Source organism: Muntiacus reevesi, chromosome 1, assembly GCF_963930625.1.
Source record: "Muntiacus reevesi chromosome 1, mMunRee1.1, whole genome shotgun sequence".
Classification (NCBI taxonomy): domain Eukaryota; kingdom Metazoa; phylum Chordata; class Mammalia; order Artiodactyla; family Cervidae; genus Muntiacus; species Muntiacus reevesi.
In genome coordinates this window covers 259,913,017-260,057,195 of record NC_089249.1, presented here as the reverse complement: position 1 = coordinate 260,057,195, position 144,179 = coordinate 259,913,017, and the positions used below count along the sequence as shown (strand labels likewise).

At 39.0% G+C, this 144,179-nt stretch overlaps 1 protein-coding gene across 3 annotated transcripts; it reads right to left on the bottom strand.

Moving 5' to 3' along the window:
• Positions 1-29,932: 29,932 nt before the first annotated feature.
• VCAN (versican) lies at positions 29,933-143,836 on the bottom strand. 3 transcript variants are annotated; one of them, XM_065919094.1, is made up of 15 exons: positions 143,438-143,836; positions 131,455-131,530; positions 124,863-125,240; positions 121,340-121,514; positions 121,128-121,255; positions 104,817-105,110; positions 95,107-98,058; positions 70,661-75,871; positions 67,270-67,383; positions 64,116-64,229; positions 59,103-59,261; positions 57,807-57,889; positions 36,934-37,078; positions 31,226-31,408; positions 29,933-31,079 (listed from the first exon to the last, which is right to left on the bottom strand). In XM_065919094.1, exons 2-15 carry the CDS (start codon positions 131,522-131,524, stop codon positions 30,952-30,954), a joined length of 10,134 nt encoding a protein of 3,377 aa, XP_065775166.1. In that variant the 5' UTR covers positions 131,525-131,530; positions 143,438-143,836; the 3' UTR covers positions 29,933-30,951. The 3 variants fall into 3 exon arrangements, with proteins under 3 accessions (XP_065775166.1, XP_065775165.1, XP_065775167.1); XM_065919093.1 differs by lacking the exon at positions 143,438-143,836 and adding an exon at positions 141,142-141,215; XM_065919095.1 differs by lacking the exons at positions 95,107-98,058; positions 143,438-143,836 and adding an exon at positions 141,142-141,212.
• Positions 143,837-144,179: the final 343 nt, after the last annotated feature.

The following is a 144,179-nucleotide window of genomic DNA, read 5'->3' as shown; positions in this document are numbered from 1 at the left end:
TGGGTTCTTCCAACTCCTGAAAAAACACCAGAGCACTCCTTTTTCCCCACAAGAGTTCAGCAGTGTTCCAGTTTAAGAGCCACGTAGATTAAAATATAAGGCATCTGTCTGTCTGCAGAGTATTCATCTGGATTCAGGAAAGCACAAAAAATAAAGTGCTCCAAAGGCTGAAAATGATGATAGGGGAGAACTGAAAAGCTGATTCCCATCCTCAGGCTATTTCTTAGCATCAGAATGACAATTAAGGAGTCGGCCAGCTTCTAGAGCAGCATCTCGTTTCATAGTGGGAGGTCACTCTTAGAATGAATTTTCAGGCTCAATAGCTGGTGTCTTCATGGATGTTGGTTGCTCAGGAAAGAACTTGGACATTGATCCACTCTTATGTAATTTCTGTGACAACAGTGGCTTGGTTAGTTGGAATCTTCTTTGTGTTTTTACTAAGTGAAGGTATTACAACTTTGCATATATTATCTTACTAAATTTAATCCTCACAACAACTCCAGAAGGTAGGTCTTTTAATTCCCTATTTTGGTAAGTGAGAGTACAAGGGCTCGGAGAGGCTAAATAAAACTTGCCCTATTTACAACTAGAAAGTAGCATTGTTGGCATCTGATTTCTTGTCTTTTTGGCTTCAGAAGTACATTTTTCTTCCATATCACATTCATCCAGATAACAGCTTTGATAAACCAACGTTCTTTGTTTTTCCACTGCTATTTTCTGCCTTCCTTGCCCTCCTCCTCCTAGTCCCCTGTAACAAATATTCTGGGTTCATTGCCTCAGGACAAGGATGTGGCCAGACAGAAAGCTGAAACAGCCAGCAAATATTTGGGCTTTTGGATCCCAAAAGTCTAAGTAAGGAAGTTAGAGGATCAAGGCAGAGATAAAGAGTATAGCAAGAGTTCCAAGAAAAGAGGTGGAGGGAAGTGGGTGTAATTGTTTTTCCATGACTGCAGAGCTGGGATAAAGATGGAAGAAGAGACACAGGTGGGTCTTGGAAAGTGAAACCTAAAAGCCTTTCTTCCTGCAAAGCCATCATGACAAAGAAGCAGCCACTGCAAAGGTGTCCAGAGAGCCCCAACTGGGTGTACACAAGAGTGAAGTGCCTGTCTGAGACTGCAGGGCCTTGTGGCAGTCTGGAAGCTGCTGGAGTCATGGGAGCTGTGGAGGCCATGCCCATGAAGCAAAGCATGTTCCCAGGCAACTGGGTTGGGCGAGCTGTAGTTTAGGCACAGCCCTGGGAGGTGGCAGAAACCTAAATTGACTGTGTTTAAATGTTTACCCCCTGGAAGAACTGAAGGACAAAATAAACGTCATGTTGAATTACAGAAAAATAAAATTATATTTAATAGCCACCTTGTATTAGTTTCCTAGGACTGCCATAATGAGTTACCACAAAGTGGGTGGCTTGAAATAACAGAAATTGAATCTCTGCATTCTGGATGCTAGAAGCACAAGATGAAGGTGGCTACAGATCCGTCCTCCCCACAAAGATTCTAGAGGAGACTCCTCCCTTGCCTTGTCCCAAGTTCCAGTGCTTGCCAGCAGGTCCTGGCAATCCTTTATCACACCAGTCTCCACCTCCGTCTTCATGTGACCTATTCTCGGTGTGTGTCCCGGTGTGTCCTCTCTTCTTTTTAAAAGGATATCAGCCATTGGATTCAGGATCCATACTAATCAATAGGACCTTATCTTAAATTGACTTCCCTGGTGGCTCAGAACGGTAAAGAGTCTGCCTACAATGCGGGAGATCTGGGTTCGATCCCTGCGTTGGGAAGATCCTCTGGAGAAGGAAGTGGCAACCCACTCCAGTACTCTTGCCTGGAAAATCCCAGTTGATTACCTCTGAAAAGACCCTATTGCCAAACATGTTTATATTCACAGATACCAAGGTCCCCTCTCTTTGAGGAGATGCAATTCAACCCCCTGTAGACCTGAATCTGTGGTCTGGGATTGATACCTCTACACAGATCAGTTTGGTGTGGAGGGGCTGAGAGCATCCATGTCAGGAAGGCTGGCCCCAGTCAAATGTTAAGGTGGCATGAGACCTTGAGCAAGGCCACTAATTAGCCACTAATGGTCGATTTCTCCATCTTTATGGTGGCTGGGATAGAGTCTCTGATCCTTTCCAGTGCTGACAATTCATGATTCTGCTGAGCCTGAATGGAGGAATAGATGAAGCCTTTCCCCACCCCCCACTCACACAAGACTCTGCTGCTTTGAAAACACTCCACCCTTGTGATGCTTCCCTCCTTGCCGGCCTGTTCCTCTTACCATCAGGATCACAAAAGTATTAGACGACAAATAGACATATTGTCTGCTGAAGGCTACTGTAAGGACAATCTGGATTTCCAACAACAAACAATTGTATTGACAAGGGATTCAGTTTTGAAATGCTAACACTACAGTGAGAACTGCTTTGTGTTGGGTCAAGCTACATGGTTGCCAAGGAAAACCAAGACTCAGTTCAGAGAAAAACTGCCAGAGAGGCAAAACAAGGCTTTGAGTCTGCATGATTTTTGTTAAAACTGCAAAGGCATCCTAGAAAGAAAGCAGTGACAGAGAAGAGCCAAAGCCAGGGAACAAAGGCCCACCCGGGCTCCTACCATTCATCTCTGGAGAGAACTAGTGAGCTGCTGAAGTGGGTGGACCCCAGCCTGCACCAGGAGGCAAGGGACATGTCTCACCCGGACATGGAGACCATCTCAAGGACTCCTCCCATGAAGAAGACAGTTGGCAGAGACAGAGGCCTGGCTGCAACTGGGCTTGCTTCTCAATGCCTGAATGCTCTGTAAGTAAGAAACAAGCAGCCACTGGGAAAGAATGAAGAGCGAGGCTCAGGATCTCAGAGAGGTGACTGGAGCTCTGTGCTCTGGAAATGGACAGGTTGCCTGTTACCACAGTTACCCTATGTGAGACTTCAGGTAAGTTATTATCTTTTCTAAGCCTTAGATGAAATGAAGGTTATTATTTTACCACGTATCTCAAGGTAGTTGTGAGAATTAAATGAGATAATTAGGTCAAGGGTTTCATGGAGTATTTGGCACAAGAAAAGGATCTAGTAACTTATCATGTTACAGTAAATGCCACTAAAAATTAAGTCTCACTGAGGCCACACAGCTAAGCAATGACACCTCTGAGGTAAAAATCCAAGGTTCCTGACTCCTTAGTTCTTTCACAAAACAATAGAGAAACCAACAAGGAGAAGCTAGGAACACTTTATTTACTTAACAAATGGTTATGATGTTTGTCCTGGGCTAAGCACTATTTTAGGCACTTTATAAATACTAAGTCACTTAAGCTTCATAGCAACCTATGAGGCAGGCACTAATATCATCGCTATTTCGTATGTGAAGAAAACAAAGATAGAGCAGATCAATGATATTCCCAAGTTCACTCAGGATCAATGGGTACTGTGCTGTGATTAGAGCTTCAGAAGAAAATATATAAAATATGAGTAGAATTTTACTTAGACCATTTCTCATTAGTTAAAATATATTATTCTTCCTAATAAGTATTTTAACTTTTAAGACATTGACTAGACTAGATGGCATGCATACATCTAAAACCCCCAATTATCCATGACTAAAAGAAGCCTAAGATTTCAGCCTGTGCAATATAAATTGATAGCTTATCTAGCTAGCAGCTGTTTCACAAATTGTAAATACAATTCTATGTGATGGTAACTATTTTCTGTAAGACAAGCCTTATAGAATCTACAGAAAATTAGCCTCCAAATTCTAAAGTTGCCAATAAATTATCTAAAAACTAACCATTAAATGTGCTAAATGTCTTATAAAAGCATAGAGAACACAAATTAAACTTTATTTGACAACTTTGGTCTTGCCTATCAATATCTGTATCTGTCCTATGTCGCTTGCTGTACAGTGAGATTTCAGGGTTTGAAGCCCCTATACCCTTGCATTGTTGTTGTGGCTGTTTAGTGGTTAAGCCATATCCAACTCTTTTTGCCATCCCATGGGCTATAGCCCATCAGACTTTTCTGTTCATGGGATTTCCCAGGCAAGGATGCTGGAGTGAGCTGCCATTTTCTTCTGCAGGGGATCTTCTTGACCCAGGGATGGAATCCACACCTCTTGCTTGGCAGGTGGATTCTTTACCACTGAACCACCTGGGAAACCCTTATATGCTCTATAATAAAAAAAGACTCCAAAGGCTCCAGAACAATTCACTTGGCCCAGGACAAAGCAAACAGAGGTCATTAGCCTTAAAAGAGATGGATCTTATCATGCTGAAAGTGTGATCAAAAGGTGAACTACTGAAACCTGGTGAATTCAAATGAAAAGGAGGAATCAAGGATCATTCCCAAGTGGCTGGCAAGAGTTACAGGGGAGAGGTTCGAAGTCTGCCCTGTGCTGAGAGGAAGAACTTGGAAAGAAGAGGGAGATCAGCGTACAGCACAAAACTAGTTCCATTTTAGACATGCTAAATCTGGAAAACCCTGTGTGGCATCCAAGTGGAGCTATCGAGTAGGCCATTAGTCCTAAGTTGTGAAACTTAGAAGTGGGGCCTGCAGTAGAAATATGAATTTTAAGTTTCCAGCATACCATGGCAATCATCAGATTTGAATGAATTCACCTACACAAGGTCTTCCCTTGTGGCTCAGCTGGTAAAGAATTTGCCTGCAATGCAGGAGGCCTGGGTTTGATCCCTGGGTTGGGAAGATCCCCTGGAGAAGGGAAAGGCTACCCACTCCAGTATTCTGGTCTGGAGAATGCCATGGACTCTATAGTCCATGGGATCGCAAAGAGTCGGACAGGACTGAGCGACTTGCACTTTCACTTTCTTTCACTTCACACAAGGGATGTAGAGTGAGGAAAAGAAAGCTCCTAAGACTCACGCTATCAGAAGGCCTGGGGAACTCCAACAACTAAAGGCTGAGTAATGGAGAATTAAGTCAATGAAGGAGACTGAGAAAAAAATGACCAAAAAGATAGAAGGAACACAAAGAATGCATGGTATGAAAGCCAAAGACAGAAAGTGGTCAACTGTTTCAAATGCTATTAAGAGATAGTATAGGATAAGGCCTGAAAAGAATCCACTGGAGTAGTGCTGTGGATGTCATTGGTGACTCTAGCAGAACAGTTTCCATGAAACAATGGGATGGAAATTATCCTATATGAAGTTGAAGCATAAAGGTGACCCCATTCTGGCCATGGCACATTATTTTGTAATGGATTAATGCTATGGCTGAGACTATTATAAGAACTTGATAAAATATACCTTGACCCTGAAAAACCATAATACAGGCCCTGTAATTCTTGAGAGAAGGAAGCATAGAAGGTGAGTTCATAGACCCCCCTGGATTTTCATCTGAGATAGTTTTCCACACATTCAAGCATGGGAAAATAGGGCCTGAGTAAAGAGTGACCGTCTTGCAAGAGCAGGGCACACCAGAAGCAGATTTATGAGAGTGGGAGAAATTCAGAAAAGGAGCCCTGAGAAAACGATGTATATATTCCTGTACATTGTTGGACAATGCCTAAGCTGCACATGGGTAGGGAAGAACTCTACAAACCCAGATGAAAACAGCAGCTTGAATGCCAAAAAGTTGATCACATATTTCAGCAGCATGAAGTACTGAGAAAACAGAGGTTAGAGTTTACGTCTTACCAAAGAGAAGATCCATCAGTAAACTTTTAGTGAAGACCTCAGACGGGGAAATCAGTGAGAAATAAGGTCTGCCAAATAAGGTCAAGTAAGGTAAAAATTTAATAATCTAATCATACTTTGGGCTTCCTTGATAGCTCAGTTGGTAAAGAATCTGTCTGCAATACAGGAAATCCCAGTTCAATTTCTGGATTGGGAAGACCCGTTAAAGAAGGGATAGGCTGCCCTCTCCAGTATTCTTGGACTACCCTCGTGGCTCAGCTGATAAAGAATCCACCTGTAATGCAGGAGACCAGGGTTTGATCCCTGGGTTGGAAAGATCCCCTGGAGAAGGGAAAGGCTCAGCTGATAAAGAATCCACCTGTAATGCAGGAGACCAGGGTTCGATCCCTGGGTTGGAAAGATCCCCTGGAGAAGGGAAAGGCTACGCACTCCAGTATTCTGGCCTGCAGAATTCCATGAAGAATTCCATGGGTTGCAAAGAGTTGGAAACTGAGCAACTTTCACTTTCAATCATACTTCAGCAGGACTTATCTACTTGCTCCCCCCAAAATAGATAAATATTTGTCTTTGAAAGTGTCAATTACATATTGGCACTTGCCAAGGCTATTTGCCATCTGCCTCTGTGGATTGAATCCTGTGCTGCTGTAGCTGGTGACCTTGGACACAACCTGAAGAGAATCCAGGGTGGAAAATGAGGCATTCTGTGCTCCAGGAAAACTGGTGGAACAGGTCTTTAGATAGATATTTTCAGAAATTGACTTCATGATCCCAATCTTTGCATCCCTTCATGTCTAGAAAAACGCTAAATCCCTTCATGGTGACACCAGCTCCTTGTGATTACAGAAAACCTTTCGTAGGATAAGTGCTTGATTGCATGAACTCCCCTTTCACCAAAATCACAGATATTGACCCTTTTACTACCTCTTTGGAACAGTTTCTCAGAGCTATCTGAGGTGTTGTCTCCTGGGCCACAGGCTTCATTTTGCCCCAAATAAAACTTCTCTCTCATGTTGTGCATTTCTTTTAGTCAACAAAAGAAATCAACAGATCGTCTATAGATCATTTTGTGTTTATCTTCAGTATCTAAACTTATGAGGCATGTTAACAGATAAGACACAGTAGGTTTGCTAAAGTTAAGAAGAAAGGAAAAAAAGATGCACATGTGGTTCAGATACTAGAGGGAAAGGATGAAGAACCAACTAGTAGAAAAGGATGAAGTTTGAAAAAAAGTGTAATTTATTTAAAAATCAAATGGACATTTTAGAATGTAAAAATATAATATTTGAAATTAAGAAAACATTTGATGAGTTTTCCAGCTGACTGAACAAAGTATAAGACAGATTGGAAAACCATAAGATGGGTGAATAAGAATAAGCAAGAGAAGAATCATAGTAAAAAAATTACATAAAGGAAACAAAACAGAAAATAAGAGACAGGTAACTCCTCTGTCAACGGGATTCTCTAGGCAAGATACTGGAGTGGGTTGCCATTCCCTCCTGCAGGGGATCTTTCTGACCCAGGGATCAAACCCACTCACATCTCCTATGGCTCTTGCATTGCAGGCCCCCCTGAGCCACCAACGAAGCCCCACAAGGCATGATCAAGGGCTTCCCTGGTGGCTCAGTGGTAAAGAATCCACCTTCAGTGCAAGAGATGCTGGGTCGGGAAGATCCCTTGGAGGAAGGCATGGCAACTGTATTCTTGCCTGGAGAATCCCATGGACAGAGGGCTGGCGGGCTACAGTCCATAAGGTCACAAACAGTTGAGACTTCTCAGACATCAGTGACAATGCATCCAGCTGGATTGCCCCCATTCTGCTCACTACTATTTTTCCCAAAGTTGTTTTCACTTTCTCTACTTTGTAATGTATTCAGTTATGTTTATTTTTATGGTGTGTGTATCCCCTAATAGGATCTAAACTCTAAGAGAGCAGGAATTATGGGGATTTTTGCTTTTAACTGATGTTTTGAAAATATTAATATCTAGAAGAATGACTGAAACACAGTTCCTGCATATCATATATTTATACATTTCTTGAATAAAAGTGTATAATTCACATCTTGTTCTGGTGTCAAGGAAATATTTTTAGGGAAACTTGAATTTATCATTTGGAGATTGGTCCATGTATAAGTTTGACTGAGAAAACCATTTTTCCCTTCCTTCCCTGTGGTAACTGTCCCTCTCTTTCCTACCCAACCAATAACAAGTGTCCCCCAGAGACTTCTGATAAATGAGATTTTCACAAGTCTTCTAAACTCATTAACCAAAATACTTCAGTAAGGCTTTTAATCCAAGTCAAAAGCTAGAACCTAAAAGCTAGACACTGATTTCAAGCCATTAGGGTTAACCTAGTAACATGGAACACTAACTTTCAATACTATATTTACACCTAAACTCAAGTTACATTATTAAAAAATTCACTAGTTGATATCCCTCATTCATGTTAGAATTGGTTTTTCCGTCTACATTGCTTTTTTCCCCCACTCCTTCCAGGGTATCATTATGTTCTTCATGCCTTATTTCTCTAAGTATAATAAAAATACATTAGGAGTATTCATATACAATTTCCTGGCTCCAGACCAGATCTGAATGCAGAAATTGGCATCATATAGCAGAACAATTACCAACAGCAAAGTGTTTTTCAAAGTTCTTTATATGTTTCCCTTTCACTGCACAAAGGATTAAATAACACAGAATTTTCTATGCTGTAATAAAATCACCCATTTCCAGCCTTTTAACTGATAGAGAAAATTTGTTTTGTTCAAAATGAAAATAGAAATGGTAAGTGCTAGTAGATTAATTCATATCTAATTATCACTTTTCAGTCTGTAGAAACACAATTCCAGGATATTTAAGTTGAAACAGTTTGCCTAGAAATTGATAGAAGCTTGATTTTCTATAGAAAATATTTCTTATTGTTTTGAACCATTCCAAACTTCCAAGTATAGAGCTGAGCAGCGTTGGTGGTATAGTGGTGAGCATAGCTGCCTTCCAAGTATAGATCCATTGAATAAATATCCACTTCTATTCAATTTTATCATTTAAATATATCTCCAAGATGGGAAGAGGGTAACTCTTCTTGCAATAAAGATCTTGTGTTGACTCAGGACAACTAAATTCATGCAGATATTAACTTAGCTTGTTCTCTTTTCTAGCATTCAGATTCAAAACAATCTATCTGGTTTAGTAATAAATAAGCAAGAATTGTTCAAAGCACCGTGTAGGGTTCAGTCACATCTTGGATTATAGGTCTCCCAAAAATCTCTCTTCTGGGATCTGCCCTGATTCTTCAACCAATCTGATATGACATAAAAGAGATGGGCCCTGGAGAAAAACTCAGGAAATGCTATTAGACCCTTCTAAATGTGTATTCATAGAATTTCTATTATCATGCATGTTGTCCCAAGATGGCAGCACAGTGACTTAGATATTCAGAACCTGGAGACAAATGGACAAAGGACACAGTGATCTGCATGAATTGCCTTTAGGTAAGATGCTCTCCACTTGTAAAAGTCCATACAAAGTACAAACATGTGAAGTCATAAAAATCAGACATGCGCAATTAGTTCCCATCAAGATAGAGAAATGGGGACCAGATTTACTTTTTTCTGTCTTCAACAACAGCAGCTATATATATACATATGTATATATATAGTATGTATAGTATATATACATACATATATACACATATTGTGTGTATATATATACACACAATGGTTTTCAGATATTGAACAATAGCACAAGACTGCAATCCCTGATAGAAGATAAACAGTTGAGGCCATTAAAATGATGCTGTTCCATCTGAATCCCTGACAGGTGAAAATAATTCACATCCTCAATTATTCTTCTTTCATTTATCAGAATATGGAAAAGTATCCACTCATTCAACATATAGGTACTTCAGTTATAAACACTGAGAGCTAGGAATGGAGACAAGCAAGAAACAAGTAAACAATGAAATAAGTAATGAGATTTCAGTGATGAAAAGTGCAAAGTAAAAAATTTGAAAGTAAATGTTTCACAGGGACTAAGGACAATGTATATGTGCATGCAATGAGTGCTATCAGTCGTGTCCGACTCTGTGATCTCATGGACTGCAGCTCTCCTGGCTCCTCTGTCCATGGGATTTTCCAGGCAAGAATACTGGAGTGGGTTGCCATTTTCTACTCCAGGGTATTTTCCGACTCAGTGATGGAACCTGAGTCGCCTGCATCTTCTGCACTGGCAGACAGAGTCTTTACCACTGTACAACCTGGGAAGCCCAAGTATGTGCTTGTGTAAATGCAATAATTAGGAAAGTCATTTTTAAGAAGACAACCTGAAAAATGAGGTGTGGAGAGTTAGAAAATGAACATTCTAGATACCATGGAAAACATGACACATGAAGGCCATAAGATAAGAATGAGAAAAAGACAGAAAACAGAGTGTGTGAAGGGAACCTGGATGAAAATGAGCCTAGGATGACAGGAAAGGGCCAGAGCAGGGAGGGCTTGAGAGTAATGGAAAAAACTTTGCATTTTATTCTCAATGAGTTCACTTTAAACCTAGGAAAGTTGAGCAGATGAGCAACATGATTCAGTTCAGTTCCATTCAGTCACTCAGTCACGTCCAATTCTTTGTGACCTCATGGACTGCAGCACGCCAGACTTCCCTGTACATCACAAATTCCCAGAGCTTGCTCAGACTCATGTCCCTCGAGTTGGTGACGTCATCCAACCATCTCATCCTCTGTCATCGCCTTCTCCTTCTGCCTTCACTCTTTCCCAGAATCAGGGTGTTTTCCAAAGAATCAGTTCTTCTCATCAGGTGGCCAAAGTATTGGAGTTTCAGCTTCAACATCAGTCCTTCCAATGAATACTCAGGACTGATTGCCTTTAGGATAGACTGATTTAATCTCCCTGCAGTCAAAGGGACTCTCAAGAGTCTCCCCCAACACCACAGTTCAAAAGCATCAATTCTCTGGCACTCAGCATTTTTTATAGTCCAACTCTCACATCCATACATGACTACTGGAAAAACCATAGCTTTGACAAAGTAATGTCTCTGTTTTTTAATATGCTATCTAGGTTGGTCATAGCTTTTCTTCCAAGGAGGAAGCATCTTTTCATTTCATTTCCTTCCAAGGAGGAAGCATCACTGCAGTCTCCATCTGCAGTGATTTTGGAGCCCCCCCCCCCCCCAAAATAAAGTCTCTCACTGTTTCCATTGTTTCCCAATCAATTTGCCATGAAGTGAAGGAACTAGATGCCATGATCTTAGTTTTCCGAATGTTGAGTTTAAAGCCAACTTTTTCACTCTCCTCTTTTACTTTCATCAAGAGGCTCTTTAGTTCTTCACTTTCTGCCATAAGGGTGGTGTCACCTGCATATCTGAAGTTATTGATACTTCTCCCGTCAATATTAATTCCAGCTTGTACTTCATCCAGTCCAGCATTTCTCTTGATGTACTCTGCATAGAAGTTAAATAAGCAGGGTAACAATATACAGCCTTGACATACTCCTTTCCTGATTTGGAACCAGTCTTGTTTCATGTCCAGTTCTAACTGTTGCTTCTTTACCTGCATACAGATTTCTCAGGAGGCAGGTCAGGTGGTCTGGTATTGCCATCTCTTTAAAAATTTTCCACACTCCACACAGTCAAAGGCTTTGGTGTAGCATATAAAGCAATAAAGCAGAAGTATATGTTTTTCTGGAACTGTCTTGCTTTTTCGATGATCCAACAAATGTTGGCAATTTGATCCCTGGTTCCTCTGCCTTTTCTAAATCCAGCTTGAACATCTGGAAGTTCACAGTTCATATACTGTTGAAGCCTGACTTGGAGAATTTTGAGCATTACTTTGCTAGCGTGTGAGATGAGTGTAAATGTGCGGTAGTTTGAACATTCTTTGGCATTGCCTTTCTTTGGGATTGAAATGAAAACTGATCTTTTCTAGACCTGTGGCCACTGCTGAGTTTTCCACATTTTCTGGCATATTGAGTGCAGCACTTACACAGCATCATCTGAAAGGATTTGAAATAGCTCAACTGGAATTCCATCACCTCCACTAGCTTTGTTTGTAGTGATGCTTCCTAAGGCCCACTTGACTTCATATTCCAGGATGTCTGGCTCTAGGTGAGTGAGCACACCATCGTGATTATCTGGGTCATGAAGATCTTTTTGGTATAGTTCTTTTGTGTATTCTTGCCACCTCTTCTTAATATCTTCTGCTCCTGTTAGGTCCATACCATTTCTGTCCTTTATTGAGACCATCTTTGCATGAAATGTTCCCTTGGTATCTCTAATTTTCTTGAAGAGATCTCTAGTCTTTTCCATTCTGGTGTTTTCCTCTATTTCTTTGCATCACTGAGGAAGGTTTTCTTGTCTTTCCTTGCTATTTTTTGAAACTCTGCATTCAAATGTGTATATCTTTCCTTTTCTCCTTTGCCTTTCATGTCTCTTCTTTTTTCAGCTATTTGTAAGGCTTCCTCAGACAACCATTTGCCTTTTTGCATTTCTTTTCCCTGGGGATGGTCTCAATCACTGCCTCATGTACAATGTCATGAACCTCCATCAATTTTTCTTCAGGCACTCTGTCTATCAGATGTAATCCCTGGAATCTATTTGCCACTTCTACTGTATAATCATAAGGGATTTGATTTAGGTCATACCTAAATGGTCTAGTGGTTTTCCCTACTTTCTTCAATTTAAGTCTGAATTTGGCAATAAAGAGCTCATGATCTGAGCCACAGTCAGCTCCCAGTCTTGTTTTTGCTGACTATATGGAGTTTCTCCAACTTTGGCTGCAAAGAATAAAATCAATCTGATTTCAGTATTGACCATCTGGTGATGTCCATGTGTAGAGTCTTGTGTTGTTGGAAGAGGGTGTTTACTATGATCAGTGCGTTCTCTTGGCAAAACTCTGCTAGACTTTGCTGTGCTTCATTTTGTACTTTAAGCCAAATTTGCCTGTTACTCCAGGTATCTCTTGACTTCCTACTTTTGTGTTCCAGTCCCCTATGATAAAAAGGACATCTTTTTTGGGTGTTAGTTTTAGAAGGTCTTGTAGGTCTTCATAAAACCATTCAACTTAAGCTTCTTCATCATAACTGGTTGGGGCATAGTCTTGGATTACTGTGATATTGAATGGCTTGCCTTGAAAACAGAGATCATTCTGTCATTTTTGAGGTTGCACCCAAGTACTGCCTGAAATGATTGGCCATTCCCTAGGCGAGTTCTCAATCACCTACAAGCCCACAAAGCACAGCTGCCTGGCATCAGAGCTACCCACTCCTGTTTTATCCCCCTCAAGCAGCCTGCTGGTCAATAAGGACACAGACTTCTCTTAAATAAAAAAATCACCCTGGCCTCTGTGTGGAGAATGGATTGTATTTGGTTAAGAGTGAATACCTAGAGACCAAATGAAAGACAGTTTTAGAAGTGGGGCCAGAAATGATAGTGGACTAGAGTGGCAGTTCTCCATGTGGTGAGAAGTAATTGAATTCAAAACAGATGTTCCCATTTTTACTAAAAGACATGCTACATTGCAGTTGCTGTTCTAAGAATAATGCAATGGCTCTTTTAATGGTACAACTACTATATAGGGTGTGTGTTAGTCACTCTGTCATGTCCGACTCTATAGGTTAGTGCTAAAAATATTCCCATTTTAGGAGATAAGGAAATGAAGGCTCAGAGCAGTTAAAGTGACTTGTCAAATATTACAAGCTGTTAAGAGGCAAAACCTGGATTTGACCTCAGCAATCTAACTCTAGAATTCCTACACTACAGATGCTGTGGAACCTATAGGAACTGCCAATCTCTCACTTCAGTCACATGGGCTTTCTTTTGGTTTCTCAAATATACCATGTTCTTTCATCCTTCAGGGTCTTCACATAAGATTGTTTTCTTTCCCTAAAATACCCGCCCCCACCCCAGATTTATATTTTGTTTTCTTGGTTCCTTTTTGTCCTTCAGACCTCCCTTCAGCTTAAATGTCACCTCCTTATAGTTGTATTTCCATTTCATCAAAAGTAGATATCCTGCCCCCTCCCCATCCGTTATTCTGCCTCACAGGACTCAGTTTCTTCCTTGGATGAAGTAGGAGGGAAAAGCAGGGGTTTGTATTTGGACGTGTTAAATTTGAGCTATGTGTTAGCATTCAAGTGGAGATGTAGGGTAGACAAATGGCTGTATAAATCTGGAGTTCAAGGGAAATATTCAGGCTGAGTCATCAACATATATGGTATTAACAGTCATAAGACTAGACGAGATCAACAGGAAAAAGAGTATAAATAGAAAAGAATGTGGAGGAACCTGCAAGGGAGATGCCGAAGAAGTAGAAGAAAACCAAGTCAATGTGATTCCTGGAAGTCAAGTGAATGTAGTATTTACAGGAGGGGTTTAAATGAGTGACCAGTTGGATCAAATGTACTTGCATACAACACAGCTATTGTGTGTTCTATGGAGAGAGGACCTTAGGAAAATCTTGCCTTTTTTTTTTTTTTTTTAAATATTGAACTAGGAAGAGAATTTATTTATTTATGGATAGCCAACAAGAAGTGTTACTGACAAACAAGTTCCTGTGCTCAACAAACAGTGAGGCCAAATAATACCAAAATGTCAGTTTGGAGTACAGAAAGGTTAGTTGCAGGGCCATGCAAAGAGATGGGTGACTCATGCCTTAAAAAACCTAAATGCCCTGAAAGCTCTCAGCATAGCCCTTTTCTAGGAAAGGTGAGGGAAGGGCGTGTGTAGTTGTTGCAAACCTTTTTGTGTTAGACCCTTTGTTCTTGAGGTCAGGTAATGCTGTTCCTGTAAATCTCCACCAAACAAATGTTATTCCCTGTTTTGACAAAAAAGGGCGAGGTCCGAGGCACAACTTTCACCTTCTAAGGTCCCAGTGTTACCAAGCCCAAGCTCACCACACGACAAGGCCAACAAATCGGGAGAAGAGTTGTCGGAGCGAGGAACAATGATTTGAATCAGAAGGCCAACAGACCGAGGAAATCGCAGACTAGTGTCTCTAAAAACCATCTCATCCCAGTCAGAATTCAGGGACCTTTTATATACATTAGGGAAAAGGAAGGGCTTTCAGTGGCACTGACCAATGGCAGAATAGGGCTGTTAACTGTTTGCTGGTTGACAGTTGCTCACTTGGTGGGGAGGAAGGGCCTACTGGGGTGCCCAACCAATGGCTAAGGAAGACTGTTACAGTTTCTGTCTCAGTGGAGCATGCAGGCTGGAGCCAGGGAGCGAAAGGCCCTTTATGCCTTGGGTCCCATCTGGGATCACCAACACAAGTCCTGCCTAAAAGGAGGCAGATCTCAGTTGGTAGCTCTCTCAGGGCCAGGTCCCCAGACCCTGACCAGCTGTCTTCACTGAGGGAGTCAGGCACCCAGAATCCAACTGACCCTCAGGCTCCTAGGCCACTGGAAGGCAGGGGCAGGTCCAGGCCGACTGACTCTACCATTAGGTCACAGAAATGGGGATGAGGGAGAGGCTCACTGCTTCCTCAAGGCATGGCCGCGGCCAGTGGGGGGCCCTGGTGAGGACTCTGGAGTCCTGCAGGACGCAGCCCCAAGCTTGTTTCATGGGCCACCCAGCTTACCCACTGGCCCCAGCTTCAGTGAGCTGGAGGGCCCTGGGAGAAGGCCGGAAACTGACTCTTACCTCACTCTCCGCCTGATGACCACCACTCCACCAATCGCTGGCTGAATTCCTCACTAATGGCCGCTCCTTGGCAGTTGGTTGCTTGTGGGCAGGACCCACTGCAGCACCAACCAATGGCGGAACGGGACCGCTAACAGTCGCTCACTGACAGTTGGCTGTTTGTGGGCGGGGCCCAATTGCCGCACCCACCAATGGCTGAGCAGGACCACTAACGGTCCTTCCTAACCGTTGCGTCATAACAGGGTTGCAGGCAGCAATAACGGCACACAACACCTGCCGAGAACTAAGGGCGGCACTCAACTGTGCTCTATTACAGAAGTACCTCAGTTCAGAAAGGTCTGCAGTTTATAAGTGTCAACTACAAAATATAGTCACAGCCTGAAAGCAAAGAGTTATTTTATTTGGTGAGAATATTTAGGAGCTCAGGAGACAGCATCTCAGTAGCTCTGAGAAAATTGTTCCAAGGAGGCGGGAGGGGAAGTCAGGCTACATACAAGTTTGCAACAAAAGGAGAAGGCAGTCTGGACATCAGAGATCAGATGTCAAGGTAAGGAATTTAGCATTCTTTGTATGGAAAGATGCAAGCCTCTGGGTTCACTGTATTCATTCCTTTCATATGCACCTCAGTTATCTGGGGCCAAATACTGTTTCCTTGTTCACTTTAAGAAGTAGCAGATGGCTGCCTCTTGCATCCCCCCACCTCAGCAACTCAGCAATCACCATGGGGGTGGGGGCTGGGGTGGGGGTGAGGCGGTAGCAGCATTTTCTGGATCACAGTTTGGGGAGCCCTCATTCACATTTGGAGGCCAGAAATCGCTGATGGCTGTGACATGTCTTGTTTATTGGTATAGCAGGAGATATTTTCATTTCACATTAGTATAAATTTTTATACCTATGGTAAGTTTGTTTTCATAACAAACGTAATTAGCCTCTTAGATTGTTGCTCTTGTAGAAAACTATATACTGGCAGTTAGAGTTTTAAAGCTCTCTTTTCCTTGGGGGCTCAATGGTAAAGAATTCACCTGCTAATGCAGGAGAGGTGGATTCCATCCCTGGGTCCGGAAGATCCTCTGGAGAAGAAAATGGCAACTCACTCCAGTATTCTTGCCTGGGAAATCCTATGGACAGAGGAGCCTGGCAAGCTACAGTCCATGGGGTCACAAGAGAGTCAGACATGACCTAGCAACTAAACAACAGCAACAACAACAAAGAAGGATGTTAAAGGCTAGAAGTGGATTTCACTGTCAATGCCCAAAGTTGCAAATGGATGGCAGAGGAAGTTAGAGTTGTCATTTTCAGGACTTCCCAGGTGGTTTAGCGGTAAAGAACCTGCCTCAATGCAAGAGCTGTTAATTTCATAGCAGTACAATAAGTCCCCTGCATACAAACCTTCAAGTTGTGAACTTTCAAAGATGTGAATGTGCATTCACAAGCGCCAATCATGTTAGTTCATGTGTCTTGTGTACATCCTCACAGCATGCATCCTCTACAAGTGGTTGTGTACTTTATTGTACAATACTGTGCAGAGTACAGTGGTACAGTATCTTTATTTCAAGCACAGGATGTCTGGAAGCAAGCATAAAAATAACAGTGATGTAGCTGGTACTGCTAAGAAACACCAAGCAATATTGATGGAAACAAAAGTGAAAATAATTGAGAGAGTGGAGTGAGACAAAAAGATGGTAGACGTCACTCTTTCTTTTAATCTGAATAGTTCAACCATTGGCACGGTTCTACAGAACAAAGACAAGATCTTGGAACCTGTGAAGTTTGCTCTGTGATGATGTTGACAATAATACCAAAGAAGCTTGGAAAAGTAATGAAGGTGATGGAGGAATTTCTCAGTGTGTGGATGCAGGATCAGCATCAGTGTCAAATCTGATTCAACTTAATGCTGTTTCAGGAGAAAGCTAAAAGCCTTTATGAAGACTTGAAAAACGGTGAAGAATCAGAGGTTACATCTTTTAATCCCAGCCATGTCTAGTTTCATTGGTTCAAGGCTAGAGCTAACATTCACAAAGTAAAGGTAAGTGGCAAGGCAGCAATTGTAGATATGGTAGCTGCCTCAGAAATTCCTGAAACAGAAATTGGTTAATTTTGGTGCCTCATTTGAAAGACTATGAAATTAGATTTTTGTTTCAAATGGAATGTTATTATCACCAGGTGATACACATCTCATTGTTCTAATGAGAATTTTCCATTTAGAAAAAAATCAAGTGATCAAATTTTATAAGACAATAACATCCCATTTGAAATGAAAATCCGATTTCATATTGTTTCAAAAGAGTCACTATTTCCACAGAGGTTTGTGTTGGCAACCTTGCAATATTAGTCCAGTAAAAAAGATTAAATATTAATAGAAGTGTGGGATAGTTTATTTTCTTTCTTTCTTGGATTTAGAGCTTTATTCCGCTTTTCATTCTGAGTACATGATGTGAATATAGATGGGTCAAATAAATTACACATATTAGCATGTCATAATTAATATCAAATGACAAAGAAAAATTTTTGCAGGCCAACTTGGAATGAGCGTTTTGCACCCATGTTAATTATCTGTAGTTTCAGTTTCATTATGAACCACCAACTGCAGAAGCTGACTTCAACTGACTTCACTTGTATTTTAAATAATTTGTGTTTAATAATGTATTATGCATTACATAGATATTCCTACAGAACCCAAGTTTCAATTACCAGTCACTTCAAATTACAGGCTTCCAGTAATTAGCTTTTGCCACATAACCCATAATGGAACACATTGAAGTTAATAGAAAGCAGGAGCAAATCAAATTGGGCCAGTTTTGTTGTGAGCAGATTTCAAAATTAACCAATTTGTGTTCCTTTAAATACATTTCTTCACAGGAATTAAAGAGTTGTCTGGTTAACCTTTCTGAGTCTCCCTTATTTGTAATAAAGGAGATAATGAAGACAGTGCCTGCCTCAGAGGGCTTATTCATTCACCTTTTGAGATAAAGGTACATAGTTCAGTTGTCAGGATTTCATCAGTGGTCTGCCTTAAAATACTTTTATATCCATTCACAAATTATTTCTGAAAGCACAGAAAACAAATATATGGTCTCATATTTAGGGTAAAATCTGGAACCTTTATGTGACCCTTGAAGGTTTCTATTGATGGTTCTCAAGTCTGGGCACACGTTAGGATCACCCAGGGGACTTTAGATCAGATTCTGTGAGAGGGGGGTCTAGGCAGGTGGGGAGACTGCAGAGAAGTGGAGGGCCTAGCCTGAGTATGCTATATAATTTTGCTAGGTGTGGCCAAGTTTGAGAACTACTGCCCTACACGATCATTCCAGAGCTACATTGCCTGTGAACTGATTAGAAATATGAATTATCAGGCGTTACTCTGAATCTGGGGCTTCCCAGCTGGCTCAAGTGGTAAAGAATCTTCCTGCCAATGCAGGAGCCTCAGGAGACGCAGAGTCAATTTCTTGAGTCGGTACAATCCCCTGGAAAAGGAAATGGCAACCTATTCCAGTATTCTTGCCTGGGAAATCCCATGGACAGAGGCGCCTGGCAGGTTATAGTCCAGGGGATTGCCAAAGAGTTGGACATGACTTGGCAACTAAACAACAACAACAAATTCAAGAAGAAGGTCCTTTATCACAGAATTATTATAAACTACTTGTTGCTTGGATACAAATTTTCCTTCCTAACCCCAAACATTTATTTCCATACTGAACTCACAGGCTATTTCTAGTTGCCAACACAGCTTGTTTTACTCTTAAACTGTCTTTAATCCTGAGGCCGATCATGTGTATTTTAAGTGTGTCTGTATAGGTGTAGGATATTCTGGACAGCTGAAAACTTTCATTTGTCAAGAGCAACTACTAAAAACCATGAGCCTTATGCTAGTGTCAGAACAATATAATAAAGTCTGAAATGAATCTAAGAAATTAAATAGAATAGTTCCTGGAGTATAGCTCTTACTCAAAAAAATATCTATTGAATGAATTTAAAGTGAGTGCACAAATGAATAAATGTATGCATTCACATTTGTACCCTAAATCTAAATACATCTCAGGGGTTATGAAAATTTGGAGCACATTTATTTTTCTGCTACATTTTCTTTGAAGAAATACATTAGGTATTTTATTTAAATCTTGACATGCTCTTCAAAAATTCATATACATAAACATTCTCAGGACACATGATAAAAGCATAGCTGTAACCCAGCTCTATCTGTAAATTTCATGCAATAATTTCTTGATCTTTAGGAGGCTGCTTGGAGATTTGTTCACACATTGCTGGAAAGCAATTTCTGGTTCTGTTCTAATGGAGAATATTTACTTTGGTTAAACAGGCAACAGGGAAAGTCACAAAGGGCTGACATCCACCATGAAATAACACTGACATTCATTCACTCTGACTCTCAGGCTCAGATAGACATAAACTGCAGCTGTATTTTTCTAAATATTCACGTAATTTTCTAGAAATACCAACAACTTCTCATCTGCTAAATCACTCAGTCCACTAACTTAGGTGACAGACAACAGTGGTTGGCATATTTCTGGAGCAAAGAGTGGTGAAAGACACAGAGAGAAAGGGCTTCACATTTTTATTCTGTCCTCAGCATCTGATGCTGCTGGTTAATAAAACTGCTCAAAGAATATAACATAAGAGGCTCTTGATGGTACCTGGGGCAAGGAGACAAGATATCTCTGTCTTAGTTTCATTATTCTGTTATTAACTTCATCCTACCTTAGCTTCAACAAGCTCCCCCTCTATCTGAGGAGCAACATCCAAATATATTCCTGAGCTCGAGTTAGGCTTTCTGGGTGCACATCTGAGGTTTTGTACTAAAGAGACCTGGGGCTGTCAGCATAATCTCCCCAAGCCTTTATATCTCTATCAGTAAACAGGAATGACAGTAAAATTGTCATGTATATTAAGAGAGGTGATTTAGTCATTCATTTAGCAAATATTTATTGAGTGTCTGCTGCATGCCAGGTACTGTTGCAGGTGTTAGGAACATGGTGATGATCAAGACAGAGGAGTCCCTGTACTTACAGAACTTACATTTTCATGAAAGAAAACAGATGGCAATTCGCTTATGAGAGTGACCAGCACCCAATAAATAGTACCTTCAACACATAGTAATTGAGCACTCTTTGGGGTAGTATGGGTAAAAAATAGTGACCTCAAGCAAATATTCTCTTGAACATTTACTTTTCTATTTGTGCCTTTTTGAATTTTCCAACATATTTACAATGAGCAGGGATTGGTAAGGTAATAAATTAAGAACAATAAAAGAGCAATGACATAATTTAACAAATATCTAAAAGAGTTTTCATGGTGTCTAAAAGAGAATTATGATTCAGGTAATGATTCAACAAACAGTAATTGCCCACACGGTTTTCAGCTTGGATGTGTATTTTCCAACTTCAGCACAGTGGTCCATTCACGCTTGGTAACCTCAGCATCTCTCATCGTCTGGTATAGTCTCCATCCAAAGCCTCTTTCTTCATGGATGTACAGGATCATTATTTTTGTGTTTTTAAGCCCTCGGTTTATTAAAAATCATTTTACATGTTTTCCATTCTTACATAATTGGAAGCTCCCAAGCAATTGATATTTGCCCATTGTTAGTGAGCTTCAAATATTGCTTGGTTTTCCAGGTGAACTGTCTTCTCTTTTTAGCATGAATGTGTTATAGCATTTCTATTTTCCCTAATACTTTACAGGAAATGTTATAATTAATATTTTTCTTTTATTCCCCATCATAATCACAGCATTACCAAATCTCAATGCCTGCCTTTTAATGACATGTTTTCTCTCTACATTAGTAGCAGTCCATGGGGTCGCAGAGTTGGACCCAACTGAGCAACTGAATTGAAGATTAGTACAGCCTCTAAAGTCTCAGCAAGTCTTCTTCCTTTCCTAAATCCTTATCAAAAAAGCATGGTATTGTAGTATTACTCTCATTCTTCCTGAATTACTTAGCTAATTTTCTTCTATTCATTTTACTGGGTTACTTTTGTTCTTGCCTGTGTATTCATTTTTAAATTCCCAAATTACTCACTCTGCCCTACATATCCTGTACAAAATAAAAGAATCTGTTAATTCACCCCACATCTTACAGTAGAAGACAGTACATTGCAAAGTATTGGTAAAGTCTATACCAATACTATAAAGTCTATACATGGTTAAGTCTAAGTATTGCCATGTATTACACAATGATATTACTTATAAGAAAGCCTAGGTAAACAGATGTTCCCACATTTAGTTTTAAGAAATTGCACTTCCCTTTAGTGCTCAAGCAATATTCCCAAGACCACTTGTTACTTGACAAAAAATTTAATTTGACTCCTGAGCATTTCTGGCCCGCTGCCCTGTCCCATAGATCTACCTGGCCTGTCGCTCAGACCCCCGCCAGTCTTCTGGTACCAGGCGCATGACTCCCCACCCCATTGTCATCTCTACCTGGCTCTCAAAGGCTGCTGCTGATCTCTTTGCCTCTCCACTCTTCCAATAGGAGGGCACGGCCCATCCCTTAATTCTGAAAAGCTCGGTTAAGCCCTAAGTTAACAAAACTATGCTGAGGATGTGAAGAAAAGTAAAGAATTCTAACACAGCTAACAAGTCTTAAACTGTGTAGTTTAGCAACTGTTTCCAGAGTTGACAGGCCCCTCCACCTGTTTCTCTGAATTTCAACACCTCCACTAGCAGGTTACTGAAGCCAGCTTCCCTTCTCAATATAGGAAGGCCCTTCTGCCAATAATTTTCCACTCCTCAGAATTAATACCCTGGAGAGAACAAACAGAATATTTCTTAAAGTAAAACTTTACTCTAAAATTACAACATTTTGTATGAGAAAATAACATCTACTTTTTAACGCTGAGCAACTCAGCTCCTCCTTTTATCAATTCATTCCAAAGTAGGAGCACAGCCTTAAACTTGTATAACTTACAGCCTGGAATGGCTCCTCCAAAAACAAAAGGATGGAAAAAAAAAAAAAACCTCTTCTCTGAAAAACAGAAGCAGACCTCTATCCAGAGAAACAAAATGGGTTGGCAGCCTCAAAATAGCAGTCTCTGCTCCTTTCTCTTCCCAGTTCCCCATGTGTGGTCATAAAGCTTCAACAATATTGATGTTTAGTCTCAGAGAAAGTTATGTACATGTATAACTTGACATCTACTCTTTTCTTTGCTCTTTATTTTAAGACAAGCATTGAATACTGAACTTGATTGTGACTTCAAGCTGAGGAGTATGACTTAATTTTGGAAATTCAAGCCAGAGAACACAGCCTCAGGACCAAGTAGTGTGCAGTGTGGGTATGTTTATTCATAACTGAAGCAGAAAAATGGCTGGCAGTTGCAACAATCATGTTTAGTGTCTAGTGGCTATAAGGAAGAAGTAAAGATACAGCCTCACAAAAGCTCACAATAAGATGCTGTGGAAGAAATCAAGAGATCCAATGTGGTTGCTTGCAGACTATATGTGGCATGCCCACCCAGTGATTGATAGGGACTGCTGCCTGTGTGCATGCTAAGTTGCTTCAGTCATGTCTTACTCTTTGTGACCCTATGGATTGTAGCCCACCAGGCTCTTCTGTCCATGGGATTCTCCAGGCAAGAATATTGGAGTGGTTTGCCATGCCTTGCTCCTGGGGGGTCTTCCCGACCCAGAGATCAAACCTATGTCTTCTTTGACTCCTGCGCTGCAGGCAGCTCTTTACTGCAGCTCTTCCCCAGGACACTGGGGAAGTCCCAAAATTTCCCTGAACTGCATCTAAAAACACATAGGAATCCAGCAGCAAACAGAGGACCCAATCAAACAGAGTAAGTTGAAGAGAATTTAACCAAAGGACTATTGAATATACAGGTGGGCAGCTTAAGGAAGTCACCGTTAATACTGCAGTACCTGGGCCAGAACAGTCAGCTCTTCCTACCTCAGTCCTGAAGGGTCCAGTTGAGCGAGCAGGAGGGACTCAGAGGCAGAGAGGGCTATGTGGAGATGGGACTGCATCCCTCAGGGCGCAAAGGAGGAGGAGAAGGGTGGAGAGTGTACCCGGAGGGGCAAGTCTATGTCTTATATCAGAGAACACTTTTGGCCTTCCATTTTTACCCTGTACCCAGTTGCTACAAGGGGAACATGATGATTCATCAGAGACTGAACAGGAAACCAAACGGATTTAATTAGAAGAAAAAACCTAAAACTTTAATTGGCTAAAACAAATTAATTAAAATTCATTATGTTGATTTGCTTAAGACTTCTAAATCAATTCCTCCATTCTTAAGCACATAATACCTAGAACAGCTGCTCTTGCCCAGAACATTTTTCTATGCATGTAAAATTAATTTTATTTTGTAAACAATAACTTCTGGAGAATTTTGAGTTGTAGAATGCCAAGCTCTGATTTGCACACTTGAAAAAATGCTCCATAGTAGTTTGAAAGATCATTTTGAAAATGATGTATCTAGAGACAGTAATACTATATGAGACATTGTGGACAGCTGGGATAGAGAGATGATGATAATACAGGAAACTTTTGGAGGTAGAATTAATAGAATTTGGTGCTTGATTGAATATGGACAGAAATTAGGAGTCCACAGTTAGGACTCTTAGACTTCTAGTTTTAAAAAATAAGAAGTGTACCCAATTAGTGGGCGGGGTCGATAATAGTTCAATTTTGGACATACAGAACTTAATATACTGCTGAAATCCAACCAGCTAAATATATACCTTTCCCACACAAGAAAGAGACATGGAAGTTACAATGCAGGAATGAGTTAAGATACATGATTATATCTGGAATCAGGTGAAATGGAGAACAGAGCACATAGTTGTCCAAGAATGGAGGCTTTAGCAACATTTTAAGAATTCAGATCTCTTCCTGCTTTAGTTCTATTGATAGTCTTTCCCACCAGACAGTAAATTTCAGTGAGAACAGGGACTTTGCCTAGCTTGTTTTTAACAGTATCCTCAATATCTAGCATAGTGCTTGGCACATGGTAAGTCTCAATATACATTACTGAATGAATGATGATTTGATCTGGCTAATGGGCATTGGAGAGGGTCATGTGATTTAAGAACTGGACTTATTTATAGATTAATTCCTGAAGGATTCTCCCATCTATATCTCTTTTAGGGCTCCCCATTTTTTGCTTGGAAGTTATTTCTTGTTTGCTTCTATTTCTCAGTTTTTACATTTGTCTTGGTTCTTTCATTTAAGGCTTTGTTTCAGGTCTGTCTTTAAGAAACAATTATTTTTAACCATACCTCTTTATTCAATTTTCTCTGCAGAGAATTAATAAATTTTCTCACTTTTTTTCTTTTTTGTGTAACCAGAGACCCATTCAAAATTTGGAAAGTAAGCAACAAACATCTTCGTAAGTACAGATAGATAATATAATGAAAATCTAAAAATACTTTAAGTACTGTGTATCTTAAAGCAGTGGTCTCCAAATCAGGGTTGTTTATCCTGAGAGTACCCCAAGACTCTCTGGGGTGGAGGGGTGGGAGATACATGGGCACACAAAAGGAAACAAATTCCAGAACTTCAACTTTTAAAAAAATATTGATTTTGCGCTGCATCGGGTCTTAGTTGCAGCACACAGAGTCTTTTGTTGCAGCACATTGGGCTTTCCAGGTAAAGAATCTCCCTGCCAATGCAGGAGACATAAGAGATGTGGATTTGATCCCTGGGTGGGGAAGATCCCCTGGAGAAGGAAACAGCAACAACCCACTCCAGGATTCTTGCCTGGAGAATCCCACGGACAGAGGAGCCTGATGGCTATAGTCCATAGGAGTTGCAAAGAGTCAAGAAACGACCTAACATGAATGCATGTGTGCATGAGCGTTCTAGTTGTGGCACTCAGGCTTAGATGCAGGCTTGGCATGTGGGATCCTAACTCCCCCACCAGGGATCGAAACCACATCTCCTGCATTGGAAGGCAAATTCTTAACTACACTACTGGACTACCAGCAAAGTTCCCAAAACTTCAACTTCTACCTGGCCTCTTTCCTATAAAATTCATCTGCCTAAGAAGGTGTCTGTGGTGGAGGCCATTGGTTTTACTTTTGCATCTTCTTAAAACCAGTTCTCCTAAACTTTAGAATTCATCAGAATCACCCTGAGTGCTTGTGAAAACCCAGGTTGCTCTTCTCAGTCCTAAAATTTCTGTCTCATTAGGGCAGGGTCTGAGGATTTGCATTTCTTACAAATTTCTAGGTGATGTTAATGTTGTTGTTTCAGAGAACAAGCTTTGAAAACCAAAAGCTTTAGAAGAAACCAAAACCATTTATTAAAAACAAACAAAAATCCTACCACATCAAACACACTCTTCACCTGTCCTGAATTTTAGGATGTACTGACTTGGGATGTAGAAATTACAAACAAACAAAAGGACAAATCCAAATGAATGACTCTAGTGACACCAATAAATTTTAAGAAGGATTTCATTGAGATGTCAACTGACAAGTAATTGAAAATAATTTTTGATAGACCACTATGTGATTTTTGGCATATAATTAAAAAACAAGTTTAAAAAAAATTACTCAATTTTTGCATTATACTACTATACTATACTATTATACTACATTATACTACTCAGCTTTGCATTATAAAACTATCATTTCCATTTACTTAAGTAAGTTTTTTTCAATTTTTAAATCTATAAGAATAAAATAGGAATAGAATTGATGCTAAACCATGACGCATTCTAGTTTCATGGAAATGTGAATTGGGATAAACAGTCCTAATCATCTCATTGAGCTGTATTTTTAATAAAATGTTACAATTTGTGTAATGACTTTTCAAATTTTGTAAGAACATTATGTTGTTTTGACCAATTTTATATCTGTAAATTACAATGATAACTCAATCCAGATTTTTAACTTTACACCTTTATGTTTATGTTCATAAAATTAAGTTTTCACTTCAAAGTACAAATTTTGATGTATATGTGTTGATAGCTTAAGCAATAGAAGACTTTCAAGCACATAAATGTATAATATTTAGATACAATTCTATGGGGGAAGTGAATTAAAAAACCAAGCCCCAAAATAAGAAAAACATAAAATATCTGACTGTTAAAAGATTATTTTTCTTTAGTTGTTTTTTGGATGGGTGAGAGTGGGAATCAAACTAGTATGGTATTTAGAGTCCTGCTGAATATATTTAAGAGTGATGTTACATGTTTATTTTACAATGGCAATATGTATAATACGCCCAAAATAAAATCCTTTACAATTGTTTCACTCTATGATGAAAAACATTTTGGTTGACAATGTCAGATGTGATGGGAACACAGTTTAAAGTTTTATTTTAAAGTAAATACTATCAAAATCATTTACAACTTACTGCCTTAAGGCAATCAACTTTAAATCTTCAACAGGGATCATTTGATGGATTCAGACAGGACTGTGAATTAAATTCCAATTAAAACCCAAGGTTTGCTTATTCTGTAAACATCTCAACAAAAACCATTCTTGTTCTTGTTTGGCATTTGCTCTTTCTAGTCCAGCTGGGATCCAAACACACAGAAATGAGTAATAATGGGAAAAGATTACACACTCTTGAATGACTCATTCAAAGACCTTTATCAACTTTCTGTATATACTTGTTTTAGAAAAGAATCATTTGGATGAAGTTTGGTGTGTTTAGCAAATGGGAACTGCACACAATTTAAAAAAAAAAAAGATGTACAAATTGTACAAAACCATCACTGCAGGGCCTTTTTCTTCAGAAATCATTTCACTGCATTTGTAATACTTGGAAACATTAAAAGAAACACAATAAAACACATTGAAGCCATCACCGAGTCTTTAACGGCTTGATAGTAACATCTTTTGCTTTTATCTAAGATATATTTCCTCTGGGAGATTTCTTTGCTTGGGAGACCTCATGTATAGCCCATTCATGAGGGCAACTCTGCACTTTTTGGCAACCTATTATATTCTCTTCTGTCCATTTCCAAACTCGATAACTTTAGTTTGCATGATATATGCCTTCTGGACAATTAGCTCAAGGCTAATCCAGTTCTTATTTCCTGTTCTGTAATTGAAAACTCACTTAAGATCAGCAAAGTTGCTATCACATCCAAATGATGTATTCCTCCCCGTGGGGCTTCCCTGGTGGCGCAGCGGTAAAGCGTCCACCTGCCAACGCAGGAGACGGAGGTTTGATCCCTGAGTCAGGAAGGTCCTCTGGGGAAAGAAATGGCAACCCGCTCCAGTACTCAGGCCTGGAAAACGCCAGGGCCAGAGGAGTCTGACTGGCTACAGTCCAGGGGGTTGCAGAGCTGGAGAGGACTTAGCAACATTGAATGAACAACATTCCTCCCTATACAATCTCTCATGTCTCTTTTCTGTTTCAGCTACCCCAGAAGACCGCCTCTTCTTACATAGCTCCTTATGGGAAGGGCATATTCTTCCCCTGATACTCCACCCAGCTTTTGGAAATGAACAGAAAACCACCTCTGGCCGATAGAGTAGTGCTGAGGCTCCTTAAACTTCTCGCTCTGTCCTAGTATTATAGGTAATGGAACATCTCATAGCCTCTGGGATTTGTCCCTAGATCAGTAAAAATTTATTTGATTGATTTATAAGCGTCTAATAAGGGTGTCTGCGTGCTTGTGCTCAGTCACCCAGCCGTGTCCGACTCTGTGACCCCGTGGACTATACCCCCCCAGGCTCCTCGTCCATGAAATTCTCTAGGCAAGTACAGTGGAGTGGGTTGCCATTTCCTACTCCAAGGGATCTTCCCAACCCAGGGATCAAATCCACAATTGAGTCCCCTGCATTGGCACATACAGGTGGACCACTGTGCCACATACTTACATACTCCCTTGAGTAATTTCTATTTAAAGGTCTGTACAGATATGACAGCACATTAAAAGGACAAGCTCAACAAGGAAAAGTATCTCTTCTGTGTCTAATCATGCCTTCCCATATATTTTTGATATTCCAAGAAAGAAACTTCAAAATAATTTTCCACTCACCTTTGTCCTTTATGATATCTTCTATACAACTGCAGAATGTACAATGGATTTGTTCTTTTAAAGTATCAATAAATATATTGAATAGAATTGGCTGTAAAATAACTCACATGGGATGCATTCAGTATAAAAAACCTTACATTGGCAGAAACCTGTGTAACTCTCTCACTGTAGAATCTCCAGGGCCTAGTCCAGTGCCTAATACATAGCAAATACTTAGTAATAGACTTAGTAATAGTTAATGAATGAAAATAAAGGAATGAATGAATATCTGGATGGATAGGAACTTGGTGTTTGTGACATCTTCTGATCACTTTGTTAGATATGATCTTCTAGCCAGTAAATTAACCTCCTGAATGTTTAACAACTGTGAATATACTATTTTATATTTTTACTGAGAGTATCATGCAGGTTGTAGAGATGACCTGCATCCTCTACAAACAAACTATGCAACTGGGGACAAATGACTTAAATTCTCTATGCTGTTCCCTCATCAATCAGACAGTAACAGCCTCTCTCAGGCTTGTTGGGCGATGATGCACATGAAACGCTTGGCCTGGTTAATAGGAAGAGTTGTGTAAGTGTGACCTATCACTTTGCCTATTGCATGTTCTTTCATTTTTGAAATCGGTTGCTAAGAATTCGGTTGTAAACATTATCAGAATTACTATCTCCAATTTTTGCAGGGACATTTATAATCATCTCTCTGCTAGCCATAAAATCATTTCATCCAAGCCAGCAGCTTGGACTCCATGATAGATCTAGAATGTAAAAATGTTGGTGCACATTAGGGTTTAAAGTTATAAATATATAAATAAATATATGTAAATATAAAAAATGTAAATAACCAGACCAGTCACAGTATAGTAAAAGAAGGATTTTAGGTTTCTTTGGTGAAACAAAAGCAGGTATAAAAAGTTACAAAGATTTTAGATTTTCATTCACAAAAAAAAACAATCATTCACATTTTACACTATACATGTTATAATATAAATACAGGAACGTATTATGTGCATTTTAATGAAAGAGAAAAATAAAAACCTCATAGGTAGACACAGAGTTTTTCTGTGCTCTAGAACACCCAAAGGTGGATCACATTTAACACAGCAACCAAGGAAACTTGCCTAAAGACAGCATGTATGATTGTGGCTACTGTCGCTCCTTCTAGTTAAAAGAGGTTTTGAGAAAAAGAATCATGTTGGGTCTGCTCTTTTTCTATTCGAATTTTATTTATTGTCTTGTGCTCTCAAGATCATTCTAAACTAAAATTAGGAAAAGACACCTAAATGCTTTCTTTCCATCACAGGGTTTCTTTAAACATTAAATTAAGCAGATAATAATTCAAAGTCATCTTTAGCAGTCATTTTATTCAAATTAAGGGGAGAAAATGGAGTGGGAAGAGATAGGGAGAAATTTCAAGACATACACTCCACCTAATAAGAAGCAACACCCATACTATTTCTATATATGTGCTCCTTGCTTAGAATGGGCAAACACCATTTGCTGAAAGCTATACACTTTTCCACTCTTCTTTATAATAAAACACTTAATGCATTCTATCCATCACATTATTTAATCAGGGACAGAGAGTACCTAGATTATACGATTCCAAACTGTGAGGGAAGTATAAAGGCTAAAACCGAAAAATAACTACCAACTACGTCAATATTCAGGTTTGAGGGAAAATAACATCCAATAAATTAAATCAGTATGGCTTACTTCATTTATTTATGTATGCTTCACAGCTGCAGCATTCATACATGAACATTCAAAACTTTATAAAAGATTAAAATGGTTATATATACAAAATTTCTTTCTTTGAATGTGTGTTGTTTTAACAAACCCCCTCCCTCCAGAACCCTAGGTCTATATCCATTTGAAATGTGTTGATCTGTAATCTTGCAAGTTAGTGTTATGAAAGCCATTAAAAAGGAGACCCAGTTGAGTTAATAATTAGCACTTTGACCCCTAGAAAATGCTCCTGGTCATAGAAAAGTCCTCCATTCAGGCCTTTCTTGTAAGTGAAGAAAAAGGAACGCAGCAAAAAAACACCAAAAATAAAGAGTTCCATGTTGCAGTCTCTAGTTTCGTTGGGATCCCATTAGCTAGGCTTCAGCATCACATGGAAGCCAACTCTACCTGTGGTGGAGATGGGACAGTGACCTACAAAACTTTGTGTTTGTTAATTGTCCAGCAAAAGCTGTCTTCAGTCCTGCTGACAAAGAGCAGGGGAAACCATTTCCAGCCTAAACAAACTACAAAAAGCAGCCGAACCAATGATTAAAGACCTCTAAGGCTCCGTAATCATCATTAAATATGCTTGAACTCAGTGTGACTTTTTATTTTATATACAGGATTAAAATCAACATTAAATCATCTTATTTACATTGCCATTGGTGCTGAAATGGAGCTTTTTAAATAGTACAGTAGGCTGGTATACATTATAAAATGGTCTGCACTGGAGGCAAATAGGAAACTAAAGAAATTAGGCTGGAAATGGCTCCACTCTGCTCTCATTTTCCTTTTTTGTTTGCTTTCTTTTTGAATGCCAATACTTTCATTTAAAATGTTTTGGGAGCACAGCAACCCAAAATGACTGGACTGGACAGTGTTCCAAAAATCCAAACCAACTGATAATACTTCTCGAGGTGATAGGAAAGGCACAGGAAGTTAGGACTTTGGCTGAAATGGTGAAAACATGTGTTTGCCATTTTAGGGATCAGCGCCTTGATTCTTGCCACCTTCGGCTCCAACGGTGATCATGTTTTGATGTATTTATTGAATTGTCCTTTGCTGATGAGGAATTTTTAAAGTATTTCTTAGAATAAGTCCTTTGGTATGCAGATGCTACATGGAAGGAAAGAAAGAAAGAAAAGAAAACACAACAATATTACTTGCTCCATACCCTAAACTACCAATACCGTAGCCGTAAAATGAGGATGTCTAGTACTTGTTATAGCATGGTTGTCCATTCTTTCTAAAGGACCACTTACGGTTCAGGCAGGTAATTTTAGGCATAGCCCATCTTCCATTTCCTAGGCAACGGATAGTTGGAAGGTGGCGTTGAATGAAACCATCTTTGCAGTGATATCTAATCAAGGAGTTGATTTCATAACGAGGTTTCATCTTTCCAAAGGTCTTGGCATTTTCTACAACAGGGGGCTGGCCGCAAGCAACTAAAGAAAAGTAAATTGGGTTATTTTCAAAAAATCTAAATATTTCTATTAATATGAGACACTCTTTTTATTCTTTCCTTCATTATTTTACTCAATCAAGTGCCTTCAGTAATCATTTAGATTAAGAAATTAAAAAATTTCAAGACAAAGTGAAACTTTGAGGCTTTCGGCCTAGTTTGAATCTCAGATTCTGTCATCTTGAATTGTGCTTATTGTTTTTTTTTTAAAAAAAAAGAACCATAGGGCATATGGTTATACATTCATCTGTCCATTTGGAAGAACTACTTTTCTGAAAAAATTCCAAATTACAAGGCACCTGTCTCATGTCACTATGCAGTCTGTAGGTTTTGTCTCTATCCCAATGGCTTTATTTGCCACCCACCTTCACTTCAAACAGGCTTCCCTTGTGGCTCAGCTGGTAAAGAATATGCCCGCAATGCGGGAGGCCTGGATTCAATCCCTGGGTTGGGAAGACCCCCTGCAGAAGGGAAAGGCTATCTACTCCAGTATTCTGACCTGGAGAATTCCATGGACTCTCTAGTCCATAGGGTCGCAAAGAGTCGGACGCGACTTTCACTTTCTACTTCAAATGATAATAGATTTGTAACAATTAATTATTATTTCCACTTCCCTGAAAAAAATTTACAATGTATAATAACAATATAGCTCTAAAATATAGACTTTTCAGTGTAAATAAAATATATCCAGGTTCAATTATGTTTATTTGCTCTTTCTGTCTTCTCTATGGAGACAGAGAGCAAGTCAGGACATAGTATTCATGCCTCAATTTTGTAATTACCTTTTATATATAAATTGCAACTCTTAAAAAAAGTAAGTAAAGGTAAATCTTAGAATATATAACCATCATTTTTAACCTACAATAAAAAATGCTGAATAGCAACAAACTTAGTAATGGCAGAAATAGTAAAAAGGAAATAGCAGGTAAAAAAAAAAACACACTTTGTAATTTTGAAATTCAAGAAGGTGGGAAAATTGATTCAACTGCATTTGTATTAATTTGTAATTTTACTTATATTAGTGTACTTACTTTAAAAATATACTAATTTAACTTCAAGTGATTGTGTTTTGCTATGTAGCTCTAATAAAAATATAACTTAACTTCAACATAATTTCCCTAAATGACATTTCCTATTCATAGTTTACTTTAAGAATGCCATCATAAGGCCTACTAGGGTATGTCATAGTCTCTCATGAAATAGTGCAAATCTTCAATGGGAGAATGATTACCAGAAACCTTGGTACCAAGATGTTTAGATGTCAACATCCGAATATAACCAGGCAAGAATACTAGCGTGGATTGTCATGCCCTCCTTCAAGGAATCTTCCTGACTCAGGGATTGAACCCGTGTGTCTCTTATGTCTCCTGCGTTGGCAGGCGGTTTCTTTACCACTAGCACTACCTGGGAAGCCCACTAAAAGGTTGTGAATGTTAAATTTATTTACATATCCAGAAGGCTGTTTACAACCATATTCTTTTGCAGTGACAAATGTAGGTTTAAGTTAAATATTTAGCTCTTTAATTTACTTCTGCCTAACAAAACAAGTTAGAAACTATTGACCCGATAGCAAACAACATCGTCTTTAATAAAACACAAACCAGGCATATCTTTTCATTCACATAAGAAATTGTGTCTCAGATAGACATAACCTAAAAATAGATTATAAAACCCTACTATCTAAAACTAAGAAATTAGAAGTATTTGTGAGTATATTTCATATTCACAAATTCCTAGAAGGTAAACTGAGAATTCTATAATAATATGCTATTTTCAATTAATAGTCTACACTATATATAGTTCAATGATAATCCCCATCTGGATATCCATACTTCTTTTATTGTAACATGGAAATTCTATGCTAGGGCCCAGATACCAGTAAGTATCAGATAGAATGAGATGGTAATGATATGGAAGGTTAAAAATTATCAATTAGAAAACTCATACTTGATTCTGGCAAATTAAAAGTTGTCTTTAAATTTGAGAGGAAGGCAATGTATAGATTTCTTCCAAAACTATAAATGAAGACTTATTTTGAAGTTAAAATAATTCAAGGAGTATGGTATTGGCAAAGAGAGGCAAACAGACCGGAAATAGACCCACATATATATGCTTGATATTTGACAGAGCAATATGGCAGAGCAATAGCAAAAAGGTAGTTTTTTTCATCTGGACAATTGGGTATTCATATGGAAAAAAAAATGTATTTGGTTCCCTACCTCAGAGAGTCCATGGGAGATCAATTCTAGATGGTGTACATATATAAATGTAAAAGATAAAACTATAAAGCATTTAGCAAACAACATATGATATCTTTCTAATGTTAGGGTAGGTAAGAATTTCTTAAGGCACAAAAAGGTTTAAACCATAAAAGAAAATTCAACAAAATGAACAACTCTATTCATCAAAAAATGCCATAGGGTAAAGACAAGATACAAACTAGGAGTAGATATTTGCAACATACAATTATCAAGGGATTAGAAACTAGGACATTAAACACAAAAACAAAACACAAAAAACTCCTGCAAATCAATATATACAAGAAAAGCGATCAAACTTTCAAAATAAGCAATAGAAACGAGCAGATACATTACAAAAGAAGAGTTATACATACATGAAAAGATTTCCAAGAAGAATCATCCAAGACAATGCAAGTTAAATCAGAAGAGATAACATTTTATACCCACCAGACTGGCAAAAATTTCAAAGTCCGATAAGATCAAATGTTGGAGAAGATGTGGAGTAACAGGACCCCTCACACATTGCTGGTGGGAGTGAAAATTGGTACAACCACTTTGGAAAATAATTTGACATTTTCTAGTAAATTTGATGGTATATATATCCTATGACTCAGCAGTTCACTCCTGGAGAAACACCCTATGGAAACTTGCAGAGATCTACCATAAACAAGTTTAAGAATATGCATAGAGACATTGTTTATAATTGCAAAAACACTGAATATAACCCAAATGTCCACTTGCAGAACTGATAAATAAAATGTTATACAATCATATAATGTAATACTAAACAGCAGCAACAATGAAGAAATATAGCTACATGCATTGACGTGGATTAATCTGACAAACATAATGCTGAACAAAAAGAGCAAGGCACAAAATACAAACTTAAAGTTCAAAAATGTGCAGAACTAAACAATTTGCTTATAGATGCAAGCATGTGTGATGATTTTAAAGAGAAAAGTAAAGGAACTACATCATTATCTTTGGCTGGATTTGGAGATAAATGGATGGGATTGGAAAGAACCTGCAGAACAATCCAAAGATACATGAATGGCATGCACTGAGGTTTGTTTTTTTAATATGTCTTTTGTAAATAATATAATTCTTCTTTGTAATTAATTGAAACTACCTAGGTCTATAAAGATGTATAAATTATCTGTAAAGAGAAATGAGTCTATATAGACATTTATAAAATTCATAAAATTCCCCAGGGTAATGATTAACAAAGAATTTAGTTTACATAAATAAAAATCAGACAGTAGGGAGATAAAATATATAAATTGTTTTGTTTTGGTTTCTTCCTCCTTTAGGGAGGTAGACCTGTTTTGTAAATCTTTCCCCATTGGGAAATGTGTACCATGAAGCTGCTTTTGTGAATCCCTTTTAGATAAAGGCCAGTGGTTCTCAACGGGGGGCAGTTTTCTTCCTCTTCCCCCTCCCCCAAGGATAGTTGGCAGTGGCTGGAGACATGGATGGTTGTCACAAAGCAGAGGAGGAGGATGTGGAGTGGAGCAGAATGCCTCTGACATTTAGTGCATAGAGGGAAGTGTTGTGTGTTCAGTCGCTTAGTTGTAGCAGACTCTTTGCAATCCTGTGAGCTATAGCCCACCAGGCTCCTCTGTCCATGGGATTTTCCAGGCAAGAATAACTGGAGTGGGTTGCCATTTCCTTCTCCAGGGGATCTTCCTGACCCAGGGATCGAACCCGTGTCTCTTTCATCTCCTGCACTGGCAGGTGAATTCTTTACCATTGAACCACCTGCGAGGCCATTGAGGGCAGAGAGGATGCTAAACATTCTGCGAGGCACAGAACAGCCCCCCACAACTAAGGGCTGTCTGTCCAAAGTGTCAGTAGTGCCGCTGTCATATACCCTGGTATAGGAAAAAATAACACTGGAAATAAAAGAATGTTTGAGTCATAAACTGAAGAGTATGACTCCAGGGGGTATTTGGAGATCTAAGAAGGCAAACATGACATTTGGCTAAAGACAGACAGCTCATTAAGGACTTCTTACACTAGAAACAGGGAAAAGAGCAAATAACTTGATTTGCTGTTTTCACAAGCTTAATGGCATAAGTGCTAAAGTAACACACATAGTCAGGAAATCTGCTCACATAGAAAGGATATTCAGAATAAATTCTACTTTAGAGAAGAGAATAGCAGAGTGAAGTAATCACAGATAATAGCTGAGTTTTGACTTAGCTTTGTGTAACTTACTGTTCTCTTTTAACAGAATTTCTCATTGGTGTTTAAGTCTTTTCTAAAATATCTATAGAGTTATATATTTTTAGTTTTATTATTTTTATATTAAAAAATAAGTCAAATGGATTTTATATTTTGCATTTGTACTTTGTACTCTTAATTGAGGTGGGTAAAATCTGGGTCTAGAAGTTAAATAAGCATGTTCTAACACCAATATCAATTGTAACCAGGTTTAAAAATTGTTATGCAATTCCTGTTTTTTTTAAGGAAGAAGTCTACATAGTGTGGCTTAGAATTAGAACATATTGGTCAATGATAAATAGTGAAAAATCAGCTTTCTTAATTTTATCTGTTAATGTCAACTAAGCAGGTCTCCTCATTCTAGAACTTACATTATAAATGTTTTTGCTTTATCATTTCTTGAAAATAGTCATAATAGATATAGGGATGATATTTTTGTTCTATGGTTTATGAGCATAGATTGAGCTTCTAAGGGACTGATTGAAAAACTCAAATGCCTATAATGACCAGGAGCTTAACCAAAAAACGCGGGAAAGTCTGAATGAGGACCGCAATGAGGACTGTGGTCCCCACCAAGGCAGGGCAGTGTTATTTAGTTGCAGTACTTTAGGCCACTGATAAATTTGAACATGGGCCAAATGGCACTAGGTGGTCTTTTTTATTTTTAAGTAAAAATAATTCACATTATCTTATGATATATCCCAGTTTTTTATTTTTGACAAGTCATTTTTTTAATGCTTTCCTCATCAAAATTAACAGATCTATGGGCCCTTGGGTCTGGTAATTGTTTTTCTTACAAATACTGACAGGTAGTTTCTTTTTTTTTTACATAAATGCTACATTATCTTAAGCACTTGAAATCTAAAATGAAGACATTACTGAAAACAAACTTTTCAATTATGTTGAGAAAGTAAACTGTTCCAGAGCAATAAGGATGCTGTATATGACATCCAGCTTATGTCTCAAAGAATGATGCCTATTCTTCCTGAATTTACTTGATAACTGAAATGCAGATTAGTACACATTATGATGGGTTAACCATTACCTGTTCCTTTCTTGCAGGTGTAGGTGAGATGGTAATTGCAGGGGACATCATTCCACTGGCCATTCTCATGCCATATAATCACAACGCAGTCTTCTCCAGTTGAAAAGAAGCTGTCTGGTTGGTTCGGTCTCCAGTTCTCATATTGCTGTAAAAAGCAGGGAAAAATAACTGTTGAAGCCTACTATAAAAGTGGTGGCTCCATTATAGCACAATTGAATTAGAATGGGCTCAGCAATTCCTGTTGAACAATTTAGCTCGAATAATTTTGGTGGTAAAGATTTTTACACTTTGAGTGGAAAATATATGTTATCTCAAAGTCTCTCTTCAAGAAATATGCATATTTTTTCCTTTGACAATGAGATATACCTAAGGAATTTGGTGCTATTAATAGTGCTTCCCAGGGGTGCTAGTGGTAAAGAACTCTCCTGGCAATACAGGAGACTAGATGCAGGTTCGATCCCTGGGTCAAGAAGATCCCCTGGAGGAGGGCATAGCAACCCACTCCAGTGTTCTTGCCTGGAGGATCCCACGGACAGAGGAGCCTGGCGGTCTACTGTCCACAGTGTTGCAAAGAGTTGGACACAACTGAAATGATTTAGTGTGCATGAGTGTATCCTAGATTCCTAAATATGAAATCAAAGCTCATTTTAAGAATATTAACCATGGCATTATTGTTAATTGTAACAGTATTAATGGCAGTGCAACAACTAGAGAAAAAATTCATAAACTCAGCACTCTAATCTACACGCTTTCTTCCAATCCCTATGTGTACATATACTTTTATGTAGTTGTGATTGTAGTTTGATAAAAGGTTCAGTCCTTCGTTTATATTTTTATCACTATAAAGTAACTTTCTTTGTCTTACTGAATTAAATTGTTTTATTCAAATTCTTTGATATATTGATAGATTTCTAAATTGCTATATTTGCTATATTTGTTTTTTATTTATCCAATATGCCTCTGCCCATCATTTTACATAAACTTCTCTGAGTAATTCTGCTTTAGATATGATTCTCGTGTGTACCATACAGTTGTGTTTTGCTTTATGATATAATCTGCAAGTTTCTTTAATAGGAACATTTATCATATTTTTGTATATTGATATATAAGATAATGCTTTTAAAATACATCTTACTAAAAATGTTTTTTTCATGAATGCTCGGATAATTAAAAGGAATTTTATTGATCTGATGTTTTTCTACTGGTTGCCTTTATATTTATATTTTAGATAATTCCTATTGATTCTCTAGTTTGAGCAATGACATGTAACCAGAAATATCTTTTAGCTTCCGCCAGTGACACTTGGAACAGGGAACAACAGACTGGTTCCAAATTGGGAAAGGAATACTTCAAGGCTATATATTGTCACCCTGCTTATTTAGCTTATATGCAGAGTACTTCATGAGAAATGCCAGACTGGATGAAACACAAGGTGGAATCAAGATTGATGGGAAAAAATCAATAACTTCAGATATGCAGATGACACCACCCTTTTGGCAGAAAGCAAAGAAGAACTAAAGAGCCTCTTGATAAAAGTGAAAGAGGAGAGTGAAAAAGTTGGCTTAAAGCTGAACATTCAAAAAACTAAGATCATGGTATCCAGTCCCATCATTTCATGACAAATAGATGGGGAAACAATGGAAACAGTGACAGACTTCATATTTTTGGGCTCCAAAATTACTGCAAATGGTAACTGCAGCCATGAAATTAAAAGATGCTTGCTCCTTCGAAGAGAAGCTATGACCAACCTAGACAGCATAGACATTACTTTGCCAACAAAGGTCCGTCTAGTCAAAGCTATGGTTTTTCCAGTAGTCATGAATGGATGTGAGAGTTGGACTAAAAGAAAGCTGAGCACCAAAGAACTGATGCTTTTGAACTGTGGTATTGGAGAAGATTCTTGAGAGTCCCTTGGAAAACAAGGAGATCAAACCAGTCACTCCTAAAGGAAATCAGTCCTGAATATTCATTAGAAGGACTAGTGCTGAAGCTGAAACTCCAATACTTTGGCCACCTAATGCTAAGAACTGACTCATTGGAAAAGAACCTGACGCTGGGAAAGATTGAAGGTAGGAGGAGAAGGGGATGACAGAGAATGAGATTGTTGAATGCCAATCTGTCCAGTTGGTGATGGACAGGGAAGCCTAGCATGCTGAAGACCATGGGGTCACAAAGAATCAAACACGACTGAGCAACTAAACTGAACTGAACTGAACTGAACAGTGATAATTGCCTTTTATTTTAGCACCAATAATAGATGAAGCCCTCTTTTAGGTACTTGGTATGCATTATCTTTCACAATGATCCAGCAAGACTGGGAATAACTTGGACCTTAGAAATGTTAAACACCCAGAACTTTTGGGTTTACATTCAATTTTTGTCACCTTAAAATGTAGCATCCATATCAAGCAACAATTACATGAAAAACACAGTCCTTATGCCTATTCAAAATTAACAAATTTTAGTGAGATGAAAATATTGGGCTATAAATAAGAGAGCAATTTCCCAGCTTCTAGACTCTTAACTAGAATGTGAAATGGGACAAGTTTGTTCAGGGTCTGTCTGACTCAACTTGGGTACTGTTTTCCCAATATGCTTTGCTTACTCTCAGCTTTTACATCACATCTAATGTTGACCAGACTGGTGGAGACACATTTCCTTCATCTGAAAGGAATATAGATTCAGATTTATGGGACAACAGCAAATATGACATCTCTCTGGGCATACGAATTTATTCATCTTTTCTTGAATTAAATTTAAAATTAGTTTTTAGTGGTAAAGAATCCGCCTATCAATGCAGGAGACATAAAAGACGCAGGTTCGATCCCTGAGTTGGGAAGATCCCCTGGAGAAGGGCATGGCAACTCACTCCAGTATTCTTGCCTAGAGAATCCCATGGACAGAGGAACCTGGTGGACTATAGTCCATTGGATCACAAACAGTCAGACACGACTTAAGTGACTTAGCGTGCATGCACCTTGAATTAAATTGAAAATAAGTTTGTGTGTAGAAAATAAACTTATGGCACCAAGGGGAGAAGAAAGGAGGGAGAGATAAATTGAGAGGTTGGGATTGATACATATACCCTACTATACATAAAATAGATAACTAATAAGGACCGACTATACTGCACAGGGAACTCGACTCAATACTCTGTGACGACCTCTACGGGTAAACAATCTTAAAAAGAGCATGTGTGTATATATATAACACTGATTCACTTTGCTGTACACCAGAAACTAACAACATTGTAAATCAACTATGCTCCAATAAAAATTTTAAAAAAACCAGGGAAAAAATAAGCCTGTGGTTGCAACAATGAATTAGATTCTGTTTGAAAAAAGAGAAGAAAGAAGTGAATACTACTGAAGGCAACTGCTCCTAATTCAGAGCATGCCAAGAGGTGGTCCTGCTAGTTATTCCCAAAAGTACCATGGCTATTTTTATGTTTTAAAAAATTGTATAGTAAATTTACTAGAAAATGGTTCTAATTTTCCTTTCTGCTCAGAAAAAAAAATGTGGTTTTTAAAACTTTAAAATATGGTGTAACAACCTAGATTTTTTAAAAAATAACTTGTGAGATGAAGACCTTAAATTTGAAAGGTAGAAGATTAAGAGATCTTCTTCTTTTCCTTCAATCTCTTTGCTTAACTTTGCTTTGAAATACACCTCAATCATGTGAAAATTAAGATAGGAGACAAGAGACCTCTGCTATGTAAAGAAGAGTCTCTGAAAAGTGATACAACTGCAAAGAATTAAGGGAAGGTTAATAAAGATTTTTTTTCTTCAAAACACAGACTTAAGGATGTTTTTATTTCTCGTGTGTAAATCCAGAAATTACATGGATTTAAATCCATTCTCTTAGCCTGGAGGGTAACTCGTGTTACCCACTAGGTGACCCTTGGAAAGATGCTTACAGGACCATAGGCACCAAGCCACTCTGCCTGGCAGGTTTTCCTGCAACAAGGAACTGAAGCTTGATCTGATTTGGGTTTCTAATTATTTCTTTATTTTCCTTTCTTTATTATCTCTTACCCTCTGCCCACCAAGCCTGTTTTTGTTTTGTTTTGGTTTTTTTTTTTTTTGCTATCCTCCTTTAATAGACAATGGAAAAGGAAATGGAGCAACATTGCAGATAGAAATGTCACATTCGGCCTGCTGCTATATAACTAAACTGTCTTTAATAGATGAATTAAAGCAGGATAAAATTAAAAATTAATAAGCAAAAAATAAGAATTCCTTAAAACTAATAAATATCTACATTTAATACTTTTATGGTAAAAGATTCCAGAGTTCCTCATATACTTAACTTGGAGCTCAATATTTTCTAGCTTACTTTATAATGAACCTCTTCCAAGAAACCAGTGAACGTCCTCAAAGGTGGAAAATTTTCCAGCATCCCAACACCACGTGTATACTGTGCAATACTCCACTCTCCTTGTCCCTCTCACACTGTTCATCTCCCTTCTTTGCTTTATTTTTCCTCATAACACTGATTACCTTCTAACATCCTATGCATCTTATTTACTTATTGCATTTTTTTCTCCTTAGCAATGTGTAAGCTCATTAAGGACAGGAATTTGGGTTTCTTTTGTTTACTCCTGTATCCTCAATGCCTGTATCCTCAGGAGCTATGCCTGGCCCCTGATTGAAGATGTTGTTTGCCCCCGGTAAACTGTAAGCAAGACAATCACAAAGTCAGCAGTGTTTAATAACCATTCTGGGAAACAATTGGCAATACACATCAAGAGTCTTAAAAAGTTCTCAGCACTGGACCTCGTAATTCTACTTCTAAAGTGCTATCCTAAAAAATAATCAGAGGTGTGAATATTTTATCTAAAATATTACTTACACAAGTAGTAAGTGGGGAAAATATATAGAGCAAACATATATTCAATAAATCTTGGGTACAGCCAGACAAATGGGATATTATATAACCATTAAATATCTTGTTATTGAGGACTATACAAGAAGATGGAAGATACTAAAAGAAAAGTTAAGTTAAAAAGCAAAGTACTAAAAATGTACAATGATCCAAATTTTACACATACTCTCAGATGTGGCTGTGTGTATGTGTGCACATAAAAGATCAAAAAAATGTGATCAAATGTCATATATAAAGTTTACACCCAGTGATATGAGATTAAGGTAATATTTTATTCTACATATTCTTACAGGTTTGACAACTTCCCTTGAGTGAGCATGAATTACTTCTGTAATTAGTAAAAATGAACAGTATAAAATGATCTATGCAGTGATCAGAAAGAATTTACCGACTTCTCAGCTAACCCTTTTTAAATCTAACCTCAACAAATATCATTTCAAGTCATCCAAGTCCCTTGACTGCCATGTATTTTGCAGCTGACATTTCCTCCTGATCTGAACAATAACCATCTCATTTTCACACTGAAATTAGATTCTGATTCCATGCCACCAAAGTAATTCTCAGGCCTTAAGCTGCCCAGACTCAGACCTCTGGTAAAAGATTTAATTGTTTTGGGTGGGAATTGCATTTGGCTCACAACAGTGATTTAAAACCCGTGTTCTGTGTTGTTGCTTGGCAGAACTGTGGCTTAATGGTGCAGGACCAAATTTTAAGTCTGTGGTTTTTACAAGAATGTCTGATAGCCACAGGCATGTCACACTATTACCTCATATCTGATTGCTCCATTGTGCACATTTATTTTGGCTTGGATGCTTTGATTTTGCTCCATGTTACTGCCAAAATGACTTAGCAAAGGAAACTCCAGTTTTCTGAACAACTTTCTTTGTATCCTTCTGAATTCTTTATAGCCTTATTTAATATCACTTGTAGGAAGAAAGAGTAGAAAAAATAAATCATTGATTTTAGGTTTAATAATTTTTTTTTCACTAAAGCTAAATGTGAGGAAATCAGTTCTGAGTTATAAGAATGTAACCAAGCCTTGCTCTTATAGGCCATGTCTCATACATACAGAAGTGCAGACTCTTGGATCGAGCAGAGAAAAATTCTCCACTTCCATGTGGATTATCTTTTCATTAGGATTATAAGCCAACATCCTGGGTGATCCAGCCCAGATTGGCCCTCTTCTAGGACTGGATGGACAAGCTAAGAATTATCCCAAAACACCAGCATGGTTTGGGGAGAATTCATTTTAACATTGCTAACAGAAATAAATGCTGACCAGACCTCAGCCTGGTCCTATCTCGAGACTCATGTTCACCATTCTAAACCTTGAACTCTTGTTCTTTCCTCTAGAGACCAGAATTAGATCAATACCATGTTTGAAAAGAATCCCCTACATTTCTTTGCATTTTTGTTCTCTTCTGATGGGAGAAGAAATTATGACATAAAAGTCACACAGTTGATATAAAGGAAAGCCAGAGCAGTGTAAACTTTTATACATGTTCTGTAATAGACTTGCATTTTATTAACAGGTAATTATTTAAACCTTGTATAAACTGCTTAATGCTCTATACTGTATGAAAAAGTTACTTTAGAGTCCCAATTAGATGATTACCTCTACATATCTGTACAAAAAGAAAATGTGCCCCCAAAGACAACCATTTCAATTAAATTGAATTTATTATCTTTTCAGTTACTGTTTTCTCTTTCTTTTCCCCTCAATCAGATTCAAACAAGTTAGCTGCCAAAAACATAAAATGATTCTAAAAACCCTGGCCAAAAGCCAATAGTTAAGTACTATTCTCTCAAGTGAAAATTGTCTCCACAACCAGAGAATTCGTTCTGAATCAATCCTGATATTGATTGAAGCTATTCACCACAATCTATCAAATTTTACAAATGCTTAGACTACTTTTTTCCAAATAATCTGCATCTTCCTGTCAAAATTTTATTCCTATCTTAAATGAACATAAAGGCAGAGAATTACCCTGCAGGGCTCCCCTGCCTGCAGACATTCTCCACCCTGGAGACTGAATTCAGTTCCACGGGTCTAAGACGAACTTGACTTAGTTCTCTCAAGCAGAGTGGCTGAAGAGTTATTCTCTTCTCCCCACCTCTTTGAAAGTTTCCGTCTTGGTTCAGTCAACATACGGAAAGGAAAATGTATGTGTTGTGTTTTGGGATGGGGGTAGAGTCTCTGCTTTTGAAAGTCATCAGCAACCTATTAAACTCAGACAAGGTTTACATCCTTTCAAGGTGACTCTGATTGTAGCGTCTTGGAGCCTGAACTGTCATTCAAAGATACCAGCCGACTTTTATCTTTAAAATACACACCACCATGATCAATGGCCCTGAAATCTCAGCAGATAACTAGCATCATGAGCATGAACAAAATAAACTGAGGATAAAACTGTAATGCAAGTAATTGACTTTTTCCTTAAGTAGAGATAGATCACTGTCTTTTTCCTAAGGTTAAAAAGCATGATTTCATAGACTCACAGACACAGAAGGGAAACGTATGGCTACTCAAGGGAAAAGGTAGAGAGGAATAAATTAGGACTTTAGGATTAAAAGATAAACACTACTATAACTACACTAGATAAACAGCAAGAAAGACCTACTGTATATAGCACAGGGAACGACACTGAATATCTTATAAGAACCTATAATGGAAAAGAAAACACACACACATACATATAACTGAATTACTTTGCTACACACCAGAAACTAACACAATGCCGCTTATCCACTATGCTGCAATCTTTCAAAAAGCAGTATTTCATGAATAGACAAGGTTTAGAAATAAACCAGGTATTTTGCTTTGCTTTACAAAAGGAGTTAGCTTGATTCAGCTTTGAGCACTGCTTTCAGTTCAAGAAAGGAAACATACCATCCAATATTAGTCAGTTACTTCTGTGACAGTCATGTCCCAGCTGGTCCTTTATGTGAAACATATATAAGTAGATCAATTTATGAGGACATAGGCAAGCAGCTGGATGGTGAAAAGAAAAGGCTGGATCAAGGAAGGTTCTTGAACTGGGGAATGACTTACTCTCATCCTCACAGGCAACATTCCAAAACAGTCTTTGTTTTTAGCCCACCAGGCTCCTCTGTCCATGGGATTCTCCAGGCAAGAATACTGGAGTGCGTTGCCATTTCCTTCTCTAGCGGATCTTCCCAAACCAAGGATTGAACCCAGATCTCCTGCATTGCAGGCAGATTCTTTACAATCTGAGCCACTAGAGAAGGCTTCGTCTAGGAAATTTTTTGTCTTTAAAGGATAATGTCAATTCAAAAAGCAAAATCCTGAAGATAACAAGGTCATGCTTCAACCTCTAGTAGAGAAAGAATTCCTGGAATATGAAAGAGCTTTGTTTTTAAATCCCTTTTATCCGCATCTTAAAGCTAAGATATTTTCAAAGCAATGCACCTTATCAAAACTTGGTTGATAACTAGCCCTTCTCCATAATATTTGACTCATTTCAAATTCTTTTCACTGAGATTTTACAATTTCTTAATTTAGTCAAATAATTACAAAGAATAATCGATGGATACAAATTAGTTCTGCAAAAGAGTCAGGCACTCTGTTTAGAATCTCTTGGTTTCCTTTCTTCTCTAATGAAATTAAAAAAAAACAGAATTTTCACACACTAAATGAAATTAAAGTTCATCTTTCTGTGACACAAATTTGACATTTACTACCATCACATACACACACACACACTCACACATTCACCCCTACAAATACAGTATTTCTTGGCCTCAGGGAAGGCAATATCTAGGCTAGACCTTTGGGAGTGCCCCAGTTCACGCAGACCTGTGCAGTGGATAGGTTCCCACCATAAAGATGATAGAGAAATTCCAAAATGGTTAGATGACTAGCAGAATCAGCAGCAGCAGACTCCTTGAGATGGGAAAACAGAGCTGTCCTTTGGGTAAACTTGTCAGCTAATTAAACAATTTTTTACACAGTAGTCCCTGGGCAGAGTTTGAATTTGTGCCTGAGCAAAAAAGTACAAACTGTTTCACGTCATGGATCTTGAGGCTCTCTCATGTATCATCAGTTCAATTCAGTTCAGTCACTCAGTCGTGTCCTACTCTTTGCAACCCCATGGACTGCAGCATGCCAGGCCTCCCCTGTTCATCACCAACTTCCAGAGTTTACTCAAACTCATGCCCATTGAGTCGGTGATGCCATCCAACCCTCTCATCCTCTGTTGTCCCCTCCCCCCGTCTTCAATCTTTCCCAGCATCATGGTATTTTCAAATAAGCCAGTTCTTCACATCAGGTGGTCAAATTATTGGAGTTTCAGCTTCAACATCAGTCCTTCCAACGAACAGTCAGGACTGATCTCCTTTAGGATGGGCTGGTTGGATCTCCTTGCTGTCCAAGGGACTCTCAAGAGTCTTCTCCAACACCACAGTTCAAAAGCATCAATTCTTTGGCACTCAGCTTTCTTTATAATCCAACTTTCACATCCATACATGACTACTGGTAAAACCAAAACTTTGACTAGACAGGCCTTTGTTGGCAAAGTAATGTCTCTGCTTTTTAACATGCTGCCTAGGTTGTTCATTACTTTTCTTCCAAGGAATAAGTGTCTTTTAATTTCATGGCTGCAGTTACCATCTGCAGTGATTTTGGAGCCCAAAATCTCTCATGTATATCTGAACTGCAAATCTTGAATCTGTTTCTGCCAAGGGCCTCCTCTGACACTGACCTAGGACCTACGCACATACTTATCTACAGTTTTTCAGCTTCGATTGAGTTAGAGTGAATCTTTTGTTCTTTAAAATTCACTGGAATTTAGATTATCTTAATGGCTTTGTGTTTTAGAACTACTTTGGGTTTTGCCAAGAATGTTTAAACAATTAATCACATACATTCCATTGATAAAAACCACTCTTGACATTTGTCCAGTAAAGTCATTCTATGATATAATATATTATTGTAATTGTTGGGACAATTTATTAAGGCTTCAAGTTATAATTTGGAGGGTTTTTTTTTGTTTTTTTTTTTTCCCATGAACAATCCAGTCTCTACTTTCTACCTACTCTCCCTTCCCCCAAACGCTGCTGATTTAATTCACTGTAAAAAAATTTTCATAAGAAAACCAAAAATATCCTCTAGGTTCACACGCCAAGAGAACCAGCCAAGGAAAACTTTCTGCTGTTATTACTGTGTATAAAGTGAAGATACGGGAAAGACTGGTCCTAACATTTGCCTCTGTTGCTAGGATTTTACTAAGCATGTGACTTCATCTGTTAGCTTCAATTGTATTTGAAAAATCATCTTATATCACATGCAATTTTCAAGTTCACAATATAATGCAATTCATACTAGAATTTTAAAATCTAAAGCTATAGGGACTTAACTTACAGAGAATATTACTCCTGCAGGAACCTAAGTGCTGTTCTGGGAATGTGAAGTTTTGAAATGCGAAATACTATCTGGCCACTAGGTGGTGATATCCATCCATCATTATATTTTGAATTACCAACTAAGCCACTGTTAAAACAATGTAGAATCCCCCCAAAACTATAATTATTTACTCTATGTGGGAAAAAAAAATTTAAAATTATCTGTGTTATGTTCTCTCAGTTTTGTGAGGAAAACTAGGAAGAGAAAACTTTTCTAAAAAATAGACCTCAGCTAAACAGTAAGTACCAATCCCATTACATTCTATTTGGCTACAGGCCAATGTAGCTACAATCTAAACTTTCTACTTGACAAAAGCATTCAACTACAAAAGTTTATTTTTACTATTTGGCCTTTTAAAATTATCAGATGACTTACGTCAATGGTGAAACTGCACCAGAAATAAGCCAAATTTATGATAGCAACCTAAAATCCTTAAAAGAGGGCAGATCAAAAATAAACACCTATAGAGGAGAGTGAAAAGGCTGGCTTAAAACTCAGCATTCAGAAAACTAAGATCATGGCATCTGGTTCCATCACTTCATGGCAAATAGATGAAGAAAAAGCAGAGATGGTGACAGATTTTATTTTCTTGGGCTCCAAAATCACTGCAGACCATGACTGCAGCCACAAAATTAAAAGACAATTGCTCCTTGGAAGAAAGATAGGATAAACCTACACAGCGTATTAAAAAGCAGAGATGACTTTGCCAACAAAGGTCTGGATAGTCAAAGCCATGGTTTTTCCAGCAGTCACATATGGATGTGAGAGTTGGACCATAAAGAAGGCTGAGCACTGAAGAACTGATGCTTTCCATATAGTGCAGGAGGAGACTCTTGAGAGTCCCTTGGACTGCAAGATCAAACCAGTAAATCCTAAAGGAAATCAGTCCTGAATATTCATTGGAGGGACTGATGCTAAAGCTGAAGCTCTAATACTGTGGCCATCTGATGTGAAAAGCCAACTCACTGGAAAAGACCATGTGCTGGGAAAGAATGAGGGCAAGAGGAGAAAAGGGAGACAGAGGATGAGATGGTTGGATGGCATCACCAGCTCAATGGACGTGGGTTTGAGCAAGCTCCAAGAGACAGTGAAGAACAGGGAAGCTTGGCCTGCTGCAGTCCATGGAGCAGGGACATGACTTGGCTATTGAAAAACAATATGCAAACAAGTTAATGTCTGCATGTGACTTAGTTTCTTTTTAACTAAAAACTTACGTAGATTAGTTATAAAAACATGACACTTGTACTAAAAGATGACTTCTCTGTGTTCAAATTCCTTTTATCACCTGGAACTGGTAGGCCCACTGCTGCTCTTCCCATGGCCAAATGCAGATGATGCCAGGATGCCAGCGGTAAGCAGATAATCACCCAAGGATACAAGGATAAAAGCAAACTCCAAAGAGAAAACACCGACCCTAGAGGACTGCTTACCCTTTTGAAACATATGCTGATAAGAAACCACCTTTGCACTAAATGAAGGACTCATATAAACCACTCTGGGTTAACCTCCACCCCCAACTCTCCACCTTTCAGAACACAGGTCAAATGGTTATCTGCCAGGAGCTTAGGAGGACTACTTATTAGAGAAATCAAAACGTTTGGTAACTTTAAAATGCCTTTCTCCCCTAGATGGCTCTGGTCACAATAGGCATTTGTTTGCAGTTTGCAGCATGGGGGGAAGGGGGGCAGTTGTATTTAATTTTGTTTTATTCAAATTGTCGGGGGCACATGACCTCACTTCGAGGTAGAGATATACCCTCTTCTGATCCTGGTACTTGCTTCAGGTTACTCTTGTCTTGGTCCTTGTTTATTTATGTTTTAAAGGAGGTTATGGTTTTGTCGTTGTCTTTTAGTCCAACGAGCAAAAGGAAAAGAGCAGCTTTGTTTTAAAGGAGAAAGAGACGTTTGTTTTGGTGTTCCTGCCCTAGGCTGGCAGCCTGGAGTCGGATCCTGCAAACATGAATACGTCGAAGGGAAGAAAAACTAACTTGGGGTCTCCTGATAGTTGTTAAAGTGGCAATACGCCCATTATTTTCCTAGCTGGCAAGTCTCCGTGCGGGAGAGATGATCTGCCAGCTTTGGAGCACAGCACTAATCTTGTGTAATAGCGTGAGCTCACTGCCCTACAAAGTAGTAATTATCAACAGCAGTTTCCAAAGGATGTGCGCTCCTCCCACTGTGAGAGCACTTGGGAGACGGGGCCCCAGGCGCAGCCCCGCAAGCCACTTGCGTTTAATCCCCACCATGAATGATGCCAGTGGGTTCCTTCACCCAAGTTTGTTTGTACAGGTCTTCAGTCAGGAAGTGCTAAGGATCCAAATGCAACGTGAAACTGCCAAATCCATTCAACATTTTCTTGGCCTTTTCCTTGGTTATGCATTGCCTTAAACTAATTAGCAATTAAATTTAAATAACCATGTGTGATTTTCAAGTTTCACAGGGCACTGTTGGAAAAGCCTCTGGGAGAAGGAACTACTGCATCCATCAATTCTTCTTTTAAGGGGAATTGTGTCAACTATGAAGTGATCTTCTGGTGGAGGGTAAATATGGTTCTTCCAGCTGTTTGCCTGTCACAAGCCATCTGTACTCAAGGACGGGAAAGGCGGAGATGAGGGTTTTGTGCTCTACAACTACGCTATGGCTCCATCTATCTCACGTGTCGAATCAGAAGAATCAATTCTTGGTTTCAAATCAAACTGAACTGCAACACAAGTAAAAATTTTCACTAAGAGTTCAATGGTCTTTTGGACAAGAAACTGAAAATTCTTCTACCCATGAGCAATGTGTGAAAGGAAGAGGAAACAGCCTACGTTTTCCTTGGCTTTTAGGGTAATGTAATGAAGCCTGTGAGATTTAACATAATTAAATTAATGTTGATATGCAGTGTGACTTGCTCACAGGGAAGCGGCATTTGACTTTGAGCTGAAACCACAGCACAGCCAACACACATCCATCTGCAAACACTTGACAGGAAGTCTTCTAAGATTTTCAGGTAGAAAAAGTAAAACTGAAAGTTTTGGCTTGGGGGGTTTGTTTTGCATCATTGTTTTCTGCCAAATCATTCTCAATCCCGTCAAACCTACAAATCTACAAACAAACTTGGAAGACACAGTTAGTTAACGCTCTTGATTCTCTTTTCAATGGCCAAGACATATGGGAGGGGGAGGAGGATAGGAACCTTTGTGTTTATAAAAGGGTAATAACGGTACATTCCTGCAGAAAAAAAATAATGGTTTACAGCCTGCAATTTGTTACTCTTTTTCTCTGTCCCTTTTAAGTGTCTCTTCCTGGATTAAAGGCCATTTCTTTATTGTTTCTACCTTTTTAAACGCTGTTTTGTTTTTTTTTTTTCTCACCATACTTTGCATGACAGACTGAGGTGTTTATTCATGAAAGAAGCAAAGGGGCCTCTGGATTTAAAGTCAGATCCACAACTGATTTGGCTTTTTCTGCATCAGCTCAGCATCATGACCAGGAGGGTAAGTGGGCATCCCAAATTCTAGGAGGGCCAGTTTACCAATGCTCGACCATGTTTTAAAAAAAAAAAATTGCAAAATTCAGATATCTTCCAGAATATTATTCCCGTAGTATTTTTTTAAGCACAAAAAGGATATCGATAAGCATTTCATAATCTATCTCATAACATAAAGGCACAAGATAAGTTAGCCAGAGCTAGAAAATAAGACATCTATAGATCTGTGAATTACTAACTTCTTGGAGAACTTTCTGACTAGATCCAGACAGATGCAGAGAAAAGGAAGTCTGTTGTCTCCAGACACGACACTGGAGAGTGAGAAGGAGGCCGTGACTATTTCCTAGGAAGCTGACAAGCTAGCAGTCTTTCACAGAGTGACAATGAGTGCTGACAAAATAGAGATGACAGGAGAAAAGTATAAACGAGATGTAGAAAATGTTCTTTTTAATATATAAGGATAAAGCCAAGGGTTTTTCCCCATACAAATCAAACTTTCCTCAAGCTCCTCAACAGTTTTTAAAGGGAACTGGACTGTCAGTTCTATTCAATCCTCAACCTCTGGACAACGCCATCGAAGGTGACATTTTCCTTTGAAGTAATCGCATCTGATCCATTGAAGCATCTGAGCCCCACTGGTGAGGGGGAAGTTTTGAATTGCTGCAGGAACTGACTAAAAAGCAGACTGGAAGGAGCAATACAGACCTCAGGAGAATTATATGAGAATTTTCTGAGAGTTTGATTCCTGGGGGTTAGAGAGAGGAGGGAGCAAGACAGTAAAAGCTTTAAGTCTCTGAAGGCCATGGTTGATTTTAAACCACTGGCTGGGGAGTTGTGTTATAAAAAAATGGTGTGACGAAGTCACCTAACAGTTTCCAACATCTTCGTAACTTTGCTGTCCATGGACACACTATAATCTGTAGTTGAAAAGCAAGCCATGAAATGATTTTGCCAGGATGTATGTCAGTATAGAAACATAAGTGACTCCATAATGCTCCTGAGGTCTGGCTCCCTCTGTGCTTGAAAGAACGGACTCAGATAGCGGATGGATAAAGGAAGCCCTGTCCAACTTAGCAATCACGTCATCCTTGGGGAAGCAACCCATAAGAAATGAAACAAGCCGAAAACATTCAAGAGTGAGATTCCTTTTGCTTTTTTCACTACATTTTGGATTTGGATAATAAGGTTTTTAAAAGTCTGAGTAATTGTCAGTTTCCCAAAACTTCATGGAAAATCGGCCCTGATATAACTCAAACTTTTGAGAAGTTTGCTTTCCATTTCTTCTTCCCAAGGCTTATATGTATTCTTGGGACAACCATGGACAAAATTGTCATCATTTCCAAGAGAAACATCTGTTTTCCTTTGAGTTAATAACTTTTGTAAGATGTATTATGCTCAGCGACATACTTCTGATTCACAGAAACAATTTTTTTCTTTTTGTCATGTTTGAAATACCACCTGTTTTATGGTTTAATGTTTTTCATACTGATACAACTCTAAATAAAACAATTTAGATAAACAAGAACTGTCACATGGAGATTCAGTCTAAAGATGTAAAGAGTCTTTTCAGGATTCAAAAGATAACACAGTGAGTTGGTTGAGCAATGTATGGATGCTGATTATCATTCCAATATCTGTTTTTGTCAACCACTCTGCTAGGTGCCAAGAAAATAGGATGAAAGTTAATCTCCACCCCAGAAAGCTCAGTGTCAGGAAATTAACACCACAGGGTTCAGTAGTAGGATGGGAAGAGGGCACAAATGTTTCTGCAACATAGAGAGGTCCTTAGTCACATCCGCTAGCAAGGTTTCCTGGAAGAAGGCGACTCTTGGCTAAGCAACATATTCAAACATTTATCAAGTGAATTTAGGGCAAGAGGTGAGAACATTTTGAGAATGAGGGCACGTGAATGCAAAGACCTGCAAGAGTGAGATGTCATGGCTTATTCCTGGAACTGAGGGTATTTTGAGATAAGACAGCTTAGGAAGTAGCAGATGGGGTAAGTGGGTGTGACATGCCTCACAAATAATTACAGAATTTTATCCTGAAGGCAAGAGGAAGACATTTGCAGAATTTTAAAGGGAGTAACAATAGTTCAGAGCAAGGGAAGAGGAAGGTCATAGCCAGTGGAAAACAAGATCTGGGGGAAAAACACTTCAGACTAGTCATTCATTTAACAATAGGTTAAAGAAAAAACTTAAAAGTCAGCTAATAGTATAGAAGCTAGATAAGGAGTGTTTGTTTAAGTTCACCAGCTTTAAAGTGTATTTAGCTTGGATGGTTTAACTTAGTGTCTTTGAAGACATTACTTGGGTGACAAGGAAAGTAATTCATTATGGAAGTTATTTGTCAGGCTTTCTAACAAGCACTTGAGGCATTTTGCTGTTAGAAATCAATAGTCAAGTTAAAGAATGACTGGTGAGTAGAAAACCAAAGGACAAACTGAAATGTGACGGCTTAGTAGGAAACCAAACGACAAATAAAAACTGAAATGTGTTAAGAAAAAATAGCCTTCATAGAAATCAGAAAGGTAAGGCTAGAATAAATATTGTTCATGAGTACAATTTTGTGAAATTTATTGGATAAATACTTCAAATAAAAAACAAAAAATATTTTAAAGATTCAGCAAAGGCAAGAATTTGGCATTGTAGCAACATCCTATTATATAAACCAATAATGTGGAATGAATCCATCAGAATCTGAAGAATAAAGGCAAAGTAAATAACTTGGCCAAATAAGATTATTAATTTAGTATAAGCATATAAATTGAATTAATCCAGCTATAAAGCATAATCACATTAAATATGATACACTGCAAGTTTTTTGGAAGCAAAGTTTAATTATTTTGAGAAAAGAAATGATTGAAATTGAGACCTAGTATCAACTTGTTTGTTTTTACTGTAAGACTGAATGACAAAAGATAATATACGGTAAATATCAAAGGTTCTTTTTGTTTTAATACTGATCTACCTCCCAAGAAGGATAAGCTCCAATAAACCTTTCAAACAAAAAATGGGGGGTGGGGGGAGAGGGGAGAAATCACTCTAAAACATAAACAAAGTCCTTGAAATTGCACACAGTCAAGTTAACACCATTCCCAAGTGTAAGCAGATACTGCTTTTCCCAATGAAGAGTTTACTATTAGGGATATTTTCAAAAGCAGGACACTTGGCGTAAACAGCGAAACAAAGGAGAACTTTTATTCCAAGGCCTGAGCACATATGGAACCTGTTAAGGGGACGGTGGCTGCAGAAAGAACTACAAACGAACTGAAGAAACACCTAGGCTGCCTCGGAAAGGAAGGATGGAGGCAAGGGTGGTTAGAAAAGCAGAAAGTGGGCCAGAGATCAGTCAAATAGGAGGAAGAGAGACTGCTGGGCAGATGGCCTCTTCTGTTCGAAAATGTTCAAAGTCAAGGACACTCCTTAGCACGCTTTTATTTTACACAATGAGTGAATTAAGAAAAAACCAGGGGTCTGTCAGAGTCATTCCTGGGTTTACTTGCGGCATTTCTTTGATAAACTTCACCTTATTTATGTCATTCATTTGCTGCCTTCTTCAAATTGAGCCCCTTACTTGGTGCTCTCTCCAAAACTCTTGGGTTTCCATTAGAAAATGTGAATTAATTAAGGGAAAGTTTCTTGTTTATGTGCTACAGTTATCTATCTTAGATCACGTTACCTTCATCTGAAAGTATCAGAGTGAGTGAAAGTTGGTCAGTCTTGTCCGACTCTTTGCGACCCCATGTACTATACAGTCCATGGAATTCTCCGGGCCAGAATGCTGGAGTGGGTACCATTCCCTTCTCCAAGGATCTTTCCAACTCAGGGATCAAACCCAGGTTTCCTGCATTGCAGGCAGATTATTTACCAGGTGAGCCACCAGGGAAACCCAGAAAATATCAGAGGAAGATCATTATTTCTCCTCTGAAAAAGTGCAACGTTCACTTATTTACCAAGTTTAGGACCAGTCTAAACTATGGAAATGGTAAGTAAGTTATTTTTTCACGCATGTTTCACAGTACAGTCCATTAAAACTTAATGGACACAGATTAAAAAAAACATCAAATTGAGTTGACTAGCTTCAGAAGAGTGTAATAATGACATCTGATGAATCAAGGATATCTGAATGGCACCTGACAGGCAAGATAAATTCCCTAGGATATTTTTCAGACCTCACTTAATCTGCCAGCTATAAACCGACATTCAAGCTCACAAACCAAACTCAGAGGGAGTATAGAGCCTTATTCTACACACCTTCAGAAACAAAATGCAGGCAAGAGAACCACATCTTTGAAGAGCTCAATTGCTCACGGAGAGGCCAGAAAAAACATTCAGTAACACGGACAAATACAGAGCATGAGGATATACAAATCCAGTCTATAGAACCAGTGACAGGCTGGAGACAGTCAGGGACTTTGCCATCAGATGAGTATGTTTCAAATGACAGACCTTACAAGTACTCGACTGGGCCAGATGCACCTATGCTAGCTCAGGGCAGGAGCATAGAGGTACCCAACTAACACGTGCACTTAGAGAGAAGTCATGGTCCAGGTCCGCAGAGCACAAGCAAGTACCCACCAGAATGGGTCACCTGAGTGCCTGGCATGCCAGCTTCTGTAAGAGAGCGCACAAGAACCTGCACTTCTACTTCCCTGTTTATAAGGGGGAGGCTTAATAGTGGGTAGCCTAGACCCAATTTATCCCACAGGAATGAAGCCTACATTCAACAAGGAAAACTTACTAAATGCCTATGTCCATCCTAAAGGAGATCAGTCCTGGGTGTTCATTGGAAAGACTGATGCTGAAGCTGAAACTCCAGTACTTTGGCCACCTCATGCGAAGAGCTGACTCATTGGAAAAGACCCTGATGCTGGGAGGGACTGGGGGCAGGAGGAGAAGCGGACAACAGAGGATGAAATGGCTGGATGGCATCACCGACTCGATGGACATGAGTCTGAGTAAACTCCGGGAGTTGGTGATGGACAGGGAGGCCTGGCGTGCTGCGATTCATGGGGTCGCAAAGAGCTGGACACGACTGACTAAACTGAACTGATATTACATAAACTTCAATAAAATTATAAAAAGTTTCAATTGTCTGTAATATACATGAAAAATCTTTGATCTGTTTGCTTACATTATAAAAACAATATTGTCTATCTTAAATTAAAATTTATATATAAGAACTCGTCTACACCAACCACTATTAATCTGAACAAAATTATCAGCCTGCAATTATTACTCATTTCAGCAAAATGAAAACATACAGATGTAACAACTGCAGATACATTAATACCATCCACCCAGGACAAGTAGAAGAAAATGAGACTTTTGATGAAGTGAAAAGTGAAAGTGTTAGTCACTCAGTCATGTCGGACTCTTTCCAACCCCATGGACTGCAGCCCACCAGGCTCTCTGTCCTGGAGTTCTCCAGGCAAGAACACTGGAGTAGGCATCCATTCACTTCTCCAAGGGATCTTTCCAACCCAGGGGCTGAACCTGGGTCTCCCATATTGCAGGCAGATTCGTTACTGTCTGAGCCAGCAGGGAAGCCTAAGACTCTTGATACAAGGGCTGAAATCCTATACCTTACTGAGAATATATTTTGTGGACAAACTACTTTCTGTACTTTTTATGTCTCTTGCCAAAGAACTTACTTATGGACACAAACGACAAACAATGTTGATTAAATACAAGGAGTGATGACAGAGTGCAAGCCAGGCTATGTCAGGGTTCCTAAAGGCAAAATGTGATAAGGGACACCCTTTTTAAAGTCAAGGAGGTACCAGCTAGGAGAAAGCCTATGGCTTCTCCCCTTATAGCATTATGACTGTGGGCAAAAGCTTAGCCTAACTGACCTTCATTTTCCTTACTATTAAAATAAACCACCTAATGCCTTCCTTACAGGTTATTGTGGAGAATAGATGCTGAGTACAATGAGGGACACAGGGATGAACTGAGGGGCACATCCAGGAGAACACAGAGAAGTTTTCCCGAACAGGCAGAGCAGAACTTCTGAAAACAATGATTAGTTTGGCATCTGTTCTAGAATGAACTTCACATTTTGCCAAACTCATTAAATCCAGATGAGAGGCAGTAATGAATGAAACTTAAGCACGCACAAAAAGTGTTTAAAAATTATTTTCAGGTTTTCCTCTTGTTTATCTAAGTTAGAATTGAATTTACACTTAACTGTCTAGCCCAGTAGATCCCAAATCTTTGTCTGCATTTTAGAATCACCCAGGGAACCTTTAGAAAATATAGCTGCCAGAGGTTTTGCTTTAATGAATTTGAGCCGAAGCCTAGACACCAGTTTTTTTTAATTACGCTCCCCAGGTGATTTTAATGAACAGCCAGAGCCCAGAACAACCACTATAGCTAGCCACACTTGAACTAGTTCTTAGGAATTAGACTCACGCATTCACTAGCAGCGATTCAAATCAGCTCCACCCATCCTGACTAAAGAAACTTATTGAAGCCTACTCAAGGATGTGGGCAGTATTATCAAATCACTCCTTTCTTTAAGAGGTAGAAAAATCTAAGAGACCATATAATTAGTCAGCAGAGTTTGAATAGAAAGAAATTTACAAGATCATAATTCAACAATCCTTTCTAAGATGTAAAAAAAAAATGAGCATTTTTTGCTCAGATAAAAACAAGCCATGCCTTATAATAGTAGATTTCCAGTGCAATTATGTAAGAAGAAAAGGTTGTTTTTTTTTTTAAAGAACATTTTCTGTTACATTTATTATTTCCCTTTTTGCTTTGAAGCTGTGAAAACAAAGATAACCATCTGAAAGACAGACCTGAGGCAATTCTGCTGATTGTGCAGTTTACCTGTTCAATGGAAATCTAATATACTCTTCTTTTAAGACAGCCACCCTGACTGCAATATTGATAGCTGGATCTGTTCACAGGGAATGAACTATTTTAACCTCTGTCTGTTTCACCAAGTAGATGAACTATTACATCGAGTAGATGAAAACATCACTGAGCAAGATGTTTGATTGGTTTGCAGCCTAATGTGTCTCAGTAAAATGCCAGCAACCCACAGTACCAAGTTCTAGAATCGGTATCACTTTCATCAGCAACTTACCAGTGTGCTGCCATCGGTCCAACGGAAGTCATGCTCAAACATCTTGTCATTGAGACCTATCCACTGATAATCATGGCCCACACCTAAGAAGGAAAAAACACAGACATCTTTATTACCTTTCTCACTTATGGATGAAATGTATCAGAGAAAATTATTTTGGGACCGAATCATGAATCCTCTCCTGGCTGAATTTCTGTTTAGTTGCTCATAAAAATCTTTCATGGACGAACTATCTTTTGTTCTTCTGCCCAACGTGTTTTAAACTAAAAAGCTAATTTGCAAATATCGTGAAACATTAAAATATCAGACATGGACGATTATTTCCCTAGCAGTTTACTACAATTAAGTAGTTTTTTCCATCTTTACTCATGATAGAAACTTTCCACTTATTTTTTTATTAAGCTGTGCAACTGGCAAAAGTTCAGTGAACCAATAAAACGTGACAGATCTCACCCATACTAGACTCATTTTGGAAGCCACATGTTTCTTCTCAAAGCATTTTTAATGGTGAGCACCTAGACTGGACAGTTCTGTAAAACTTCCTAAAAAATAATGACTTTCACCATGAAACGAGTCACAGGCAAAGACATCATGAAAGAGTTAAATGAACCTCTGCCTAGATCGCAAAGTAACAATCAAACTTCTAAAAGATAGCAGGCATCATGAGAACATATTAAACAGATCATCAAACAATGCTTCATGAGCAAAAAATTTCTACGTATTTTCTACATAAAAGCTAGCTGCCCTCCTCTTTGCCATAGTTATTAAACAGCTCTGGTAATAAGTTTCATTAGCTTTCAGCATCAATAAGCCAATTATGCACAGAGAATAACATTAGGGTGCTATTAATAATTTAATTTTAATTAGTGGGATAAAAATAAGTGAAAGCAATTTTCTCTTTAAGTTTAGACAACATATGTATGTATTCAAAACAGAGACCAAAAAGTATGGGAAGAATTAGATTGGAAACTTAAGAGGTGGTCATTTCTATAAGTTAAAAAATGATTAAATAGCAATTTCACATGATTCAACCTATAGCGTGCTATTTCAACTATTTCTGGTGGCAAATCAAGAAATGTCTGCCTATGTTACAGTTGAATGTTCCTCAAAATAGGGGACTCACATAGGAGAGATGATTTTAAGCAGTTTACAGATGAGGGATTTAATAAGTTGAGTCACAACTGAGAACGTTACTGGTTTTCAGTTAAATACAGGAAAAACTAAGAAGGTGGTAAGAGTGAAAGAAAATCCATGTATATTTGATTGAATGAAAACCCATGTATATTTGGTACATACGATTCACAAACATTTGTTCTTCGTGAGACAGAATACTGGTGAGATGGGCACCCTGCAGACGGCATTCCCGTTCAGCTGCATCCCACGTCCGTCGATGGGCAAAGTACTTGTAGCACTGCCCTTGAAATTTGTGCCAGCCGTAGTCACATGTCTCCGTGTCTGGGAAGAAACAAGGATGAGCTTATTAAACTCACCTATATCATTCAAACTTGGCTCACTCATCCAAAAGTTCATAGAAATCCCAAGCCACATCAGTGCAATGTCCCAGAAGCAAGGGATTCACCAATTTTGGTTACATTGACAAAGAAACATTGATAAAAAGAGCCCAAGTGATTCCTGCCAAGTGAGTGACAATACATCTTAGGACTGGAAAGGTGCTATGGAACTGCACTTTCCTTGATGAAAGCCAGTTTCAGCAGGAGAAAACTGGAGAAGGGGCCAATCAAAACCTCCATAGGCTGCAGAGTCTACTGACTCACTTGTGAAGCAACTGGGGCTAATAATTCCTTACCAAACTTTTCTAAAGAGAAATCAGTCAAATGATAAGATAAGAATTCTTGCTAAAAGGATTATGAATGCTCTATTTGCATAAGGACTTCAAAGGCTCTGGAAATAGTCCTTCCCCACTTCCTAGAGAGAGAGCTGCATGGTCACAGGTTCTTGTCACTATAGATTTACTAAGAGAAAAAAATTCTTCATCAATTGTTAGCTGCTGGGATATAATTAACAACTGTGAGCCTTTTTCCCAAAAGGAGAGGGAATATAGGTAACTCCCAGTGCAAAAGCATCAGGATTTAAAGTTTATCAAGAGTGACTTTAACTTAGTACCCCTCATTCCATCAAGCCATATGCACATATGTAGATATTTGTATGTGTGTTAATATATACATAAACTTTTTCTCTTTTGAAATAAGCACACTATAACCAGTATCCTGGTGAGATGAAAACATTTGTCAAATATGTTTAAATTTTACACTGGCAGTAAACTTCAGCTATATTTTCTAGATTGCCAGTTTTTAAGTATTTCAAAAGAAAGTAGTCTTGCACATAGCACTGCCCTCTCCTTGGCAACCTTCTTTCAGACTAGCCCACTCACAGGTGAAATTAAAATATGGGTTAAATGATGATCAATAGAAATCATTTTAACTTTCATAAAGCATCTCACAAAGATATTGAACCAGTTACATGTAAAAACGAACAAAATGACCAAGTTTATGAAACTGGAGACACTGTGAAAATTCCACATTACCTAATGATAAGACACCCCTCCCCTAAATTTTACTGATTGATGAAGATAACAAAACTCTATTAGATGAAATAAATGCTCATCTTATATGTCTGACTTGGGGACCAACCTGAAAGTCAGATTGTTCCCTGATTCTCACTCCATTTACTCCTCCTCCTATAACTCATTGTGGGAAATCATGCATGATGAGAGACTTAACTTTTTTCCTGGCTTCAGTGATTAAGCCAGAATCATACAACAGATGCAGCTTATCTCTGAGAACAGTCCTTATTTCAGTTTAGTCTATCAGGCCTGTTGTTTAGTTAAAGCCAGCTGACTAATTGATCTCAACAATGTGCACTGGAAGTTTTGAGTTGTATTACAGAGTTGTTTGGACACCACCAATTTCATAGGAAAGGACTCAAGACACAGATAGGCAGTTTTATAACAGTAACACTCAGCACCCAAGAAGGAAGCCTGCTTTGGCTACTTGGATGTAGCGGGTTTTCTTTTGGGAAGTTCACATGGAAGATTTCAGAGGAGAAGTCGAGGGGTGTAGAGGAAACAGATCTTTATATAGGAAAGGGTTATGGGGGGCAGGCGGTAGAATCGGAAAATTTGTTAAAATACCCTGACAGTCAGTGCTGTGATATTGCAATGGCATCAGTTCAGTTCAGTCACTCAGTCATGTCTGACTGTGACCCCAGGGATTGCAGCACGCCAGGCTTCCCTGCCCACCACCAACTCCCAGAGCTTGCTCAAACTCATGTCCATCAAGTTGGTGATATCATCCAACCATAACCTTGGAAATTATCATTTATTTGAAGAAACACAGTTTAAGATTCTAGAGGATCTCTAACTTACTTAATAATACATCAGAAAAAAATTATTCTCTACCCTCTTTCTTATCTTCTATTAACCTAAACGGTTTTAGTCTGGTTTTCTTTGTCTTTTATCACTAAGAGAAAGTATTTTCCTCTTTATGCACAGAATACCAAATGGTCCTAAAAATTTAGATGCATGACCCTGACAATACCCCAGTCCCTTTCTCAGTTAGCACATGTGTACAGAAAACAGAGGCAGTGTTTCTGCTAAAACTAAATAGGGACAGATTATTTATCTGTACTCTTCCAATGATTGTAAATAGATGTGCAAATACTTAACAGAGTGAATTTTTTTTTAAAGAAGCCAAATATCCACACCGATTCACTTCACTTTTATTATTCGTGAATTCAACAAATACGTAATGAAGGGCTCTATGTCAAGCAGCACCTTCTAGGATGCGATTCTGAAAGGAGTGATCAGAAGCAGTTTGTCTTTTCAATCTTAGCTAAAAATAATGTGATACACATTTACTAAAAGGCAACGCTTTCAGATGATGCTTTATTAGGCATCAGTCTACATTTGGGAATATTTCTTATACTTTAAGACTCCTATAGTCTATATTACCAAGTCCCACATTTAGTTTTGCCTGTGTGTGTTGGGGGAAGATGGGGAGATTACAACAACACTTGTTCATGACCACAGAGGCTGAAATTGTCAATCTCAAACAGCCTCACTAAAACTCTATTCTCCTTATGCTATATAGGTAACATTTTCAACACTCCTAACATATAGCCCACAAGCCTTAAGAAACTGTCAACACTCTGGCTCTTCTGGTTGGCAAGATGTATCTTGACTTGGGGGCAAATTATGTGTATAGAACTGTCCCTCCACAGTTCTAAAACCTCCTTTTAGATTTTAAGATCTCTTATCATTCCACCAAATGTGTCCCCTCTTTCAGAGTTGCTGGGAGTTGGGAAGTTACTAAAGCAGAGAACAGAAAAGGTCAGCTGAAGAAACAACAACACAGTCATCACCGAAATTTGGATAGAAAACTGTTTAGACAACAATGCCGCTGTTAATGAAGAAAACATTTGTTCTTAGGCAACCTGAAAAGAGGAGAAAAAAATCTTTCAGTGTCCTGGCAGTAAATCACAGGAGCACAGCTGCATCTGGTAAACAGACTGGCGTAGCTATTCTGCAGCGAATCATGTGGATGAAAGTTAAACTCGTTGTAAGATAAAATGGAAGGTACCTGAAAGGCGATACCAGAAATGAAGAAAGATGAAAACGTTTTCTTTTTAATATTCTCTTAAAAGGAAGTAAAAGGTAATTGCCCCCAAACTCCCTTCCAAGGATGTTACTGCTGAATCTATCTGCTTCACATATACATAAAATGCTTCTCCTTAATACTTTAGAAGAGTGAAGATGTTGAAAAAATCTGGGCTTTCCAAGGCCACTGAGATTCATTCTTCCCACTCTCTAATTTACTAGCTGTGTGACCTTGAACACATCACTTTTCCTTCCCGGGCCTCAATTTCTGGTCCATTTAACCCACAGAAATATTGCTATCAGCCAAAGGAAATGATGTACCTTGAAGCACGCGGTAAATTAAAAAGTAACCAACAAATAGTATTCTTTGTATCCCCTGCCAAGAATTATGCTGAGTCAAGAAGATCAGAGCCTTTGTTTTGCTCAGAGCTCTCTCACCAGCACCCAGAACAGTGCCTCTAAGACTGCAGGTGTTCAAAACACTTGTGGCACAAATGATTTTTTGAATCACTCCATGTACTTGGAACTAAGTGAAGCCAGAATCATTTTAACACATAAAAGGCTCAAGTACCTCACCCTTTTGTTTTCTTCAACAAATAGCATCTCTCCTACTGTTTTCTTTAAAGAAGAGGATCTTGTTTGGTCAATTATCATATTTATATTTTACAATTTTAAAACAGACCCATCCTATGCAATAAGGAAAAAGAAAAGAAAACCCTAAAAAACCCAAACGTCACCCCTCCCTTTCCAATGGCAATTTAATGCACAGTCCTTTCAGCTTTGCTTTAATTGTGTCGACATCCAGATTCATGCTGCAAAGTGGAATGGGGGCCAGACCAATGTGTCTGAGTTATTAGACACTCATTTTCATTTTGTCTGGTGGAATGGAAGTTTGGCATTAAGCACTTTTATCAAAGCCAAACCACTGTATGACTTTAAGAAGAGGAAATCGATGTTCCAAAACGGAGTGTGCGGAATATGCGATCTGTTTCTGATTGATGGGCTCAAACATGTTACCGTTAACCACCCAAAATACACTCTCGGGTTGGCCATAAAATGCAAATTACAGGGATCACTCGATTCAAGCCATCATGAATTTAGGCCTTTCATTCAGAAAAAATAGATTTTTCTTCAGTAGGAAAGAAACCTAGTTCACAATATCTTTTCTGTAGCATTTGCCAAGCCAAGGTGAATGTATTCACACAACTGCATTAACTCATTCTCCAGAGATGATCAACTATGAACAATAAGACCATTGAGTCTCAAATGTTGAGAGGAGAAAATAAAGGCAATTAACACTTGAATTCAATATCCTTGGTACAAGCCACATACGTGACTAAGGTCCATGCCTAGTCTGTCTCCAGGAAGAATATGTACCACAATGTTCCTGTTGGTGGATGGATGTCCTTAAATTCAGCTCAGCAAGCCTGTCTGCAAAATTACATTCTATCAGCAAAACAACAATGATCAAATGAACATTATTGTTCAAATGTTGTGAGCTAAAAATGCATCAGGAAACCTAATGTATTTTGGTAGCCTGTGAATTTCCTCTGCAGAAAAGAATATACAGTATGGTCAAAATTGCTAACAACAACAACAAAATCCAAATAATTATGACAAAGTGCTGTCTAGGATTAATAGCTGAAATGAAGTATCAATACTGTTCTTCATGCAAATGTTGCAAAAGCTCTTACCTTGTTCACAAAGTGCACCGACATAGCTCGGGAGGCAGAGACACCTGAAGGTGTTAAAACCATCAATACACGTGGCTCCATTGCGACAAGGGTTAGAATGACATTCATCAAAATCTGAAACAAAACCATAAAAGCCATAAAAGTACTTTCAGTAAAAGGTCAAAAGATTCGTAAGATTGCCAGATAAAATACAGATAGCCAGTTAAATTTGAATTCCAGATTAAAAAAAAAAGAAATTTTAGTATGTCACATCCTTTACTTAGGGCAAACTTATACTAAAAACTATTTGTTTTTAAATTTGAAATTTAAATGTCACTGATCTAATATTTTTATTTGTTAAATCTGGCAGCCCAAAGAAAATTTCAAATATATTCAGAGTAAGATCATTATCTCCATTGCTGTTAGGTGAGTCCCATGAGCCTTAAAATCAATAAAGAATCCCCCTAGCCTTCCCACCCCCAATTCTGGTTCATGCTCTTAGCACCTCACTTGTGAAACACTGAAAATACTTCACTAGCTTCAAGGCCTCCAGACCCTTCCCTTTCCAATATATCCTTCATTCAGCTGATTGTCATAGTCTTTAGACACCATCAAGATAATTTTATTCATTAGCTTTTTAGAAAAAAATCTTTTTAAATGTTTAAATTTATTTTTCAATTTTTACAAAATGTTTAATTTTATATTGGCGTATAGCCTATTAACAATTCTGTGACAGTTTCAGGTGCATAGCCAAGTGACTCAGCCATACATATACATATATCCATTCTCCCTCATTGGCAGCTAAATATTCCGAAGACCCCGATTATCCAGGGCAGCAGTCGTCAAAATGCGGTCCCTGGACCAGCAGTATCGGTATCACCTGAGAATAACAGAAATGCATGTTCCCAGGCCCATCCAAGACTTACTGACTCTGATATTGGGAGGATGGGAACAAAAAACTGTGTTTTACCAAGCCCTCCAGGGGATTCTTAGGTATACTAAAGTCTTAGACTTTAGGCCTAGATCCAACTAGCTTTCCGCTGTTCTTTCCCAGTGTTTCTCTCTCACACCCACTAAGGAGGCATCCAGAATGCTCGCGGTCCCCCAGCTCGTCCTGCGGTTTGCAGTCTCTGGGCTTCGGTTTGCTGTGTTGAGTCTTCCTCTCCCACTTAAGAAAATCTTCCCTAATTTCAGTGTCTATATCGAATGCAACCTTTCTAACAGACATCTGTGATCTCTTGTGATGAAATTAATGCCTTCACTCCATAGCATTTTGCAATTACACTAAAAAGTTAGTTAATGTTTATATTAAGTATTAAAAAGGAATCTATGTGTGTTCGGCCACTTTAGTCACATCCACCTCTTTGCGATCCCCTGGACTGTAGCCCGCCAGGCTCCTCTGTCAGTGGGGATTCTCGAGGCAAGAATACTGGAGTGGGTTGCCATCCCCTCTTGCAGAGGATCTTCTCAATCCAGGGATCGAACCCACATCTCCTGCATCTCCGATATAACAGGCAGATTCTTTACCACTGAGCTACCAAGTAAGCCCAAAAATGAATATAAAAAACAAATTAAATTTCTAAGAGGTATATGTTGTATTCTTACCTAAAGAAATGACCTTAGTAGAAATGATATTATATTAATATCATAATGATGGTTTTATATTGTTTGCTAAGTGCCAGCCATTGATCGAACAGTTTCACATATTTTAACTCATTAAATTATTTTCAATTGATTGTAATGTGAAAAAGAATGGGGGTCATACATATAGTTTTATACTACACACATAAATTTGAGGGCTTCCCAAGTGGCTCAGTGGTAAAGAATCTGCTTGCCAATGCAGGAGACCTATCTTGATCCCTGGGTCAGGAAGGTCCCCTGGAGAAGGAAATGGTAACCCACGCCAGTATTCCTGCCTGGAGAATTCCTTGGACAGAAGAGCCTGGCAGGCTACAATCCAGGATATTGCCAAGAGACAGACAGGATTTAGCAGCTAAACACACACAACATATGTAAATTTGGTATTTAAGATATAATTATTTCTTAAATGTTATCTATTGTGATCTCTACTTCACTGCTTAGCACACAAATAGAACTTACTAGCTCCATTGACTTTTGCTTTTTTTTAAAAGATAAACACTCTTTTAACATGAATCCTGGGGGTTTTATCTCAACATTTCTGTGTAATCTAAGGTGTAATCTTTACTCAGTCATTATGAGAAAACCACTATGGTGCTGCTAGAAGGAGCTGATGAGTAGCTCCCGTCATTTTATTTCTTAGGGTCAAGGTCTATATTTAGTCAAATCAAAACTGGAGTCCTTTTACAATTTTTCTTCAGGAAAAGGAACCCTAAATAAGAATGGAAGTAAAAGGGACTGATTTCGTAAAGAGACAATGACATTCTTTGGAACCCAAAAGAGAGGAGGAAGGGAACAATGTCACAGCCCTTGGAGGGAGAGGTGGACTAGGCTGGTCTCTGGGCACAGCCAGAGAAGGTGCTTCCCCATGACACGCCAGAACAGCAAGTCATCTCAAAACATAAAAACTGCCTACTTTTAGGTTGTTGTTTAGTCACTAAGTCATGTCTGACTCTTTGTGACCCCATGGACTGTAGCCCACCAGGCTCCTCTGTCTGGGGGATTACCCAGGCAAAGATGCTGGAGTGGGTTGCCATTTCCTTCCCCAGGGGATCTTCCCAACACAGGAATCAAATCTGCGTCTCTTAGGTCTCCTGCATAGGCAATCAGGTTCTTTACCACTAGCGCCACCTGGGAAGCCTATTTTTTAAATAGAGCTTTCTAAGAGAAATTTGTACTTAAATTGATAATTTATTGATATGCAGATATGGAGACAGATTAAAATTTTTTGTCAGCATTTAAGCAAGTATCACATCAAACTTTACATTTGTAAAGCCTGAGTGTAAAAACCACACACAAATACAACTGACCTCAGTAACCTTCCTTGAGTCCTGGTGATATCAAGAAAATTCAAATAAACACCTATCTCTGTTTCCCACAGAGTACTTAAATTACTCTATGATTTTAATTTCATCTAACATGCCATTCATCTACAATGGGCTTCTCTGAAATCCTCTGATGGATTCAAGCAACATAAACTCTCCCCCGATACGTCTTCCGGAAAAGCACTATAGTCTTTCAGGGAAGAACATCTTACCGAGTTCACACCGATCACCACTGTATCCTGGCACGCAGGTGCACACGTAGGAAGTTTCAGTAGGGTAACAGGTGCCCCCATTGAGGCACGGGTTCGTTTTGCAACGATCAGGTCCTACCAGGTTCAGGAAAGTAAGAAGAGCAATTAGGCTCATCTCTCAGTTTCAACGCATTTTAGCATAAAATGCCATTTTTTGCTACCATAACATAGGCTTTACCATAGCACTATGCATAAAAAATTAACATTAACTTTACTCTCTGGAGTGTTTCTTGGCATTATAACTAATTATTACAAATCGCATCTATTCATTTCTGGGATCCAATCAATCATCATTATTTTTAAACAGCATTTTGTATGGTATCTGGCAACTAATTAATATAGTCTACTGCAGATTTAGTTGGCATGATAATGGCAATTGATTTTAGTCAAAATGATTACACGTATGTGCACAGTGAATGGAAAATGTATTCTTTTAAACGAGGTTAGTTCATGTGAAATGGCTGGATACACAGAACATGCATTCTTTTTAGCATTGGCTTGTTACCATCATTTAAATTATTATTGCCTTTTACCACTTAATGCTCAGAAACTTTTTCTTCGAAAGTGTGCACTGGTCTCTTCTGCTACATTAATATGCTTTTTCCAAAAACACGTTCCAACTGTACTCCTTTAAACTATACTTGAAGAAAAGCAACACATGGATTAAACTCTACTGTGTAAAAACAAACCCCAATACAAAAATCTCACCTTAAGTGAAACCCCAAGATTTTATTACAACTTTCTTATTAAAAACACAAAATTGACACTCCTAGGTGATCAATATAAAGGCCAGAGATACAAATGTTTGAGGAGAAAACAGCTTAATACATATTTTCTAAATGTAAGTATTTTCAGACTAATTGAGGCACATACATTATTCTATAATATCGCATGGGTAATTATATTTACATTAATAGCTTATATATATTATTTGAATACTTTTCCAGAAGTACTTGCTTCAATGTTTAAGAATTCAAATGAGAGCTAACCATTTTTACAAAAGAACTGAAATAAATAGGCTATATATGGAATAAAAACCATAGTTTCAAAAATTTTAAGTCCTGAAAGTCTGAAATAATTACACACAAAGAAAAGATATCCACTTATGAAACATGAGAAACAGGTATGGCTATAGAAAAGAACTGAGCCTTTCCCACCCAGGAAAGTCAAACTCACACTTTCTGAGTGTTAAGCAAATTCTGGAAAACGAGAAAGACTTTGACAGGGGCACATTTGCCTGTGTGGGTTCACGATCATTAGGTTAATTCAGATGCTTGCAACTGTTTCTTCCAAAGTGACCCCAGGTTTGCTAAGACTCTCCCTATAGTTCTAAAGATCTCCCTACTTCCGCCTTCTGCTTTTGAAAACACGCTGCTTAGATGACAAGGCCACGGTCCACAACACTTCTACCTGCTGCTCTCGGTGCAAAACCAAAATGACACTAAAGTGAAAGTGGCTGGTAAAGTGTGACGTGCCACAGAAGTGGGGAGCACAGCATTACTCCCCCACAGACACGAGACATCATGCGAGAGTCCAGGTCAAGGGCGTGGCGAGGAAGGGGCTGTGAACTAAAAGTAGCTTAGATTAGGAGAACAGCTCTGTTTTCATGCATCTGATTCTTCCCTAAACAGTACATAGTCACCTCGGAAAGTTGAAACTGCAGCAAATAGACCAGGCAATCCAATAGGAGCCATTGTTTACTGAATTCACCTAATGTGACGCTTTGTTTTGCAAAGACGCAAGCTCTGATTCTAGGTAAACATTATGAATTGGGCGACTGGTACACATTTCTCATTTGTCAAATCCAACTCTCTCTAGAGATATAGTTATTACCAGGGATTTCTCTATCATATTTCCTCTAACCTGAACTATATTTCAACTAAATTACAAAAGAATAAATATTGGCCAGATTACTAGGTTATCATTTATGGATTCGATAAAGAGTGACCAAAAAAAAAAATCAATCAGCCACCTTTGATCAGATGTATTCACAAAATACTTAATGATTTATAAAAGTTACACTTTATGACTATTTCACTCTATCTGAAGCACAACAAAACTGAAGCATTGGTAGAACAAAAGACAAGGTTGCAACGCTCAGAAGAATAACTCTAAGTATAGCCATGCTGTAAAAACATACTCATTAAAATAAAACATATTTTTAATCAACACAGTCCTAGAAGTACTGTTTTTTGTTTTTGTTTTTTTCTTTTTCTAGGTAGCAACTAGGTGGTGATAGCTATTGTGGATTCCACTAACATTATTATTCCCACTGTTCTTGGAAAACACCATTAAACTGAACTTTTCAATATTATCAACTAGACTAAAAGGAAAATAAATTCTAAGGTCTCTTAGTAAATATTCCAAGGTCTCTGAGTAAATATTCCAAGGTCTCTGCTTTACATGTAATTAAATATTATTCATTTTTATATTATATTAACAGAAAATGACCAAAGACCAGTGGGAAAAAACCACCTACTCTGGAGTCAGGCCCATCTGGGTTCAAATATCACTTTACCATGACGTGTGTGGCTACAACCCTGGGCCAATTACAGAACTTCTCTGAATCTCCACGCCCTACCCTTTTAAATGGAGATAATAATATATGCATTATGGCCTTTCTGTGAAGCTTAAATGACATAGTCTATATGAACCAGTATCAAATTCATGCTTCCTGTCTACTCAGTAAAAACCTAGAAATCTTTTCTCAACAGGTAGAGTTTGAATATATACTGAATGAATACTCACTGTGGCTAGGCACTGTGTTAGAAGCATTGTGTAGACTACCTATCTAAAGCAAGGAAATTACACAAAAGTATGAACTTATAACCGATATTGTGTGAACCATGTTAAGTATTTATTAGAGTTACTTACTAGTCTCATTTGTAAAGGCCTGACAGATTTTAATATTGCCATAATAGCACCCATTCATGACAGATTCTTTTTTTTTTAATAAGATACTTTTCCTGTTCCTAAAGCTAAGATGTATAACTATGGGACCTAAGACAAAGTCATACTTAAGTTGTGTGTAAAGTCAAATTGAATTTTTATACCATTAACAATTTCAGGTTTTCCATGTTGCAATTGAAAAAAAAAGGAAAAAAAAGAAAAGAAACATGTTTGCTAAATCCAGAAAAATACAAAGTATATCTTGAAAGCCCCCAAACAGTCTATACTTACTTTCTTTGCATCTCATTAGGGAATCAATACTATGGCCTGTTCTGCTGTACATGAACAATACAAAGAACCTTCACCCCTTTTCACAGTACCACAAAATTATATAAATAAATATGTTAGGGCCAAGGGACTGTTTCCACATTTGGAAACAGATTTATCAACGTTGTGTCCTTACCTGGTAAATAGATTGCTGTGCCTTCCACTGACTCTTCATTAATGCCAATCAGGAAACTGGTTTCATTAGAAGTTTCCAGAAGGGGAAATGACGGAGTTGCAAGCTCAGTATTTAACTCTGTGATGCCTAGTGTTGCCTGCTTATTAGAATCAAGCATCCTCGTCGGTACTTGCTGTTTGGGGGTCACTACTGTGGAATCCTCCCCTCTGATCAAAGCTGCCTGTGTTTCAGGGTTTATTTCCAGAGGAGAAGGGATGGTGGGCTGCTCAGAAGTCTGTGGGCTGGGCTGAGGCCCCACACCTGCCTCGACCCCATGAATCACAGAAGCAGAAGGAGAATGTGGCCGCAGGGTAGCACCTTCTAACTTCGTTTCACTTGCAGCTGTGACAATAGACTCAGCCTCAGGTGTTTCAGTACTGGGAAACACCTTGACTGTTTCCCCAGAAACCTGGACACTGGTTGTGCTGTGATAAATTTGGAAAATCTCAACTTCTTCTTGAGCAATTAGTTCTATGGCAGAAGCCTCCGTTGGTTCTAATAGTTTAGGTTTACTTTCATCTTCTGAAGGCTCTGTGTCAAGAGATGAGGATGGAGGCTCAGTTAGGTGAAAGCGCTCTTCACTTGAGGGTTTGAAAGTTACTTCAACGTTTGCAAGTTCTCTTGAGGGTACTGGGGATGTGCTGGCATCTGTACTTGGCAGAGCACTTGGCTGGGGGTCTTCTGAGTGCTCAGAGTCCCCACTGCCTAAGTGGACACTGAGTGAGGGAGATGATGGTGTCTGAGAGAGCAGCTCTGCAAAAGCTGAAACTGTGGATGTGTCAGTGGAATCCGGCAGACGGGATCCTTCCATCACATCAGGTGCCTCTGTTAAACTCTGGGCCGTAAGGTAGGTAGTACCAATACTTACGTAGGGGGTAGGATCTATCAGTGCCTCCTCAGCCCCAGAAGAGAATTCTGGTTGGAAAGAGGGACTTAAATATTTCTTTTCTTCATCCTCATTCTGTGTCCTTTCCAAATAGCCCAACGTTGATATGACTTCACTTTGGTCTGCAATAGCTTGACCATCAGACAAAGTGCTTGATTCAAAGATGTCATCGAGGGTTTTGACTTCAGTTTTTGACTCTGGGTTAACTGTGGCAGATTTACTAGGAATAGGCAGAGAGGTGGCTGTGGGAAGCAAAACGTCTAATTTTGTCTCTGAGCTAAGGATGGGGATCCCAGTTGTGAAGATAAAACCTGTGTGATCTAATGGATTTCTGTCTTCAGGGGCCTTCGATTCAGGTGTTGCCTGAGTATAATTAGCCAGCAGAATATCACCGGAAGCCTCAAAGTTTTCCTCGGTTGAAGACAGGTTAGCGGCTACTTCATACTTCTCTGGAACTTGAGTGCTGTCTTCACTACTGTCAGGAGGTCCCGAGGGTACTTCTGGATCCAAGTCCGTTTGCATTCCAAGGATGTCTTCATATATCGGTTTAGTGTGATCAATATCTATGATAGTATTTTTATCTGTGAGCTCAGGTAGAATTTCAAGGATGGTACTCTCTGTCATGGTCAATAGTAAATCCTTGTCCTCTTTGTCCAGATCTATAATAATACTTTCAGTAGCTTTTCTTCTGTCGGGTTTCAATGTGGAATCCTTGAATCCCCCGAAATGGTCTTGGAAACTATCTGCAGCACCTTCTGTGGCCCTCTCATACGACGCTGTACTGGCCAGTGTGCTGGCTGCCTCAGGAGAGCTTTCATTCTGCTCGGGATGAAGCGGCAGCGCCATCGAAACTGTCGGGAATCCATCAACAGTAACAACTTCAACACTTGGAGCCGTGGGACGTGTTTCCAGGGATCTATCAGAAACAAATGTGGTGCTTTCTTGCCTAGTCGCCTGAGTCATTCCAGAAGCGTGGACTTCTGCATCAACTGCATCCAATTCCCCAGAACCTTCTCCAGAATGTTCATAAAACAGGTCAGATGGTTTTGGTGTTGATGTAACAAATCCTTTGGCCATTTCAAGATCATACGTTCTAGCCAGAAAATCAGTGGAAGAGGTTGCTGTTTCTTTAGTTTCTGCTGTTGAAGAATTCTCGCTAGAGACTTGATCAGTCAGAGGCTGCGGTCTGCTGGTCTGGATTTCTTCTGCCCTACCATGTGTCTGATTTTGAGAATGTTCGGGGCCTGCGGAAAAAGTGAGAGGTGTCGTAAAGGGCCCTTCTGTTCTGGCGTCACTTAAAATTTCTGGTAACGTTGTGCTGGATGCTGTCTCACCATCTTCGAAAATGCTGTCTGTTTTGGAAATGAGTGGTCTCATTTCATTTGCTACATTTTCCATTCCCTCAGAGTCTCCACTTGTATCATTTAAGATGCTGGCCTCTAAATTTTGTACTTGAGAAGTCAGGGGGTATACTGTGCTAAGGACTTGTTCTATTTCAGTAAAATTCACTGATCCTATAGTAGGCAAAACTTCTTCCCCAGATCCCAGTCCAGAGAATAAAAGATCTGTATCTGACTCTTTAATTATCGGGCTCGTAACTTTGGGAAAGGGTTTTATACTTTCTTCCTCTTTGATGGTTGAACTTGCAATTACACTTTCAGCTGGTACTGATTCAGTCACTGAGGCAGTAGCTAAGAAAAAATGGTGTTTTTCTGTAACTTCTGGGAGAGTAGTGTACAATGCCAAGCCCTTTGAATCCAGATCTGAAGTGGACACGTCAGCTAAAGGAATGACTTCCTCCTCCACTTTCTCACCAGTACTGTAAGTTTTCTTTGTCGTTAGTGTGAAATAATCTGTGGTTCGGAGTCCAGGTTCAGGAAATGTCTGTGAATCAAAAGTTGTTTGTTCTGGTGCAACAGAGCTTTGAAGGGGTTCAAAGGAGTTTTGTTCTTGAATCTTTTCCTCTGACACTATTTCGCTTCCATTTCCTTGCCTTACAGGGTTGACTTCTTGTCTAGGCCATAATTTGTCTGGCTCCACAGTTGGGGGAGAGTCCATTGAAACTGTGTGATTCTCCCTCACCTCCCCCTCTTTGGTTGAAGCTTCAGTACCCTCAGCTTCTGCTGTTGGCAAAATGGTGGATCTTTGATCACTTTCATCGGTAGCACCTTCTTCTCCCAATCGTTGGTCAATAAATGGGGAATCTGTTCCAGAGGCTTTTCCCACGGCACTGGGAAACACTTGGTCGGCAGAGCTGCTTACTGAGAGCAACTGCTCGCCCGAGCCCTCAGCAGAGGCTGTGAATTCTTCCCAAGGGAAGGCTGAGCTGCTGACCAAGGTGCTGCCAGGTCCCTCAGAGTCAGCAGTGTGGTTACTGAGGTCCGAGGTAGGTGTGACAGATGGTGACATCTGGGTATCCTTAAATGCTGCATCCCCTGAGCCTTCCATCATCACTATTTCTTCTTTTGTTATGGGATAAGATACTGTCGAGAATTCTCTGAAGTCACCACTGAAATCTTCCTCCAAAGGAAAGTCTGTAGGAAAGCCCTTTATTTCTGCCCTGTGAATTGGCTCTCCTGAGATCTCTGAAGCCAAGTTTTCCTTGGATGTTTGGCTTATAATTTCAGCAACCTCTCTGTCCACTGCAGTACTCAAGACTTGTTCGGTTGGCTCAAAAGGGAATACAGTTTCCACATGTGGAGACCAAGTGCCAGCTGCTTCCTCTTCAGCTAGAATTTCAGGCTCCAAATTTAATGAAAGTGAAGGAACAGTGGTAGTTTCTGGGTCAACAGCAGCTTCTGCAGAGCCCTGCTCCATAAAGAGAGAGACAGGGCTCCCTGGGACAGTAGATGACTCTTCTGGAACCCCAGGTTGACTGCTAAGGCTGGGATCTGTGGTCTGTGCTGCCAGATTGCCTAAAACTTCTGCGCCTGTAAAAACAACAGTAGAACTTGTCGTTTCCCTTTCAGATTGTGTGGGTGTCATCTGGGACATGAAACTCTTCCTAGCAGCAGCTGCTGAATCATCAGGTGGACTTTCACTTGAGCTTTCTAATTCAGAGGGTGAAACAAACTGATCTGATGGCTGTGTAGGGGAATGTACCTCAACTGTAGAAACTGTTCCTGCAGCTCCCTTCTCCTCATCTTTCCTTGTTGTTTCCTCCAGAGGTGGACTGAAAACCCACTCAAAATTGTCTGTCTCCCTTACAAATTTGGTAGGCTCTACTGCAGAAACCTGTTCAGAAATTGAATATACGGAGGTTGCAGGAACATCCAAAAGGCTCTCTGTGATCATGATCTTGCTGGTGTCTAAAGTAATGAGGGAGTCTGTAGTATTTCTCTGTGATAAATCAGTTATCATGGCAAATATTTTATTTTTGTCTTCTTCTGCTTCCCCAGAGCCTTCCAGAATTGGAATTGAAGGACTTCCTGAGAACTCGACAGTGTGTCTAGGGGTTATTTCCACCCAGCTTTCTACTGTAGACAATGGCTCCTCAGGCTGTGGAGTCCCTGTTAAGATAAATGATGCATCCTTGGACACAGGTGCTGACACAGAACTTGCAACTATACTTGGAGGATGTGTGGTAGAACTTTTTTCTGCTTCTTCACCAAGTGTTCCTTCGGTAGCCCCTGAAAAGATGATTTTGTGAGATTCTTGGTCGATGGCAACATCTCCTGAAGACTCTTCAGGAAACAGAGGCACCGATTCAGTATGTTCATGCACCAGATGATCAAGTTCAGGACTTTTCTCTGTGATTGACTCTGGCCCCTCGGTGGCTTCTCCTTCGTGGATTGAGGCTGTGGGGAAAATATCAGGCTCACCACTTGAAAAAGACTCTGGTGTTTCAGGGTAAATCTCGGGTCTCCACGTAATTTCAAGGGACTCAGTTGTTTCTTTAGATTCATTAGGTTGCATGGCAGTAGATAATCCAGCATGGGTGATTATAAACTGATGACTATCACTTTCACTGCTGTCTGAAAAATTTTGAGAAGGTGCCACACTTTCAAACTGGCCACGCCTAGCTTCTGCTGCTTCTGGGTCCTTGGGGACAGTGGTGACTACATGCTTCCCATTTATGTACTGCACGGATGGGGTGGTCGTGACATCTGTGGCATTGAGACACTCCTCATCTTCTTCATCCTCTTCACTGTGCAATATACCAAGTAACTCAGGTAAAATTTCAGCAATTAGATCGTGCTCTGGATCTGTCTCTTCGCTACAAGGCTCATCTTCTTTAGATTCTGAATCTATTGGATGACCAATTACACTCAAATCACTCATTCGACCTGAAAAAAACAAAGAGTTTTCACAATACTTAAATAGAAGATTTGGCAGTGTACGATAGAAGAAATCGATAGCAAGGCTGGCTGATCACACTCTCACACAAAAAGAAGGATTCAAATCTGTTCACAGTAAGAGCAATCACCCTTCTACACATGGGTTCTCAGTCTTCGCGTTTGCTGTTTGATATTAACAATGGGAAAAATAAATCCAATTGTAGCAACAGGTCACAAAAGCTCGTCAACATGTTTAACAAAACCACGTCCTTAAAACGAAACAAGGCACCATGTACACCCAGTGTAATCATGAAATGGAGGAATTCATCTCTGTGCGAACTGGAAAAAAAAAATTTCAAGTTAAGATCACTTCACCAGATCATACAAAGTAACTGATTGCTGTCCTTTGTGTCAGCACAAAGGAATGCGAAGATGCCCTCTATTGAATAAGGAAGTGAGAAGCGATTTCTTCTGGCCTCTTGTCATAAGTTATCCTAGAGAAGACTTTTTAGAAACGTAAAAGAGAGGTTTCTTTATAGCCCTTTCACAGTGTAATGACAATCCTGTCCCAGTGCAACAGTAAGACAAGACTTAGCTGTGTAATAGACTGGAGCCACATTCCATGCACAAGGGCAGGAAGCCCTGGGGAGGAGGGGCTGGGGGTCTCCACGCAGGCCTGTCTCACAGAAAGCACCAAGAAAGAAGAGCCCTCCACACCTTTACACCTTTATCTGTAATGAGAGGTGATCTGGACTGGGGCAATTGTCATTCTCTTTATTAACCTTTTCTCCAACAGAATTCAGGAGTCACTTCTAAACATTAAACCTAGCATACCTGAAATAACACCTATCCTGGGAACATTTCCTAGATTGTAGATTGCCACAGGGCATCAACCCATTAAGCCCATCTGCCTTTTCTCTCTCCAGAAATCCCCCAGCAAAGCTTCTCATCTGAACACCAGGAGGGAGTTCTGCACCCTCATTCGCATCGCAGCGGAATTCAGTGGTCCTTGGAGAGGTTCCCACCACTGCAGATGTCCTAGTTTCAGAATCACGGCAGCACAGAAGGTACCTGTGGGTGTGCTGACCCCAGGAGAGGACAGAGGGGCTCGGAGGGTGGCCCAGGGTCTCGCCCTCTGGTCCCGGGAACACTGTTGCAGATACAGCTTTCAGCCTAGCCCTGATCCATGCCACACGTGCTTAGGTTGAACCTGAGAACTTACAGGAGGAATAATAATCACAACGATGGAATCACTCCTGCCCCTAATTGGTAGGGAAATGGCTTCTGTTGTCAGAAGCCACTCCCCTTCACCCATGAAAGGATCAACACCTAGCACTTCCTGATGTCAAAAAAGAAAAACAGTCTATTGAGATGGTAGCAATATTGTCTGTATTCTTTGCATGTGTGTGTGCTCACTGCTTCAGTCATGTCTGACTCTTTGCCACTGTATTCTCTGTATCAACATAAACACAGAAGTATATGAACACCCAATAAAAATTCTACAGAGCTCCTTCTTTTTTTAACTATGGTTTGCTAATACCAAAAAAAAAAAAAAAACAACAACAAAGACCACAAAACTTTTATGTAACTAGAAGATACATTGTATTTACATTAATCCCTTTCACTCTAATAAAAACAAAAAAGAAAACTTTTTTTCTCTGTATCCCATCTTTACCATATTGTCACCATAAAATATCAATATTATTTGTGTCAGAGTAGGTTACTCTTCCCTACTCCATGTCCATCCTACTTAACTTTCACACAGTACAAATCATTCCTTATATCTCCACTGCATATATTCACTGCTTCGATCATGGAAACAAAGTGGGATAGGTATTCAAATGAACAAAAAATACTGCTACCCTAAACAGAAATGTGATCAATACATAACTCTGGCATATTACAAAAATATAAAACCCCACCTCGAGGGGTGGGATGGGGTGGGAGGTTGGAGGGAGGTTCATGAGGGAGGGAACATATGTATTAACTATGGCTGATTCATGTTGATGTATGGCAGAAATCAATACAATATTGTAAACCAATTATCCTCCAATTAAAAAAAACAACGAGAAAAATAAATAAAACAGATGGCCAACAAGGACCTACTCTACAGCGCAGGGCACTGTGCTCAATATTCGGTAATAATCTAAATGAGGAAAGAATTTGAAAGAGAATTTACATATGTGTATGTAGAGCTGAATAACTTTGCTGTGTACCTGAAACTAACACAACATTGTAAATTAACTATAAACCAATATAAAATAAACATTAAAAAAATAAAAAATATGTAAAACTAATATCAATGATTTCTGCCATAGAAGTTATAGCTACTCCTAACTGCCAAACTCATGGAAATAATTAAATGCCATACCTTTTTATTTTCACATAAGAATAAGTTCATTTAATATTAGATCACAGAAGTTATTACTGTGATCTTATACAGTTTCATGGTGTATGTTTTAAAAGAAAACATCTTCAGATGATAAATACCTTTTAATACAGCTTGCGTTGAAGGCTACCTCTCACAAAGGAAAAAAGAATGTGAGAGAATATATATGCATACGCTCATACAGGTATATGAGAGAAGGCATTGTTAAATGCCTTCTGTGCAAATCAATCTTTTGAAATATCACATCTATAACCTTATCTAATCACTAAATCAAGTAGTCTCATTGAGAATACTATTTGAATATAGTTGAGTGAAAGTGTGTTAGTCGCTCAGTTGTGTCCGACTCTTTGCAACCCCATGGATTACACAGCCCACAGGCTCCTCTGTCCATGGAGTTCTTCTCCAGGTAAGAATACTGGAAGTGGGTTGCCATTTCCTTCTCCAGGGGATCTTCCCGACCCAGGCATCAAACCCAGATCTCCTGTACTACAGGCAGATTCTTTACCGTCTGAGCTACCATGAAGTTATGCTCAGATTCTGTGAAACTTTGTAGAATTTAACAGGAACTTCAAAAATATGCCAAATTATATTGCTTATAGTGTCATTTAGCGTATCACCCTTTTCATTAGGTATAAATATCATAAGAACTCATTATTAAAAATGATCACACATACAGTCTAAATTTCCACAGCACCTTGTACTTAAATACAGAAAGAATTTCAATAAGAAGCATAGGTGTGTGTCAAGCATATTAAAAAAAATCCCCATCACATTTTGTACCTTTGTATAAGCAATAGAGATTAAACTAACTACTCAGCCAAGCTTCTCCAGCCAAACACAAGGATAAGTAAGGAAATAACTGCTTGATAGCCTTTATTTATAAACTTCTAGGCTGGGAATAGGGTAAAAATATTCAATGTTATTATAGATTTGTATGAATTTCTAAATAAATTCCTTAATTTTTAGAAAAACAAAGTGGATATAAACATAGCCCATGAACTTCTTAGTGAATAATTATAGATAGAGGTTCCATTAGGTATGATGTTGGTAGCTCTAAAAATAAGTGGGGTGGAAAAAAGCAGAAATAAGACACAGAGGCCTGTCAGTGTCAAATGTCAGCATGTCAAAGGAACTGACACTCTGATGCTCAATTACATGTTTTACAAAAGAAAAGAATGATTTAAAATAAAATGTTTTCTTAGCAAAGAAAACAAAGAACTCATTGTAAATCAACAATTTTTATAATAATTTCATTGATTATCAACTCATTAAGTCTATTTAATCCATTAATTACAGTGCCTGACATTCACTTTACGTTCTCTAATTGCAGTTCAATGAACAGAGTATAATATTCTTTTAGCCCATTTTCCACTTGGATAAGGAACCCTGGCATTTCTTATTGCTCATAAATCTGAGGACTCCTTTGGCATTTTAGACCAGCGTATCAGAATATTTCACCAAAAGACTAAACTGTTAGATGTAATTTATTCCATTTTCTAACCTAAATAAATACCACAATACTTCAGTCACAGCCATATTATACTTCACACCATAGCTCAGCATCGTACTGGTTTTTGCATGCAAAATTAAATAAACTCCCACAACCACGCATGAGACCCAAAAATGCAATCTCCCTAAGACCAACTGATGGCACAAAATTTACTAAATACCTCTTCTCTATGAGACTATTTGGCAGACTCATATTTACCAACTTCACAGAAACCTACAGCCTCCAAGGGTGTCTTCCAAATCTTTCTCTTTCTCTCTGAAACAAGTCCTCTTGCCAATAGGTTAGAGAAATGACCTTCCTATAACTCTTTTCTGCAAAGTACACTTTTTGGTTGTACATAATGCAAATGTACCAATCATTACATTTAAATTAGAATTCCTTTTTTCACCTGCCTTCCAAGTACCTGATCTGTCTTGCCTCAGAACGGCAGAAAATACAGAAATACTTAAGCAATTTCATCTTATGCTTCTCATTGTTCTTTGAAGCTGGCACTGACCAAAGGACTATCAGTGCATCATAATAAACAGTGATTGAGAAGATACACTTCAAAAAGTGCTCATTGAATATAAGCACTGTAAAAATGCTCCACTCAGCAAGAATTCTTAAACAAAGATATGAAATGTGACATGAAATTATTTGGTTTCCTTTTTTGAAAGGAATCTTCTCACAATTAACTTGTCAGTGAAAAGTGAAAGTGGAGTCGCTCAGTCGTGTCCGACAATTTGCTACTCCATGGATTGTAGCCCACCAGGCTCCTCCATCCATGGGATTTCCCAGGCAAGAATACTGGGTGGGTTGCCATTTCATTCTTCAGAGGTTCTTCCTGACCCAGGGATCGAACCCAGGTCTCCCGCATTGTAGGCAGATGCTTTACCATCTAAGCCACCAGGGAAGTCTTAATAACTAATCAGTATTTATTATTAAAATAAGTTGTGTTCCAAATGGCTTCTTCTGATTTCTTAATGTTGGTTCAAGGGTGAGGAAAATATTCATTGCCCAGGGCTCTGAAGACAATTTTTTTGGCCAACAGATTCTCTACAGATGAATCTATATTTTATTCTCAGCATGGCAAACTTGTTTTCATACTTTTAAAATGTCATGAAGGGCTTCCCTGTTGGCTCAGTGCTAAAGAATCCACCTGCCAAAGCCAGAGACACGGGTTCAATCCCTGATCCGGGAAGATCCCACGTGCTGAGGAGCAACTAAGCCCGTGGACCACAACTATTGAACCTGTGTTCTAGAACCTGGGAGCTGCAACTATGGAGCCCATGAGCTGCAACTACTGAAGCCTGTGAGCCTTAGGGTGCATGCTCTGCATCAAGAGGATCACTGCAATGAGAAGCCCACAAAAGCCCCCACTCATGACAACTAGAGAGAAAGCCTGAGCAGCCACAGACCCAGCACAGCCAACAATAAATAAATCAATAAATAATTTTTGTAAAAAGTCACCAAATCTACTTAGGATAGACAAGTGAATTCACTCCCGCCACCGCCACCTCCATCTCACCCATATTCCAATTTGTTCCTCTTTATTTAGTTTCTGAAGTTACTTCTTCATCCCCCTTTCTTGCCACCACCCTCACCCACCACGCATATTATGAGAGAGTGGCAAGACCTATAATTATTGCAAAGCAGAAAAGTTTCTTTGTAGGGTGTGTGACCGGCGGGGGGTGGAGGGGAGTAGGGAACACCTGCGTTTTTGTGAAAGCAAGTATTTCACCAAGAAATTGTGATTTGCTCTATTTTGTACTAACAGTGCAACCTCATGGAATAATTAATGATCCCAGCTCTTAGGTGAACAAATTCTTATAAAAGACAACTCTATTTTAGAATTTTATTCTAAGGGTGATATAACTTTTATTTGGACTACAAGAGTCAAACCACAGAACTCTACACAGCATATGTATAATCTTTTCCCTGTTTCTATGAATGTATTTTAACAGCTTGACTATACCATGCTAATAGATGCTTTTAACAGCATTTCACACAAAGCTTTATTGCTAGCTGACCTCAAATTACTCATCAAGTATATTTAAGTACTTAATGGCAAAGTTTTGTAGACATAACACAAGTCTTACAATCACACTGTTAGCAGACACAAAACATAGTTGCTAAGATGCAGAGGCAGCTGGCTAAAGTCCATGTTTTCTATAGGGAATTCTACAATTTAAGAGCTTTTAATTAAATCTAAGTATATACCAATCCACTCAGTGGAGAAATATTAGGATCACATTTCTCTATTAATATAGATTTCATTTTAATGTGTGGAAAAAAAGATTTTGTTTCCTTATTTAAAAAATACAATAGACAGCCATACTGAAGTACTTGAGAAACACTTACAGAATTTAAATAGAGAAAACTTGAAGGTGTCTAAGGTATTTAAGCTTTCTGACACATACCTATGAATCTAATATATCCAGACATAAGCAAATGCTTCAATTTCATTCACCATTGATATATTCTTAACTAAAATAAAATGCTAGCTGCCACCTTGTAAAGCAAAGAAGACTACCTAATGTGCCTTTCCACTAGGTTATCTCAGACGTTCCAAATTTCCCAACATTTTCAAAATTTGAGACACTAAAAATGGTGCCAACTCAGGATGTTGAAAAAAAAAATGACATTAGCAATCAAGATATAAATATCATCCCCAAATCTTGTCAGTTGTTTTCCTATGCTTAAATTACTTTAATAATTGAAAATCACGTGATATTTAGATCAACGCCCAATGCCTCCAGAGGTAAGAGATTAAACTAGAGGCCAGGAGATCAAGATTGGATTCTGTGACCCGTGTCTCCCTGTTAGTTCTGCGAGCCGAGGTTCATTTGGTGCACCACCCATGCATGCTATCGGACATTGACAGCTCCTGCTTGCCGAGAAAGGAGCTCTATATTTCTCAATTCATGAATTTTACACCCAGAAAGCGCAATAAACAATATAAGCGTTTCTGATGGCCTCACTTTTGAGGCAGACATGTTATGGGGATGATAAATGGGAATCATCTCTTTTCCCAGCTTCAGATAATCCTCTAATAATGCTGTTCTTTCAAGTGGAAAGAATGTGTTTAGATACCGTCATCCGCTCTAAGTGCGCTTAAGGAGTTACCACTGAGTGTGGGCTTTTCTTGCTTATGGAAGAGGCCCAAGGGACTCCCTAACTTCCAATTTTTAAGGGTAAGGGCTTTCCTGGAGAGCTTAATCAAGTAATTGTGGGCCCTTCAAGCATTTTTGAACAGTAAAATAAAGAGCTGTATGAAAAAGAAGGCAGGTTATTTCAGTTTGTAAATGTTTCCTTGAAAGCAGAGCAAATGACAAAAACCAATTATTGGGCAATGCTTATTTTTCTTATCTTTTTTATGTTAGTTCCCCATGACTGTCAAAGCTTTTCATAGATAAATAGATGACAAATAATGACTAGATGCCCAACACCAGAAAAATACTTTGTTCAAAATCAAGGATTTAAAATTTAGGTAAAACTCTTTGACATCAGTAAAACAAATGCCCCTCATATATGTGTGTGTGTGTGTGTGTGTGTGTGTGTGTATCTCAATATTTCCTTCCAAGCTCTCAAATTACAGCTACTAAACTGAACTTTACAAACATCATTTTGTTTTAATTACAACACTTCTTTCTTCAAAAGTTACCTCTTCCAACTGACCTCTTCAATAGCATGTTCAAACAGCTCCATCACTATCCTCACATTTATCCTCACCTTCTCATTCTTTGTTCTCATTCTCTGCATCTCTGAGTTGGATGCAGAGAAATCTATGCCCCCATCTCAATATCCTCCTCATTCCCAACTCACACTTCTATTCAACAAGAATCCTCCTGCCCCGAACTTGGGATGCTTCATAAATCCTCCTTGGAGCTTCACTCCTGTACTCATGCACGATCCAGCTGAAGTCTCCATTCCTCCACTAAAACTCCTCGGCCTAAACTGGTTGTGTCTTTCACTTGTATGCCATAGGACTTATGTCATATTGTTTCTTATTTACAAATTCCCTGGTGGTTATTATATACTTGTCTCACCTTCCCTACTAACTTGTATGTTCCGTAAAGTGAAAGGATCTGTTAAACATGTAAGGCTTTCCTTATTCTAGCCACTTAGCTTCTCTTTGGAAATTTAGTTGAAAGAATGTCTCATAGTTATTTATCATCAGGAATGGAAATGTTTACATTTACTACTTGGACACTTTCTTTGAAATACCTGCATTTTTTTCTGGTACTGCAGAAACCGTTTTTTGGCTTCAATAATAGCTCAAATTCTGAGACACAGCTAAAAGAGACACAGATTATGCAAATATTAAAGACTTGTATGGCTATGAAAATCAGATAATCTAAGTAGGCAGGCATAGTCTCAATATTATTTTTTATCATTCCTTTCCTTTCCAAATATAGAATCCATATAGGTTTATCTCAGGGCAATACTCACTATTTTTCTCAAGTGGAAATATATAATGAACAAATTGACTTTGTCAGTATACTCAAAAGAATCCTTAAGCCATGAGCATATGTATTTCCTTTTAATTTCCATGGCTGATAGAGAGAAAGTGATATGGGTGTGGCAGGGTAAGGTATGCAGGTCCATGTAATTCAAGATATATTCTCCACCCCTCACAATCACTTTTGATTCAATTACAATTATTTTGCAATGTTAAAAAACATATGTTTCAGTTACAGTCATTTCTATTTTCTTCCTTCCTTACAGATGCCAAGGTTCATTTAACATGTGTGAGAAAAGCTACCCTTCCCAAAATGTGATCAAAGGCCACCATTTCATTTAGGGGAGACTGAATTAAACACTTTTTTTTCCTCCTTAAAACTGGCAAAATACGACTTAAACTTGCAGAGGTTTAAAGCAGCCCCTCCCCCAGGTATATGTCTATATCTCAACCCCTGCCTGAAGGTCAGAAAGCCTTTACTTTATTGTAGGGTTCAATATTCTCCAGGAATAAAGACTGCATGCATTAAAAAATACAGACATCTAATACTAAGAAAAGAAGGCAAGTTTAAGGAAAGAAATAACAAATATGAAGGCCTGGGTCCCACCACTAGAAATTCAGATTCAAGTTGTCTAATGGGGGACGGGGGAGTGGCTATTTTTATGTGGAGGCTCCCTGGTGATTCTGATATAAAGCCAAGGTTGAGAAGCAACATGAGCAGAATTTATGCACCGGGAGATCTCCTGGGGCTCCGCAGAATAGCATCACTGTCAGTCAGCTGCTGATATCTGGTTGGTGCTGTTCTGTGGCCTCCTGGGCAACATGATGGTTGCTCAGCAAGAGGATAAAGGCCCAGAGTTTCCTGCGAGGCTGATTGTGAGACTCTGTCTGTTATATTAACTTATTTCATTGTTGCTGCTGTTGTTCAGTCGCTCAGTTGTGTCCAACTCTGCGACCCCAAGGACTGTAGCAAGCCAGGCTTGCTTGTCTTTCACTATCTTTTGGAGTCTGCTCAAACTCACGCCCATATTACCTCTATTTTTCTTTTTATTAAAGCAAGCAACTAGCTTTTATTGTATACTCTTCTTGCTTATTGTTTATTTCAAGTTGCCTTCCCAACTAAGCTATGGATGACATTATTTTCCTTTCCCTAGCCCTGGTGGCTCAGACGGTAAAGCATCTGCCTGCAATGCGGGAGACCCGGGTTTGATACCTGGCTCAGGAAGATCCCCTGGATAAGAAAATGGCAACCCACTCCAGGACTATTGCCTGGAAAATTCCATGGACAGAGGAGCCTGGTGGGCTACAGTCCATGGGGTCGCAAAGAGCTGGACATGACTGAGGGACTTCAATTCACTTCGGTTTGATTGAATGGTTTTATTTCAACAAGCCTTTAAAGTACTTCCTGGGAGTGAGTGTGAAGAGATGGGCAGAGACTGCTTTATCTTCAGAGAGTGAAATGGCTCCCTTAGGAAGCAGAGCAAGGTAAGATCACAACATAATAAAAGATGGTAACTCTAGTATATCCCGTTGTACTCTACAGAAGCATACGCGGGTGTGTTCTCTTTTCCCTTTCTCAACTTACAGAAACCCAAACCTACTCCGAACAGCACGTGGCCAAAGAAACTAACTCACCCTGTGAGATGCCAGGAATACTGTGGTGTAAGATGAAAAGATGAAGTCACTAGAAGACCGACAAGGAGTGTATGCTGATTACATCCTGGGGGCAAGGCGGTCTGGGTACCGTACTGTGACATAATATGTCAAGCTTTCATAGACACAGATGTTGAAGTACAATTAAACTTTCCCTCTCACTCAAGGGATTCTTTCTTTCCGGTGTCACATCTCCTACTTTAACTTATCTATGGAAGAGTTTATTTATACATTCTCACAATAATTCTAGCAAGTATTTAGAAGGTTTGCCATAATTTATTCTCCTCCTCCAAATCAAACCACTCCTTTTAAGAATAATTATAGCTTTCATGCCACTGGATCAGGGTTTCCTTCTTGATTCACACTCAAAAGGTCTGAATATTGGCATATCCCTCTAAGGAACACAGTTTCTCATGCAATAGGTGCTCAATTGTCCACAGGATACCCTAGGTTGAAACAATATTTTACATTTTCCATTGCCTCAATTGTGTCGTAAAAAAATCAAAGTACTTCCATACAAACGAAAAAAAATATATACAACAGTTTTCACTAAAAAATGTTCCCCTGGCCCCTCAACCAGAGCCCCATTCTTGGAATCTTTCTATCAATAAAGTCACTTATTAACCAGCTTTTTTTTTTTTAATATGTGACAAACTGGCCTCACTGAGGTTCCATGTAATAAATTTTGCAAATAAATTTTTAAAACTGACAAAAACAGATAATGTATTTAAATTATTTTTTCATTTCACCTCATTAAAATGAAACCTTTACAAAGCATTTCTTTTTCTGTTTCTTTTATCCCATTGCTCCTCTCACCACACGTCTCTCCCCTTAGCTACACCCCTCCCCCCCAAAAGTTCTGAACACTGTCTGGGCCCGTGAATACATTTTTTATTCACTGCACAAATGAATGATCTAAGAGCTATTAAGAAAGAAGAATGTAATCCCTGTGTAGAGAACTAGGGGGTTTCCTTGACAACAACAAAAAGACAGCAGGGAATGCCCATGTTTTCTATGAATATGCAAGAAGAGGCCTGGCCCAGCACCTGGAAAAATTTATAAAGAATCTGTGAAAAGATCTTTTCTTTGCAAAAAATTAAATTTGTAATCATCAAAAATCACAAGTCCAATTTTCACATATGAAAAAGAGCAGAAGGCTAATGAGTGCTACATGTTGATAGTATAGAATCAATACTATAACTATATTTAAAATTTAAATAAGGGCTGCAGCTGCTTCTGATTTGCACCCAAAATGGCATCACCCTAGACAAACACAATCCATAGATGATTAAAATTTTAACAAGCTCTTGCAGTCAGACAGATACTAGAGTATAATTATATTTGTCTCGCTGTGGTATAAATCATCTCAAGCTTTAAGGTAATTGCATTTTTAACACATTTAATACAAAACAATCTACATTTTCCTACATTTAGAAGTTCACAATGAAACAACTGCTATAGCTGAGAGGGGATTTGTTTCTACTATGTCATGGCCACGTGCAAGCCACTGTGCTGCGGGCTTTCTAGTCACTTAGGAGGTATTACACGTGTGATGTGCCCGCCACCATGTCTTACAAGTTCAAGAACAGATCCCCTTCTCTTTTAAGTAATCTGGTGAGTTTGTAGCATTAGCACATATGATTACTATTATAACAACTGAGGCCTGTGGCGATCAAGCAATTTACCCAAGATCAAATAGGTGGCAGAGAACAATGTTGACCATGAACCCAAGTCTGTTTCCAAAGGCTCTTTCCACTCCATCAAACTGTATCCCATGGATCGAATCAACTACCTATCCATGGACTTTCAGAATATCACAGAGTGTGCTCCAAAAATCCAGCTCTAGTATAGTACTTAGTGAATGGCAATTATTTGACTATTTGTTGAATACATGTATGTTAATATATGTTTGGATACATACATATATGTATAGCTCAGTTGGTAAAGAATCCACCTGCAATGCAGGAGATCCCGATTCGATTCTTAGGTCAGGAAGATCTGCTGGAGAAGGGATAGGCTACCCACTCCAGTATTCTTGGAATTCCCTTGTGGCTCAGCTGGTAAAGAATCTGCCTGCAATACAGTGAGACCTGGGTTTGATCCCTGGGTTGGGAAGATCCTTATATATATATATGTATATATATACCCAGTCATCTTTTGTTATATAATCCCTATGATTTGGAAAAAAAGAGTATGTATCAGAATTTAGGAACTATTCTTTCTATACAATAATCACTACTACATCCATTTTACTGGCAAAAAATTCTGACAGAAAGTTTAAGAAATTTCTGGGTCCACATTGCCAGGAATCAAAGGAAAGGCTAATTGTAGCTTCCCCAACTTGCATCACCTGCTTCTGTAATACTGCTAATTCAAATTGCGTTTGAATTAAGATATTATAAAACCTTAAATCACATTTTAGGGTATGCAGCCCACTCTAAAAAGTAGTTTTCTGTCATTTAATTTTACAAGTGTGTAATTCTAAACCATGATACATCATGGGCTGTGTTTTGAAAAGCTAAACATACCTAACTTACCGATGATGCTCTCTTTATCAAAATGTATCAATCATTGAAAAATAGGAAAATGTGAGAGAACACTCCTTCCTGAGAAAGTTGCCCGAAGTTTCCATGAATCTGTAGAGGCTTCTAGGTGAATCCTAAGAAGGCATTCATCTTCTGAATCAGGGGTGCCACTCTGTCATTTGAGCCCAGTCTAGAAAAATGCTTGATAGAACTTGGGGCTCCTTGGCCCAACTGGTGAGCCTCTGTTGTGAAGCAATAAGCTAAATAATGAGTTTTCAGTAATTTGTTTTTGATCTTACCCTTCCAGCAAGAACCGCTTATATTTTATCCTTCTCATGAAATATTTTCTGAATCCCCTTTTATTGATTTCTTCTTTGTTGACATTATCTGCCATTTAGTCAGTATCTCATTCCTAGTGTGTAATTATGCATTTCTGTACTGTTATTACATTTGACTATGTTAATATAGGCTCCTCAAAAGCATTTAAAGGCTTTGGGAGCAGGGCCTATGGTTTACAGTTATTTTGTGTCCTTTTTGATTTTGTTAAAGAACAAAGCATGTTGTAGCTTTACCTGAGGATAACCCTTGATTGACTACTCTGCTAGAAGACAGTGAGTGCCTTTCTCTCAAGGTCACTGCTAATGACAACTGAGTGCCATTTGTCTTTGGCTAAAGCCCCACCTCAATAGCAGCTTTGATACTCGCAACTTGTAATTGCAAGTGCCATTTTTAGAAAGAAGAGGCAATGGTTCACCTTAAGAAGAAGACAACAAAGTTCCTTTTACCCATCTACAGAACATCTTTTATTATTAAGCCTCAATCTGTGAGAAACACGATTTTAATGTCTTCAAGACTTTCTTGAGATTAGTGGGTTAATAAAATATTTATAGAGCATTTAAAAGTTTCAGATTCTATGTGTTTTGTATGTGTGTCTTATGTGAGTGTATGTGTTAGATATACAAAATATTTCACTTAGAAGGACTTAGTAAAAAGGTAAGCTTTGATCTGTAGTGTAGTGTTAAGCTCATTAATAATTTAAAAATATTAAGGCCAATTCTTTTCTTCCTACTATAGAAATGAAGGGAAAAGAGACAGTCTCTTCTTTTTTTCATTATGTTACCAATAGAAGAATTCAGTCCTTTTCTAGACAGCCAAGGAGGAATGAGGGAAGCCATCCTAATTCCCCGCAGGGGAAAAAAAACATGTGCTTCTCTGGCAGGGAGCCACAGCTGGGGCCCAGCTAAGGGAACCACTCAAGTGTGTAGGCACCCGCCCCATCCACTTTCAGGGATGTGCTCCCTGAAACAGCAGGAGAGAAACAGCCCAGAACCAGAGCTACTGGCTTCAGCGTGCGGTTCTCCTGCCACAGCAGGTATCTGAATAGCCTACACAGAGCCCCTTATTAGCAGCAAACGAAACCTAAGCCATCTCCTCTTAAACCAGTAGAATGCCAATGAGAAGCCAGGCTTTCCAGAGTCTATATTCTTCCAGAAATTGACAGATAGAGCAGCACCTGAGCCAACAGGGAGTCATTATTCCTGTGAGTTCATCAGGGGAGAGAATTGCCTCACTGCAAAAATGCTCCAAGGAGTGCCAAGACTCAGGCCAGTGCCAAAGTGTCAGACCCAGTGTGCCTCTGTCTGCCATCTGCCGCGCTTCCCCTAGATGCCTCACAAACTACCTCTGAAGTTTAAACACGATAAAATATATAAAGAGTGGTCTGAAAGTATCAAGATGTTAGTGCATGCTTGATGATTTTGCTCTGCACATACTCTGAAATATAATTATATACAATTTTGATTACATATAGCTATCAATAGGATTAAAGTTAGATTTGCTGAATTTGTTTTATTCAGAATCATGTAGAGTTATTCAAAGGTAAATGCCAATAAATGTGTATCACTATAGTGAGATATATACATACATGTAGTGAAAACTGTGCGTGCTCAGTCGTTCAGTCGTGTCCAGCACTTTGCGACCCCATGGACTGCAGCCAGCCAGGCTCCTCTGTCCATGGAATTCTCCAGGCCAGAATACTGGAGTGGGTAGCCATTCCCTTCTCCAGGGGATCGTCCCCACCCAGGGATCGAACCCACGTCTCCTGCATCACAGGCTGATTCTTCACCATCTGAGCCCCAAGGAAAGCCCATATAGTGAGAGACCAATTTAGAAAATGTCTTTACTTTAAAAAAAAAAATCAGTTCATTCAGAAATGAGTAAATTTTTTGCTGCTCTATTCTGAATTACCCAAATAATCTCATTCTCTTTCTAACTGTGTTCTGAGGTACATGTTACTTTAGAAATAAGCATTGGGGATGAGAGAGGAGTCCCAAAAAAGTGGGGCTCCTAATATCCCCCCCTCAAACACTAACCTGAACAGCCACTCTTTTATATGCTCAAAATATGGAGGCCCTGAATAAGATTTTGTTTGAAGAAAGGAATCTGATTCTATAATTAGAAATCTGAAAGTAGTTCTACATAATAAATTCTATAAAAATGAAAAATGTGATTTAAAGAATTATATAAGGTTATCTTGGGTAACATTACTTCTTAAAAACTGATGACTGTGCTTTCAATGGTATAAATATTGGTATTTACCCAGATATCTCCTATACTCAGAGTTAACAACCCTTATTCCTTATCCTCTCCTCAAAAGTATCATATTCAGAAAATAAATATTTAGCTCTATGCACATTTCTCAAATATACAAACAAAAATGCAGATGGGATTAATCATATGAGAATTATTTCTGAATGATGTAAGCAATAAAGTACCATAATTCTCAACAAGGAAACAGAGCAAAATAAACTCTAATTTAGAGGCCAAAATTATTTTTCTCAAATTAATCCTTAATGCCATTTCATTAATAATTTCATCAATATTTTATATTTATTATCATTTTAGTTTCATATTGTCTTAATACCTGTCTTACACTTAGACTGGATAGCGAGAAATGATAAAACTAGCAAAAAAGAACACCTGACCAGCAAATAATACCAAGCAAGTCTGACATGTAATAGGCAGTATACATGAGTTTGTTTTTAAAAAAAAAATAATAAGTCACTTATTTTAAGGTTATAACCATGAGCATTTGCATAATAATGTTTACATTCAATATCTGTAGACTTCTAAATTATTCTTTGAGTTAAAATTACAGTGTATTAGCTTTTAAAAACATTCATAATCCTGTTACACTAATTTATGACGTTTCAGATGATTTCAAGGAGGAGCATTCTTTTAAAAAAGGGAAAGAGTCCAGAATTGAGCTAACTCTTCCTATGCCTCTACACTCTATAGATTTCGTGTGTGTGTGTTAGTCACTCCGTGGTGTCTAACTCTTTGCGACCCCGTGGACTGTAGCCCACCAGGCTCCTCTGTCCATGGAATTCTCCAGGCAAGAATACTGCAGTGGGTAGTCATTCCCTTCTTCAGGGGATCTTCCTGTCCCAAGAGTTGAACCTGGGTCTCCTTCACTGCAGGCAAATTCGTTACCGTCTGAGCCATTACATGTTCACAAAGAAAACCTTTCAATAACTTTTCAAAGTGCAGGTGTGCAAATTACTCCTGAAACAGACAGGAGCCGTGTTTTCAGTATCCCCTGAACCACTGTTAAACACACCCTATAGCATTTTTCAGCTCATAAAAGTTTTATGAGCTGAAAAGTTCCTTCAGATTTTTTCTAACTGCTAACTACAGTTGCCCTCTGGCAACAGCATCCTAAGTTGCTATTAAGATCCATTTGAGCAAATAGAACATAAACGTGTCCTGCACAGTGTGTTTTGTTTAATAGTAGTACAAAATTTTTTAAAAATCAAGATTTATGTGACTTGCTGAGAGCAGCAAAAAAAATTATGAATGCCTTGGTTTAGAGTAACATGGGTGGTATTTTTGCTTACTTGAATATACAGTATGTGTAGAGGTCAATTTTATGTTTTTGAATAGATTTATACAAATTTGTACAAGTACCAAGGATTTTCCAGTTTGGAAAAATGTGCCTTGATACATAAAAAGGTTAGTTTTCCAGGCACATATGTATTTTTCCTTATTAATGCACACCTGCCTTAAAACTCATTAATTTAACATCTGCTCTCAGGTTTTCCCTTTCCAAAGTGAAAAATGCTTGAAAAATTAAATTTCTCATAGAAAACAAATAAAATTAGTAGAAAGCAGTTGGACCTGAGTCACCACCCTCATTGTCTTATCAAGGCAATAAACAGTGTTTTTAGTCTTAAGAAGAGCATATATAAAGCATACAGAAAAGATAGATAGATAGATGCAGGGACAGGGGAGAAAAAGAGAGAGATGGAGCGAGGGAATTAATAGATAGATACATGTTCTATTCTCATCCCTAGCCTCCCCTGCACCCCACTGCACTCGCTGGAACCCCCTGCCAAAGAAGGTAAACAAGTATTCCCTTTCCTTTCTGACCCATTGTTATCTGTGCTGAACGGAAATTATTTTGAAGGCAAATCAAGGCCTTGAGTTTTAAAAGGGAGATTGACATATATACATTACTATGTATAAACTAGATAACTGATGAGAACCTACTGAATAGCACAGGGAACTCTACTGAACATCTTTGTGACAAAGAGGGGATGGATGCATATGCAGAGCTGATTTACTTTGCCCTACAGCAGAAAGGAACACAGCATTATAAAGCAACTAAACTCCAAATAAAAGAAAAAAGAAAAGTATTTTAAAAAAGGTAGAAAAAGCAGGAGGAAATACCTAGTTGTGTTTCCCAGACCCAGCTGACTTAAGTTTACAATTCAGATAAAAATACACACTTTGTATAAATGGTTTATGAGTTAAATTACTCAGACTCTCCATTTCAAGTAGCCATTTATAAACTTAGGTTGTTTTTTTTTTTTTTTTTCTTTCTGATGACTGCCAATTCTTCCAGGGAGATTGAGTTTCACTTTTCCCGTTTGGTAATTTGATTACCCTCACCTCAATGCACAGTTTTCCACTTAGAAGAGTTTTTAAATGCAGGACATGGTTTCCTGCTTTATCTATCATTTGATTCAACATAGTATCTACACTAACAAGAGAGTAATCTAAGTTGGGAAAAACTTTTGTATAGTTAGTCATTCAAGAATTTTTTTTTAATTCTCAAATTAAGCATTCATAGGAATCCCTAAGCTTCTCTTCATTTCTTTCCTTTTCATAGTAGTATCTTCTTGTCACTTTTCCAGCCCTACTAACAGCAATCCTCATTCCCAATACTTGGCAGCTTGTCCTCTCTCTCCATCTCCAGTTCCAAGAGACGCAAGAGCAATGTAGGAGAGAAGAAACAACGGTTTCCAAGAAACAGCATCATTAACAGGAAAATAATGCTCCAATCCTGACCTCATTCAACTGTATTGGAAAGTGGAGATTAATGTCAATACTCTGAAGAGTGTATTCTCTTCTCTGCTATTCACTGTCCCACAAGAGCTTTTACATGGAGAAAGTTCTGGGTGGTAGAGGCCAAATTACCATCTAACTGGAAGCCAACTGTCTCGACATTAGAGCCACCTGTATTCCCAACAAGTGCATCCCGAGAAGGCTCATGAGTATCGCATCCCTCTTACGAAAAACGACACCTCTAGGGGAATAGCCCAACAGTAAGAGGAAAAAACCTCTCAAAAAAGATTCCTCTAGCTTGACTTCTCAGAGCCAGGTTGAAGAAAAACGAGCATTTATTCCTCTAATCTACCCACTAAAACTAAAATACAGCAACTTAACTAAAATCGTTGATCTTAACTTCTAAATTAAAAAAAGACAAATTTGAATAGATCTATTGAACTGCATATGACACATATTCGCAATTCAGCTTACCAAATTTGGAAGATAGAGTGTACTGGCCTTTAAGAAGAAATAAGTTAAGTTTAATGATAAAAATTGCAAGTATTATTCAATGTGAAGAAACAGCTTTTAAGAATTTTGCCAGAGAGATATACAAAATACTTGAGCAGAATAAAAGGCACCATGAAGATTCCTATAACTAAATCAAAAAATAAATAACATTACAGCCTGGGTTTTTAGGGAACAGAGGTAATCCACTTTCTGAAATTGTATTTGATAAAACAGATTACAGCATTTCCTAGAATTGAGCTAGACCTTATTCGTTCTAAATATTTAAAGCTTAATGAAAATATCCAAGGACAACAGCTTGAAAATAATGTTGAACTTTCCTTAAAGTAACATTTAAACTGCATACCTATTACCCACCCCACAAGTTACATAATAAACCTGCAAATCATGGAAGAGAAAAACCAAAACAAACCTTTAGATGTCTTTCTATCAGCCCTAGGAATATACAATACAGTTTTAGCTGTCCACAGTGTAAGTACTGAAGGTTAATAGTTAAAGACCAATGAAATGTTAACACAGTCTAGTTCTACACTTGAGTAGTAACGCATGGAAAGACACTGAAATTAAAACATCTTGTTCTGCATGTTCTGAAGTGATGTAACAGTGATGATTTGGTTATATTAGATGACAAAGCAGGGCTTCTTATGACTTTTAAAATAAAATCATATCTAACATTCTTCCAAACTGTTTAACATATTCTTCCAATTCATGTACAAATACACAATATCTGAAGCTAAAACAGAATTTTTTCACACTCCAGTTATCTTCTAATGGCAGCATTTAGCATGTTGATCTTTTTTTTTCCAAAAGTAATTGTCAAGATAAAATGCTGATTGCCTTGATGGGTATGTCTAGAAAGCAAAGACTTACCTGTCTTGTTTTCTCTGACCTCAATAATATAAACATTTATGTCAGGGTGGAATTTTGTCCCTGCTGGGGGTTCTGGAGTAGAAAGTGCCTGTGGTCTGAAGGCTTCTTTGCCTTCCACAGTGGGAGGTCTTGTTGGCTGTGTAGTAGAAGTACTTGGAGTTGTGAAATATTCTCTATCAATATCTGTTTCTGTTTCCTTGGCTACAGTATCCTCAAGGGTAGTGGGAGGAACAGGAGATGTTGATTCTCCGATGATTACCATGTCACTGGTTGTTTCTTCATCAGGTTCTCTGTCAATGAGAGGCGGCTTTTCAGTGGAGACTGAAGGTATGTGAGGTCTGTCTGCTGAACTGGCAGCAGCAGGGATGTCACTGGGAACTGTGGCTTTAACTGTTGAAAATTCTGGCAGTTCTGTGGCCTTGGGCTTTTCGAATAATCCTGAGCCTAAATCAATGTAATCCAAGGATGTTTTCTCTCTTTTCTCAGTAGTGGTCTCTTCCATAAGCTGGGTAACACTGATGCTAAAAGGAGATACAAACCCCCTTGGACTGGTACCTTCTGTTTCATATTTTTGTTCAGGCCATGGGCTGAAAGATACCTTTGACCCTGTGGTTGGTGTTAGTGTTACCACTTCATCTGTTTTTGCTTCGGTGACAGCACCAGGTGGAAAAGACGGACTCTGCTCAAATTTTCCAGTTGGAGTGGTTACTAAAACTGAGACTCTGTCGGAACTGGTCAGCGATCTGTCTTCAAAGACGGTATATGCTGACCCATCACTCTCTTGTTCATTCAAAGGTGGTGTGGTCTGCTTGACTCTGTCAGTTGTAGAACTGGGAGGAGAAATTGGTTTCTCTGGAGTCTGTTCTTTCCAAGGAAAATCTTCTCGCATTGCTTCTTGTGTAATTTCTGTTGTTCTTACAGTCTCAGGATAAATAGAGGCTTCAAAGTGAGTCTGATTAATGACACGTATGTCTTGAGAGGGTTCACCTAGAACTTCACCTTCTGATGGAATGGAAGGTACCAACACTCCCCATTCTGTCTTGGGGATTACAGAAAGAGGAATGGTATGGGAAGTGTCTACGGAAGTAGTAGGCTCCTGGGTGCTACTATAATTAACAAAGGCTGATCCTTCCACATATGAAGGGTGTACAAATTGAGGGACAGTAGATAAAGGCTTAGAGATATCCATATCTTCTCCTTCATCCAAAGCACTTCCTTCTATAGTTGTATGAGTAACTCGGACTTCCGTGCTTGTAAAAGGTGGAACTCTTTCTTCAGTCGTAGACTCTCTCAAAGGTGACTTGTCTGTGGTAGCAATTGATGTAGTTGGCTGAAATCTAACTGTGAATTTTTCATGGTCTTCCTCAGTAAACTCCGCTAGTGGCTTTTGAGTACTACCTGGGATACGAGTGAATTCATCTCTTCCATCTTCAGTAAAACTTGGGATTTCTTTATCCTTATCACTCACTCGCATGGTGGTGATTAAGGCAGGGGGCAATTTTGGAGAGCCTAGATGTTCTGTGGACCCTAAAGGTTTCGATGTTGTATTATCTTCATCCAATGACCATTTTGATACAGTAACCACCTCCACATTTAAAGTGCTCTGGATCAAATGCACTGTTGTAATCCCCTCCTCATCCTTTGTGGTATCTTGAGAGTCATCTGTTTCTAATCCTCTTGGAGTTGTCAAGTCTTCCTCCACATCTGTTGCCTCTGTTGGTGTCACACCTGGCTTTGTCGTTGTCATCAGTCCTGGGGATTCAAAAGATTTGGTCATTCCCATTGAATACTCTGTATGATGAATTTGCTCTGAGGAGGCTGTAGGGAACTTCATTCCAGAGAAGCCTTCCTCCTCTATTTTTTCTATAAATGAATCTTTGGTGATCTTTTCCTGTATTTCATCATTGGTGTAAGTAACTGTTCTCATCGCTGGCCTTGGTGTTTCTGTTCTTTCTCTTCCTGTTCGTGGAGTGGGATAAATAACTGTGGATGTTCCCTCGACTAATCTTTTATCACCAGAATAAGGAATCAATTCTACTTCTGTATGATGCTGTGATGGGAAAGGTGTGGTGGACACATACTGGCCAAGAAAATCTTCAGTTATCCTAGCCTGAGTCTGTTTCTCTTGCCTGTGGTCCATGGATGACCCATCAACGTCAGGGGAAACAATCGTTGATGCTGAGACTGACTCCACATCCTCTAGTTGGCTGTGGGTGGTGTCTTCTGAAGTCTTTGACACTGTAATGACCTCAGGTATTTGGCTAAAGACCGAGGTACTCTGACCCAGTCTAACTGTAGATGTTCTGTCTTCACCATCATCTTCTCTCAAGGTGAATCCATAGCGGCTTGTGGTCACTGATTCAGAGACTGTGCTTATTGCTTTCTTTACAGTTTTTGATTCCAGGGTAATCGTTGTAGATACAAATGGTGTCTGAGTTACAGTAAATTCCTTAGAAGGAATGTGCTTTGAGATTTCCATAGATGTTACCAAGGGACCCACTTCTATTTGTTCAATTTGTGTAACTGATTCTTTTATTTGTAGATCTTCCTTCACACCATCCCATGAATCAGTAGCATGATGGGAGATGATAGTTGTACTTTGGGGCACTTCTTCCTTAATTTCAGATATGTCTGGCTCTCCAAGAGGTCCTGAAGCAGAAGGTGAGTAATAGTCCATATCCCAAGGCTTCTTTATACTTCCATCAGGTGGGAGTGATTCTGTGGCTGATCTGTGGGTACTAGTGAGAGGTTGAACTGCGGATTTCTGTTCAAAATTGACAATATTTCCTATAGGAGGGAACTTTGTTGTAATGGCAGGTAATTCAGTGATTAAAGGGACAATTGGTGTAGTTCTGTCCAGTCCCATTTGTAGTTCTTCCAATAAAGTGGATGAGACAGTTTCTGCAAGCATATTCAGTTCGATGGTTGTAGCCTCTGATATATTCTGTTTAGCTAGAAAAATAATTTCAAAGAGTTGATTAGACAAGTCACTAGTAAAAAGTTGTACGTCCAGTGTTTGTTAAGTGCTGTGTGTAATTTGGAGTGACCCAAAAGTGTTTTGCGATGGAGGGGAGTCTAAAAACTATATTTAACCCAAAGACAGAAACTAAACATTTTATCATCACAAAGGACTGTTCTTAGTTAACAAACGTGAATATTATGTAGTTTTCAGATAAGAAGTTCAAAAAACAAATGCAGAGTTTGGAAACAGTAGGTACATTATTTCTCAGAAACTACAGCACCAACTTGAAGTTTAGTAGGAGAACTCAATACTAGTATTCTGGAGGCCTCTGTCTCTAGCTACATAATGTCTCCAGGGAGAGGGAGTGCCTCAGATTGCAAAATAACAAAAAAGCCACATCAAATGTACCCGAGTTACATATCAACGATTACATGGTCCATAATGTGGAAGCTTTCATAAAAACAGGATATTAAACGTTTTAACACCACTTGTTGCTTGATCCCAGGTGTTGGACATTTGTCTTCATGTTCCTTTCAACTCTACAGGGTAGCCTTGTTTATAATAAATACTAAAATGCCTCTGACAGAGGCTGCTTGGCATTTGTTGTAGTTCTACATCTTGTTCTATGTTCTACACGTTATGTTCATAACTCTTAGGAGTCTTGGGTCCAGGCTTACTTTCAGCAGGAAATGCAAAGGGAGAACAGGAAGTAAAGTACCCACATGATATATTTTAGCTCTGTAATTACAAATCACTGGAAACAACCCTGAGCATCAGAAAGAATGGGCTCAGGCAATAAAAAGTAACATGTCATCATAAAATGCTACATTATAACGCCTCCAGATTTACAGAGAAAGGCCTGGCCTGTTTAAAGAAATTTAAGTTGTATATAAAAATGACAGTGTTAAAAAATGACAGTGTTGTAGATAGGATTCCATCTCACCATAAAGAAAACGCAGTAGTGAGATAAAGATTTTGTCTTTTTAAAAATACTCAAGATTTTCATGTCAATGTATGACAAAACCCACTACAATATAGTAAAGTAATTAGCCTCCAACTAATAAAAATAAATGAAAAAAAAAAAAAAGAAAAAAAATACTCAAGATTTTCAAAAATCAAAAACTGTCACTAGACTCAGAAGGAACTGATCTGAGGACATCTGTGGTCACTGCTTTGCTAAGTTGTATTATCTGTAATATCTATAACATCTTGTGGCCTACTCTTAATAATCCCCAAACCAGAGTCCTTGGAAGACAAAACTGGTTGATTACTTTTGAGCTCCATCTACTCTGTCAGAACTTAACGATATTAAGGCACTGAAACTGCTCTGTGTGATAAGAGAATGGCAAAGACATGTCATTATATATTTGTCCAAATTCAACCCAAATGTTGAATGTACAGCACAAAGAGTGAACCCTAATGTAAACTACGGACTTTGAGTGATTATGTTGCGTCCACGTGGGCTCATTGGTCTAATAAATGTGCCATTCTGATGGGGAATGTTGACGATGGGAGAGGCTGTGCATGAGTGAGGACAGGGCATATATGGGAAATCTCTGAATGTTCCACTGAATTTTACTGTGAACCTAAAACTATTAAATAAAACCTATTTTAAAAATTTAATGATAAAATGATGTGATTTTGTTGTAAATCAGACTTGAGCTGTAACAGACTCCTCATTTTTTTTGGTCTGGTATGAGCTATTATTAGTTGTGTTCATTTCCCTAGACCATTTTAAAGCCCAGATTCATTAATATTATACAAAAACTTGGTGACTATTTCATTATGCTGTATTTAAAAATTCTTTAGTCTGTCACTATTTATCTCTTTATCTTAAAACAAAACTAAACAATAAAAACAAAAATAATTATACTCGTCAAAAACATGTCAAATAATGTCCCCCCCCCCGCTTTTAAAGAAAGCTTTTTCTGGAAGAAGCTTTGGTCTATTTTGATTGACATGAACAACTTAAGGAACCAAAGTGAGGTTGATTATTTTTCTTTTCATTCAGTTCTCTATCCCCTGAAATTCCACAACTGTTACCTCATTTAACTGCCAAATATCATGTTTGTTTTATAACTGCATTCTTTGGGGAAGCAGTAAAATGTACATACAGAGAAAGTTCCCAAGGAAACATAATATAAACACTTGGTACACTGCATATTAGAGAAAATTTAATCATATTATTATCAATAACAACACAAAAGTTAAATTTGCTTTTTCCCTCTGAGTATTTCCATGGCTGACGAAATTGACTTAAAAGGAGGTGATAACTGCCTAAGAGCCAAAACAGGGCCTGTGAATCAGGTCTTCCTAAGGTTCCAACCCAATCTGTATGCCAGCAACTTTCTGCAGTACTATGAAAATACTTTTCATATCATTTTAAAAATGAAAGACTCAGATTTCAAAAACTACATGACTGTATATCATTATCAATTGGTACTGTACTGTTTGGGGCGGTCTTCCTCTAGGCCTGGAACATAGTCAAATGACACGAGTGTGTCTCAGAATCTCCTTTACAAAGCTACATGACTTTGTTTTCAGAGCAAGGGTTTTTAATGAGAGCCCCGTTTAAGGGTCTGCTTATAATTAAGCTGATTAATTCTACTATTTGGAATGGAAAACCTCAGACTTCCTTTGGGGTTGGGTTACTTTTTCATCAACTTAACAGCTGATTTCCATCACAACTCAGTATATCTAAGCATCTGCGCCATTCGTTTCAACCCTTCCAAAAAAAAAAAAAGGAACTAATTAAAACACACACACACACACACACATACATAAATATCTACAAAGAAATAACCTAAGAATAAATACCAGTGTATTAATGATGACTATTACAGAAGTGAAAACACAAATCCAGATTTTTCTGAAAGTGTCTCTGCACAAGAAGAATTCACATGGAGAAGTTTTTGTTCTGGAAAACTACCAGTGTCCCTTCTTCAGCTTCATTATCGAGGAAGCCAAGGGAAGGCAGCAGGCTTTTCCCACAAAAGCTCCCTTCCAACATTTGCAGCTGTTTGCCACACAGATGTTTCACATCACTGTACTTATGGTATTTTATATTCTATGGACTATCTTCTCCAGCGCTTCTATTGTGAGACACAAGGCAGATCTCCCTAATAAAATATGAAAACCCTATTAGCAGCATGATAGTTGATTTAACTTACACCCATACTGCCTTTATTATAGGGAAATGACTAGATATTCAAAAAGTTGATCTTGGGTTCACGGTTGCAGAAAGAGTAACGATCAGAACCGCGGGATTAGAATTCTAAGTAACACCTAAAGTTTTATGAGTGATTGGATGCCAACCGATTCAAATTCAATAAAGAGAAAACATTTCAAAAAGACCTTAGGGAAGGATAAGTTTTGACAGCTATGGTCAGATTATGATCTAGGGCACAAAAAAGATAACAAGCTGATCATAGGTTAGAAGGGTAAATCGCTTGTAAAAGGGAACAAATACATAAGAAAGACATCATAGGAAGTGGTGGGTATTTATTTAATCTTCTCTAGACCACTATCTCTAGCTCCAAGCTTAATTGAACAGAGGGCTGTAAAAAACAATGAGAGTTCAAAGCAAGATGGCATAGGTGATTAGAGGCCTAGAAATTAAAATTTCAAGACAAGGAAATTGTTTGAGCTGAAGGAGACACTGAGGGACAAATGAACAATTGTTTTCAATAGTAGAAGTGCTGTTATTTAGATTTTGGTTTCCACCTTGAGAAGGAAAGATGGACTCAGATTCTAATGCAAAGGATTTAGATAATTAGGAAAACAATCTGAGAGTGATAATAATAGGATATTGGAATGTGTTTTCTAGGAAACATTCCCTATCTTCCTCTCCTGGAGATCTTTAATAATATTAAATGAGAGGTTATCGAGAGTGTTTAATGGTTTTGATTCACCTAAGTTTGGGGAGTATGGATGAACCTTCAGAGCACTGCGTAACTCTATTTCGCAAAACTTGCTTAACTCTGAGGTCAAAGAAAAATGAAAAGTGCATAATTTAATCAAGGGGAAATGAGCAAGAAGACTTTATTTCACAAGGACATTAATTTACTTGTTTTTCAAATCTGTTTGACAAGAACAGATACTAATTATATTTATCATCGGCCATTGTTAATGTTCTATTCAGCGATTTCAGAAGGAAGAGGGAATTATAGCAAAGTGAGATTTGGCATTGTTTATTCACCATGAAGTGGCCTTAAAAACACTTGACATTTGGTAAAAGCAAACAAGAAAAATACGGTTCTATTTCTAAATTCTTCTACTTAACCAACTAGCTGTACATCCCTGAAATCACGTTTGGAATTTGTCCTTAAGTTCGCAATTCTTATCAGCTTTAACCCTATAGATTTAGTCATGACTCAACTCTGTGGGAAACTACAGCAGGCAAGTCATTTTGAGAATATTTTTCAAATTAAAAAAATGTATATGTTTTAAAAAGAATCTTTCAAAAATGAATTTGAAATCTGGGGAGGGTGTTGGCATTCTGTGTGGTTAAGGAAGGCTTTTATGTATGATTAAACTTTCTTAACCTTTTACGTGCTGAATAGATTTTGAGTATGGTAGAGTCTTAGGGAAGAACTAAATAAGAATCTAGTCTTTAGCTTAATCTGGGTAAAAAACAAAAATTTGAATCTATTATATCTGCAAGTTATATATTTCCAAGTTACATAGATTCAAATGAATTAGGGAGAAATAAGCAGACCTAAACTTACAATTTTATTCACATTTTATACAGATGTTTTAGTACGTGGTTATTCTACTTGAATCTAAGTATCTTGTTATTTTGTACATTCATGTGAATTCCTTATTTAAATAAATAATTTAAAACACATCAGGATGAATTCTTTGGGGTTAAAGACAGGCTTTGTTTGAATTTTTCTCTCATAGAGAACAAAAAATGTTTAAAAGTCTTCTAGTGCTAGGTTTACAAAGCACAAGAAAATAAAATCAAACAAGGTAGTCACACTAGATAATTCAACTCCTTCCTGAATTTAACTTCTCTAACCCACCTGTCCCCTCCCCTCCCCAATACACACATAAAAATGAGATTTTCTCCCTTAATCACACCAGTCACTGAACATAAAACTGATTTAAAAGCTTGAACTACTTGAAAATATTCCTGGAACTACTGTTATGGGTATGTGGCTTAAAAGAATGATATCTTCCTACTTCTGGGGATAAGGTTTTGCTATTACTGTTGTTGTTTTGTTTGTTTTCCTGAAAATGATCAAGACTTTTTCTGTAGTTTCAGGGCCTAAGAACAAAAACTAATAATTTCAAAGGCTTTTAATGGCCAGCTTGTATTTCACTGACACACAGCACATGGCTTTAACACTCAGAAAGTTGAGTTTACAGGAGGAGATCCAAACAGAAATATCTTAGCTAGGAGATAGCAGGTATGAAATTACACCTTTCCATTGCACTAACATCTATTCTCCTGACTACTCAGATATCCCACTTCTGTGTCTTTTTGGTTGATGGAGAAAGTATGTACATTTAGAAGTCAATTACAAAATAAGCTCGTGTATTTTTGACTAATTTCAGTTACTGTTGACCCTCTGTACCCATGGGTTCCATATCTGAGGATTCAACCAACTTCTGATTTAAAAAAAAAAAAAAAATTCCAGGAAGTTACAAAAAGCAAGACTTGAAATTGTTGTGTGCTGGCAACTACTTACATAGTTGATATTATATCCCATTACACAGTATAGGTATTGTAAGTAATTCTGGTATCCCTGAGGGCCCCAGGAGCAATCTCCCATGGATACCAAGGGGATGACTACATATATTGCTAAAACAATATATGTATTGAAAACTTAGTAAAAAATTCTCACTAATTCAATATAATATGGCTCCATCTTGAACACACTAAATATGTCACCAAAATTTCTAGCAGATCTTTGTTTTGCTGGCATAATATAGATCCTACAGTAAATATCACAGTGAGACTCTGGATTAGTTGCTTGTTTAATTAAGCATTCTACAAGCATGACACTATGGTATGTGACTACTAGTGCTAAAGTAATTTAAGGACATGTAAAAATTAAAACGTATCATTAATGTTGAGAAATGTTACTTCAAATCCATTTTAAGTTATTTTAAATCCATACTTAACTGAAGGCAGTCTATTTATGTTAGAGCTTGCCAAAAAACATATACTATACTTTAATATGATACTAGAGCATTAGAAGGAACATATTTCCCTTACATGAAATAAACTGAGATAAAATGAAATTTTTACTTATAGCATGGTTCATTTTTAGGTATTATTATCCATGTCAGCTCCAAGTACTCACCTGCGGTTACTGAAATTTAAATCTCTGCCATTTGAAAGAAAGGGTGATACCAAACAAAGAGGGAAAAAAACACAACTCAGGGATTCAACTCAGCCATGACTGGCCCTAGCATTATAATAGCACCAACAATCCAATTGCACTGAAGGACTGCAATTAACATAAAACAAGTGCTCAGAAACATGTTCTGTGCAATGCAGCACAGTTAAGGCCTTTGCCTGATATTTTTTCATCCTCTCTAAAAACCATTTGTCTAACTTGTCTTAACCATATCACTGCTGTTTCATTTCCTTGTTTTTGAGAGTCACTGAACTGTTTCCATTCCGTGCACACACTGCAAGACATGGAATCATTCCAATGGCTAGTTGAACATCAATTGCATGCTTTCGAAGCTTTTTTTTTTTAAATTGAGAATGTTTTAAAAGGTATCAAACACTTACGTTTAAAGCAGTAGGCATCAAATCTGCTATCAGGGGGAGGGAAGCCTGTCTGGTTCTCAAAACGATACAGGGTTCTCACCCCAAGTAAACCACCTCCACACTGGGCCCTGGCCACAGTCACAGGGTGGCGAACGCTGGCGTCCAATAGCCACCCGTAATCACACCGGTCGAAGCCGTTCCTCCACGCTGCTTGGAGCTCCCCCACCGTCGCCAGGCGGGCGTCCCGGTTTTTACACTCTTCTCCAGCTTCCTCAAAGGTGAACTTATTGGGAGCAGTGATGTGGAACACATCACCTGCAATAAGAAGAAGAAAAAAGGGTCCAAAGTTTACTCGTCAGTCTTTTCCTGTTTATAGGAGATGGGGGAAAGCACACCATTCTTTTCTCATGGTGAGGAAGCATCTTCTGATATTTACAGCAAAAAACTCAGTTACCTAATTTTGTTATTATTAATATTAGTGTATGATAAGAAATAACACAATAAACACACTCACTAGAAAAGTTTCCTTTTATATACAGTATATTCCCTAGGGTATAGAAGCAGTCATTTGATAATACAGTTACAATAGATTCTTTAAAGTGAACAAACTTTTCCAATTGATTCTTTGATTTACTGTCCAGGAAACGGATTTTCTCTCCAATGAAAGAGGCTGTGGTGTACTTATTAACATTGCATGCCGGAAAGAGAAAGCTGCACTGAAATGTCTTTGAGGTCATTTTTCTTTGTTTATCCTAAAATCAAATAGCAATTTTCTGACTCTCTCATCCATTTCTGCCATCAAAATAGATTAACTCCCAGCAAAGCAAACAACAAAACAAGACTTCCAAGGTTTGAAGAGGGGGGAGGGAAAGGGGCAGAATAGAATGTAGTTTCCTGCTTTACCGTCCTAGGCACAGGCTGCCTGGAGAGTTATGAAGGTCATGGCCTGCCCTTGGGCAGGGCTGAGGATGTATGAGGACCAGTATCAGCTCCCAGTCAACCAGCCAAAGGGACCAAAAGTCCCCCTGGAAGAAGGGGCATCATTCTTTTTACTTGCTCTGCCCAAGGTGGATACCTCACGAAATCTGTCTGCCTTTCCGGTTCTTACAAAGTTACCATAAGGGGCTCTAACTAGGTTGGGGAAACTCTCATGTTTATTTATTGATTAACAAAGAAAAGCTGAACATTTCCTTTGTTCATCACCAGGCTCAATTAGACCCAATTAATATGCTCATTATCACTTAACATGTCACAGTAAAATATTCTGGAAATGCCAGCGAGTTTGTTAAATTGGAATGTTACTTGTGTAACGTAACAACTGGCTGAAATGAATGCAATGTGAATTAAATGATGCTTTTCACAAGTGGCTAAAAGACAGAGGTAGAATTAGAGAAGACCTAAGCAAATAGAGCAGGCAGGAGGAGGAGTATAAAATGAGGTAGAGAGCTAGCTAAACTATTGAGAGTTCATTTTTATAGCAGCCATGGGTCCTGCTTCCATTTCACTGAGACTTGTCTTTGATTCTATGATCTGTCAGACACAAGCGCTCTCATGATCTAGATCTTCACCTGACTAAATCCAGATTTAACAAGTTACTCTTTAAAATGAATAGAGCCATTACTCCACGTGCGTGTCATAACTTTATAAAACCAGAAAATTAGTCAGGAGAAAAAGGTCAAGTCACCCAGATTGGCTCTTCTCACTACAAATCTAAAAACACTGCCGATGAAACGAGGACAAATCCCAATAAGAGCTATTCGATGAAGAAAAAGAAAAATGACTTTTACCTGACTGCAAAAAGTAAGGCAGAGGTGAGAATGGGGTTATGTCCTTAATTATCTAGGCTGGCAAAGGACAGTAATCTCAAATCCAAAAATATACTGCAAGAAAAAGGCTCCCCCCTCTCCATTCCTAAAATGTCTCCCTTCCTAGCAGGTTTTAAAGTCGCAAGGTCATAGAACCAGTTGCATAGCACGTATTCAATAATTTGTTACGTGAGTGGCATTTCAGGTTCTTATTCAGAAAAAAGGTGTCCTTTTTCCTTCCATCCTTCCCAAGCAGCACAATAAGGAGTGCTCCCTCTGCTGCAGAGCTCTGGGGAGCTGCCGTCTGGGACAAGATTCATCTCGCCTGTGGATCTGGCTTAAAGCAATGGGCTACATACAGTCCATGGGGTCGCATAAGAGTCAGACACTACTTAAGTGACTACATAACAAGAAAATAACAATAAAACCTGGGGAAAGGCAGACAGACAGACTGTGTCACCCCAAGCAGCCTCAGCAGTCTTCTTCACCTGAGCATTACGCTTGCATTTGGCCTGAAAGCAATGGAAGTGTGAAAGATGGCAGCCCGCCAGCACGCTTCCCTCCGAGGTGGAAGCCTTGGGTCTGTTATTACAGCTGGAATGTCAATTTTGGTGCCTTTGTTTCCTGTATGGTGAGGTGCTTCTACATGGCAGCAAAGAGTACTGTTCCTTTTCAGCAACAAGACTGATCAGACAACCAGAGCAAGGCAGAGAAATAAATTAAATGAGTAAACCTCTGCTTCTCCAGTGACTTTCATCCCCATAATGGGGGAAATCAACCTCTCCACATATAGCCAGACCAAAGGGCTAATGAAGAAAACTGACAGCATGATTTTCTGGATAACTGGTTTCTCTGTTTTAAGTACCAAACATGTTTGGGATATTAAAGGAAGGAAAGATTTTGGTAGGTACTGGCAGGTTAAAAAAAAATACTCTTATTATTATCAAATCAATAAAGATCTACTTATAGAAATTTTCATTAAAAACTCATTAAATCTGACTTTATATTAAAATGATTATTTAACTCGCTTGTTTGGGGGATACAATATCTATCTCTCCAGGCTCCAAAAAATAATGATTTTACTTATTTAAGTATAAATTCTGTTATTCCCCTATTTTCCTTTTCATTTGTATGTAAAAACTTTTCAAACATTGTAAATGAAATTTAAAAAACTTATTGAGAGTGATGTCACCATTGGGTTTCATGTAACTCCAATGAAAAAAGGCAGTCACATTAACTGGCATTAATGTGACTTAAGGTGAGAATCAAAACAACTCATCTATAAAGATCCATATGTGCGGCCCATCATTATACATGGCATAATTGTTGCTTGATTTTAAAATAATAATTAAAAAAACAACTACTTTAACTCTGTTACAAAAAATATAAGCCTTCCTAAATCATAATTGTTTAACATAAACATTACCTTGTCTACTTCAGAATTCTAATGATACAATGAAGTATCCATACTATGGAACTATCTTACTGAGTCTACAAGCTTTTAGAACTGACACTCAATCTCTACCAAAAGAAGCTAAGTTGAATGTCTAAATTGTGATCTTTCTATGTAACCTCAAAATATTAAGGTCAGACATCTAATACTGTTCTCAAATATGCCAGAATATCCCAGCATCAGTTTCACATACTAAAACCCAAAGAAGAAAAGGTAAATTAAAGGGTAATACACAGACAGCAATCACTGAATTAATTCATATTCCTAAGTATTCTTGATTTCTAAGACATCTGTTTTCAGTTTTTATTGATGATACTAAAATAATCTCCTGTCAAGTACTTTTTGATTCACTAGCTACATGGTTTTAAATAGACAATCTTAGACATTATGTATTTTTTATCTAACATAATACTAATATAGATGATCTGTTGTTTAAGTCAGAATTAACCTATTAAAAGCTTTACCACTGAGCTTCCCAGGCAGCTCAGTGATAGAGAATCCACCTGTAATGCAGGAGATGTGGGCTCAATCCCTGGGTCTGGAAGATCCCCTGGAGGAGGAAATGGCAACCCACTCCAGTATTCTTGCTTAAAAAATCCTGTGGACACAGGAGCCTGGCAGACTACTGTCCATGGGCCTGCAAAGAGTTGGACACGACTGAGCGACTGAGCTAGTACACAACCACATAAGAGCTTATTGCTGAAGATGTGGATTGGGAAGATTATTCACTTATAGTCCAAGTTCTAAGAATACAATTTCCAAAAATGCCTTATAAAAAACTGGTAATCCTTGAGACATGACTAGGTATCCAATGAAAAGAGGTTTTATGGACAACGGCATTTGGAAAACAAATACATACAAGTCATCTGACAGGTTTCATTTCTGTAAGAATTCTCATAGCAGGTAATATTATAGAATTTACTTGGAGTTCCTATAAAGAAGTCAGGATTTTTAAGCCATTTGACCACTTGAGGAAAAGAGTAACCTCCTTTTCGCATGGAAGACTAAGTAGTAGTCATGGATCTGTTTCTGGGAGCAGGTTGGACTAAACTGCCCTGGAGACAAGAATGGCAGCAGCACGAACACCCTCTTCCGGCAGCACAAGAGAAGACTGCACATGGACAGCGCCAGACGGCCAGCACCGAAATCGGCCTGGCACACTACTGCAGCCAAAGATGGAGAAGCTCCACACGTGACCGGGAGCTGGCTCTGGCTCAGACCATGACTCCTTATTGCCAAATTCAGACTTAAATTGAAGAAAGTAGGGAAGACCACCAGACCATTCAGGTATGACCTAAATCAAATCCCTTACGATTATACAGTGGGAGTGACAAATAGATTCAAGGGATTAGATCTGAGAGATACAGTGCCTGAAGAACTACGGATGGAGGTTTGTGACATTTTACAGGAGACAGGGATCAAGACCATCCCCAGGAAAAAGAAATGCAAAAAGGCAAAATGGCTGTCTGAGGAGGCCTTACAAATGGCTGTGAAAAGAAGAGCAGCGAAAGGCAAAGGAGAAAAGGAAAGATATTCCCATCTGAATGCAGAGTTCCAAAGAATAGGGAGGAGAGATAAGAAAGCCTTCCTCAGTGATCAATGCAAAGAGGTAGAGGAAGACAATAGAATGGGAAGGACTAGAGATCTCTTCAAGAAAATCAGAGATACCAAGGGAACATTTCATATAAAGATGGGCTCAATAAAGGACAGAAATGGTAGGACCTAACAGAAGCAGAATATATTAAGAAGAGGTGGCAAGAATACACAGAAGAGCTATACAGAAAAGACCTTCATGACCCAGATAATCATGATGGTCTGATCAGTCACCATCAGACATCCAAGAATGTGAAGTCAAGTGGAGGTGATGGAATTCCAGTTGAGCTATTTCAAAGCCTAAAAGATGATGCTGTGAAAGTGCTATACTCAATATGCCAGCAAATTTGGAAGACTCAGCAATGGCCACAGGACTGGAAAAGGTCAGTTTTCATTCCCATCCCAAAGAAAGGCAATGCCAAAGAATGCTCAAACTACCAAACAATTGCACTCATCTCACACACTAGTAAAGTAATGCTCAAAATTCTCCAAGCCAGGCTTCAAAAATACATGAACTGTGAACTTCCAGATGTTCAAGCTGGATTTAGAAAAGGCAGAGGAACCAGAGATCAAATTGCCAACATCCACTGGATCATCGAAAAAGCAAGAGAGTTCCAGAAAAACATCTACTTCTGCTTTATTGACTACACTAAAGCCTTTGACTGTGTGGATCACAATAAACTATGGAAAATTCTGAAAGAGATGGGAATACCAGACCACCTGACCTGCCTCTTGAGAAATCTGTATGCAGGTCATTAAGCAATAGTTAGAACTGGACATGCAACAACAGACTACTTCCAAATCGGGAAGGGAGTATGTCAAGGCTGTATATTGACATCCTGCTTATTTAACTTCTATGCAGAGTACATCATGAGAAACGCTGGGCTGGATGAGGCACAAGCTGGAATCAAGATTGCCGGGAGAAATATCAATAACCTCAGATATGCAATGGTACCCCACTCCAGTACTCTTGCCTGGAAAATCCCATAGACAGAGTAGCCTGGTAGGCTGCAGTCCATGGGGTCGCTAAGAGTCGGACATGACTGAGCAACTTCACTTTCACTTTTCACTTTTATGCATTGGAGAAGGAAATGGCAACCCACTCCAGGGTTCTTGCCTGGAGAATCCCAGGGATGGGGGAGCCTGGTGGGCTGCCATCTATGGGATCGCACAGATTCGGACATGACTGAAGCGACTTAGCAGCAGCAGCAGCAGATATACAGATGACACCGCCCTTATGGCAGAAAGTGAAGAACTAAAGAGCCTCTTGATAAAAGTAAAAGAGAAAAGCGAAAAAGTTGGCTTAAAACTCAACATTCAGAAAACTAAGATCATGGCATCCGGTCCCATCACTTCATGGCAAATAGATGGGGAAACAGTGACAGACTTTTGGGGGCCTCCAAAATCACTGCAGATGGTGACTGCAGCCATGAAATTAAAGGACGCTTGCTTCTTGGAAGAAAAGTTATGACTAACCTAGACAGCATATTAAAAAGCAGAGACATTACTTTGCCAACAAAGGTCCATCTGGTCAAAACTATGGTTTTTCCAGTAGTCATGTATGGATGTGAGAGTTGGACTATAAAGAAAGCTGAGCACCGAAGAATTGATGCTTTTGAACTGTGGTGTTGGAGAAGACTCTTGAGAGTCGCTTGGACTGCAAGGAGATCCAACCAGTCCATCCTAAAGGGAATTAGTCCTGAATATTCATTGGAAGGAATGATGCTGAAGCTGAAACTGCAATACTTTGGCCACCTGATGAGAAGAATTGACACATTTGAAAACACCCTGATGCTGGGAACGATTGAAGGCAGGAGGAGAAGGGGATGACAGAGGACGAGATGGTTGGATGGCATCACCGAGTCAATGGACATGAGTCTGAGTAAACTCTGGGAGTTGGTGATGGACAGGGAGGCCTGGTATGTTGCAGTCCATGGGGTTGCAAAAAGTTGGACATGACTGAGTGACTGAACTGAGAGACATGTATGTTTCAATCAAGAAGAAGAATCCCAGTTGAGCCATAACAAAGATAACTCAGCACATATTAAGTTTCTCATAGCCTATGTGTTAACCTGTTCAAGACAGAAACAGAGTACATAGACCATGTAATCAGAATCAAAGCAGGAACTAAAAAAACAAAAGCAAAGGTCATATGAAGTTCATTGCCTACCAGGGCTGTGTCAAAGACTAAACGAGCATAAGAAGCTGGACCAGAGCAAAGACCCTGATGGTGTCCAGGACCATATGTAAGGTGAACACATAAGTGTCCAAATGTAATAACAATCATTTGCTCTGAGGAGCAAATAAAATGTCAGGAAAGAAATACACAAAATATCTTTTATACACAAAACAGTGCATGACTTCAGGTAAAATGTCAAGTTGACTTAAGTTGTTGTAAGAACTTATTGACATGTATATATATACACACATTCTCATTAGTACACACATAGACTATAATGTAGAAGAGAAGATTTCACACATGGAATAATTTGCATGCTCATATGGTAAACATATATGCAGTAGCTTAACCTCTGTGTTTCCAAAATATCAAATTAAATGCTGTGACTTTAAATTATTTTTCCAACTTTCTAGGGATGCCATAGAAGAAACTGGATGACATTGCTGGTGAGACTTTAATATCTGGTGACATTCTACAAGCTATATTTGTCTTAATTACAGGAATTAACATCATCAAAAATATTAAGGAAAAATAATACTTAAATTTGCAAAGTGACTGCTAAAAGACTCCCTGGAAAGTGGGTCATGCATGTTCTTTTTCCACACTTTTGATTGCTAAATGGAAAAGCTATTCCTTGGCAGACTTAGAAATGACACATACTAAAATGTGGCAAGCAATGATGAAAACAAATCAAAACATTAAGATGACCTACAATGTTCAAAAACTAAGAGTTTATACTCAGGAGTAACTCAGAAAAATTATGAAAGAGACTCTGAGTCCAGAGTAAATTGAGAGAGGATCTTTTTCTTTCACAGACAATTCCATGAGATCGCCAAGGTGAACAGGAAACTGGCATCAGCAGATCACAGATAATTATTCAGGTCCTTCCTAGATGGGCTGCTGTCTGTGGTAGTCAGAGCTGAGGTCTCACCACAGTTACTTAAGATGGGTCTATTTTCTGGATAGTGTGATAAATATGTATGCTTCTTCTGTGTGTGTGTGTGTGTGTGTGTGTGTGTGTGTGCACGCGCGTGCGGCCTATCTACCCTGAACTGTCTGAAAATCAGCTCCTATAAACTAATCACAAGTCTCTTTGCCCATTTGAGGATAGAACTTCATGATTTTTTGTTCACTATAAGGAAGATCAAGATTTGTGATTGCTATTACATTTCCCTGCTGTCTGAGCCAAAATGCTACACATGCAATAAGTGTATGCCAAAGTAGACATGGTGTATGAGCTGAAAATAGTCACATGACATGTCCATAAGGATAAAACCACTTACAATATATGGTAAGTGCTATGGTAATAAAGACAATTCAATATAATTATTACTAGGTTTAAAGTTTTGGACTTCTAAGTTTTCTCAAAGGAAGTTTCCTGTTTTTTTCCTTCTGCCTTTTGCTCTTTCTCTTTTTTTGCCCATGTCTATATACACAAGATCAAAGCAATAAAGACTAATACTCATTATCCTGGATCACAAAATCCATCAGCTATACGTGGTTGGTTAACAGTCAACGTACACCATTATATAATCTTTTGACAGCCAACATTTGTAGCTAATTCAAAAGCATGTCAATTCCCCCTAAGAGCTGATCCTTTAACCTATACAGAAACCAGTCTTCTGTTAACAGTGACAAGAAAACTTCTGGGGCTGCCAAGATAGCTTCATCCAATTCTGGTGTTAGGCTGGCAATGTTCCTAATTTGGGGTGTAATGGCCAGGTCAGCACCTTTCAAATATCTCACTTGTTTTAGGCCAAAGTAGAAACAAAATGTGGCTTAAAGCATAGACACTGGGTTTTGAAACTTTTAACCTTTAATTAAGTTTAGAGAATTGTCATCAGTCATGTGATAGTCAGTTAACATTCTTTAAATCAGATAACATTCATGGGAAAAGGAATCCATATATTTGTCGATGTGCTATTACACAAGATCTTGTATATGTCTTTTGAAGGGATTAAAGACACAGGAAATCCCATGAAAATTTAAACATATTTTTATGGTTTTCTGGATGTCAGATCTCATTCTTTCCCCAAGACAGAGCAGTAAGACTTTAATTAAAGTGAGAAACAGATTCTAAAAAATTTCTGGATGCCTGAGTCTTCAAAATATACAAAAGATTGAATGTGTTATTTGGTTTGACAGGCACAGTATGGCTGCAGGTCAACATAGGAAGATCAGCCTTGGTTTTTTTTTTTAACTTTTCACAGCTGAGAGTTAAATGGTCCTGTATTTCCAAAGAAGCTCTTTCAATTTAGAATTCTAGAAATTGACATCAAACCTTAAAGCAAATGACTGTCACATGTTTTAAGGGGTTTCTGTCAAGACATTTCTACTTATTTAATTTTAGAGTATAAAATAAAAAGGACTATTTATAGAAAACCCTGAGGATTTCATAAAAAATATTAGAACTAATAGATAATTTCAACAAGCTTGTAGGATAAAATATACAAGGCCAATATTAAAAAATCAGTTATATTTCTACACACTTCCAATGAACAATTAGAAAAAGAAATAAAGAAAATTCCATTTACATTTACATCAAAAGAGCAAAATATTTAGGTTAAATTTAACAAAAGTAATGCAAAACCTGTACTCTGAAATCTCTGAAACTATGAAACACTGCTGAAGGAAAGTAAAGAAAATCTAAACAAAAGATGAGAAAATATCCCATGTTTATGGATCTAATCTGAAGACTCAGTATTGTCAAGATGACAATACACTTCAAATTGATCTGGAGATTCAACTAAAACTCAGTTGGATTTTTTGCAGAAATTGACAAACGGATCCCAAAAAATCATATAGTAATTCAAGAGGTCCAGAAGAAGTAAAACAATTTTGAAAAAGAAGAACACAGTTGCGAGTCTCATATTTTCCAATTTCAAAATTTACTACAAAGCAATAGTAATCAAAACAATGTGATAGTGACATAAGTATAGTCATATAGATCAATGGAACACAGTCAAGAAATAAACCCATATATTTATGATCAATAGATTTTCACCGGGGTGTCAAGGCCATTAAAATGAGGAAAGAATAGTCTTTCTAACAAATAGTGATGGCATAATTGAATACTCACATACCAAAGAATGGATTTGGATTCTTATGCCATACACAAAAGCATTTCCTTGGTGGCTCAGATGGTAAAGAATTTGCCTGTAATGCAGGAGACCCCGGTTCAATCCCTGGGTCAGGAAAATTCCCCTGGAGAAGGGAGTGGCTACACACCCAGTATTCTGACTTGGAGAATTCCATGGACTGTATAGTCCACGGGGTCGCAAAGAATCAGATACAACTGAGCGATTTTCACTTTCAACCCCATGGACTGTAGCCACCAGGCTCCTCTGTCCATGGAATTCTCCAGGTAAGAATACTGCAGTGGGTAGCCATTCCCTTGTCCAGGGGATCTTCTTGACTCAGGGATTGAACTGGTGTCTCCTGCATTACAGGCAGATTCTTTACCATCTGAGCCACGAGGGAAATCCCTTTGTATATGGCATAAGACTCCAAATCCATTCTTTGGTATGTGGGTATTCAATTATGCCAGCACTATTTGTTAAAAAAGGACTATTCTTTCCCCATTTAATGGCCTTGGCACCCTGGTAAAAATCTATTGATCACAAATACATGGGTTTGTTTCTGGACTCTGTCCCATTGATCTATATGACTATACTTATGTCACTATCACATTGTTTTGATTACTATTGCTTTGTAGTAAATTTTGAAATTGGAAAATATGAGACTCCCAACTGTGTTTTTCTTTTTCAAGATTGTTTTACCTCTTCTGCAAAGAGCTGCCATATACAAAATATAACTCAAAATAGATAAAAATAAAAGTTAAAACTTCTACAGTTCTTAGAAACAAACACAGAAATAAGTCTTCATGACTAGGGATTTAGCAGTGTTTTCTTAGATGTGACACCAAAAGCACAAATTATCAAAGAAAAATTAGATATTGGATTTCATCAAAATTAAAAACTTTGCTCATCAAAAGGTCCTATTGAAAAAGTAAAAATGCAGATCAGAGAATGGGAGAAAATATTTACTAATCATATATCTGAATAGACACTCTTGAATCTAGAGTATACAAAGAATTCCTATAACTCAGTAATAAAAAGACAAATACCCAGTTAAAAATGAGCAGAGCTTCTGAATAGATAATTCTCCAAGAAAATTATGTACATAGTCAACAGTCATAGGAAAAGTTGCTCAACATCACTAGCTATCAGGGAAATACAAATCAAAACCACACTGAGATAGTATTGCACACATTAGGATGGTTATAATAAAAAAATCAGATTAAAACAAACGCTGGCAAGAATGAAAAAATCGGGACCCTAAGGTACTTCTGGTAAGAATTTCAAAACAGTTTCTCAAAATGTTAAAAATAGAGTTACCATTTAACCCAGCAATTCCAATCAGGAATGCAATCATTACTCAGATAAGAATTAGGATATTTTTATGTGAAAAATCAGAGATTTGGGGGAGCAGTAAGAGTACTTTGCACCCTCCTGGTTTGTAAGACCGCTTGTTGCTCTTCTGGGGGGTCTTTGGTGGTCCTGAAAAGCTGCTCCAGGAGGACACCTAAAAATGGGGTATATCCAGTCACTTAACTTCTGTGCCTTAGTTTCCCCATGTATAAAAATGAAGGTTTTACAAAAATGCCTACCAAGGTTTTGGTGAGAATTAAGTTAAAGGACAATACAACCATACAGCAAGCAGTTTCTTTTCTTATCCTACCCATGGAGCTATCTCACAGTCAACCTACTCAGGTCATGCTGAAGGAGGACGTCATTTTCCAGAGGTTCTGCTGGGGTCCACTCCTGGACACCTTCCTCAGTGACTCAGTGAGACATCCAAACACTTAAAAAGAACTCCAAGTTCAATTTCAACCCCTTAGCAAGGTGTCTTCATGTCTAAAGCCTCTTTGGGAACCCACAGCCTTAACTGTGATCTACGATTCTGTGAGTTCTAGAGACAATAAAAAGTTTCAGCATCTTTGAGCACCAACATCAATCAATGTGGAGAGGTTCTATAATCCGGAATCAATATTTGAAGCCATCTGCTGAACCACAGTGTACAGGAAGCTATTCTAGTTGACTTGGGGCATTTTAACTGAATCAACCCAATTATCACTAATTCTTAAATAACTCCCAGCAGTAAAGTAATCTGTAGATTACACACTGCAAATTCCATTAATATTAAAAGTCAATCTCAGAATCCACAGGCAGGAAATCACACAATTTACAGATTTGGTATCTGATTTTGATCCTATCAAATCCTCTAAAGAAGCTGGAATTAAGCCCTGCTCTAAGACCTGTTTAATGGCATTCAAGTTTTTACCTAAACATTTTTAGGTTTTCATATTGAACCTGCATCTCCCGCATTGGCAGGCAGATTCTTTATAGACTGAGCCACTACAGAAGTTTACATTTATAAAGGAGCTCATAAGACAAAAAGGAAAAGTTGCTTTTGATTTAGGTCAGACACCTGGATGACATGGAAGCGTTAGACAAGTCAGAGAGGTGACAAAGTTATCCTGATTTTGAAATAAGGAAGCAGTAGAAAAATAAACCTATGATTGCGAATAGATACAAAGGGACCAATCCCAGAAAAGACAATTGCCTGGGAAGGCAAAAAAGGGAAATGACTGGAGAGGCCAGAAAGGAAAAAGGAGTATCTCTAGGAAAAAGTTATTTCTAAGAGACACCACAGAAAAGAAAGGAGAAACCCAGAGAGAAAAACTAGCACCATGGTGATCCAATGAAAAAAACAGATCCTTAGTAAGTCTGGTGAACAAAATTTGGCATTTGTTTTCAAGTACTGTAGAAATGGTAGGGTGGTGGAGGCGGTTTCCGAAAGGGACAAAGTCTGGAAAAATACTGCAATTACCACCATGTAGTTCTTGAGTTCTGCTGTGTGTCTTACACTGGAATAGATTCTTCACTGTGGTTGGAGAGCCATAGAAGATGATGATTCCCTTATTTCTACTAGGATCTTACAAAAGTTTTTTCAGAAGTAAAAATATTAGGTAATAGTTTATGTCTGGTGACTATAAAACAACCAGAAAGAAGAATTAAACACCAGATATGTGACCCTAACCCTAAGAAAAGTGGGAGTTCAAAATCAGAAAATGGCAGTATGAGCTGGAAGGGCCAAAGACGGGCTCTTGGAGGCAGTCTGCTCACAGGCATAGGGAAGAGTGGAATGCTGGGGAGATGAGAGGTTTGTTCTCAGAGAGGCTCAGAGCACAACTGTTGGCAGGAGCCAGGGGAGGGTCTATGGACAGCTGGTGTACGTAAGCAAGGTCATATCAGGGAGAGGGAAACACAGCTGAAAAGTTTGCCTCTGAGCCAGGATTGAGGTTCTTGATTGAACCAGGCAGTGTTTGCTTGAGGAGGAAGGCAACAGGAAATTCACACATACCAGGTTGAGTAGAGGAATGATATGGCCATGGTGACTGCCTGTTTTGATGGTCATAAAACAGGTCCCTGGAAGAACTGTTAAAGGTTTGGGGATTATTTGTGAGGTAAGACAGAAAACCAGAGATGAGACACCAGAATGATTCACAAACCAGAAATGCAGGTGTGGAATTCAGAAGAGAGTTCGGAGCTAGACATGCAAAGCTAAAAATTATCATTTTCATTTTTCAATTTTTTTTGTTCTCTTGGTGTCTTTTCATGTCCTGTTCATCCCTCAAGGCACTTGACTTACATACAGAAGAGCAAAAATGAAATTAAGAATTCAGCAGAAGTAAAAACCTTTGGAAAATCTATAAACTATAATAACTATTATTTATTGAGCACTTACTTTGTGCCACACAGTGTGACAAACACTTTATACCTTAACTCATTTTATCTTCATACCGTGATGAAAAGGGAATTATCCTTACTGACCCCACTTCACAATAAATGTCATTGTAAACATACTGAATATCCTCTGACACGGTCAAGTTCCTTTTGTGAAACAAATTAAAGCCTTGTAACTCTGCTGACACACATTTCAGCAATGCTTGAATTCGTGTTTCTATTGATTCTTTCATCTTTGTCTTCCAACTTCTATGTGGCAAGACAAAAAATTTCAGATTCTGTCATTGTAGTATAAATACCTCAACTAGAGTTACGCTGTGTTACACACTATAAGTTTTCAGTTATCAAATACATGAACATATATCCCAAGTAAATACACCACTCTATAATATAAACACAGTTGGTTTACCCTGGAGCAGAGACTGGTTTTACAAATAACAGTTGCCCTAGAAGTGACAATGTTTGTGGAGGTGGAGAAGAATTCCTATATGACTAATAAATCCTTCTCATTGTGGTGTATGCATACATCTTCAGAATGGCTCTTCTGACAGCTCAATTTTTCCCAAACACTAGTTATGATACTCTGAGCAGATTTTAGGGAGCCAGCTCTTGATGGGAACAGCATAGCTAGGAATCCTTGGCAGGGCTTTTCCCACCAAGACCTGTCAAAACTATCTCACACAGAATTTGTGGAGAGCATGGAATTTCTGGAGCTTCTGCAGAAAGTCCTCTAGACTTCAAAGAAGCTAGCGATTCTATAGCCTTAGAGAATGGGGTTTCGGTACCTTCATCAGGATAAGACTGAAGAAGAGGCATGCAGAGGGACCCCTAGGCACACCTTCTGGGAGCATTGTAAATACATAATCCTAACTTTCCATCACAAAGGTTGGCTTGTGATGTTGATGTTTATTCATATTGGGATCAAATTGGCCACAGATTTATACCCAAAAGCCACCATTTCAATTACACTTGGTAAAGATTTTTTAGATAATTATGACTTATATATACTTTTGCAAAATCTATCTCTGATTTAGTTCCAGTATTACCAGCATTCCAGAAATTTCTATTGCCATCACTCTAATAGACATTATTCCAAAAGAAAACAACAGTGATAAAACAAATTCCACCTTACTGAATTTAGGTACAAATTTCCATCTTACTGAGATAGCAATAACAAAATTTGTTTCCTAGAATCAGAATCTCCTATCAACCATCTTTTATCCTATGGAAAAAGTTAACTAAACTTAAAATTAAACTTAAAGGAAGGAGATAAGCTATATCTCATAGCTAGAACTTTATAGATTATTTTCCCTTTATCTTTGTGAAAAATGTAAATTGTTAGTATCTGAAGTTATGGTTTAGAAAACACATGTGTCAGTCTTAAATAATAGTTATAATAACAATGTTAAGATGCTAGAGAACCACACTTAAGAAACCTTCTTGGATTCAGGCTGTCCTATTCAAATTTAGGACCCCAGGCCAATATAAGCTGCTTATTTTCTAGCTCTCAGTCACTGAGGTTGTTCATTCAATTCATAGAATCAGAGAATCTAATTATGTTGGGAGGGACCATGGAAATTTTCTAGTCCAACCTCCTCATTTTAAACATAAGAAAATTGAGATCATTCTTTTATGGGTACACAGCTAAAATTAAATGTATAACTCAATGTGATACCTCTATTTATATATTTAGGCCTCTCAGATAGCTATTGCTACGAGTGAACTTTCATTTCAAAAGTCACAGAAACTTCCACTCCATGTGCCTTATAATAAAACTGTATTGTGTCCTTAGGTAACATTGCCAGAAGAGAACTCAAACTGACTATCTCTAAGCGCCTCACTCTGTCACTGAGGAAGAAATGATGATGCCAGAAGCAATCAGGCTCTAAGAATCTCTAAGCAAGGCTTGTATCTTACCTGACTTCATAGTTCTAACAACAAGCATGTATCTCTAACACAGTGGGTGCTTTGTTTGGTTTTGTTTTTGGTGTGCTGATTGATTGAATGAATAAACGATTGCCTTAAATATGAGTGTAGCAAAGTGAACACAAGGAGAAGCAAACCATGAAAATCCTTCCTTGGCTAGTTTGTGTTATTCAGTTGCACTTTGGGATGTTTATCAGCTCTTGGATTCACAGTGGTTTGTCATCACAGGGTTCTACCTGAAGTTCTTACAAGAATAGGTACCGCCCTTACAGGTTTCTATTCTTAATGCTCTAAAAGTGTATTGGAAACGTTCCAATGGCAGCATGACTGAAAGCAAACCTGCCATTAACTAAAGACATTTCAAACCTACATAACCATTTACACAGCCCTCTTTCTCTTTCCACTTTAATTTAAGCTTAGTTCACCACAGAATCATACGGTTATTTAAACTAAATGTTGCTGTTTGGAATCCAAACAAGCATGAAGACTCACTCTATCCCCACGTGCTCCCAGTGTTTTCTTGATTTTCTTGGGTCAAATGAAGCTATAGAAATGTGAACATCTTACCATCCAGATGGTCCACATAACAATACACATCGTAAGTTTCATGAGGAGCACGGAATCCGTAGGTCCGGACTCCTTCCTTCCCCATCATGTCTCCATAGCAGCCTTCTCGGGGAACCCGGATGGGATACCTGGGAAAATAAAGGACTAGTAAGTAACACTTTATTCTCACTCCTGCAGTGATGAAGGAAAGCCCGTGGCCCCAGACCACTCACCGAACAGTCTGATCTGACAGCCAGCCTGCATCACACTGCTCAAAACCATCTTCGTAGGCGGCATGCAGCTGCTCTGGGGTGGCTATGACGGCCCCAATGTCCACACAAGCCTTCTGAGCCATCTCAAAATTCAGGGTGTACCTGCTGGTCGCCGCCCTGTAGTGAAATACAACCCCTGCAAAGACAGCAGCGAACAATTACAGGCAAGTCCAAGGCTCCCCACATACTGTGCGGTTTCTCATCAGAGCAATACGCCAAATGACTGGCTAATACGGTCTTAAGACCGTGATAATTTCTTTATCTTTACTTCATATAGCATTATGCAAAATTATGGTGATCTGAGGAACCCCAGAAATGCTGTTCACTCAGGTATCCCATTCTGCTCCATTAGAGAGTTTCCTAGTCAGGAATTTTCTGTTCCCACGTAAACCATCTGAAAAAAAGATTTAAGCTGCTAAATCCCAACTGGTGACTAGTTGTCCTAATTATAGGTAGTATTCAGGCTATCACGGCTTTCCAGGTGGTTCAGTGGATAAAGAATCTGCCTGCAATGCAGGAGATGCAGGTTCAACGCCTGGGTAAGAAAGATCCCCTGGAGAAAGGAATGGCAACCCACTCCAGTATTCTTGCCTGGAGAATCCCATGGACAGAGGAGCCTGGCGGGCTACAGCCCATGGGGTCACAAAACAGTCTGACATGGCTGAAGTGACTGAGCATGCACAGGCTATCAGGGGAACCATGGACAACTAAAGGGAGTGGGTGCTGCAAGAGATACAAAGAGTTAAGGAGGTCACGAGATCAACTCCTCTTACTTCATGTTTGTACTCAGGGCCAACTCCATAGAAGCATATAGAACCTTCACCAATACCACTTCCTCCAAACATGAAATATTGTGATATTTACTTACAGAGACAATATATTATAATGGAAAAGACATTAGAGTATGTAAGAGAAGGCCCATTCCAATTCCTGATTTGCTCCTAAATCATGTATAAGCCTTAATTTTCTCCTCTATTAAGTATACCTAACAGTGCTTATGTTATTTTATTAAAATAAAGATCAAATTAGATAAAGAATTTTAAAATATCTTAAAATAGTGGATAGGCTACTCTAATAAATGCTTATCATATTCACTAACTGATTTGCAGAATGTAGGATCTTCACTTTGACAGGTAAAATGTATGATTTTTATCCAAAAGAAGGCCTGAAATAAAGTTCTCCAGACTCCCGCGGGTAGAAGCCAGGCATCCTGATATGTGCTTCAGATTCCACTTTGTTGTATTTTAGGAGTTGCATAAACTAGTGGTTCTTGAACTGTGTTTCAGGGTCAAAGAACTGTCAAAAGCCTGAGGAAAGAGCAACTGAGGGGGTGAAGCCTGGGCCCCTCCTCCCATTTTAGCAAGGGCATCTCCATTTTTAACTGGAGTAAATATGGTGACTCATTTTCATCAGACAGCAAAGTGAGTCAAGCTCATGTGCCTAGGAAGTCACTGGAAAATAGAAATTGGGGTAATTGGGTTTTATGGATGAGATCTGATTGTCATATCATTTAACACCACATATTTGTTATGTGGAATTAATTTTGGTTTCCAAGATATCTTTCACTCTCCTTTTATTCCTAGTAATTTCTTGGAGTTGACAACAGCCTCTCTCCCTCCCACCCCCCCTCACAGCTTGACTTCTAGCTATTAAATTGTTTTCCGCATGCCTATCTTTGCTTTTCTCTTCCAAAACAGGTATGTGCTAATAAAGCATCTACAGGGAACAGATTAGGCGTGTCATCAATAAGCACCTCTGACCAGTGTCAATACAAAAAGGCCAGCACGGGTACCAAGTGGATGCACTGACAACAAGTACTTATTCCCCATTTCTGATATTTCAAAGAAAAAAAAAAAAAACAAAAAAACACCGATTGAATGCTTTTCATAAAATCTGTATGTTTATAGAACAACTTTAAAACTTCCAGGAAGTATATACGGTCTTATAAGTACATTTATAATGAACTTTAAGACTTGAGCCAGACTGTGCATGGTTTTAAATTAGTCTTCTGCTGATCAAAGCTTCAGATAGCCTTCTTGGTAATTAAAAATCTTCCTTGTGCACTGAGGATTGGCAGTAAGGGGGCACAAAGGGGCCTCCATGACCAAGGTAGGGAATATCAGGCTGTATAAGTATCTATAATTGCTGGATAATTTGAAGACCTCATGGGGCTAAGGAGATTAAGTGGAGAATTTTCATTGTTTCAGAGGGGCAAGGGGCAAATCCACTGCTAATTCTTTAATGATGAAGATTGTAAGAAGTTGTTAAACTTCTTTTGGGATTTAATATATATATATAAAATATATGTATATTGTGTATCTAAGTTTATATATATATTATATATATATATATGTGGTATGTTACATTACACAAAAAGAGGGAGAGATAGAGCAGTAGAAAAAATAAACCAAGACTAATCAAAGTAAATGATAAAAAGATTAAGAGTAAAGAGCCCAGGGTGTTCAGTGGATGCCTGGAAAACATAAAAATGGATTTATAGAGGAGAGCAATAGGATCTGAATGGGAAAGGATGTTCAGAAAATTAATCTGTCACATCTGAAATTCAGAGTATTTCCTTTTGGCTACACAAGAAAGAGTTTTAATAAAACCCTTTGTATATGCTTCTGAAAGGTAAATATTTTATAGGGAAATGGAGGGTTGGAAGAAAAATCTGTTCCATCATGTCTGGGTATGAGAATTTTGCTTAATAACTTGCCAAAATATTCTGCTTCCAAGAGCTGTGGCATTATGTGTGTACCCAATTAAAGCAATTTTTCTTTGCTTTGTCTCCTAACTTAAATTCAAATGACATACAAACCACCACTGAAAGGGGGCTGAAACTAAAATGTCTCATTGCAAGACAGTGGATAACTAGTGTACTGACCTTAAAAAAATACACCGAATTCTTGTTTTGATCCAACTCAAATGTTTATTGAGTCCCCTTTTCAATGCACTATGATATTAATATATACCATGGCACTTATTAGGTGCCTTATTTATTCAATGAAAGTTAAGATATAATTTATATTTCTTAAAAGCAAGCTCAAGCATTTGAATAATCATGCTAGGAGAGTAAGAAAAAGGGTTTGTGTGTGTGTATGTATATATATGTATATGTGTGTGTATGTATGCATGTGAGTGTACACGCACATATACACATATGTAAAAACAATTAAACTGTAGACAGTTTAAAGGCTGTAAGACAGCCTTTGCAGTCTTAAAAAATAATTGCTGACAGCTCTCAATAATGAAGTAAGGATTCTTGAGGCATTCATTACATCTGGTATAAAGTCACTTCCCTTGACTCCTGAACAATTAACAGTTCATTTTTAGTGAAAGACATGGACTGCTGGGTCGATTGGTGTTTTTTTCCCTTTTCCCTTTGTTCAGACCCTGAGCAATGGCTACTTTTGAATCTTGTTTCCCCACACCTCTCAATCAGGTGTCCTGTAACACCAGCTTCTTCTAGATTCCCAAGCCTTACCCTCCACGGTCAACGACACCGTGTCCTGGGTGTCTTCGATCCCGTACATGACGTCACAGCGGTAGCGGCCTGCGTCACTGGCCAGCAGCTTGACCATGGTGAGGGAGGCATCGCCCACGTCCTCGGGGTGTGTAGGCACCGACACTCTCCCTTTGTAGTCTTGGCCAATCTTGATATTCCCATTTTGGGCCACGAGAACAGTAGTCTCCTTTAAATCTTTTCCCGTCTTGTCCAATTCAATCTTAGACCATTTGATTCGCAGAAATTCACTGGTGGTGTTATAACTGGGTGGTAAGGTAGGCATGGTTGAGAAATGACAAGGTAGGTTGACTTTTCCAGAGAGGGAGCCCTTAACAGGTGGGCTTTTTTCCATGTTGACTACAGGAAAGAGAGCATACAAAATCGACAAGCTGAGTCTATTAAATAAGTGAAAGGATAAGAACCATTACAGGGATTTGGTTACATCTTCAGTATGTAAAATAATTAGGGTGATTTTACATACAGAGAATAGTATATCATTTCAATAATGTTTGATAACAAAGACAGGAATTAATAATGCTCATTAAAATTTTTTTTGTTTTTATTTTTAAAAGTTTTTAATTTATATTAGAGTATAGCTGGTCAACAAAGTCGTGATAATTTCAGGTGGACAGCAGAGGGACACAGCCATACATATACAGGTATCCACTCTCCCCCAAACTCCCCTCCCATCCAGGCTGCCACATAATACTGAGCAGAGTTCCCTGTAGGAACTAGGGACCTACCTAGGGCGGCTATAGGTAGGACCTTGTTGGCCGCCCACTTGAAATATAACAGAGTGTATATGTCGATCCCAAATTCCCTATCACTTTCCCCCATTTTCCCCCATGGCAAGCAAAAGTTCATTCTCTAAGTCTGTGAGTCTGTTTCTGTTTTATAAATAAGTTCATTTTTATCATTTCTTTTTAGATTCCATACACACCCTCATCCGGGTATACTTCTAACACTTTTCCTATACAATATTTCTCCTTCTCTGTCTGACTTCACTCACTTTGATAATCTCTAGGTCCATCCATGTTGCTGCAAAAGGATAATGCTCCTTTTTATGTGCTAAAATATGAGCATTCATTTTAAAGTATTTGTAACTTAGATTTTAACATGAACAAAACAAGTGATAAAATAAGGCCATTGTAGGAAGGAAGAAATCAAGGGTGAGAGGAACCTAGACTAAGCAATGAGGGTTTAAAAGACCTGACCAATATTAGGAAGAATAGTTAAAAAGCAGATTTAAGTCAACAGGTGAGAAGAAGAAAAATTATTAAGATAACTGCCACACTACTTTAGAGGTAATGAAAATAACTTCAAGAAGAAGTGAAAATTATCAAAAGTACTTCAGTAGACTAGAGCAGGAAAACGTCCAACACTTGAAGGACCCAGTATGGTTCAGTGTTGAATCAAAGGCTTTCATCGTAATGACAAATCCAGCTGCAGTCGCTTTGCAGTGAAACATTACCTCTCCACTATATCCTGGGGGGTGATGTTGGCTTCTGTTCACCTAACCCTTCTGAGCCTGGCTTCCCAGATGGCTGAGTGGTAAAGAATCCGCCTACAATGCAGGAGATGTGGGTTTGATACCTGGGTTGGGAAGATCCCCTGGAGGAGGGCATGGCAACCCACTCCAGTGTTCTTGCCTGGAGAATCTCATGGACAGAGAAGCCCGGCGGTTTACAGTCCATGGGGTCGCAGGAGTCGGACATGACTGAGCGACTAAACATGCACACATGCAACCCTTCTAAAGTATTAATCTACAGAACGCCTTTCTGCTTAAGCCCTTAAACTTTTAATGAGAAAGAACATGTCGACTATAATTCATCACCATTACATACAAATAAATAAATAAATAAAACCCACATTCTTTCACTCATATAGGGATCTATACCTCTCCTCCCCATCTTGCACCCATCTCCCAGTCTCTCCTAGTTGGTGAGACAATATGTTGGTAATAGAATATAAATTATAGTGCACAGGGAACTCCCAATTCATGCAAATATGATGAACAGTAATAGTAACCTCTAGGTGGAGTAAAATAATATTTCTTAATTGACAAAATGATGTGTATCTAACACTTGGTGTGTTAGTGGTTAAAGCCATTAGTAACACATCTCAATATGAACATGCTTTAGAAATGATACAGATGCTAAAGACTAAAATTTAACTTCAAAAGGACTGGATCCCATTAGGGAGCTAAAGACAACAAAAAGATATCTTGTACTATTTGTTGTTGTTGTTGTTGTTGTTGCTTTGGCAGAGAATAGGGGTCCTGAGAAGCAAAGAGGTGAGAATTTTATCAACTAAAAATGTCTTCATTTGTATCCATCATATGTTCTAGGAATTCCTATCTTCCTCCCTGAAGAATTATAGATGACTAACATCACAAATAAAAGACAGCTTTTTAAATGGGGGATAAACATCTTTACCATTGACATCAATTGTGGTATAAATTTATAAGACTCTTTGATTCAGCCCAATCCATTCAATTGGGAGGTTTTTGACACTTAGAGCATTTCTCCATAAGTGTGCAGTAATGAAAAGATATATTGGAACAAAATAAAGTCAAAAGGCAATTTCCCAAGGGTTATTTATTGTTCTGGGTATTTACAGATACAAGAAAATTAAAAGCTGCAGTTGTATGTAAATATGTATTCGTGGAGAATCCAGTCTTATCAACAAGATTAACAAAAAGCTGTGTGGCCAAGTCTTTTGTATATGAAATCTTGGGTCTTAATGCACTGGGTAATGAGAACTAAGTTTACCAAATACAAATATTTTAAGAAAGAAGTTTAGTAGCACAGAGGATAATGTTTATCGACTATGCATGTTAAAAAAGAACGCTACCTGCAAGAACTTGTCTGAAATTCTGACAGTGCAAGAAATAAAGATGAATGCTAACAAGAGTTCACCATTCAAGTCTGTGGTCTAAATGAATACTGTAAGGGAGAATACTCCAAATTATGAATAATCAATTATGCTTCATTCTATGTCAGAAAATTCTGCAGAGCAAGAATGATGCAAATTCTGTCTACACAATTTAATCAAACACACACACCGACCTTGGCCTAGAAGTGCCAGAGTGAGACTAAGGGAATTTATCACCCTCTCAAGTATTAATATCACTCCCTCATTCATTCATTTACTTGTGACTGTGCATGACTCCATTTATTATATTAGAGGAATATTCAAATAACAGAGTCAATGGTAAATAATCCATATAAAAGGTATTGTTAAATCAGAGTTCCTTATGCATTAAAATAAAGCCAGTAACCAAGAGACAAAGTGTTCATTAAATACTCACCTTTCAAGTGCCTAGACTTAAACAGAAAAACCCTTAAGATGAGAGTACTTGTGTTGACCCAACTTGCTATTACTCTGTGCTTCACTGTGAACTTGGCATATATATTTCATAAGTATCTTACATTTTCAACTTCATCCCTTTGAAAAAATGAAGATCCTTCTGAAATTAGCCCCAAGCTAATGATATTGCTTAATAGTGATCACCAATTTACAAAAAACCTGATGCTTGGGATAAAGTACAGTACACTGGTGGAGAGAACGGACAGTGGAACCAGATTGCCTGGGTTCACCTCCAGGCTCCATCACTAAATTGCTGTGTGATCTTCTACATTAGTTATGTCAATATATCTTTTGGTATTATTGTTTCCTCATATGCCAACTGGGGAGAATAAAGCACAAGCCTCGTGGAAGAGTTAAGATTAAAAAAGGTTAACAAAGTAAAATACTTAGAAGAAAGCCTAACATGTAGAAATTACTCAACATTGTTAGCTGTTATTGCTATTTAAAATATCATCAAGAAGCTATACCATAAGGGTTGGTTTCCCTATTATTTGTGTGAGTTCCTTCTTTGTTTTAAGTGAAAGGGTGATGGTCCTGTTTCTCAAAGTCCTCCCACTACTTTCTCTGTAATTTCTTTCTATTACAACCCAACCAAATCAACTCCCTTTTCTCCATCTTTTTTCTGTGTCCTCCCTCTTCACTCAATGCTCTTATCCTTCCTCTCTGTCACCTTTACTTCCTAAAAATGCTGAAGAGGACAGCTTCTTGGCCGTTGGATTGGTGGAGCCTAGACGCTGATGGCCATCCAGGTCATTCATTGTGGTATTCACTCATTATTTATTTATTAATTCACTTATTCACTCAACCATAAATTGATTAAGTGCTAGCAGTGTGTCAGGAACTCTGCTAAAAATAAAAAAAAAAACAGCTCTCTCGAAGTCACAGTCTGCTTGGGAAGGAAAACAAGGAATAACTTATCCTCAATGAGTGGTATGGACTATATAGTAGCTGTCACAGCACAAGGGACAATGAGAACATAGAGAAAGGGCTTTAAAATTGCCTGGAAATAATTTGGGGGATGAGAGGTGGGAGCCATCTCAGAAGTCAGCTCATCCTTAATTCCTCTCTCACCCTCACCACACCACATCCCATCCATGCATTGGTCCTAATCCTCCATCTCCACCTATCCAGTTCCCTTCTCCCCAGCTCTCCTGCCACCACGTGATACAAGCATCCCATCTCACACACGGGTGATCACAATAACCTCCTAAGTCATCTCCTTGGGGCCGCTCTTTCTCTCCTACAGTCAAACCGACATAGAACAGTAAACATGGAACTTGGGAAACATTCATTGACTTACCTTTCACCGGCTGAAACCCTTTAGTGCTTCCTGGGGATAAAATCCATTTCTAAAGCTTACCGTGCTTACATGGATAAGAAGTGTAACTGTGGTAAAGTTCACACACTCCTGGGACAGCCTTGGTTCTTCTCCCAATTCTGCTACTTACTAGTCTTGTGACTTTGAGCAAGTCACTTAGGTTCTCTGAATCTCAGTTTCCTCTATGGATAGTGAATGTTTCAATAAGCTAATGTTAAGTGTTAAAACTGTTCCTGGCTCATAGGAAGCTCCTTCTTGTAAAATAAAAAGTTCATTTGCGTATAGTTGCTTTACAATGTTCTGCTAGTTCCTGTTGTGCAGCAAAGTGAATCCGTTACTCCTAGATATATATCCCCTCTCTTTTGGATTTCCTTTCTGTTTCGGTCATCACAGAGCATTGAGTAGAATTCTCTGTGCTTTGCAGAGCATTCTCATTAGTTATCCATTTTATACATGGCAGTGTATATATATCAGTCCCAATATCCCAATTCATCCCACCCAACTGGTATCCACCCAGATTTGCAAAGTAGAAATAGAGACATGGATGCAGAAAAATAAATATAGGAAGCTCTTTTCTGAGTGTCAGATAGTGTTTCTATTTACATGAGCTGATTTCTGCCCATCTCTCTATCTAGATCTCCTGCTTTTTCCTTGATCACTGCTCTCCAAGGGCAGTGACCTTTCTATTGCTCAAACACACCACCTAACTTGGGCCAAATCTTAGCTGGCTGGCTCCTTCTTGTCATTCCCACGTCAGTGTAAGTATTACTTTCTCAAAGATGCCTTACCACCTCCCCTGCCTCCACCCTAAGCCACTTTCTATGACGTCACTCTGCTTTATTTTCATCAGTTCAGAAGTACTTGGATTGTTGGTTTACTTGTTTATTGCCTACCTCATGTAACTAAGGAGATTAGGCTTAATGAAATCTAAGACAATGTATGACTCATCCACTGATATATCCCTGGAGACCCAGACTAACACACAGCACGTAGAATCTGTTCAAACAATGGATAGATAAATGAATGGATAGGAAGAATGGATGAATAAATAGATAGAGTGACACAAGTTTTGAATCTTAGAATGAACTGAAGTGGAACTGTAGAGGACAAAAGAAGGGACTGCCAAGCAGAAGGAACTGCATGGGGGCAGGGGAAGGCAAATAAGGTATAAGGAAAAAATAAGGAATAAGAATGGAAATTAAAATCATAAATTATTTCAGAGACTCAAGCAGGCAGTGAGTGTGAGAAAGAAGCAGAAGCTGAGTCTAGAGAGACCCTTGATGGGAGCAGGTCACTGATACTCAGCACAGATTCCTTCTTCATGGACCAAGAGTCTACAAATTTGGAATCACAAAACTCTCATTAGGTGGACATATAATTTAAAGCTAAGAAAAACAGTGCATGTGTACTTATCCAGTTACAAAGGAGAAAGAGAGAGAGAAGAAAAGAGAAAAAGAAAGAAATGGAGGTAGGGGTAAAAACTTGTCTATCAGGCTTCTCTATATGTTCTTGATTTCTCTCAAATTGTATCCCTCTGAAAGTTCAATAGTCTTTTTTTGAATGTAGAAAAGCCTTTGAGTGGTGTCAAAGAGAGTGGAACCTTAAAATATGCCCAGCCACTCGAATGAGTCTTTTTGCACAGTCTGAAAGTAATCTGGGAAGTTACTGAAAGCCCACTTTCTTTAGCATCCTGTTCATTATTTTGTTATAACCGATTTATTTAAAACCACTGTTTTCAGCCTAATGATATTTTAGCTAAAAGTGTTCCACAATGAATAGATAAAAAAATTCATCCTTTATTTTAATGATTCCATAGTCACATTCCATGCCCCAATACTTTAATTTTTATTTCAGCTAGTCCTAAAAAATGATTACCACACTCACCTTTCTGTAGTGCCTGGGCTGCTATTAAGGTAGAGCACATCCATAAGATGCTCTTTATATTTATCAACATCTTGTCCTAGAAATGAAAAAAAAAACACAAAGTAAATCATAAGCATTCAGGCTTGTGGGAGGCCATACGTCACGTGCTACTTGTGCATTATGTGTAACAAGAGTACAAGAAGCTGCTCCTCTTGGGTTGTAAACACAGGAGGAGACTTGCAATAGGAGAAGTTGTCCCAACACTTTAATTATTAGTTTGACTCTCACCCAATGTGGTCGTTACCAAAATAATTCCAGAGCCCAAATTGGGGACATATAACAATGTGGATGTGTGGGGCAACCGCAACGGGGTAGGCTGTTGGAAGAACAATATAGACCACAGCCTAAGTAACTAGTGGCTGGGAACTGGAACAAGGAGGGAAGGGCGACCACAAAATCTATTTAGAAACAGGAAGCTGATCATAGATGGAGCAAGAGGAGATGGGGAAGCAGTTGGGAGAGATGTGGAAAGAAAGAGATTTGCACCAAATGTGAAGTATGTGGAAACCCATTGCTGATTCATGCACATGGTACCAGGACAGAGAATAAGGACCACAGCAGGCTTTTTAAAGCTCAGACTCAATTTAGTTTCTAGGAGGCTGAGCAAACAAAATAAATGTATTATAAGGAGCTGTTAATTACAGAAAATGCCAGTGCTTGCCATGAGTTTTAAAGTAGTCCCAACAGTCTGAAGGGTAAAAAATGAAACAAAACGCCCTGTACTGACAGTCAATAAACCCTGCCCTGGCTTTGCCATTAATTTATTGTGTGACTTTGAGGAAGACATTTAACAAATCTGGGTCTCAGGACAATCCCTTCCAGCTCACATTCCCCTGCTGCTATAATTATGAGGAGGATAAGCATCATTGTTGGGGACCATCTAGAAATCAAAGAGCTAAGCTCAAGACAACCACAGCAGACTATTTGATCTCAACAGCGGTTTCCTCCCCAGTTACATGTAGAACTCCCCTGTAACAGCCATCAGTGGTTGGCTACCCAGTAGCCAATCCTCTCTCTTTTCCAATAAAACTTTGATTCCATTTTAATATCTACGCTTCTTCACACGGCCATACTTTGGTGGAACCTGGGTGAAACCCCAGCCCAAATGGATGATCCTGGTTATTCCAAGCCAATTACATGGGTCCTGTTTCTTTTGCCAATGACTGGTTTTGGAATGATCATGTGATGCAATTTTGGTCAAAGAGATGTGAGAAGATCTTGAATGGAGTAGTTGCTTCTGGGAAAGGTATATTCATTTTAAGAAGAGCAAAAGGAAAATGATGGTTCCTTTTCTTCACTGGACATTATCAAGATTAGATATAGTTTTGTGAAACTGTTGTACCCATGTTGCATCCATGAGTATATAAGGTACCCTCTGGGATGAAGCTGAGAGACAATCAGGAGAGACAGGGCTGAAGTGCTCAGGCATCAGACCGATAGCCAGCCATACCCTTGAACTTTCTTTTATTAGATGATAAATTCCTTTATTATTTAAATCCAATAAAGTCAGGGCTTTTTGTTAACCAATGTCACTGAAAGGCATCCTAACTGACACATATTTGAGTTGGTGCCCTATAACTTTCTCAGAAATTATCTAAATTCTGTATTATTTAGAAAACCTAGATTAAAATCTTGTAAGAATCCAAGTCCAATTTGGACTCCAATTCAATTTAATAATTTACATCAGCTATTCCTCTTCCCTTGATATTCTTGTCCATTTAATTGCTTTATTTTATATATCTTGAAATAAGTGTTAGAATCTTTCTAAAAAAAATTATAAAATTCTAGATATTTCCTGAAGACCAATTTTTTAGCTAACACATTATATATCTCATATTTTCCATCAATGAGCCATCTGACAAGTCACAATGAAAAGTATATAGTTGATAATCCTAAATTAACCTTGCTAATTAAGCTTATTATTTACCATATAATCACTGAGATATGCTAATAAATGTTGTTATACATGAACTGGGAATTAGGTTTCTACTTTTCTTGATTTTTTTTTACAAGATATCACAGCAAGCAGGAAGTATATACCTATATCTCATTACTATAACAGTATTTCAGGATAAAAGATGTCAATTTCACACACCCTAAAGCTTCCAACAAAATGAAACTTTAGGTTGTATCATACAACACTATAATGACAATGTATTCCATGAGTACTGAATCCAAATAAGAAACTTCTCTTTAATTGTGGTTACAAACAATAACTTATTCTCCTTCAAGAAAAATTTTTTCTCAATTTTTTTTTCTTTTTTTCAGAAAACATTTATAAGCTTAACATTAAAAATCTGGGCTCCATTGTCAAAGAGCCCTGAATTTGAGTTCTGAATTTTCTGCTTATACTCTGAGATTTGGGGTAAGTTACTAAACAGTACAATGAGAACTGATAAAACAATGTATATAAAATATAGCTTGGTGATACACAGTATATTCAGTATTCGGTGTTTATTATTAAATTTTTAACTCAAGCTTTCTACCAGTGAGAACTTCCTGGTTTCATATCACTAGTAGTAAAAAGAATATTTAAAACTTTTGGATTTGAAAATTATAATCTGGGTTATTACTATAACTTTATACACCTTCATGGTCACAATAAATTGACCTATAATTTATCACAATGTCCTTTGAATCATTATTTAGAAATATATTTTATATCCTGTGTGGAACAGTAGCTTTCTGAAAAGCAGAGTCAGTGCCATATTTAACTTACTAATTCCCACAATGTTTCCACAGTGCCAGCTTCAGAGTGGTTGCTTTGAGGGAGGTTTGCTGACCAAATGCATGACCAACACCCCCTCATTTCCTATTCAGAAATACACTCTGAAGAGAAGCATCAGCAATCTCTTTAAACACGGGTGAGTGGGTTAATTAACACCTGAAATACAATTAACATTTGCCATGACTCAATAATAACTGATGTTTGCAATATTTGGAGTGTCAAATCTTGTAACAAAACCAGTGGAGAAGATGCAATCCTGACTAAGAACGGGTCTTCTGCATCGCAATTTTCCACCCAAAGTAGATACTAAAAGTCTAACTCTTTTATAAGGATACTCCATCCTTATATAAAAGTGGCTTTTTTTTTTTTGTGAGAGAGGAGGAAGTAGTTCTTCATCTATTCAACAAGTATACTCATCACTTGCTCAAGTAAGACTGCCATTAAGGCAAGGTTAGGGAAGGAAGTTGGTGCATTAAAAGTGCAAGGGAGAGATCAGTCATATTTTAAATACATTTGCATAAATCAAGTTGCCAATATTTAAAAATTGGAGTGTTCACACTAAGGCCCCCCAATCTCTGACTTCTTTTGGAAAATCGGACCGAGCAATTAGAGGTCCATATTCTAGCTGGCCAATCATTAGCACTAAGCAAGCAGCAGGCCCTGGCCTTGGCTTGTGAGCTCAAGGTTATCAACGGCCCCAGCTGGCCTCTCATCCATTTCTACTCCATGCCTATTCCCTGCAGTCACCAGAGTTTGCAACTCAAATTCCCAAACTTTTGATCTCAGAACTATATTTCCACTTCTTCTTCCTTAGAGTTCATGGACATCATTCCGTGTCTCTAATTTTCATAAGTCTGTGTTCATGGTCATGGTTATTTAAGCACACCATTTGCCTTCTTGGATTTTACAAAATGAGAAACTTTCTGAAGCTTCCTTGTTTTTAGCACCACTCCAACCCCCATTTTTATTCTTCAGCTCTTCTGTGTGGGTCTTGTAAGCATTATCTGCTAGTGATAACAAGTCTGACTGCACAGAAAGACCAGGGAGATATGAGAGCCAGTGCCTATATTTAGTCTTCTATTTCAGTGAAGTCAATGAGAAGAGGAAAAAGTCATTGAACAATCAAGTCACAGCTGACTGAGGCTGTTTAATTGCCTAGGAGACACGAGCGACAAGGTCAACAGGATTCCTACCCATGAGAAATGTCTGCAAAGGGGATAAGGGTCATGCCAGGGGTAGGCTGTCCCAGCGAAAGGAAAGCCAAGGTTCTAGTAAACAGGTATTTAGTATTCTCCCTTGATCTTGGGGAAGCTCCACTAAGCAAAGGGTGACTTAAGGATGCAGACACAGTGGTTTGTCTTCCAGTTCTCGAATTAGCTACCCTAGACAACCAATTGTTCAGAATACCTCAGCCACAAAGTGGATGCAAAGAGCATTGTCTATCATGTTGCCACGTGGTGCTTACACAAATGAGGATTGCTGTAATGCAGAGAGAGATATCATGGTTTAAGCATACAGTGTCATGAATTTGCTTCCCACAAATAATAGCACCATGTGAATTTACCACAAACATACGTATGGATTCCTGCACCTGGCCTTGGCTAAGTTTTTTCATGTCACTGCTCCTCAGTGTTGCTGTGTTCACTGCCTGTGTCATCAATGTAAAACTCACTGCACTCTCCACTCCCTTCCTTATGCTGTATTTTCATCATAGCACACCTCACCGTTGTGTATGTATATTTGGGAACTGCCTTTCTCTGCCTTCCATAATATTGGTATAAGCTCCAGGAAGACAATCTTTGATGTTTTTTGTTCCTTGCTGTATCCACAATGCCCAGAACACCCAGTAAATATTGGTTGAATGAATGAATATGCCCATTTTATATGTAATCATGTGCATGCATGTGTGCGTGCTCAGTCACTTCAATCATGTCTGACTCTTTGCAACCCTATGGACTGTAGCCTACCAGGCTCCTCTGTTCATGGGATTCTCCAGGCAAGAATACTGGAGTGGGTTGCCATGGCCTTCTCCAGGGGATCTTCCCAAGTCAGGGATTGAACCCACATTTGCTGCAGCTCTTGCATTGCAGGGGGATTCTTTACTCACTGAGCCACCTGGGAAGCCAATTGCTGCCGCTGCTAAGTCACTTCAGTCGTGTCCGACTCTGTGCGACCCCAAAGACGGCAGCCCACCAGGCTCCCCCGTCCCTGGGATTCTCCAGGCAAGAACACCGGAGTGGGTTGCCATTTCCTTCTCTAATGCTTGAAAGTGAAAAGCGATAGTGAAATCACTCAATATGTGCACATTATACACTATTTGGCACGTTACTTTCTTCACTTAAAATAGAGTTTATCTCTGAGAATGTTCTGAATCAGCTAATACAGTTTGTCTGTGTTACTATTAACAGCTACGTAATTTTCTCCTACATGAATGTATCATCTTTTATTATACAGTTCCTGTGATGAGCCTTTAAGGTGTCTCCAGATTTTTGCAATGAGATACAAAGTTGCAAAAGGGCATCCTTGTCCAGTTGTCTTGGGTGACATTCCTGCCAACATCTACATGACACTACCTAGAAAAGGAATTGCTGGGTCAAAATGAATATGCATTAAAAAAATTAAAGCTATTACCAAATCACCTTCTAAAGAAGATGAACCTATTTACCTATGTAAGAGATCCAGTTTCCCCACAACGTGACCAACACAAACTTTTATTAAACTTTATCTTTACAGCTGATTGATGAAAATGGCACAGAATAAACTGCTGTTTCAATTATTATTTCTTTATGAATGAGACTAGGCAATTTTTCATATAATTTTAAAACATTTATTGTTCTCTTTCTGCCAGCAGTCTACACACAAAACATTTGCCAATTTTTCTTTTTGATGGGTTGTGTTCTATTCTTTTGTAAAAGCTCCTGGTATGTCAAATAGTCGTTACGTCTTTGTTTCCCTTATGTTACTGATATTTTCTAGATGGGTTATGTGTTTTGTGTAAATAATTTAATTGTTATTTAGTCAGATTTATCAAACTGCTCTAGTATAGCTTCTGGGTTACACCTTTTCCTTATCAGGGACTTCTTTGCTCCTAGCTTATTATTTAAAAATTTTTACAATTTCCTCTAGTTATTTTTTTAAAGGTTATTCCCTACATTTCATATTAGAGCCATCTTAATTTTATTCTGGGATAAATGAGGTAAAGATTGATTTGTATTTTGAGTGGGCCAACCAGTGGTGCCCAAGTCATTTGCTGAATAATTTTTCATTTCCATTGAATTTCCATGTTTATTTGAGTCTGTTTATGGACTCTGTCTTCTAGTCACTGAAACTAGACAATTCTTTTTTTTTTAATTGAAATATACTTGCTTTACAATGTTGTGTGAATTTCAGCTGTGCAGCAAAGTGATTCAGTTATATATATACATTATGTATATACATATATATGCAGTTATATATATAATCTTTTATCAGATTCTTTTCCATTACAGGTTATTATAAGATATTGACTATCTTACAGTTCCCTGTGCTATACAGTAGGTCTTTGTTGTTCATCTGCTTTATATATTGTACTGTTAATCCCAAACTCCTAATTTATCCCTTCCCCTGTTTCCACTTTGGTAAACCTAAATTTGTTTTTTATGTCTGTGAGCCTATTTCTGTTTTATTAATAAGTTCATTTGTATTTTTTTTTTAGATTCCACATACTACTGCGAAACTAGGCAATTCTTGGAACAGTATGTCCCTCTCTAACTCATTTTATAGGTTTAGTAGGAAATACATGATTTGGGTAATGCTGTTAAGATTATAGAATTAGATTGAGATGAGCCTCAGGGATATATATCTTAACACTATTCATTTGTGGAGTTCTTATTTATGAGAGCCCTTTCACAGGTACTTACCCTTTTGATGTTTATAAATGTATATCCATTTAATAGATTTTGACACCAAATGCCCAAAAGTTGTGTCTTAACTTGGTTTTCTAAACTAGGAATTACAACTCAAGCTTTCTGATTCTAAGCCTAGTGCTCATTCTACTATACCACATGTAATAAATACCAACTCAGTAATTTAATAATAAAAAGATAACATATTTTATATGTTTACATAGTTTATTATAAACTATGCAATCATACATTTATAGATGTAAATACCTCTTAAAATTCTTAGAAGAATGAAGTAGGATGTATATAGATACAGAAAAAAGATAAATTTAAATGTAGCTCCCTAATTTACACCCTTTTAAAGATGATCAATCTATCCAGGAGAATTTCAGGGAAACAAACTAATCATATAAAGATGCTTTGAACTGACCACGGAAATGGAACTACCCTTGGCACATTCAGTAATAAGAACACAGCTGTCAAAAAATCCTGGAGCACATATCCGTAATATAAACGTATAAATGCATATATATGTAATTAACAACATATAACCTACCAGAGGAAACTGGCAAACATTCCCTAACTGAAGCGGAGCTTGGTCAAGACATTTATCTCTACTTCTCCTTGTTCTGATTCTGAATCAGACAGAGTACAGACCTTGTATCTTCTGGGTAAGTACAGATCTATGCAGTCTGTACTTACAGAGAAAACAGTCAACATGTTTTCTCATCCCAGAGCCAGTCACCCCCAACAATGAGTGTTTGTGACTCCTAACCGGTTTCTCTAGGTGGGTGGTGGAATAATAACCTACTTCAGTCATTCTTTCTTTTCCTCAAAAGAACCATGTGTCTGGAAAAGTTCTGTTCAGTCACAGGGAAATATCCCATTTTAAATACAATATCTAGTGATGTTTGTCCATGAATAAAGTCAACAAAAATATTTAAATCCCACCAGGTAAGGAGAGTTTAGTTATATGGCTGTTGGGTGACAGTGTTGGTTGATCTTTGTGCTCTGATGTTCAATTACTGACCAATCATTAACCACAAAGTACTTAAGCATAATAATGTGAGGAAAGAAAGAACAATGAGTATATCTTTAACATTAATCATATTCAGCCTTAAATTAACTTTCTAGGTCTTTTCCAAACAATTCACAAGGGTGCAGATATAGGTATCCTAGGATATCAGAGGTATTTCCTTCCAGTTTGTAGGCACAGAGAAAAAGAAGAAACCGAAGCCTATGTCTATAAACATACATAAATCCAGGGGGATTCTTTTAAAACTTTAAATTTGAATTAAAGTTAAAATTCTTTCTAAGCTTTAATAGAAGTAAGAAATAAAATTTAGGGCTAACTTTAAATTTCATTATTTTACTAAGAAAAACATAATAAAACTTGGAATTCTTACACAAATCTTTAGCAATTGTCTTGACTCTCATCCCTTTTCCCAGCACCCACAAGATTAAGGATCATGGACTTCCTGCTGGAGGAAGTAATTGCTCAACTACTTTGGAATCCATGGAAGCCTTTGCAGTATTAGCTGGGACATACAACTGTAAAATCTTCCTTTTTTTTTTAAACATAGCATCAGAACCAGAAGTTCAGTCTGAGACCTTCTGCTTGGTATGTTCTCACATTCCAAGTTACATATTCCTCCAATTGGAACAGATTTCATCTCAAACACTGGTTGCTTCCATTGATGCCTTCCTATTTGTATGTTAATCTCACAACATCCTATTTTAAGTCTTTAAAGGAATATTTTCACTGGAGGTTTGGTAAAATTGCCAAGCATGCTTAAAAGAATTTAGGTCACAGCTTTTAGAAGGAGTCAAAACGGAACGGCAAGTGTATCAATTAGATGTCAAAAGATGGAATAGATCTGCCTGCAATGCAGGGGACCCAGGTTCAATCCCCGGAGAAGGAAATGGTTACCCACTCCAGGATCCTTGCCTGGAGAATTCCACGGACAGAGGAGCCTGGTGGACTACAGTTCACGGGGCCGCAAAAGGTCAGACACAACTGAGTGACTAACACACCAGATCATTAAAACCATGTTCTTCCAAGATAAAGTGAAGAAGTAGGCGAGTCTAAAATGCAGCTCTAAGTGGCAGCGTGTACTCTGCGCCACATTCCGCAGTCTTTCGCTCAGTCATTTCATAAATATGAACTGAGCTCCAACTATGGGCCGGGCGGGAGCTAAAGCTCCTGCTGCAAAGGGATCAGGGTTACACCCACAGCCCCTAAGGTTTGTGCTCATGGAATCTATCAGTCCTGTCAATGGCAATTGCTTGTCGTGCTAGACGAACTCTTCGTGACATCTGGAACGTGAGTATCTTGTAATTGACTAAAAACGATCTTTAAAAAGTCAATATATAGATCATAGGATAAACTCATCTCAAATTTCTCCCAAAACTGTGCTTGGAGTAAATCTTTACTTCATTCCTGTCGCCAGGCAAAAACTACTCCAATCACTCCAAAGAAGCAAGACGGGGGGGGGGGGGAATATATATATATATATATGTATATAAAGGGGTCTTATTTAATAAAAGTGCTCCGCGCCCTCTAGATAGAAGTCAGATCCGCTCCAGCAGTCTCCACCAGCCCTTTGCAAGGGATGCTCGGCCGCCGGGCTCTCCCCGCCCCGCCCCGATCCCGCGGAAGGACCAAAGCCACGCCCCCACCGGCCTCTGGGCGGTGACCCAGGAGGCGCCCTGCCAGCCGCGGCTCTGAACGACTGCCGGTCCAGCAGTGCTGCTGTCTCCGAGTCCAAGAAGTCACACCCGTCTCGGGCCGGGAGCTGAAGCCCCAGCCCACGTGGCGGCGGCTGGTGAACCCCGGCGCTGTGGGAAGCGCTCCATGCGGTACCTTTACGCGGGGACAGGGGAGTGGAAAGATGCCTCCAGCACCCCGTCTCTAAGGCTAGTTCCTCCGCCTCTCCCCCCGACCCCCGCCAACCCCAGCACGCCGCTTCAGTAGGATTTGTTACCGCTCAGGGGATTAAAACAATGGCTTAAAACGAGACGCTAAATTCAGTCCAAAACCTTGAAACGAACGCAGCCGATCCGCTCCTGGCTGTTTGCATGCATGTGCCCCATCCTTTCTTCTTCCTTTTCTCCCCACTGCTCCTGTCCTTCCCTTCTGTTTTCCTCCCGGAGTCCTCCACCCAAATTTCCGTCCTCGAAGAGTGTTGTGAAATTGAGAAAATTTAAATGTTGGAGGCAATAGTCTGGGCGGGGCCCTAGCATCGATTTCGAGTGGTCATGAGCCTTAGTAAAATCTCCCAAAGATCTGTATGATCTTTCTTAAAGGGACGCCCAAGATAGAGCACCAAGCCCTCTGAAACCTGGCCACGTGTGTTAGTCTACCAAACTGCAGGCTTGACCCGGGAGCGCCGCGCACACCCCAGCGGACTCAAGAGAAGGCGCTTCGGCCCTTTGTAAAGACGTCTCCTTCCTGGGCCTGCCAGTGCTTAGATTTACTTCGCAGATTCCGAAGTAGAAAACTAAACGGGAAGCTATGGCCCTCCATCGTTTAATACAGGCTGTGAAAGAGGCTCGTTTGGTTTTGGGGCGGGGGGGGGGGGAAGGGGGAGCTCATTTTTCTCCACCTGTACTGGATTTCTCCATCAGGGGGCGCCCACACCCGTCACAAGACTCCTTATTCCTAGACATCTGGGTTCTGCAAGCTCGAAGCTCTCCAACTGGGGGCCGATCCGAAGGAGCGCACCGCCTCCTTCGCTCCTCCCTTCTTGCCTGCCTCCGCGGACAGAGGAGGCAGGGATTTCACACTAGCCATTCATTTGTCAGCGGTGGGGGAGGGGACGCAGGAGCGAAAGAGACGGAGCGGAGGCTGGGAGAAGGGAAGGGAAACAGAGAAGATGGAGACAGAAAGGTAGAGACAAAGATGAGAAAGCGGACAGAGATAGCCAGACTGTCTTTCCGCCTGTGGGTGTGCGCACGGCGGGACAGCTCTCCAGGCGCGGTGTAGATGTCTCCTCCCTCCCGTAGCATCTCCCGGGAACTTGCAGGACTTCTTAGGGCGCAGCTGGATCACCAGAGCAAAGAGTTTAAGCGATGACACTAGTTTTCTACCTCGCTCTTCGCTGCCTAACACAGTGATCGCTCCACGCCCAGTGATACAGACAGTGAGCCTAGACAACCCTGATGCCCCCCAGCCCGCACGCACCAAGGATACGGCCCGGCGGCGCCCACGCCTCCGTAGGGCGGCGGGGCGCTCCAGCCCAGGGCGTCCCCCGGAGCTGCCGGCACTCGCTCTCTGCAGCTGCAAAGACTCGCCAGTAAAGTTGCTCAACTAGGGCCGCGAGCGAGGAGAGGGGTGGGGAAATGGAAGGCAAAGGAGGGCTTCAGTAGTCTGGGCGAAGAGGGCTGATCCTAGAGGCCCCAGATTCGGGTCCCCACGCCACCTTTGTTTGAAAAGCGCCCTGAGCGCTGGCTTGCTGTTTGAGACGGGAGCAAAAGCCTCCACCTCTTTTCTCAGAATGAGCTAAAATTCTTGCACATCCCTACTGGTTCAGAGCAAGCTTTTCCCGCCCTGGCGCCTAGCAGACCTCCGCGGCGCTCCAAACACCCCACCCCCATCCCCTGCTCCCTCCTGGCCGGCTCGGGAGCACGGCGCGCTGGACAAAAGAACCCAGGGGCACCGGAGAGAGCCGTGACAGCCCTCAAGTCGCCAAAGAGACGCGGACGGGGAGCCCTGCAGCTCCCCCGACCGGACCGCCTCCCAGACAGCCCGCGGGATGAGGGGGTCACGTCCGCTCGGAACCCGGATCGCCTTGTCAGGAGCTGCCCGAGAGCGGCTTTCCAGGAACGCCGGGCACTGACCACACACCAGGGGCCGGGAACCAGGTGGCCTGCACCAAGGCGGCTTCGGGGATTGGCGTGTGGGCAAGTCTCGGGAGTCCCCATTCAAACTTTTGCCTCGAGCAGGTTAACGACAACAAAAAGATCTAGGTGCCAGGGTCCCTCCGTCCTCTCCAGCTCCAGACCCCAGGACGTTTCCAGGGGGTCTCCGCATTTCCTTCCCTCCCTTCCCCCAATTCCATTAGTCGGTCTACCCCCACCCCACCCCGGGCTTCTTTTGTCTGGATCTTTTTCAGCACCAAGGTCCCTCCTATTCCTCTCTCCAAACATCCTTCTGAAAGTTACCTGCATTTTTTACAGTGCCTATATTTTCTTAACTTCTCAAAGATAGTTCTCTTTGCCTTAATTAAAGCCTTCTACCAATCACAATGTACTTTTCTTCTAAACTCGATTTTTTTTCCTGTAAGTTTTTCTTTCTCTCTTTTTTTTTAAGGGGGAACAAAAGAAACGTGATTACCTTGAAAGGCGGCTTATTGCAGTTTGGGGGGAAAATTCACCTCAGCGCTGCGCGATTGGGCTCGGCGTTGCCGGGGCGGGTCACATAGGAAGCGCGGTGTCCTGGGGAAGCGTGCGGGACGGTGGCTGGAGGATGCGGGGCTGGCCGCGGATCCCCGTCCCCGCGCCTGTCCGCAGCACCTAAGAAGGTTCGCGGCTGTTGCGCCCTCCCGACTGGAGTTCCTCCTCAGAAAGGCTCGGGGCAGCTCGCCTGCAAGTTCAAATGCGGGTTGTGACACCCATCATCATTATATCACTGTACCGTCAGCGCCGAGGAGGAGACTCGGCGAGGAGGAGGAGGAGGAGGAGGAGGAGGAGGAGGGTTCATTCACAGGCTCCTCAAGCGCTCCGCAGCTTCAGCCACTCCTCAAAGCCCAGGCTGGGAAAGCAGGCAGAGGGGCGGAAAGGCAGCCCTCCGCGCTGGCGGTAGGGACCGCCTGCCTCCCTCCCCAGGCACTCCCACCTCTCGGCGTTTCTTCCTGACAAGCAAGTACCAATCGGCTTGGGGACAGCCGCGCTCCCCATTCAGCGGCTCACCGAGGAGCATCGCGCAGTGCGCGGGGAAACCGCTGCCCCCCGCTTCCCCGCCCCCGCGCTGCCCGTGCTGGCGCGGGGGAAAGGAGCCCCCAGGCTCTCGTGGGCCAGGCCCGCAGGAGTCCACCGCGTACCGTCGGCTCTCCTGCGGAGCAAACGAAACTCTGTGC

Excerpts from the sequence above, each read along its gene's own strand:
- VCAN (XM_065919093.1), bottom strand. The coding sequence starts at position 141,195 with ATGGGGCACATGCATGCAAACAGCCAGGAGCGGATCGGCTGCGTTCGT. Across the intron at positions 75,872-95,106 it reads GGTCAGAGAAAACAAGACAG|GTCGAATGAGTGATTTGAGT; the intron begins GTAAGTCTTTGC and ends TGTTTTTTTCAG. Across the intron at positions 59,262-64,115 it reads CGGTGCACTTTGTGAACAAG|ACACGGAGACATGTGACTAC; the intron begins GTAAGAGCTTTT and ends GTTTCTTCCCAG.